The sequence below is a fragment of the Aythya marila genome (genome assembly GCF_965140915.1).
Source record: "Aythya marila genome assembly, chromosome: Z".
NCBI classification, from domain to species: domain Eukaryota; kingdom Metazoa; phylum Chordata; class Aves; order Anseriformes; family Anatidae; genus Aythya; species Aythya marila.
The window spans coordinates 42,547,521-42,691,699 of NC_139080.1; the positions used below are offsets into that span (position 1 = coordinate 42,547,521).

The following is a 144,179-nucleotide window of genomic DNA, read 5'->3' on the forward strand; positions in this document are numbered from 1 at the left end:
TTCAGAAGGAGGTTATACAGCTTGTTCAGAAATACATGCCCCAGATGGTGTGACATACACACCCCCTATATAGGCTTCTTTCTCTTTCATTACTCTAGAAACAGTTTTCTCTGCCCTGTAGGCAGGCAGCAATGCCCAAGTTGTATTTTAAGTTGCAAACTTTTCACAGTATAGGTAAGAGCCTGCCTCAGGGTTTGCAGACCACTTTCTCACTCCTCATCTTTCATTCCTCTCACTGCCCCATGCTTGTTCCGTGGCTGCATATTACCACTCCAAACACTCTCTGCTCTCTGTCATAAAGTGGTCTTATATTTCGAGATAACAACACTAGCTAGTTACTTGCTTGGTCAATGACTTTAAAGTACTTGGTTACCATTTTGTAGTTTCTTGTAATTCAACATCAAGCATTTCAATATTTTCCCATTTTCTACATAGAAAACCCATAGGTAAAAGTCAGTTGTAAATGATGAAGTCTCTCTTTTTAACAAACAAAACAACAACAACAAAAAATAGAAAGAATTTGCAAATCCCAAAGAATGCCACTACTCACAATAGATGCTGATGAAGCCATCTTTCAGTGTTGTCCTGTACAAGGCTCCCCACTCAAGCCAGAAAATGGTATTATTGCATTGTAGCAACACATCCACTGAAGATCTGATTCCTCTTCAGAAGGAGGCTGGCCTCCTTCTCACACAGGCATTTCTCTTGTTCATGACACAAATTTTCAGGGAAATGTCCCAGGATGAGGGAGACTTACAAATAAAGTTGTGTGAAGGCACAACTATTTGTATCCCACTGATTTCTTCACTTGTTCCAAAAACTAAAAACCTGCTTGTTTCACAAATGCATGGATATATATATTTTCCCCCACCTTCTTTTAAAACAACCATTTGTCTTTTAGTCTTGGATCTTTAATGTAACGTTTTCATTTTTTCAGGTAAAAGCAGCCTGAGATGCTGAAATTTTCAGCTGTCCCCAGGAATTTCAAAGTGCTTTAGCTAAGCTGTTCTCAGTTTCAATAACGTGGGTGTTTGGAATTAGCACTTGTCACATTTATCTTATGTTAGAGTGGTTACAAATGCATCACTGAAACCATGACACTTTAACAAGCTGCCAGCATAGATTAGTACTACCTAGCTTTTACATGGCATTTAGCTGTGAATCTCAAAGCATGCTACAAAGGATGGTATGCAACATGCCATTTAGCAGACAGAAAAGACTGAGAGACAGTGTGATGTAACAGCCTACCAGAGGCTGCTCAGCCACTGATACCATGGTTGTTATCAGTAACATTCTGAACAAGGATACTCCCTGGCTCCCTTCACAGACACTTTTTACTGTTGTGTGTCTGATGAGCAGTGTTGCCATACCACTGTACTGCTGTTTACATCCTGTTGATGTGAAAGGGAAAAGGTAAGGCACAAGGCTCCTTGTAGGAATCCATTTCACAAGGTTGGCCTTCTCCTAAAAATGTAATTTCATTTGATTTTTCACCAGGAGTGTTTTCCAGTTCTAGCACACCCCACTGCCATATTTTGAGACTCCTTTTAAACCCAGTTCTACTGCTGAAATCACTGGAAGCTTTTGCAATTTATACCTGCAAACAAAAGACTCTAACTTACAATGTGCTCCATATGAAAATGCCAGTAAGTGTTTTAAACTGCCCTGTGCGTCTTCAGCATATAATAACAACTAGTAAGGCTTTTAACCACTTGCTCTAATCCACTGTTCCTTCTGTGTTCTTCAACAGTCTTGGGAACCTGGAAGGGTTGCAGCTAACTGGAAGCTGACGAATGTTGCTCCAATTTTCAAGAATCGTTACAAAGAAGACCCCTATAATTACGGGCCTGCCAGTCTCACTTCAGTGCCTGGCAATATTATGAAGATTATTCTGGAAGTTATTGAAAAACATTTGAAGGACAACACAGTCATTGATCATCGTGAGCTTGGTTTCACAACGGAAAAGTTGTGCTTAATGATCTTATTTTCCCTTTATGAGAAGGTCATCTTGTTGACCAAGATCTTTTTTGCTTGTTTGTTTTTTCTTTGGCTTTTTGCACAGCTTCAATACTGTCTCTTACAGTATGCTTCTAGACAAAACATCCGTCATACAGCTAGACAAGTACATAATACAATTGTTGGGTGAACAATTGGCTGACAGGTTGGGCTCAAAGGGTTATAATAAATGGCATTATATTGGCTTGGTGACCAATCTCTATTGGGGTTCCCCAGAGCTCAGTTTTAGGGCCAGTTCTCTTTGATGTTTTTATAAATTATAAATACTATTATATATATAATATATATTATAATAATTATAGTATATATAACATATTATAATAACATTATAATAATTATATAATACTAAACACCAAAATCAAATGCATATTAAGAAAGTTTGCAGATACTGAATAAGGGGGACCTCTGGACTCCTTAAGAGTGGAGAGACTTTGCAGAGAGATCTTGAGAGGTAGACAAGATAACCATCAACAGTATGAAATTTAACAAAAGCAACTGGTGTGTTCTGCACCTGGGACAATGTAATCCTGGCTATGTGCACAGACTAGGGGATGAGGCTGGAGAGCACCTCCACAGAAAGAGATATGGAGGTTCTTGTTGATGGCCAGTTGAACACAAGCCAGCAGTGTACCCTGGCAGCCAAAACGGCCAACTGCACCCTGGGGTACAACAGGAAACGACTGTCCCACTCTACTTTTGCTGGTGCAGCCTCACCTTGAGTACTGTGTGTGCAGTTTTGGACACCACAATATGAGAAGGACATAAAAATACTAGAGAGTGTTCAAAGGAGGCCTACAAAGATGATGAAGAGTCTGGAGGGGAGGGCATATGAAGAGCAGCTGAGGCCCCTTGGTTTGCTCAGCCCTGAGCAGAGCAGGCTGAGGGGAGGCCTCGTGGCGGCCTGCAGCTCCCTCACGAGGGGAGCGGAGGGGCAGACACTGAGCTCTGCTCTCTGGGGACAGCAACAGGACCCGAGGGGACGGCATGGACCTGGGACAGGGGAAGGTCAGGCTGGGGGTTAGGGAAAGGTAATTCCACCACTGAGAGGGTGGCTGGGCTCCAGGAAAGACTCCACAGGGAAGTGATCATGTCACCAAACATGATGGATTTCAAGAAGGATTTGGAAAATACTCAGACATATGGTCTGATTTTTGAGTGGTCCTGTGTGGAGCCAGGAGTTCTACTCAAAGACTCCCAATTCAAGATATTCTATGATACCTCCTGTAGTAGAGCATATTGAAGCTTGATCCTTTCTTTATTAATCATTCAATCTCTAGCACTGATAAAAGGTTAAGCAGAGAACAACAACAACAACAACAAAAAACACATTCAAACATCCTTTCAATAGAACACTACAAATGTAATTTATGACCACTCAGAGGTAAGGTGGAAAAGAGTTGAATCATATTTTTCAAAAGTCACCACCTTTTAAAAAAGTTTATTTCAAAATATTCTGGTGAGAAAGTTATGGCTTAATTGAACTCATTTCCAATTACAGCTTTCAATGAGTGTAAAGCAGATCTGGATATCTGGAGAAGAAATTATATACATATAGTAGGAACCAAATGCATAGCATGCATAGAGGACCATCACTAAACAGTTTTGAATGACTATAAATCTGGTATGTTTGAAGGACAGTTGACAGACAGCTCAGAGAGGAACACAGCGCTTTCCAACAACTTTAAATAGTGGTGTATCCCTCAGTACTGCTTCCTCTGCCTCAGCAAAATCTAAATATTTGCTAAGGCTGGAGAAGGGATGTGTGTGACTTGTTACCTATTCTCTTGCCATGGTAATGGCTGTGACTCTTAGTTTTGTTTGTAGAAGCTCACATAATGCTGTGTTTTGTAATTCTGATGACAACAGTGGTGATACCACATAGATGCTTTTAGTTGTTGCAGAGCAGTGCTTGCATGGAGCTGAGGATTTTTTTTTGTTTCTTATGCTTCCCTGCCAGTGAGGAGGCCGAGGTTGCACAATAAGTTCAGAGGGGACACAGCCAGGACAGCTGACCCAAGCTGACCAAAGAGATAGTCAATGCCATATGATGTCATGCTCAGCAATAAAAGCTGTGATGAAGGAGGAGGAAGCAGAGGACATCCACAGTAATGGTATTTGTCTTCCCAACAGGCTGTTCGGTATGCTGAGCACTGCTTTCCTGGAAGTGGCTGAACACCTGCTTCCTCTGGGAAGCAGTGAATGGATTCCTTGTCTGGCTTTGCTTGTGCACGTGACTTTGCTTTCCCTAGTGAACTGTCCTTATCTCAACTCATAAGCTCTCACATTTTTACTTTTCTGATTCTCTCCCTCACTGTACTGGGGAGAGTGAGTGTTAAGGTGTGTGGCACTGAGCTGCCTGCTGGAGCTAAACCACAACATTGTTCTTTTTGCACACTTTGAAGAGCAGATTCAAGCTGCTTTGGCCACGTAACTTGGTTTAAAAGTAGCTAGAGAGGGAATAAAAAGCCTAATTTGTATCATCAGTGGAAAGCACTGAGAGCATATAGTGAAAAACACTGAGAACTACTTTTAAATTGCCAGACTTAAAACTTCAGGGAAATGTCAGAGTTCTAATTAGAACTCATGTTCACTATTCAAAATTACTCAATATTTGGGAAGAAAGGAACACAAAGAGTAATGTTTGAGGTGAAAAAAAAAAAGTTGAAAAATATAGATTTAATTATGATGTTATATAGGGCTCATTGTTTGAAAATGGCATGCTCATATGCTCCATAGGTCAGTCCTAGTCAGCCCAAGCTCTCCTGTGATGCATCACTTGTAGTTTACCCTGCAGTTATGTTCCTCTTTCCCCCACTGAATCATGGTCAGGACTTGTGGAGGAATCTGAACACCCACACAACTGCAGTATTTGAGAATACAGAGAAATACATTTTCAACTGAAAAAACATTTTCTGTGGAAAAGAGAACATACTTTTACCAAAAGTTTCAGATTTTCAGTTAGCCTTAGTTATAATTAGCAAACCCCTTTTTATTCATAGAGAACCAGCAGCTGCTCTAACCAAATTTCTCTAATTAATAAGAAAAAAAATATATAGCATTATATAATTTGATACCAGTATGAAAATAGTATACACTTCTGAAGAAATTACTTTGCAAGTGATCAAGTTCCTACACGGCTTATACTATAATATTTGATTTGCCAGCATGACGTATAATGTACTCAGAGAATTATGAATTTTGGCTTCTACATCATTTTTCCCTTGAGATTTACTGTATAACACACAAGTGCATTGAAGAAGTAGAATAATTCAGCAACCAACAAGTAAATGTTGAATAGCAAGCATTAGTTGTCAAGAAAGCAGTGAATATAGCTATCCATATTTGTATATACGCATTTGGAACCTTATTTATTTGTTGCTGGGTTAAGAGTTTATTATTATTATTATTTGATTGTTGTGATTTAAAATATATATAATTATATATATTTTTTCAAAACTTCAGGACATTGGCAATGATGTTATCATTTTCAAAGAAGAGAACTCAATATTATCTAAACAAAGAGCAGAAAATAAACAAAAATTAGTGTGCGATATTCAAAGGCTTTAATGACACATTAGATGGTATCTTCAAACAATCCCAGTCTTAACTTTGTCAAAAGAAAAGGGAATAGAGTAAAATAAAATAAAAAAATAATGATAAAAAAAAAAAGATCTGTGTGGTGTTATTTATTCCAGCAAACACAGCAGTTCCTATCCCTCTTATTCCCTGAACTAATATTTGGAAATCACTGTATTCTAGAAGCAATTTCTAAGGCCCTCTACGTCTTCTTAAGAATAAGGAGAAGGGAAGGGAAATTTCTTTCAGCATCATAAAAGAAATATAGTAAGTAAAATTACTAAAAAGATACTCAAGGGATTACTATACTGAATAGATGTTCACAATGACAAATGTTTTGTTTTGTTTTTTCTTAGAGGATTAAGGTTAAGAAAATATGCTACCGGACTCACGGTATCACAGACTGAGTTACAATCTCCATTTTCCCTTCCATGACCCGAATCCATGCTCAACTTTTCTTTCCTAGTTTCTTCGTTATATTATCAAGACAGGTTTTCTCCTTTTCTTGTGTCTTTTTTCCTCACTAGTTTCTCCTAATCCTGTTAGAGGTGGTTAGAAAAAAACTACTTTTCTCAGCTCAACCAAAAGTTGGAAGCATTTTTCAAAGAAATCACAGACTTACTCTCCACTAAAAAGAAGAAAAAAATAAAAAAAAAGTGCAGTTTGGAAAAAAAAGAAGATATAACTATTTTTTTGTGTGTGTGTGTGTGTCTGTGTCTGCTTTCTTTATTTAAAAAAAGCAAATTTTTCACAGAAGTATAAGCTTTCCAACAACAACAAAAAATCAATCAGTTTCTATGAACTAAATAGTCTTTATGCATATAGACAAATACCACAAAAAAAACCCACACACATGAATTTAAGAATCTGCCTTCATGAAATCATAACAATCTCAAACAGAGCAGTCAACAGCAATAATCACCCTTCCACTGTTTCTTCCTTCTGACTGCATTAAAAAAAAATTAGTCCTTTCGTGACGGTTCTTCTTCCACAAGTCTCTCTTCATTGCTTTTCTTTATCAGATACATTTAGTACCTGTGCAAACTCATTTAAACAAAGCTTACGGTAGGCTTCAGGTAGTCAAATCTGAGGCTCATGGCCTCTAGATATGTAGCTAGGACAAGGTGAGCCTCTTTTGGTATCAGCTATCTTGTTTAGAATTATTTTCAAAGGTTTAACTAACTTATGAAAATGAGGGTGACTGGTAAATATGAGGGTGGGTCTTTATTTGTCCTTTTTTATTTATTTTATTTATTTATTTTTATTTTGTTGCCTTTCCTCGACTCCAGTGAGAGTACCCATATAAGGAAGGAACTTCTCTGACACAATCCTATGTCTCCTGGGTAGGCAGCAGCTGGAGGCCAAAAAAAATCACCAAGAGTGGCAGAAATTGAATTCATCTTGTGTGTTCTGGTCTCTGGGAAGGTGCATTTGGCTGGAGAGATGGACTCCAGCTGCCTCTGTGTCCCCTGCTCTTTGCCAGCTGCCATGCAAGCTGCAAGAAGAGAACTTCCTACTGTTCCTTCATCTCCCACACAGGGTGATGGCAGCAGCACTATTTCGAGCTATGTTCGAAATAATTTTCAGATTGGAAAGACTCAACGGAAGCATTTACACAGCCTACGCTTTTGTCTTGAGAGATCACCGTAGTCCCCATGGTACTGAGAATGCCACATTCCTGGCCTGCTTTCAGATTTTGTGCCCTTCAGATCATGTTTTCAGCAGGAAGGAAAAAAGGAAAAAAAAAAAAAAAAGACTGAAAAAGCCAATGTATATTTTTATGTTCCAAATATAAAAATGAAATGCAGGAAGCAGAGGATCAAATATGAAAATTAAGGGCTTTTTCATTTTTCCATTTGTAGCTTATAGATATGTTCTCTGAGGTGTTGACAATTCCAGTTATCCAAATCCATTTCTGAAAAATCTCTTTTATTACAAAAACTCAGGTTCTCAGTTTTTGGGTACCTTTTAATACTGCAGTTTATAGTTTTTGCATGTGATAAGATTTTAAAGTGTACTTCCATTATTAGAAAAGTTGTGTATGTTTCTAATGTTAATTTGGCCTCTATTTTGTTAATTTGCAGTTAAAATAACAACCACAATCAGTATCAAATCCTTGATCCCAAATTATTACATGCTTCTTTGACAACAACTGTTCTTGCTTCTTGCTGATGTTATTGACAATGAGAAATACCACTGCAATTAGCAAACTGCTTGTGAAAGAACAGACATATCCATCCAGCTTTTGGAAAACAAAGCTAAAATCAGTACTGATTCAATTCTGCTTCCTTTCTAGAGGCTGACAGCTGTATAAGATGCCTTTCACCACAGTGAGAACAAGTATTTCCCCTCCTCACTCATACTGAGTAACCTGGAGATGTAATTTATGATGGATTCACAAACAAAATGGTCAATGGTTCATCACAAACCAAACATAAGCACACACATTTCTAAACCCGTCCGTCATGCTGCTTACACAATCTGTTGATCCATTGAACAAATATATGTTGAAAGATTAGGCAGGAGTTGACTGCCATTCAGTAAGATAAATGTAGACTAGACTCATTTTCTGCCTGACTTAACACTTAAGGATTTGTATTAAAGGGGAGGGGGAGGGAATCCCAGCCACCTAGATCTTTGGAATGAGATTACCCTGCCAGGGACCTCACACAGAGGTCCCTATCAGCCCTCTCACACATACTGAACCATCTGTTTTCTGAATAAAATTGCTAGGCAAGTGAGCTGGTACTCAAGGAGCACTAATTCTAGCTATTCAGTCTTTTTTCCTGGCAGGAAAGAGAAAAGGCAGAAGGATGAAGTTGTATGGGGGTACAGTTGTAAGTGAAAAGCGCTGGCTGTGCCGTCATAGGCTTTGTTATACTGTCGTTTCACAAAAGAGTTGCAGGCTATCAAACCAGAGTGAAAACTGAAAACCATTAAATGAGAAACGCATTCATTCTGCCTGGGGCCATCCCCTGGTATACATGGAACTGTGTCTTTGCTTGGCTTCTACTTGCTGAGACTCCCTCTGTTTAGAAGAAGGCACAGACTTCCTAAAAGAAGAGCACCCAGATTTTGCCAGAAAACATCCTTCACCAGAAGAGATACTGTTTTTTTGGAACTTGGGTCCAACAACATTTCAGTTAAAACAAGATTTGTTGGACTTAGAAGTAGCACCCAGGGGGAAAAGAGGTTGTTTTAAGACTAAGTCATGAGACCTGGCTAGTATTGGCATTTCCAGCACACAGGTCTGCTAAAAGCTTAGTTGCATGAGCTGATTAGTGCTCCAGCAAGTTTAAACCATCTTGGGAATTTCATCATCATGGTGACAAATTTTTACAAACCAAAAATTTCAAAAGAAGGAAAAAGTTTTTCATGTCTACCTGAAAACTTCTGAGATGCAATTCTGAATATTTCAGGCATGACTATAACATGGCCCTGAGGACATTCTGAAGAGACAATGGGTACTGCTTGTCAGTCAAACCTGGCTTTTGGAATCATGGCATAGAAAATGTGGTAAAATTCGAGGTTCACTGAAGTAAATGGTTACATTTCCTAAAGTTTTAAGGTAGGCATGCTTTCACAAGCTTAAAAAAAAAATAAATCCCTCCTTAAACTGTCCAATATTTGAATCACACTTTCTTCTGGGAATTCACCTTGTTGTAATGACTCTAGCAACTACCCCAGGCTATCTATCTTGCACCCCTAGGACATTCTTATTTAACCCAGTTATGAGACATAACATAACTAATTAAAAATGTCATGTTTTGGTAGAAATAAATTATTCAACATCTCAGATGCTTCTAACCCATGACATCTGAAATTCACTTATAGAAATCTGGGGATAAATGACAATTTTATAAGTATCTTGATTCTATCCTTAGACTTTAACTCCATTTCTCCTTAATGCCAAGCTTTGTCAGAAGCAGGCTGTTTATGGATATATCCAGCTTCTGCTCTCTTTCCTACTACATACCAGAAACATTCCCTTGGACTACATTGGCATGTTCTATTTGGATGTTTTGCTACATCACAAATAAGAGCAACATCTTGAACAACACAGCAGTGCCTATTTGCCTTATATTAAACAGAAACCATTCACAAAAGCTATTTATTTATTATGTAAAGATGTGCTTTTAGTGCTAAAACATGCTTAGCCTAGCCTACCTCTTCATTTTCCTCCCACTTTGTTTAGTTTACTCTTTCTAAAGTGGATCTTGTGGTGTTTAGCATGGGATACATTTTTTTGTTTGTTTCAATATGTGGAGGCACTATATAGTGCTGATCCCTGCTGGACACTACTGCAGTACTGAAAGCAACACTTTCCTAAAGTGAACAAATCCATGGTACTAGCTACAACAAGCACTGCTTTAACATTACTATCTTTAATTGCATCTTATTATCACGTGCACAGATGCTGGGCTGTACACATTTAAGTCATATTCGTTGTAAAAATTGAAGCAATTTAGGAAACAAATTGTTTTGCATAATAATTACCTAGTAAATATAACGAAAACAATCATACTCCCTCTTCTAGTACATTTTATCTTACTACAATTCTACTATCCCACTCATAATCTCTTACTCCTTTGATCTTCGACTTATCATTGTGTTACCATTTACATGACAGATAGTTTATGTGGTCTTGGGTACTACCACGCTTTGTTTACCAGTTGTGTTGCTATCAAAACACAATGAAGCTCTGCAACAGTAATAGATCGGACTTTGGCCAATTAGTCTTGAGATGTTGCTGCACTGCATAATGCATATGAGACAACACAACTTTGCACCTGGTATATTCAAGGACATCTAGCATGGAAAAAAAACCAAACACACACACAAAAAAAAAAAACAAAACAAACAAACAAAAAAAAAAACAGAAGGTAATAACCAAAGAGTCTGAACTGAATTGACAATAATATTCAAAGAGGACATATTGTCCAGCTGTTGTGTATGTCTCAAGAGGGTGAAAACAACTCTGGTCCCAGCACCACACATCTTTCCTTTGTATTAGATTTATGTAAGTGAGCAAATAGAAACTTCATCCTATGACTCCCAATTTATTTATATATTCATTTGATGTTTTCTGAATGAATCAAGATTCAAAGCGAGTAATCCAAAGGACACGATCAATTTAAATGTCATACCACTCTCTAGAATTACTTCCTTGTAACTTAACAAAGATCAGGGGAAAAAAAAGGTGCAACATATTTCCTTCAACTACTTGCTGTTTTTATGCTGTATTTGACAATACCAGTTGACTCCATGTACACTGCTCCTGTGCATCTAAGGGAATAGTCATACTATTTCTAACAAGCAACTTACACAGGAAGTTCCTGAAAGAAATGAAGGAAAGGGTATGTTGAGGGCATACTGAGAAATGCCCACCGAAGGATCTTTTCTCATTGTAAATGGCAGCAGTTCAGTTCCTCCACCTTCCACACAATGAAAGCTAATTTTATTTAAAAACTGATTAAAAACCTATAAATTGGTGACACTCTGAACCATCTTTTCTACCTTCTTTTTTCTCAAATTTAAAAATTAATACCGTACCTTTGCAGATGAGTAAGTAGATATTCTATTATTGTCCCAGTATGTTCCTGTTCCATTTCACTAGAAATTTTATTTTCTGTTTTCTTGGTAAAGTCACTATCAGGAAAGAACAATAAATAAAATCTGGTGCTCTCACATGAAACACTTGGGTATAAACATCTGATGGCTTTGTTTGCTTGTTTTTCACTCAGATGGAATTTTCAACATCACTAGTGGTAGGTGTTAGAGTTTCTTTATGGATCTAATTATATCAGTTGATTTGTATTAAAAAGTATTAAGGTTTCTTCCTCAGTTTTAGCCTATTCTGGTTAAAAACTATGTAAAAACACACATCCCAAGTTTTGTGTAATTTGGCAAATCTTTAAAGCTAACAAGAAAAAAAAAATCCATAACAACAGAAGGGGTACAGCAAGACACAGCATGGAGACACGGGTAGACAAGGACATCTAGCATGCTTAGGACTAATTTCTCTTCTTCAATAAATGAGCCATCCGTGATAAAATAGGCAGATACTTTTGTTGAATCTGCCACTATGGCAGATGCGTGCTTTTCATACATCTTGATTATTCCCAGACAAAAAGAGCATGTTAGCTATCTCTAGATAACCTAAGCCAATATTTCACAGGATTGCACACTGGCTTAAAAATAATAAAAAAGAGGGGGGAAAAAAGGAAGTATTGAACAGTTTAAATCATCCAGAAAGAAAATAATCAAGCATTTGAGATTAGTTTGGTAGTCTCAGGCTTTTCTTTTTAACCTAGTCACTAAAATTATACTACAAAAGAAAGCTACAATATGGTTCTAATGAATTCACTGGAGACAGTTTGCATTTTAAAGAAAACATAAACTTGACCATCTGGATTAAGTTATGGCAGATTGCTGAGTATTTTTATTCCTTCAGTCCCACGTGTACGTCTAGTAACATCATATTTGGCACAGCAGTAACCTGTGATAAGCTCCATGGCTCTTTTGAAAGCCTGCTGGTACCTGTTCCAAACCTGGTAAGTCAAATGGTAATCATAATGATAAATGACAGTCAAAGAACGCCTCATTTTGTGTTTTCTTCAGTTCAAGATAGCCACAGCTAAAGCACTTTCTTGTCTTGATGCTACACAGCATACATCCAGTAGGTAGCCTTTACAGACAGACAAGTCAGTGTATCAGACTAGCTAGTGTCTAAAATGAATGTTTTACACCAAAAGGGAAAAAAAAAAAATAAAGAAGAAAGATAAAACACGTATCTGCCCATAAGACCACTATTATTCATGACCTAGAAGTGCAAAATAGGCATAAATCAGATGAACTTATTTGAATTGATTACACTTTCTTCACTCTTCTCAAGACAGATGCATGTTCCATTTTTTATCCCTTCTTAGCTGAAAGAAGGAACAAACAAACTATATTTTTTATACTAGAATTAATGAACAAGATAGAAATCAACAAATAAAAACACCCAGATAGCACATAAGTGAAGAAGAAGGTTTAGTGGCCACTGAAGTACCACAAACCTTCATTTAACATAAGGTACTTGGTCTTTACCAAACTCAATGAACTTTACATCTTACAGCCAGATCATGGCTATCTCACCATAAAGATTTTAATTTTTCTTCCTGGAGATGGAATTTTATAAGCAGACCCTTATATTGTGCCACATAAAGACTTTGAAGCTCTAAATGTACTTAAATGCAACCGCTCAAAGATAACAAAAAAAAATCCATTTTGAAATAGGGGAAATTGAGTCTCAGACTTTTGTCCAGAAAAGAATCCCACAGTGTGTTAAAATATTTGACTCAGCAGAAGGTAAGCAGCAGCACAAGGAATGTATTTATTATGTCTTGAGAGCACAGCACAGGTCACCCCTGTTTTCTGTTTACACTGCAGTGACCCCTGAAGCTTCTGGAGCAATTTGTTCAGCTGTGTCTACAAGCCATATTAAGTACTGCATTTCATCTGCTAGGCCACATGTTATCTTACTGACAATACCCACACAGTTCTTGGTCCATGGTCATTACTCTCAAGAAGCAGGGCTTCTGCCTAAGAGGAACTTGGACTTAAAATTGATAACTAACAAATTTAATCTGTGAACTTCAATGCCATAGTAGAGTACATGGTGTCTCCTTGGATGAGAACTTAGTAGGGCTTTTATAGTAGCCGCATTTGCAAGCAGGTGAAGAAGGTGTAGGAGAACAGCTCTCTTAGAATCTCCTCTGGTCCAATGCACTGCTTCGGGACACATGCACATATAAGGCAGCACCAAGAGTAGAGGTAGAGTCCTTCCAGTCTTCTCCACTAAGGCTCCAGAGGAAAGCTTTCAGACGGGAATGGCTCTCATCTTATATCCATGTTTCCTATCATTGTCACTAAGCAGGCTTATTCCAGTGCATACAATAGTTCCATAATTGCTCAGGTTATACAAAGTGCATTTAGAACAGCTCAGACACAATGAAAGCACATAAAAAGTATCTAATACTTTTGCAGTTCACCTAACAATAAGTCCTTCTCTGTAAAGTCCATCCTATGTGCAAGTGTTGTGCTTGTAGTTAGTGAGAAGGGACCTCAGCTGCTGCATTGGAGAGAGTGATTTCCACAGCTCTAGGTTCTCAAGGATGGAAACAACAATAGTATTTTTATGGTATGAATTCCTTCTTCACACAAAGTAAAAGGAGAAGGTGGGGAGGGACATGACAGGAGTTTGCAGCCCACTCAAGACTGAGTCATACCAATGGAAAAGTTAGAATTCTTTCTTTTTTTCTCCCTACATAATGTTGTTTTTTCTAGCTCCTCTCATCCCAGCCATTATCACCTTCACTGTTGTTTCCCCTTTCCTGTCTAATCTCCTCTATTTTCAAGTCATCCTGTTTGTCTACTACTACTCTCGATGGCACGTTATGCCTTGCTATCATTAGTTAATGCAGATTACGATTTGTAGATGAGGAGTATAGAACAGAAACTGAACAAGGACTACGAGTGGAACAATGAAGGGAATAGGAAGGCAGTCTATCTTCACAGAATCACAGAATTGTCTAGGTCGGAAAAGACCTCAAGATCACCGAGTCCAACCTCTGACCTAACACTAAAAAGTCCGCCACTAAACCATATCGCTCAGTTCAACATCTAAACATCTTTTAAAGACCTCCAGGGATGGTGACTCAACCACTTCCCTGGGCAGCCCATTACAATGCCTCACAACCCTCTCAGTAAAGAAGTTCTTCCTAATGTTCAACTTAAAACACCCCTGGTGCAACTTTAGCCCATTCCCCCTCGTCCTGTTACCAGGCACGTGAGAGAATACACCAACCCCCACCTCACTACAGCCTCCTTTAATATACTTATAAAGAGCGATAAGATCGCCCCTGAGTCTCCTTTTCTCGAGGCTGAACAAACCCAGCTCCCTCAGCCACTCCTCATAAGACTTGTTCTCCAGACCCCTCACCAGCTTCATCGCCCTTCTCTGGACTCTCTCGAGCACCTCCATGTCCTTCTTGTAGTGAGGGGCCCAAAACTGAACACAGTACTCGAGGTGCGGCCTCACCAGAGCCGAGTACAGGGGGACAATCACTTCCCTAGCCCTGCTGGCCACGCTGCTTCTTATACAAGCCAGGATGCCGTTGGCCTTCTTGGCCACCTGAGCACACTGCTGGCTCATATTCAGCCGACTATCAACCACTACTCCCAGGTCCTTCTCTGCCTGGCAGCTTTCCAACCATTCATCTCCCAGCCTGTAGATCTGCTTGGGGTTGTTGTGTCCCAGGTGCAGGACCTGGCACTTGGCCTTGTTGAACTTCATACAGTCGACCTCAGCCCATCGGTGCAGCCTATACAGATCCTCCTGCAGAGCCTTCCTACCCTCGAGCAGATCGACACATGCACCTAACTTGGTGTCATCTGCAAACTTACTGAGGGTGCACTCGATCCCCTCATCCAGATCATCAATAAAGATATTAAAGAGGACTGGCCCCAGTACCAAGCCCTGGGGGACGCCACTAGTGACTGGCCTCCAATTGGATTTGACTCCATTCACCACGACTCTTTGGGCTCAGCTATCCAGCCAGTTTCTAACCCAACGAAGCGTGCGCCAGTCCAAGCCAAGAGCAGACAGTTTCTTGAGGAGAATGCTGTGGGAAACGGTGTCAAAAGCCTTGCTGAAGTCAAGGTAGACCACATCCACAGCCTTTCCCTCATCCACCAATCGCATCACTTTGTCATAGAAGGAGATCAGGTTCATCAAGCAGGACCTGCCTTTCATAAACCCATGCTGACTGGGCCTGATCACCTGCTTGCCCTGCAAGTGCCATGTGATGACATTCAAGATAATGTGCTCCATGAGCTTCCCTGGCACTGAGGTCAAACTAACAGGCCTGTAGTTCCCTGGGTCTACCCTCTGGTCCTTCTTGTAGATGGGTGTCATGTTTGCTAGCTGTCAGTCGACTGGGACCTCCCCCGATAGCCAGGACTGTTGAAAAATGATGGAAAGCAGCTCGGCCAGCTCCTCTGCCAGTTCTCTCAGTATCCTCGGGTGGATCCCATCAGGCTCCATCGACTTGTGCACATCCAAGTGCCGTAGCAGGTTGCCAAACATTTCCTCATGGATAGTGAGGGCCACATTCTGCTCCCCATCCCCTTCCACCAGCTCTGGGTACTGGGTATCCAGGAAGCAACTGGTTTTGCTGCTAAAGACTGAGGCAAAGAAGGCATTAAGCACCTCCACCTTTTTCTCATCTTTTGTAACTAAGTTCCCCCCCATATCCAGTAAAGGCTGCAGATTCTCCTTAGTCCTCCGTTTTGCATTGATGTATTTGTAAAAACATTTTTTCTTGTCTTTGACGGTGGTAGCCACGTTGAGCCCCAGATGAGTTTTGGCCTTTCTAATTTTGTCCCTGCACTGCCTCACAACATCCTTATAGTCCTCCCGAGTGACCTGCCCTCTTTTCCAAAGATTGTAAGCCCTCTTTTTTCTCTTAAGCTCAAGCTACAATTCTCTGTTCAGCCAGGTCGGTCTTCTTCCCTGCCAGCTCATCTTTGAGCACATGGGGACAGACCGCTCCTGAGCCATTAAGATTTCCTTCTTGAAGAGCACCCAGCCTTCCTGGACTCCCCTGCCCTTCAGAACCGCCCCCCAAGGGACTCTACCAACCAGTGTCCTGAACAGCTCAAATTCAGCCCTCCGGAAGTCCAAAACAGTGGTTTTACTGGTCCCCTTCCTGATCTTCTTGCAAAGGAGATGGTCATCAGGAGAAAGAACCACCCACAAATAATTTTTTCTGTCAAACTATTTCTGCCTGTCAGGACTGTGCACAGCTTTCTGGACTGTGCAGCCAAAGGAGAAGAGGCAACAGTTCTTATTCTGACTGGAAATATGCTTAATTGTTCTCATTATGTGAGAACATAAGATTATTATATATGTTCTCATTATAATATATATATGTGTGTGCGTGTGTGTGTATATATATATGTATATAAATGTACACACACATAGTACACGCATATATATATATGAAGAAGAACAGTTAAGCACTGAAACATGCTATCCAGAAAAGCAGCTGTATCTCCATTCTTGGAGTTACTCAAAACTAAACTGCATAGGTCCTAAGCAATCCGCCTTATCTTTGAACTTGGCCTTATCCTTTTGATCTAAACTTTTTTTGTGGTCCTATGACGGACAGATGAGGCCTCCCAATAATCAGTAATTTTGCTAAGAAATGGTTTTGTGGGAAAGGAGCTAACAGTAGGCCAGAGGCCTTTATGATAAGGTTTGACATGATGATTATGTTTCTTCCTTAGTTTTACTGAAGTGGTCATCAAGAAAGTCTAGAAAAAAAGAACAAGAGGACTTTACTAAATGAGTGGGGTAGTTTTATGGGACCAACATGAGAGAAGTGGTGAAGCATACATAGATGTTAGCAATGGCTAGCATGCATAACTGAGGACACCACTGGTGGATGCTTAAATTATTTATTAATTCCCAAACAGCTTTCCCACTGGATGCCTGAATAGGTAGTTCTGACACAGCATCCATCCCTCTACCCAGAGCAGGAAACCAAACACATATTGATTACACATGACATTCATTGCAAAGCAAACAGAAATAACAAAACAACTTCTTGCAGCACAAGATACCGAACACTGTAACTTCCTAAGCTACAGCCAAAGCTCAGCAGATTGAGATTTCATACTATCTATAGCTAGTTTCATCTAAAGAGATCAGTCCTGACTTACTAATTCTTGTGGAATAGTCCAGCACCCCAGCTCACTCATCACAGTGATTCCTTAGGACTGTACAAAAGAGGGGTGAATGTTATACTTGTGTGAAACCCTATAATGCACAAAAGACAAGGAAAAAAAAATCCTTCCACCTCTGATCAGAGACATTCAAAAAGCAAACTATTCTTTAAAAAGCTCAAAACTGCAACAGAAAATAAATCAGTGAAAGTAAGATCAAATTAAAGTTGCTTTTATAGAAGGGGAAACTTGATTGCTCTGGGATACTCAGTCGATTGCTCAGAGCTGAAGCTGTTCTTATTGTTTAATTTCTGTTTTCTTTCATTTCGCTTTTGTAACATGAGTTTCTTCACACTGGTGTAGTGGCAAGCTATACCTCCCAAAGAGCTAGAGGGAGAGTCAAATAACTGACAATGTTTTACTTTTGATTGAATGTCTTGCTTGAGGCATATTTTCAGGCTTTGGATGAAAGCATGGGAAATTGCCAATGATAAGCCTCAGACTTTAAAGTAGTAGTGTAGTGGGAGAGACACTTGCAATAGCACATATAGTGGTACATTTCAAAGCAACAGGGCAGAACACTATTCTGTTCCTGACAGAAGATTCTGTCACCATAGAAGACATTAACAGAACCTACACAATATGAAATTCACTTTTAAGGTTTTCTATAGAACCAACCCTAGAAAAGCAACGAAGTCTTTGAGTGATACCTGCAATTTTCTGTATTATTTACCAGTTTGCAAAGAATGAGGAACAAAAAATTTTCAGCAGGACTACCAAAGGTTTTTTTTTTGAAGGTGAATGCCATACAGCATTCAGCAGTCTGTGATACCAGCCTGTGTTAGTTTCAAAACAGGAGTTATTGAAGTCACAACCTGATATCCTTACTCAGCTCTGACCACAGCAACAACAGATCCAAAAGTTTACACTGTTCCCCCCTTGGACAAAGCAGACCTTGTGAGAAACAAAGTTGCAGTAGAGAACTAGTTTTCTGTATTCAAAGGTAGTTGTGTAGTCATAACAAGGAGAAATGCTAAGTAGGTAAGTGGACAGTAGAAGGCCTGACTCTTCCAAAATAAGGTAGAAGCTTGAGAAAAACAGGATGAGCAGTGTGAGAAGAGTAAAACATAGATCACAAGTTCTCAAAATATAAGAAAGGAGAAATTAAAGGGTTGAAAAAAAGAAAAATTGTACATATATGGTATAGAGGAGCATCGAGTAGCCTGTGAACCTGTAGTACTCAGCCAATGAAGAAACAGGAGGTGATCAGGTGTCAGGTAATAGGGAATAAAAGGTTATGATTTGCTTACTAGAACGCGCTCCTGATTGACAGGACGCCCACCATTGCAATTGCTAATAAAATAGCTTCACAGAAGATCCTGTCTGAAGAAAATTGTATGAGATGTTTCTCACAACCTGAAGATTCAGACCTCGTATTTTCCATGCTGCAAAAAGCAGAGGCTTTACCTGTGCAAATACCTCATCTATTACCTACATCGAGGTTCCAAAGTCTCCAGCACTACTGATAAATTGTTAATCATCAACACATTTGCGCTCAGAATTTTCAGTCTTTTCTAGATATTATTTTCTTGAAGAGGAAGGCAAAATTCCTTACAAGTAAAGCTGTTTTTCTGGGAAGAGAGTACTGTCATGGTACTCTCTCCCTATTTCCCATTTTCATTAGAACAATCCAAGCAAGCTGGCTCAGAACCAGAATGTCTAGGTCTCTGCCAAAAACACATTACACTTTAACCACAGTGGTTAGCCATCGCCTGGCAGGGCAGGACCATTTCTCAGGAACTTATCAAGCATACAGATAAACATTTGCTTGGATATTTGCTCTTCCATTGCCTTTTTTCCTGAAGGTACTAAGAAAAAATGAGAACATCCAACAGAGCGTCCTGGTTTGATGTATTTAGTTGTACAACAAAAATGTAATATTCCATCCTGTTCTCTTCAATCGAGTATAAAGTCTTGGCTTACCTTTCTGGTGTTACAACTGCATTGGAGCTTGCATCTGCTATTTCTAACATATCTCCGTTTCCTCTGCAAATGGAAAAGTCTTTCCTGATGGCAAAAGAAGGGTGCTCTCCTTTCCAATCCAATCGACAGTCACCTTTCTCTTCAGCAAACAAGACTCAGACTAAACAGTCCTTCACCCTGGCTGGAGAGAGGCAGCAGAACCAGGGTGCATCATTCTTTTCCCTCGCGTGCTTCAGATCTGTTGCAGAGCAGCTTGTTGCAGGAAGGTGAGAGAGACGACAAGTTCATCGTTGACTCAGCTGACACCTCATGAGTAGAAACAGCAACAGCAAGCCAACATCAAGTGCCATCCTTCAAACCGCTCTCCTCCAGGCCTTTTTCTTCACTCACCTCTGGAACATCTTGGGCAACCCCAGCCTCCAAACAACGCTTAAAGATGGAGATGTAAATTATCCATTCACATCCTCATCCTCACCCAAAAGAGATTTATTTATCCTATACTTTGTACTTTATACTTTATACTGACTTTGGTTTCCCACTGTCCACACTCTCCTCTCCTCAACTTCCCTTGGTGACCCTTCTCCTAGCGGGACCCAAAGGCCAGACCCTCCCTCAATTCCCCATCCAGCAGCCCAGTCCTACAGCCATCCTCATGCCCTGGGGATGGCTGAGTGCAGGAGGCCATGCCCTACCCCACCATCTGCTGGGCACATTGTCACTGCCCACACCAACATCACTAGGGGTATGCCAAGCCATGGCATGTGAGGTCCCTCCAAAGCGCTACTCCCAGGGCTATGCACATCACTGGTCTCTCCTGTAGCCAAAGAGGCCCCAGCCGTCTCCCACCTACCTCGTGTCTAAGTACTCATGAGAAAAAACTCTCCAAAATGGAGGCTTTGCTCTTCATCTTCCCCCTCTTATTTCAGTTTGCTCCCTCCAACCTGTCATAGCACTGAAAGCCTTAAGAAGGGCCATGCTCTTACTATAGCCCTGCTTAGAGACTTTTTTTTTTTAAAACCAAAACAATGATTTTTTTTTGTTAGTCTCCAGTGTAGCTTTGGGACATTTCATAGAAATATAAGCTTGTTAGCTAACTGGACCAAGCACTATTAGATTTTGCCTTATAGCAGATGGTTTTTAAGAGCAAACAGTGGGGACGAGGTTTGTTTGTTCTCAGCTGGTGTATCAGAAAGGTACATGCAAGAGAAATGATATTTTGGCAGAGCCCAGGAATGCTCAGATAAGCTGTCTCATGAAATTAAACATCCAGTGGAAATAATTAATGGAGAGCATGAAAAAAGTAAACCTGAATTGTTTCAGTGAATGACAGTGAACATGACTCTGTGTACAATGAGCTACTACTCATTAAAAAAATGACACCCACAAAGTATTGTTATTCAACAGGATACTGTAGTAAATTAGAACCATTTTAAGACATTTGAAATATTGGAAATTTGAACAAAGACTGGCAAAAAAAGCTGTATTTTCTTAGTATGGTGAGAAGTGTTGCAAAGGAAGACAACACTTAAAAATAATAATTAGGAAATAAAGAAAGGAAAGAGTCAGGATGATTAAAGAACTTTTTTTTTTTTTTTTTTTTTCTTTTCTGATTCTGTTATTGGCTGTACTTATGCAATACAAAAAATGTGACCTGACTCAGACTGACCAGAGCTTAGATTTACAATGAACTCTTTGAACTAATTACAGAAAAAGAAAGCAAGCACAGCTGCGTGCCTTGTCTTCTGCTGGAGCTCATAAACTGTTCCACGATGAAGGGTGCTACTTATGGTCTGCACATCTTTTCCGGTCACGTAGTGCTGGCTGAGAACTGGTTTGTGTGAGTTGGTTTTTACCCCACCAACCCTGGTGTGCTCCAAATGCCTCACAGGCCAGTCTTTTTTTTTGTTTGTTTTTGTTTTATTTTTTGTTTGTTTGTTTGTTTGTTTTTTAGTTCTATCCATAACAAAACAAGAGCTTGCAACTCTGAATTTGTGACAAGCTTCTGCTTTTCACACAAGAATGATTTCTTACCTCCTCATGCTGTGTATTATAATGGGTTTGGCCTCATTAAAGCTTGAGGAGGCATGCAGGTAAGAGTGTTCATAATCCCATCAGCCAGAAGTAATTATTTCAGGATATTGTATCACCTAATCTTGTTTATTTGTAAGAAAAGAAGGCAAATTCAGTGATCAGCCAGAGCACATTCTGTCTCTTCTAAATGTTCTTTGTTCATACTTTATAGGTATTACACTGTACAAAAACCCCACATTTGTTCCTGAATGGCAAGGTTTATTTTGAGAATGCAATTAGTATGTAACATCTTGGAAGATGAACAGCTATTGTAAATATAGAATAAAGTCTCAAGCATCACAGCTCTTCAGTTCCTGTGTTTGTGTTTTACAAGGAAAGACACATGGTATTGAACTGTATAACTTCCATGAGAGGCGCTATGACTAATTGAGAAAGACAATGTCTCAACAGATTAGCATTTCAGATTGACATACATGTGCATGCATGACCATAAGCATTCAAAATAGAAGCCCAGTGAGCCCCGTAATACGAAGTGCTCTTGATCCCTTTCAAGTGTGCTTTAAATCACCAGCAGCACTCATTTTGTCATGCTGCCTTATGTTTAGCTCCTCTGCCCTGACTACATAAGGCAGGCCACCAATTTTCTCTAATCAGTTGTGTGAGCATTAGTAAGCCATGTCAGCTCATTTACATTAGCGGGTACTAATACAATAGGAAATGATCATACTGATTTCACTCAGATCCCTGGGCAGCCACCAGTTACCAACAGATCTCAGCTGAGTTTGAAAACAGCAATGTTCTTGATTGCTAAACGACTTTTTCCCTGTTGATACCCTCCCCACACTCACTTCTCCTGATCAATGTATCATTCTGATTCACACACATGCCTTCCTCAGGAGGATTTGGACCCACTAAGTAAAATCACAAGCTCAAAGAAAATGTTGGCCTTTATTTATCGTTATAATTTATGTTGCAAACTACTTCTACATATCCGCTCTCAGAAAAGAGAATTCTTTTATTGAAAGGCCCTACAAAACAGAGGTAAAGTACAAGATCAGAAGGTAGCTCTAGTAGAAATGACAGAGTATGAAACTCATTGCATTATCACACCATAAAGAATACATGAATTTGTTTAAACAAGACAAGGGTGAGTTTCCTAGTGGCAAGAAATTTCATGCAAAAATCCATCAGAATTGATGTGTGTCCCATGACTTTGACTCTCAGCAGTTACAGAACAAATCACCTCCATTTCATTATAACTGCCCCCAAATAAAATATCTGTTATGGATATACACGCAGAATGTATATGGCCACAAAGTTGTTCCTTTTCTGACCAAGGCTGGGCCAAGCACAAGCAATAATTTTAGTTGAAATTAGCTTCTTAAGACATCTTTTAGTTTTGTCACTATACCTTCATATACTGAATATACTACCATAATTTACATGGTGGCTTCTGCCCATCTTACAACGAAATTTCAGGATGGTCCTCTAATGTATCATCTCCCTTCTTCCACGAGGAAAGAGTGGGGAACAGCAAAACCTGTCACTAATACTTAAGCTTCCTGCAGCAGGCTGGCTACAGGCATAGCCAGGATAATAATTTGTACCCTCCTTCAACCACACATAATACAGTCTTTATTCAGCAAATAGCAAAGTCGTTTCACACCATGCCAAAGGTCAGCTTTTGCTGTATTAATAGCTGCTCTGGGAGGGTCAGTGTTGTGCTATCCTACATTTTTTCCAGGGCCTGGAGATGCAATTTCCTACAATCTGCAGGCAATTTCCCACCAATTTTCTTGGGGAGCTAATAGGCTGTGACAGGAGATGGAGCTAGCAAGCAGCAGGCGGCTTCAGAAAAGACAAATTGCATCTCTGCCACCTAACTGGGCAATCTAGAAAGACAGAGTTTATAGCTTTGTAGTGTTATTGGGCCCCATGCTAACAGCAAATCATTCAAGCTGCTATCTGAATTTCATATTCTTTTCCTTCTGAATTTGTTATCACCACATATCACTTTGCAGCCCTTTTTCTACAAACGACAGCTAAAAATGGATCATGTATGATTACTAGTTTAACTGCCTTTTAACTAGACAAGTCTTGCTAAATGCAATTCACATTCAGAAACAGAGAAATATACAGCCTCACTGTTAAGCACAGTGATATTTTTGATTATTTGCATACTTGTCAAGGTACAAAGCAGATGGCTACAAAAAGGGATTGACTTGTAAGCTCAATTCAAATGAATCACACAGTGCAAACTATAGGAATATTTTAAAAAAAAGCCACTACAGTGGGCACACCTATTGTGGTAAAAAAAAAAAAAATAAGTAAAAAAATCCCCACTAATCACATACAGTACAAAATGAAAGCATAAAAAAGCCAAATACCACTGATAAGTTCTATCTCTACTCTAGCGGTGCTTTAAACCTAAAAAGTGAAATAGAACAGTCTACAACCAGTTCAAAACCATCCATACTATCAAATCATTTACCTTACTGATTTACAATGATTTGGAGAATTAGTAAAATTAGAAAGGCTTTAAGAATGTATTACTATACTTACTGTAACATAAATTAAACTGATCCACTAACCCTCACTTAAGGTACAAAAAATAATGAATTAAAGAAAATGATTCAAAGGCACATAACACTAGCAACTATTGCAAGTTATATCTGTTACTGCACTTCCCCCTTTCTATTACTCCAAACCCAGGGGATAAATACTGTAAACATATTTTATTACAGTACCCTGTATATCTGTATGTTTCACTTCAAAATATAGAAGAACAAGTTTTTGAAGGCATGGAGATTATTAAAAACTAACAACAATATTCATGCTACTTAGCAAAATTTGCAAGGTTAATATTTCCCCCTTCTGTCAGTAAGAATAAATTAGGCAGAATTAAAAAAAAAAAAAAAAATCTAAATTATTGCTGTCCACTGGGAGATAAAATTAGTTTGTGTAGAGTACTGACATGTATAAAAATTTACTATAATTCAACTCTAATGATTTTTTTAATTACTTAAGTAATGAAAAAAATGTAAAATTACACTGAACAAAGTGTTGAAATATCCTAACATGCATTTGAAAATTACCACTCATCATTAATATCCCCATTTCATTTTTGTGTTTTTTAATAAGTTACAGCTAGCTAAAAGTATTGCAGAACTAGGGAAAAATTATAAATAGAGTACCAGGTCAATAATTTGCACTCAACAAAGAAGATCATCTACATAAACAATTAAAAAAAGCTATCAAATCCATTCAAAAAACACAAATATTTTCTCTAAAGGATTCATTAATAAAACACAAAATAATACCAGGACTTGAGAACCTTGAATTTAAACTAAAATTAATGATTTCTTTATACAGGTTTATAAACTCTTTGAAGTACACATTCAAAAACTCACTCATATTCTAGATTAGTGAATAGTCACCGAACTGATGTTGGAAATTCACACCCTACATAATTATCAATCAGAAAAAGTTATTATTAATGTAAAAGACATGAAAACATCTGTAGAGGACTAATATGTATTCAAGAGGAGACACACAGGAGCACAGCAGTAAACTAGTCCCTGTAGAAAACGTGTATTTCAGCAAGTAAATTTAATGTGGCCACGAAAATCAGATTGCAGAACCCCAAACTTTTGTGGCATACATGACATTCTAAGCAAATATCAAAGTGACATTAGGGTCATTTACATACCCAACAGCAGAGTTTGGCTGATTCCCCAACCATAGAAAATATTGTAAATTTGTAAAGCCATCAGATTATATATTTACTTGAAGGCCTTATCAAGAAAATACTCAGGTCCAGCTGCAGAAAACCAACCAACCAACCAACCAAACCACTAAGTCAATAGCTGGATTATTTTTTTAAGAATAAAGGAAATCTTGGTTGTTCTCCAAAACATCTTGCTACAGCAAACCACAAAATAAGAGTTATTAGCTTATCATAATTGCAGCCAGTTTTTAAAGTAATGGAGTAATCCACTGTGGATTGTTGTAAGAAGTGGAACAAAGACTGTGAAATGAACAGATGGATTTTATTTTAAACAAATTAGGCTCACTACCAGGGAAGTAACAAGTGATTTCTAAGTTTCCCAATGCTATGGGTTAAATTCCATTTATGATTCCTTCATTCTGCTTGTTAACTTTTTAAAACTGCCATTAAAATCTGCTCTTGAAGAAAAACTGGCCTTTACTATTTTTCAGTTAAAAGCCATCAACTCCACTTTTTATGCTAATGTCAGTATATAAAGGGGTAAGGAAAATATAATAGCATGTTTGATTACTTAATCTCAAAACAGTGTTATCTTTGCCTAACACATTATTGCCAAAAAAAAAAAATAACACAGATAGAAATAAGGTTCAAGAGATACTGTACCTTTGTACTGTAAACATAACAAAGACAGTCCTTGCCAAGCTTGTCTAGTGCTCCTTTCAGTGTCTCTCTATGAATCTGTATAATCTTACTGCGGGAAAAATTGCATGTGATTTTTTAGGAGAGAAACAATCTCAAAATCAACTTTTTACCTTAGGAGCCACCACAGACACCACAGATTTTTTATACAGTGATTCAACTATACTGACCAACAATTCCGCAAACAATAAAAGTATGAACAATGACACTATCTTATCTCTGGTTACTTGCTTTAGTAAAGGAAATTATTACAACATACATTGGCTGATACAGCTGATATGCAGCTATCCACTGAAAGATTCATAGACCACAGATTTTCCTGTGGTCTATGCATCACCAACAGACTTGTTAGACACAAAATTCTTACTGGAGCATAAGCCAGAAAGGGCACAGTTTGATGTTCAGCTTCTAGGAGCGAACTGTGGAACCTGGCAATATGGAATATGGACAGAAAAACGAAAAAAAAAAAAAAAAAAAAAAAAAAAAACCAACTCCTCAGATTTGAAAGTATAACTGATATGACTCTCCACATCACCAGCTTCGTTTTCTGAGAGAAGCACTTTAGCTCCGAAGAAACATAAATTGATATTTCTCAAGAATGATTATATTTCAGAAGTGATAGATTCCTTTGTTTCGAGGTACAGCATCTTTAAGAACATTTTGCCCACTGAAAATAAAGCACTCCTAATTTATTCTTCCTATTTCCCTTTGTGTTTTCTTGTATTGAATTTAGAGATTCTTTTTTAAGTTACAAAAACAAACAAACAAAAAAAAAATATTAAAAGCAAAAAATCCCCACACCCATGTGCTGAAATGTGTTCAGAACACTGTTTTGGCTCTTCTAGAGATATTTCTTTTTTTAATGTGAGTGGATGAGGTCTCCTATATAGTTCCACAGAAATTGAGTAAACTCAGAAATGACAGTAAGCTAGAACTACAAGGTAGATTTTTAAAGCACTGTATGTCTGGTTTCCCTAGCAAAATTTACCATGCTGCACTAAGCACTTAAGCTGCAATGGGACATCTGGGAGCATGTTGCTGAAAATGGGATTATCAAGTGCTGGGAAGCTGAGCTTTAGCTAAAAAAATATTAGGTAATGGAAAATGTTGAGAACTGGTTGTGATTTAACTCCCTTTCCTCTTAGGATTATATGACTGTTTATGAATGTCAAAGAAATGTCCACTTTCAATTCCAGTTCAGGTGTCCTTGAATTACCAGGCAGAAAATTTATGGAGAAATAGTCTTCAGTGAAATTGCATACTGTAACCTTGTTCTAAGTAAATTTTGTGGATCACTTGTTAAATTACCACTAGAACAGGTTGGAGAAATAGGTGATCTCTTTCCCTGTTCATTCTTTGCCCTCAACTCTTTCATTCTTTCTGGTGTTCACCAGGTTCTACACTGAGTTGCTCCAGCTCTCCTATTCTGTTAAAAAAGGACTCAAAATGACATGATGATGAAACTATGACTTAAGTCTTGCATACACCTACTTTCTCACATTATTTCTATGCATTTTTGATGGGGAAAAAAATAAAATAAAATCCTTTCAAGAGACCAAACAGTTGGAGACAGTTCAGCTTCTCCAGCTAAGTTGTAAGTAGACGCACTATCATGAGTCTGAAATGTGGATTCAGCACTCTTCCACTCTTCTTTAGTGTGCAAATATTAAGATCCATTTTTGTTGTTGTCTTTTAAAATCACTGGAATGGTGGAACTTCCCCCAACATATCAAAATTACATCAATTCAACAGACAGTATGAAGGCCTGCAACTAGATAGCATGATCCCATAAGTTAATGTATGGGCAGTCATTTAGGGGGAAAACAAACAAACAGCCAAACCAAAAAAAATAGCAAAATATCAATTTGTCTGCCTGCGTTTATGTCATTGTAGTAAATTAGATGCTTCTGAAAACTCTGCCTGCACTACCATTGCAAAGATGAGACAAACAAATGGTCAGTCATTTATACAGAAAAGTATGCATGTGATAAAATGACAGATTACATTTTGATGCTTATTTAAAAAAAAAAAAAACAAACATATGAACTTCATATTCCTTTTGGTGCTCCCTCTTCCCTTTAAAAAAAATAAAAGCTTTTGAAATGTTAAATGAATTTGAAAGAATTAATGAGGATGAAAATTATTTCTCAAGAACTAGAGACTTGTGGGTTGATGTGGGGAAATATCTTTGTTTTGAATTACAGCAAAAAAGATGTACCCTGCCACACTGACAATGGTATTGTGTGGAATATTGTCATGATGTTGTGCACAACTGACTTATAAAAGTTGATGCCTAGTACACATACAAAATATAGTATTTAGAATTTGCAAAGAATGTCATTCAGTTTAATTGATATTACCACAAATCTCCTGTTCACTAGTTATTGTTTGCACTGACATCCAATATGTCATTTGTAAGGACTCCCTGCTTCTGTCTGGCGTTACTGTTTGCCAGAGTGGCATTCAGACATCTCTGAATACTGAGGGCCACCCAGCGAACAAAGAATGTCCCAGAAAGGGGCTAATCAAAGGAATCTTTTAAGATTGTAATTAAATTGACAGAAAATAATAATTACCTACCCCATAGTTACTGCTGCTCCCTTTTTTCCATTTTCTTTCCCAGTGCCCTGTTACTGCTGGTCTGGTTTGGTCTGTTTCTTCATTCAAGATGCAGTTATCTCCAACCACTACTTTATACAGTGCTAAAGGAATTTACACAAGTTTCAAGCTCTACAAGTTTTAAATTTTGTAGGTAATAGTTAAGAGATGTGCCAAGATTTCATCAAATCTATTTGTAAAAAATGTATCTGCTGGTGCAATATATTTGACTGTGACAAATGAAAAAAAAACTTTTGTAAAATATAAGGAGAAACATGAAACGAGAAATTGAGAGGACTACTGTAAATTGAGTCCTCATGCTTTCAGACTCAAGGTTTACAAGTAGAACTGACTGGGAAAAAAAATTCATTACAATTGAAAAAAACATCATGTATAAATGCGACTAAATTAATGCACATGCATAAATAATGTCCCGTTCCATAGCAGCTCTGACTATGACTGACAAAGACAAGGTATGTCATGATTTTCTTGATGGTATCATTTTGAACTTCTAGATTACCAATAATGTGGTCAGTCTTACTAACAAGTACTATGGTGCAACTTATAGCAGAACCATGACATACATATGTTTATTTTCAATAGTTATATAAATATTTGCATTTTTGGATTCTCTACTATCAGCTTTTAAGAAAGGCAAAAGAATACTTGTGAATTAAAAGCCAAGGTGACTGTGTATTTCTTTGGAAGAAATCCAAATGTTCTCAACTGAAGCAAACTGTTGTCTTGGCCTTTGCCAGTGCTACTACTAAGCAGACAGAGTCAGATGTCTGGAATAACTTCTACATGAAAACAGGGTCAGCCTAAAAATTAAGTAATCTAGTACAAACTTTTTTTTTTTTTTTTTTTTAACTTCCTCATTTTAAAATGGCGTAACACTTCACAGTATTTGAGTGTAGCAAATATAATTCTTTTTTTCTGAAAAGCCTGAAGATTCTGCTTTTGCATCACTATGTATGAAAGGAACATGACCACCACCTAAAGCTGGTCTGTTATTTTCATACAGATACATATTCACAACACAGCTATAGACAAATATATAGATACATACGGATAGAACACTAATTTTAAACGTCTAGGAAACTACATTATCCTGAATGATTAACATTTCACATTCCAAACGCAAAGTCTATGTTTTAGTGCTACTACAATTCTAGATGCTATGAAACGGTTCAGTAGAGTGGTCATGTAAATTCAAAAGAAAACTGTCTCTTCAGACTGAAAATTGAAGAGAAGGTTTGACCCTCCCATGGGAAATCCCATATCCAGTCAATGCCTCTGTAAGTCAAACTTAATTTTTCCTGGTTATGAGTCTTTGATAAAGCACAGATATAAGTTACTATCAAATGTTAGCAAAATGAAAAAGTAGCTTTTCAAAGATGAGTGTTAACTTCTGGGCCAGTTTGTGTAAACTGAATATTTTGTTCAAAGACATCCTTCTGTTCATCTGTGATCTCCCTTAGCAACACAAGTTCTAATAAAACTACAGAACATAGGAAATGTATGGCCTTCACTGGCATAATAGCTAGGTTTGTCCAGCACATAGTGGTAGAACTCACTAATTTAAAAAGAAAAAATAAAAAATCCCCATATCTGGAATAAAATGTACACATTCTCTCCTCACCCATTTCCCTTGAGTACATCAAGAAAACTTGATTTAAAGATGCATAACTTTGGTAACTGGCTGCTCAGCATAGATCTTCAGAGATGTCACACTGATGCAACAGTTGAGGGACTCAAAGACTGCTCAGTATGGATACGTAGAGCCTATAGGCCTGTCTAATATGAGACACTAGAAAATTAATTCTGATTAATTTATACAGTGTATTAGTTAATAAGCAAAAAAATCCTTTACCAATATGCCCACAAGAAATTAAGAAGCAAGTTTAACTTAATTTAGGTTAATTCACTTCACTTGCAGTCCCTGCAAGTATTTAACATCATTTAAGTGATCCCCTGTAAAACTCTTTGTTGTAAAACACTTTGGTAATTTAATTAGATTTACCTGAGTATCTATGTATAGACAAGCCATTAAAAAGGAAACTGTTATTAGCTACCACTTTTCCTCTGTAAAATATGAAGGACACAACTTATCTAGCTTTGTTTAATCATACACATCCTCAGTTAAAAGAATAAAGCCTCTGATGTACTTAGTTGAAATGCAGTCCTTCATGAACTCTGTTCAGCTGTGGGAGAAAGGAGAGGGACATCACCTCTTCTAGAGAGACAACCAAAATAATTATGATCAGGCACATATTAATGTATCTGCCAAATAACATATACATGGGACATCACAATAAACTTAAAATAAACTGCACAACTTTATGAAATGTTCAATTTTTATATTTACACTATAATTAGTACAAAATTGCCTTTTAGTTTTTCTGCAGCACAAGACAGTATCTACTGGATTGATACCCTAATATGTCAAAACAATTACTAAGAAGTATGATAAAGAAATCTACGAAGAGTTATAAAGAATAAGACAGTTTTCAAACTATACATAGTGTTTGCTTTTGTTCTAAAAAGGTACTTATATCCCCAAAAGTTTTTTTAAATAAGCAGGGGGCGAAGGTGAGGGGGGAGAAGAGTGGTTGTTTGTACTAAAGCTTTTACTGTAATAAACTAAACATATTTACAATTTATACAAATGTTTGACCTTAAACAAAAATACAAAAACATATCACAAGATGCAGAACCAGGAAACAAGTTCATCTGAGACACTGCTGCTCTACACAGGACAGAATGCAAGTTGAATTGCAAGGAACAAAAAAGGTTATCCCCATATTCAGGCAATGAGAACAATTTGCATGAGGTCAAAAAAAAAAAAAAAAAAAAAAGGCTTCAACATTCTTCAGCAGACTTTGCTTTAAAAACTACGTCAAAAAACTAGGCTACATCTGTCCATCTTGCCTCTGTGTTCTGTTTGGTCCACGTAGCCAACATTTAGTTGCTGGACATTGCCTTCTACTTTGAAAAATCGGAGTAGTTTCATGACAAGGCCTGGAACCTCAATCCTCTTTTTCCTTTTTAAAAGGCAAAACCTTTCTACTTCTATAATTAAGAACAATTTTGGCCCAGTTCAACTTTTAAAAGTTATATCCCCAGCATATTTTTCAGTAGATAACTTCATAGACTGTAGCTTTTTTGTCTCCAGAGCCAGTGACTATGTACTTATCATCCACAGAGATGTCACAGCTAAGCACTGATGAAGATTCTTTGGACTAGAAGAAAAATAGAAATATATTACTTTATTAAAAAAAAAAAAAAAAAGTCTATTACCCTTATCTCAGCATCCCATTTTGGTTAGATCACATAGGTAAAGAGATCCACTCTTGGGACTTAAAATCCACTCTTGGGACTTAAAAAAAACTAGAAAATCCTTTTTTTTTTTTTTTTTTTTTTTCTTCTGTTTAAAAACATCATCGTGCTTACCTGGAAGATACTGGCTCCATACGGAGTTCTCCATGCATTAAGAAGGTTATCTTTCCCAGTACTCACAAACCATTTACCTAGAATATGAAACAGAAAAACTATGAAAACAGACTGAAACAGACATCTGACAGATTTGGGGTAAAATTGAAATCCGTTGGCTAATTACCATTACACAAAGCCCACACTAAGCAGAAACAATGTTTTACAAACAACTCAACTCTTACACCATCCTTTAAATAAATAAATAAATGGCTGTTCATAGCTAAATACATTTGCATTCATAAAACAGAGATATTTACTCATAAATTAACAGATATTAAATACATCTTGATTATCAAAAAAGTTATGATTGTGCAATTAAGTATGAAATAAGTGTGAAATAAATTCCTGACATCTTCAGGGCAACTTACCACAGTAAGCAAATTTGAGTGACAATACACAACTTTCATGAAGGTGCAGTTGATATTTGTCTGGTTTATTTACATGTAGCACTTCCACGTTGCTGCTCTCCATTCCCACAGCTAGCCATTCACCAGTAGGACAATAACCAAGGGAAAATATCTGAAAATTCAGCAACATTTACACTTTTTATTTTTTTCATATAGTGATTAAATGAATTGAGAGAGGTGGGAAGACAAGGGCCAAACAGAATTGACATAGTTCAATAGTGAAACAGCTTGTCAAAATTCAAGTGACTAAATTACCCATTCTTACCTCTTACCTTAGGGAAAAAAAAAAATGGAAAGAGAGTAGTGTCAGTTGTTTCAGAGCAGATTAATATATGAAAGCTCCAAAATATTGTGTTATGAACAGCCAAAGCAAACAAAACAATCTGACAAAAAAATTGCCAGTTGCATTTGGTTCATTTCTCAGCTTTCACCCTAACCATTCCGCTGTTCCCCACCCAAGATGTAGGACAATCTAGTTACCTGTGATGTGAAGTCATGCTGTTGTAGCTGTCTCCCCTCTCTCAAGTCCCAGGATCTGACAGTGTTATCCAAACCTCCTGTCCAGAGCTTGGTACCATCATTAGAAATGTCAATACAGCTGGCTCCATCTGTGTGGCCCTGGAATTGCCTGATAAAACAAACCAGATTGGATAATGATTTCCTGCCAGAGCTCAAGGTAAACACTGTTGTGGTGTTAGTTTTGGACTCTGTATGTGTGTGTCATCTCTTCTGTGTCTGCTGATGGGCAAAAATCAGCCCCTCCCTATGAATTGGCACAAAACACAATGGCATTACAAAAATATTTTGCAGGTGCTAGAGAAATAGATTGCATCATAGTTAGTTAAATAAACTCATTATTTTCTATCAGGTTTTGAAAAGTTTTGTGTGTGTGTTTGTGTTTTTTTTTTTTTTCCTTTCTTTTTGGTTATTAAAAAAAAGCTTGTGAGTACATTAAAGCACAGCAACTACAGTTAGAAGTACTAAATGACAACTCAAATTAAAGCAAATCAAGTGCTGAAGGAACAAAATTCCAGTTTCAGAAAACAGCTACTGTGTTTTTATTTGGCTGTAAGTCAACATGATAAATAATGAGCAGAGATATTAATAGGAAACGATCCAGGTAAAGATCCAGTAAGGCAAGCAAGAGCATCATCGAGTCAGCACAGTTACATTCTCTGGCAAGGGATCAAGAGATCACAAAACAAGCAGAGAGTGTATTTTCTTTTAAAATATTCTCATTAGGAATTCCCAGCTTTCAACAACCAAAAGGTCATCTCAAGTTTTCCTTAATCCTTTGGCAGAAGCCTTTTGCATTTTTCATCAGCAATTAGCTTTAGGAAAGTCTTTTGCATCGATGTCAAAGGTGGAGGGAGAGGGGGAGAAGACAACTAGCTTGGGAATGAAGAGTATGATTCACTAAACGCTACCACAGAAAGGTCACGAGGCACATTTTGTTTTGTAGCTCTGGTCTGAAAATTGCACGTGTTATCAATTAGGAAGATCAGCAAGCAAGTACTGGGAACACTTACACACAGCAAACACTCATAAGAATAAAAGTAATTTGTACCATTCATTCAAAACAGTCATAGATGGAGAAAGAATTCACCCTTACAGAGACTAAACGTGTAGGGCAAACTAAAGGCTTTATATAACTAAAGTGTTTTCTGATCCAGAAATTTAACAGAAAGCCAGGTTTGCACATACATTAATAGGAATATCTGCACATAAATTTAGGTTAATTACTGAGATACAGAAAATCTAATTAAATCACAGAGAAGAGTATCTTCTCCAGTGTATGTATTCAAATCCTCTAAGATACCATGGTCTTTCCCAATTTAGGCTCTTCATTCTTATAACATTGTAAACCATCACAACTTTGAAAAGCCTAGACCAATCTTCTAGTAAAAGCGCACAGCTTGTTACTAAGAGCCATTACACACATGGTCCTATCATTTTTTCTCTGCCACAGCACCCATGTTGAATATTAACCCGCCAGACACTGTAATCTAAAGTTAAAGAATATATATATTTCTGAAGTAACTTTTATAGCAACACATGTATTGTGCTCTCTGCAAGTTTTAGAGATCAAAGTCATCCTCCAAAACTCAATTTTTTTTTTTCTCTTGTGAATGACCAAACATCAGTTCTCTACATTTTCATAAAGAACTGGTGTGATTTAGCTTTTCAACTACTTTTGAAAGGTTAATTTTATTACATAGCATCACTAAACATGAATTGAAAATTCTCTTAGTAAATGCTCAGTACAATGGAAAAGAAAAAAACTCAGAGCTCACTGTAAGGCAAGTTCAGTCCAAATCAAACACAAACTAGTAGAAATGCTGCTTGTAGAAACCTGAAGACAAATCTCGACTAAATAAAACCAACAAGAACTTTTACACTGACTTCAATAGGTTATGTAACAGACCTTTAGGTCCTCAAAAACCATCTTCCAGGACTAGGCTGAAGCTACCAGAAATAGTTTCTGTCCAACTTGAGCACAAACTTCATTCTTTACAAGAGAAATACTATTTGTTTTGCTGTCATGAACCATTATTCAGGGAGATAGATGTTTATCTAGCTATTCAAAGACTAACTTTAATAAAAGTTGTCTGTAAACAAGTAATGACTCACCTGACCAATGTCTGATTGTGCAGATCCCACACTGCAATGTTCCCATCACTGCAGCACGAAAAACACACCTTGGAATCAGGGCTGATAGCCAGAGCATAGCAGGCAGGGGCTGAGGATGTCAGCTCTGCTTTTATACGAGGAGTTGGTGCTGCCAGGTCCCATATGGATAACGTGCTGGCTTCCCCGCCAACTATAAGGGTGCATCCATCAGGCAGCAATTTACAAGAGCGGATGTAGTTATCTCTGTTCTGTACAATACAAATCATCTTGGTTATGTTAATACATGCATGCCAATAATGGCCACTAATATGATTCTGACTGCATCCAAGTTTTAAACAGTAGGTGATTTTTTCCAATACCAAAGTACAAAAAAGGAACCAGAAGACCCTGAAAGGTCTCAAATGTCTACTTCTCATTACTAACCAGAGACTGCAGCTGCAGAAATTTAACTGCAGATTCCTATTGCTAGAGTCTAATATATTTTGAACCCAATGAAGTTCTTCATCTCATTACACAGAGACAAAACCAAAGTAAGCTTGCATTTGAGAAAGTGCACTACATGAGTTAAGACTACCAGCACCACAAGAATATTTACCAAAAATCAAATGACGTCTCATTTGTAATCACTGAGGAAAATACAGCTCGAGTCTCATGCCTTTCAAATTTTGGAGTTTTCTTTTAATCAATATTTTGCATTCACCATTTTAAAGTTAAGATGCTGAGTTAGAATATTCCCATTCTGGTCCTGAGTTTATACTGTTTCTCTGTTATTTCTCTGACTCCTTAAGCTTACATGTATTTGATGTAATTTTTTCTAACATGGTAACAGTTCTTTAGGAAATTGAGGGGTAAGATCAGTAACTCAAAATAAATAAAAAGTAGCGCAGGAAGAAATCAAAGACACTTCTATAATTACGGGTTTGCTGTTGTTTTTGTTGTTTCTTTTAAGTCACAGAGAAGGAGAAGTTAAGTATTACAGTGGAAATGCTGGCTTAGCCAGCCATACAGTTCCATAACTAAGATGAAGGCAGCTAAGACTGAGTAGAGACAAACCTGCCATGAAACAGAATGCATATACAACCACATGTATACCGCTGAACACGTGACACCATGGAAGTAGAAGCAAATAAAAGGCAAGGACTTAAAATAAAACAACAGCAAAACAAACAAACAAACAATATTTACTTGGATCAACACTTAAATTAGAATTGTTTCAATTTGGAATACACATATTATTGTGCTTTATGACATTGTCTGCTTCTAGTTTATATACTGCTTCTAGTTTAAGAAGCATCTTACTGAGCAATTAGGTTTCCTATTTAGCTTTTTGGCTGTACTACCTCACTCAATCCATTCTGTATCTCGGAAATGTGAAAACAAACCAGAAGGATGTGTAAGGTGCTGAACACTAACAAAAGTGTAACAACAGAGAGTGACATTGGTACCTTGTGACATTGTTTTATTTTATGGTTGCTACCCTCTTACAAAAAGTGGTCATGACTCCTGGCACAAGTAAAACACCCTACAGACAGGCTACCTTTGTTTTAAACCCATGCAGTGCAAAAATCACCAGCATGACTTGGGTGGGGGGAATAATCAGGTACACTCTACTCAGAAGTCTTACCTAAAATATTATTTCACCCTTAGTGATGATATTTATCCATAAACAAACCATTCCTTTTTTCTGTAACACCACCTGTTCAGTGTTTAAAAAAAAAAAAAAGGCAGCTAAATGTATAAAGCAGGAAACAGAACTGCCTGCTATTTCCTTGTAATATGAACAAAATCCAGACAAGGACAGCTATTTCCTTATTGAGTCTCCGAGGAGAAGTTAGCCTTCTGCCTAAGTTCCTGTTCACTTACCAGGCAGTCCAGCTGAGAAACAGGGCTCTTGTTCCCAGGCTGGCTGATGTCCCAGACTTTAACACAGCCCTTGCCACCTGTGTACACGTGTCTTGTGGGGTTGCTGATGGTAACTGCACACACAACTTCCCCATGATTCAGAGTGTTGATCTGGCGGGCATGGCGAGGGATTCCTGGACCGATGAGGGCATCAGGAGGGAAAGGAACAGGCTGCATCTGACCATCTGCAGTAACGTGAAAGGAGTAGGCTCTTTTTTGGGGAAACGAAAGAAAGGAGAAGAAAAAACACATCAGCCAACTACAGCGCTGAAATGCAAGAAAAAGACAGTACTTTGTGATTTATTTCTTTGCTACTTTTTACTTGTTAAAATCAAAGCTACAGTGACAAATAATACAAGGCACATAAGCATCAGAGGGAGAAAAGGAGTCACAGCAGACATTTTCAGCTCGTTTCACCTCACGTATTTGGGAAGTGGGAAACCACATTAAATCGTACTATTAACTCTACTGATAATGGCCATGGATATCACTCTGTCACCTCAACTGTCAAAAGATCTTTCAGCTGCTGGTTTCTATCCAGTGGTTCTGAGCTACAGCACCAGAAGTCCTGCAGCAGCAATCCCTGACTAGTCACTGCTCTTCCAGACATCTTCCACAAGAGGTTTCTACCCGTTGCTCGTGTAATATCATGACAAAAATTAAACTTGTCCTATGCTTGTTCCTGCACTTCATCTTCAATATCAGCACTAGCTGTGTGCATATGTCTCTCTTTCTAGCTGGGAACTAGTGTTTTAAATAGAAAATAGAACCTGCATGTACACAGCTTTCATCAGAAAGCTGATACCATTTCCTCATAATTATCATAGAATTGTTTGGGTTGGAAGGGACCTTAAAGATCATCCATTTCCAACCCCCAGCCATGGGTGGGGACACCTCCCACCAGACCACTTTGCTCAAAGCCCCATCCAGCCTGGCCTTGAACATTTGTAGAGATGGGGCACCCACAGCTTCTCTGGGCAACCTGTGCCAGTGCCTCACTGACGTTGTAGTAAAGAATTTCTTCCATATATCTAATTTAAATCTCCCCTCTTTTAGTTTAAATTTACATTTTCTTGAGTCAGTATTTTGGAAAAGCTGAAAGGCTCAGTTTCCCTGGTAGTTTTGGCACTTCTGTGATGTCTATTTTTGTTCCTTGCATGATTTCAAGTACATGAAAACTGAAGGTTGAGATAGCAAATACAAGCAATGGGACTACTCCTTAGGGAAAGTACACAAAATTATTTCTTTGTTTTCACCATGATGTTTAAAGTCATCTCTACTCAAGGACCAGGGCAGAGGTAGCTGCTAATAAAGGCTTCAGGTTCAGGGTGGTATTTTTCATTTGTTTTTAAAAATAATGAAAATACTACTGCAAAAGAACACTTTTTATTATACTGGTGAGCTCCTTTTTTTGCTCTTCTCTTTTAAATGCATCAATAACTCACATTTTAGATGCTGCTGTTACATTCACAGCATTCTTCAAGAGGCCAAAGTGGATAAAAACGGTGAGACAGGAGTATCCTTTCTAATAATAAGCTACTTCTTCCCCAGTGATATCTTTATTTTTCTAATATATTGTTGTGTTCAGAACTGCTCTTTCTTTTCCAAATGTACCTTCTTCCCAGAAATTTTCAGTTACTGTAGTTCAAGTTAAAGCATTGCATCAATCTCCAATGGAACCAACAGTAGGCAATTCAATTTAATTTTCTGTTCTGAGCTAGTACTTTCAAAAGTATTTTATTGTGTGTTTCCCAGTAATGCGCAGTTTGAAAGAGGAACAAGCTAGATGCCTGGATCCATAATAGACATCTATATATGTGGGCTTGTTTCCTAAAGCAACTGAATATGCCCAAGAGCTGAGAAGATATTTCTTTAAAAAGGAGCCAGAGGATAACAAAAAAGTTTTACTCTTCTGTTATCTTCTGTAGGAAATAACATTAGAAACCATCACAATGCAATGCCACAATATTCACAGAAGGGAAGGGTAAAAGGCAGTTGACTGTTATAAACCAAACAAATCGATAGTGTCTTTGCATGCAATTCCTGTATCTCATTTATGTTTCATGGTTGGATGGTTGGACAAGTGAATTGAAGACATGCTCAGAACACACCTACATGTATGAGCAAGAAAGATGACAAAAGCATCCTTTTTTTTTTTTTTTTTTTCCTAAGGAATTGCAGTAATAAGAAGGCTTAAGTAGAAATCCATATCATTTCTCAACTGCTGTCCCAAAGCAGTTATTCACCAAACAGATGAGACAAAGAATTGTGGCAACAAGACTGCTCAAGGCTGAGATTCAGGTGCAGAATCCAAATAGGAGTCATAGTACTTATGAGGTTAAAAGGTTGGAACTCATCCTGAGCTACAGATCAAAGTCAGTTGCAGAGTATTTGTTAGCAAGAAGAGTACACAGAACTGCACAACTTTGAAGGGGCCTGCCCTTGTTTTTTATCCTGGACAGAAGAAAAGCAATTAAGCACGTATTAAGCAAGTTTTCCCATTACATTTAAGATGGATAATACACTTTTACACTTGCTTTTCCACAGTTACTGCATAAATATTCTGTTCAATTCATAGTACTTAAATAACGGGTGTTTTCCAATGCTTCTGTACATATACACAACTTTTGCAGTTCTTGCTGAGATGGGGTGGGAGGAAGATAATAGGAACATTTTTCAAGTGCTTCATGTACTATAGCATTAAGATGATTCTTCTACTCTGAAATGGCAGTGATTTATCCCAATGTATTTTTAATCAAGTATAATCTTACTAGCATGCCCACTTCTAAATTCTGGTTATATATCATATTAGTAGTTTAATTTTTATTATCATGATTGGGCTTTTGCTTACAAGACTGTTCAGCACTCAGGATGACTATGTCTGAGAGCCTATCAAACAGACCAGTTATAGTTCCTCATAAGCCAAGGCAGCTTTTGCTACAGTGCAAGTTATCAGCAATCCACTGTATAAAGAAATGACTGTACATTGCCAAATGCCTCTGCCCTTGCCAAGATAAGCACGCAAAAAAAGTAAATGTTCCTGTTTGCTTCAAGGTATGTGGTATGTCAGGCAAACATAAACACTGTCAGCACATTTATGTAGTCTGGTAACCTCTATCTACTAGGTACTACGGTGTAACTTTTCATTACACATACCTTCCCTCTTTTTTTTTTTTTTTTCCCCAAAACAAACCTGCATCATTTGCAAGATTGACACTCCCTAGATGAAGAAAGCTTCTTTCAGAAGAAAATGGTACCAGTGATAGTAATGAAAATGACTACTTGCTGCTCAAGCACTGTTGTCTTAAGCTACCTTAACATTGGGTTACAGAAACATAGAACAGTTGAGGTTGGAAGGGGACCTCTGGAGATCATCTGGTCCAACCACCCTCCCCAAGCAGCAATATTTAGAGCTGGTTGCCCAGGACCATGTCCAGATAGCTTTTGAAGATCTCCAAGGAGGGAGACTCCACCACCTCTCAGGGCATCCTGTACCAGTGTTCCATCACCTGCACAAGAAGTGCTTCCTAATGTACAGACACAACCTCTGGTGTTCCAGTTTGTGCCTAATGACTGTTGTCCTGGCACCAGACACAAATGAAAACAGCTTGGCTCCATCCTCTTTGCACTCTTCCTTCATGGGAAGTTTTTTTATATATATAAGACCTGCCCTGAGCCTCCTCTTCTCCAGGCTGAACAATCCCAGCTCTTTCAGATTCTCCTCACAGGAGAGGTACTCCAGACCGCAGTATCATCTTGGTGGCACTCTGTTGGATTCTTTCCAGTATGTCCAGGTCTCTCTTGTACTGAGGACCCCAGAACTGTATACAGTACTCCAGGTGCAGCCTCACTAATACTGAGTAGAGGGGAAGGATCACATCTTTTGACATACTGGCAATACTTTGGCTAATGAAGCCAAGAACAATGTTAGCACAAGGGCACGTTGCTGGCTCATGTTCAACTTGGTGACTCCCAGGACTCTCTGGTCCTCTTTTGCAAAGCTGCTTTCCAGATGGGTCCTGTATTTCCAGCAGGTCACCATGTTGGAGTGCCTACCCCACTAATTGTGAGCAGGATTGTACTTCCAGTGCTACACCTACAACATAGCTGTAATTACATGCTTAAGAAATGACAATTTTAATGCACTAGATATATTCACAGGCCTGAATCCTTGAAAGTGAGGAGCATTTTGGTGTTCCAACCTTCAAAGAATCAATATGGTTTTGGCAGGGGAGCAAACTCCCTTGCACTGTAGGCAACGAGCACGTTCTAGACCATCTGATGAAAATGAACAGGTACAAGTCTGGAGAAGGCCTGATGACCCCCATCCGAGGGTTCTGAGAGAACTGTATGATGTAGTTGCCAGGCCTCTCTCCATCATATTTGAAAGGTCACTGCAGTCAGGTGAAGCCCCCAGTGACTGGGAAAAGGGAAACATCACTCCCATTTTTAAAAAGGGTAGAAAGGAAGACCCAGGGAACTACAGAATGGCAAACCTCACCTCTGTGCCTGGGAAATCATGGAACAGAATCTCCTGGAAGCACATGCAGGACAAGGAGGAGAACCGAGGCAGCCATCATGGATTCATCAAAGGCAAATTGTGCCTGACCAAGTTAGTGGCCTTCTATGATGGAGTGACCCTATCAGCTGACAAGGGAAAACTGACTGATGTCATCTACCTGGACTTCTGTAAGGCCTTTGACAAACTCCAGCATGACATCCTGACCTCTAAATTAGAGAGATTTGAAAGCTGTACTATTTGGTGGATAGGGAATTGGCTGGAAGGCCACAGACAGAGTTGCAGTCAAAAGCACTATGTCCACCTAGAGGCTGATGATGAGTGGTGTCCCTCAGGGGCCCGCCTTGGAAAAAGTGCTGTTGAATGTATTTATCAATGATAAACTGAGTCCCTCCTCAGCATGCTTGTAGACAACACCAAGCTGAGTGGTACAGTCAATGCAAAAGAAGGAAGGGACACCACCCAAAAGGACATGGACAAGCTTGAGAAGTGGTCCCACGTGAACTTCCTAAGTTTCAACAAGTCCAAGAGCAAGGTGATGCACCTGGGCCTGGGCAATCTCAGGCATGAGTACAGAATGGGAATGCAACTCATTGAGAGCAGCCCTGCAGAAGACTGGGGGGCTGTGGTGGATGAAAAGCTTGACATCAGCCAGCAATGTGTGGTTGCAATCTAGAAGACCAATTGCATCCTGGGCTGCATCAAGTGATTGTCCCCCATCTGCTCTGCCCTTGGAGAAATGCATCCAGTTCTGGAGTCCCCAGCACAAGAATGATGTGAATCTGTTAAACAGATCCAAAGGAGAGACACAAAGTTCATCAGAGGACTGGAGCACCTCTCCTACGAAGAAAGGCTGAGAGAGCTGGGGACGGTCAATTTGGAGAAGAGAAGGCACCAGGAGACCTTTCAGTACATAAAAGGGGATTACATGGAGATGAAGAGTGAGTTTTTGCATGGTCAGATAGTGATAGGATAAGCAGGAATGGTTTTAAACTAAAAGAGGGCAGATTTAGATTAGATGTTAGGAAGAAATTCTTTACTTGGAGTGTGAAGCACTGCAACAGGTTGCCCAGAATAGTTGCAGATGTCCCATCTCTGAAGTCGCTCAAAGCCAGGCTGGATGGGGCTCTGGCCTCATCTAGTGCGTGGCTATAGCAGGGGAATTGGAACTAGATGATCTTTAAGATCCCTACTGACCCAAGCCATTCTACAATTCATGACATTAAATTCTTCAGTTCTTTAAAGCTCACCTTGAAGATACTTCTTGGCAGGTACCCCTTGCCCCTCAGTGTTTCTCCTCACCAAATTGTTATTCACATCTGAACCCTCATGTTGGGCTAACAATCACAGAGAAAAAGGGAAAGTTCTTATTCAATGCAAATGCAATTAAACAGCAAGTCCTGGCCTGTATCAGAAGAAGTGTGGCCACAGCTCAAATGAGGTGACTCTATCTAGTCCACTCTTGCAAGACCTCACTTGGAGTACTATGTTCAGCTCTGGGGCACCCAGCATGAGAAAGACACAAACCCCTAAGAGTGGCTCCAGAGGAAGACCATGAAGATGACCAGATGACTAGAGCACCCCTCCTATGAAGAAAGGCTTTATAGGAGAAAATTGGAGTTGTTCAGCCTGGAGAACTCTCTTTGGGGGGAGACCTGATAGTGGCCTTCCAACATTTAAAGGAGGCCACTAGGGAAAAATGGGGAGGGCCTCTTTATCAGGGAGTGTAGTGACAGAACAGGGGATAAGCTAAAAATGGGTTGGGTTAGATCAGGTATCTGGAAAAAAAAAAATGTTACTATGCAGATGGTGAGGTACTGGAACAGGTTGCCCAGAGAAGCTGTGGATGCCCCATCCCTGGAGGTGCTCAAGGCCAGGCTGGATGGGGCTTTGAGCAACCTGGTCTGGTGGGAGGTGTCCCTGGCCCATGGCAGGAGGGTTGGAACTCAATGGCCCCTTCCAATCCAAATTATTCAATGACTATATGATTCTAAACTAAGAACATATCAATTGATATCTGTATTTACACTCATATTTAACTAAGTATTATATTGAAATAGCACAGTAGAAGAACTGTACTGGAATGAAGAACAAAAAGTAAAGTTTAGCACAGAAAATAACAGTTACAAGACTACCTTCTCACATGTTGATGGGAGTAAATAAAAGGTTTTCTCCTCTTCAAGAAGAACAGGCTTCCACATTAATTCACTGCTCAAGAACATGGCAAATCAACTACCAACCTAGCTACTCAGTATTCAGATCAATATAATGAGTGCACTTTCTGCCTTAAAGTAACATGCTAAAAAAGGGAAAAAAACAGCTTCCAGTTCATCTCTCCAGTTCAAACGGAATTCCTTAACTAGCACAGAAATATCTCAGTTGAAGAATATAAAAGCAGACTTGTTTCTTCTGTTGATAAGTGCATTTTACTTTCAGCTCTACTTTGTGCCCCAGTTTATTTTCAGTTGTCATTATCACAAAAATTGAATATCTATGTGTGGTGTTTCAATATATGGAGCGAAAGGTCAAGAATTAGGAATAAAGGTATTTTATAGAAATAACAAATCCTTTCAACTTCATACATCCTTTTAACTTCTATCCATAAATACAATTGGGAAAACAACAATCCATTATTCTGGAATACAGTAAAATTATCATTCCTTTAAAATATTTCCTTTTGTACATTCACAGAATATAAAGACTGTTTGAACAGAAAACTTTTTTTTGTTTGTTTTGAGCAGTTCCAGAACAGTATACTATTCCCCTCTGAAAACACAGAAATTTGCTCATAACTAGAACTTACAAGAGTTTATATTTACCAAATGAAATTCCCCTGTCCTACTAAAAGAGAAAACATTTTCATCTCTTTCTGGTGTCTAACACCTCACGGTCCAAATGAAGCTACAAAAAAAAAAAAAAAGGAAATACACTTGACCTCAGTATCACCATTACTTCACAGTTTTAGACATCAGATGAGCAACACTATGGACATAAGTCTCAAAGAACTTGAAAATCTGTGTTCATTACACCATCCAACTATTAGAAGGTGTGGTTCACATTATGGAGAAACCCACAAGAATGCTAAAAGCTAAATAATTACTTTGGTAGAAAGGCTATGTGAAACAGAAAATGTTTACAGCCACACACCAAGAACTTACAGCACAGGGCATAATTCAGTGAATCAAAAAAAAAAAAAAAAAAAAAAAAGAATGTCCATGCCCAAAACAGGATTGATATTCCCCATCACCACCCAAGACAATTACTGATTAGGTAATGGCTCAAGGCAACTTGGAAGGGATGTTGGCGCTAGGGGCAAGAGCAGCTGCTAAGAAAAGAATAATTTACTGGCAGGAAGCCACTTTGAAAACAAGGATATTAAACCACATTTTTTTGCACATTTGTCCACATATACAGACATCAAGTCTTTGTCCTTCAAATTACTGACCAGCTGAAGAGAGAAAACAAGTAATGTGAGACAACATGTATGTGCAGAGAAATATCGCATTAATATGAAGAACGTGAAAAGCCCCAAAGGAAATGCTCAAAGAGAAATAATAATAAACAAAAAAAATAACTTGCTATCAAATGCAATGCCTAGCTCTTTTATATAGATAAGAAATTAGTGAGGACAATTCAACTTTCTGTATTGCTACCTCCACTGTCAAAATACATCTATAACCACTGATAACAGGGTTAGAGAGCAAAATTGTCGGATTCATATTCAGGAAGATACAAAGATGATAGTAAACACTTAACATTTAGTCTAGTTACAAAATAAGCAACGGACAAGCTTTCCCGACAGCATTCCCTTGACAACAGTAGATAAATGAGTACAAGTAGGTTCTTAAGAGGCTATTAATGTTTCTAACAAGCTAGACCATTAACAGATCTCAGAATACACAAGGGTTAAAGACAATTGGATGCTATCAGACATGTCATTCCTTTGGGAAGAAGGTGATGTTTCTCCTGGAAGCAGGGCTGCGTGAAAAAACAGTCCTGTTGATAAAAACCTGCCCTGGTGAACATACACATATAGCTGGAGATTTTATAGAGTTCAATCTGAAAGTGTTCTTTACCACTTACTGGAACTCCACACCTCATAAAGCAATATAAATGTGGCACCTTAGCTGGACTATTGGATAAAGCAGATTTTGAAAATATACCAAGAGTATTCCATTAGTTTACATAACTATTTAACACATACTCTGTATAGATAACATAGGAGACTTGACTAATGCAGACAAAAGCTACACAAAGATGTTGCACATAGTGCACTGCATCTAGGTATACATAGCCAAATAAGACTAAGACAAGGTGATTCTAAAGTTATCAATGGAAAGACAACAGTTCAGTTTCTGGAATTTTAGGTTTGACACATGTAATAAAGACAAGCAAAGAAGATCCTGCAGTGGAAATGACCGACAGTCCAAATAATATGAAAAACATCGAAAAACATAAAAAAACAGTACAGAACACATCAAGTCAAGAGGAGATTAGGGACCACATATCAAAGTAGTGATCTATGAAGCGGTATGAATAAAGAGCTGAAAAGACTAAATAAAATTTGAATTAAAAAAAAAAGAGACACCATGATTTAGCTATGAAATACTATGATAGAAATTATAAAATTACACAAGTACTGTTTTTGTGCCTTGAGCAATGCAACAGGTAGGATTCAGCCACAGACCAGTTCTGACCGAACAAAAATAGGTTTTCATCATGTATTTTGCTAAACATTACTAATGGAATAAATCACTGAAAGCTTGCGAATACACTTGATTAAAAGTAAAAACTTACAATCACTACACTGTGTGATCTCCAAAAATATTTTATTTAAGGTTACCAAATGCTAATGAAGTCAGCAAGGATGAGTTTGACCCTTAACAAGAGAATATTTTAAGAACAAAGCATGTTCTTTAAATGTGCTAAGTTTAAATATACCACCATCTGATACATAACACCAACTCAGACTCCTCGATTCAGTAGTCTTGTCAACATACCACCAACTTTTCTACAAGTAAATCCAAGATTTGAGAAGTTTCTCACACTGCCAACAAATAGTTAGGTCTGTTCTCAGAAACATGGTGGATAAGAACGAAAACACATCTAACATGATGTTTATAATATAAGAAGCCTATTGCTTTCCTACTGGTATGGAAAAAGAGTAGAAAACTTTTTTCCCCCAAAAATTGGTGAATACTTAAGGATGATTGCATGACTGACATTACAACTTATCAATAGATATTAACCTTTAACAGTGTCAAAAAAGTGTTTTAATTCCCTCTGCATTCACGGGTTGTGAAGCACTAGAACAAGCAGTCTAGGGAAGTGGTAGAGTCATCATCCTTGGAGGTATTCAAAAGATGCGTAGATGTGGTGCCTGGGGATGTGGTTTAGCAGTAGACTTGACAGTGCTAAGTTAATGGTTTGACTTTGTGGTATCTATGGTATCTATGATTCTCTCCAAGAAAACACATTAATCCAACTTGCATGTTTCGATCTGTGTAGACTGCTTTTGCACAAATATTTATAAAATACACTTCTTTTTTTTAAGGAAATCATACATGCTCATGACAACTGCACATGGTTAAGTTCAGTCTCAACATTTTACCAGAGCCAAATTACTGGGAAAAAAAATAAAAATAAAAGAGCATCAATATGATGCTTTGCTGAATAAATTCACCAGAGCACCACAGCAGCAGTATTTCATTCAAGACACCTCTACCAGTAATTAAAAGTCTTTAACAATAATAAGTTGTGAAAGTTATACTACATCTATACACCACCAGCTGTACAACTGGTTCCTCATCCATTTTCTCTCCAGCTGCATACTTACAAAAACATTTTTTAAAGCTTGCTCCAGTACACAAGGTATGTATCAGTTGCTAAAATAACTGCTTCAGATACCCACTGCAATCAAAGTTTCAGACTCTCATGCTTATTAAAACAGGTGCTAGACAAGGACACTGAGTTTGCACTCAAGTTTTATGCTCAGTATAGTATGAAGTTGAGTATCAGTCTTTTTCTTGCACATTTTACGACTATCTACCAGTTTGTGGTTCCCTTCTCTTAGAAAAGAAGAAATAAATAATATAAAATAAAATACACAAGATGCACCTTCAACAGATTTTGCTTGGAAACCAGTATGTGCACATCTGTTTTGGGACATGACAACTACCATCCTAGAACTTTTATGTTGTACATACTTGCCAGGAAAAGTTTGAAACAATCTCTTGGGAACAACCAGATACTACCCTCTTTGGAATTCCTGTTCACAGACAATATAGCTGCATTCTCTCTAGATGTTGCAGATGTTACTGAAGTCTTAAAAGGTTACTTACGGTTTTCCTCCAGGAATGCCTGCTAGATTTGGAGGGATTCCAGGTACTCTCATGTGAGGAGGAGGATCAAACCCAACCTGACAATGAAAAATGAATTAATCTCACACTTGCAATTTCTCATTCAGCAAGCATTTCTTCCCTTCCTAGATATTATGCATTTAACCAAAGTATAGCTTTTACCCACAAAATTAGGTAGGCAGGAGTAATAGACAAAACAAGTTTTGCCCCCAACATGCTTCTGCTAGAAGCACTCATATTCAAAGAGAAAACCCGTAATGTGTATCACACATTCACAGTACTGAGCATAACACACAGACCTGCATGCTAGTGTGGCACTCGCCCTGGAGCTGGGCTCCGGAGTGCTCTGGCATGTCGCCATACCAGTGCTCTGTATCTCGGTGGCAGTGAGTGCTGGCCTGTGCAGGTGCAGTGTGGTGTGCTCAGAAGCAGCTTTGGGCCCCCACTAGGATCTTGGCACAGCTCTGCACTGTGCAGGCATGTCAGCTAGGAGATGTCTCGCAGAACTACACTGCAGGGTGTGCACAAATTTGTCTATGGCTTAAATATACCACACAGGCTGTCTTTACAAAGCACGATTCCACTACACTTCTAAATCCAGAATAAACACGTACACCAAGTAAGTCAAACATTCTGGACCAAACACATTTTTCCTTCTGAACACTACCTGAAACACAATTCTTATTGCTTCAAGGAGTACAAATGCTATTTAGGATTTCCACATTTTTGAATAAACCCTGATTTTTCCAGTTCAAAAAAGTAGCCACATCTACAATAACAAGAAATTACAAGCTTAAATCGAATCTTGCAAACTCACAAGTAGGTAAGCCTGTGTATATATAGAATTACCATCAAGCTCATTTCTGCAGAATCAGGCTCCCAAGTTACTCTGATCAATAGCAGCAATGACTGCCATACTCCGTTTACTTAAGCAGGGTTAGGGTCCATTAGGGTTACGCCCACAACAGCAGCTACTCTTAACACATCTTATCACAGAGTTTTAAGACATGAACTGACTAAGTCTTCATGCTTATTTACACAAAAAATAAAAGGACAGAAGTAGATAAACAACTTCTACATGACTTGAAATTAATTTGGTGTGTCTGTACAGATCACAAATCTTATTCAGCAAAAGAAAAGGAGGTGCTCACAGGACGATTGAGATGATTTATATCTACATTTTTTTTTTTTTTTTTTTTAAGTATAAACAATTTGGCATTTATTAATCAACCAAGGTACTGATGAGGATGAAATAAAGGTAACACATCAATACTGTGATATTATTTGTTTTCAAGGCGCAAATTTGTTTCTCCAACCATGCAGCAAAGCGAAACACACACTGAAGCAGTCAAGCCTCTGGCACTGTTATAACTTGGGAATTCAACAGCACACTAAATGAAGCATGCAGCTCTCCTCAGTGAACTGCAACTCATACGACTAAGACTGCATGCAACTTATGGCCTACCATAGGAGATCTTCCATAAGCAACCACAGCAGCTGCAGCAGCAGCAGCAGTCATCTGGGGTGACATGTTGTGCAGGCTGGCATAGGCTGCCCCTGGACTGGTTAGCTCTCCATTCATGCCAGCATGAGGCACCATTCCAAACGGAGCAGGGTATGGCCCTGGTACTGCCAAAGGTGTCCGCAAACCTGCAGCTACAGAATAATGAAAGCAAATAGTTTTATTTGTATTTCTTTGCACTTAGGGAAGAAGACAGCTTTTTTTTTCCCCGTTACAACACTTAACCTTCCCCTCACACACACAGCCAAGAAACATTCCCATAATTTATCTACACTACTACCTCCTCTTTTCACTCAGTGTAAATAAGATCTACTGAGGTATGAACCTGCTGATTACTTCTAACAACCTCTTCCAGCATTGCCCATTTTCATTTCTGTAATATTTCCCTGTTTACATTAATCTCTCCTTTGCCAAATTAAGCACTAAAGCTGACAGACATGGTTTACACAGCTCACGTCTGAAGCAACTGTGCTGTACCAGCCCGAATAGTGAAAGTAAACTTCCCCCTGCATTTGTCAAGATTTACACTGCAGCAAATATTAGTAGATTCAAAGAGCTGGAGAAGAGATTGCATTCAGAGTAAAGTGCCAGAAACTTCTCAGAAGTCTTTCACTGCATAGTCTCTGGATTATTTCCAAAAAGATAAAGAAAAAAGTAAACGAATAAAAGATGGAAAGATATTCAAACTCTTGATAATCCACACATCTGCATCTCATCAAGCCCTCTCTTAGTACCATGAAAAAAGAACTTGGTTAACATTAATATGGAAATACATGTAAAAAAATTAAAAAAGATTAATTTTGGAACTATAAAAACAGAGAAGCAATGTTTTACCAGCTTGGTTAACCAGAGGGTCCATTGTTGGAGGCTTGCCAACGCCTGGACGAAGTCCTGGAGTTGCACTAGTGCCTGGGGTTGGCACGTCAGTTCGAGGAGTTGGTGTGCTGGATTTCAGAACAGGCGTGCTGGCCTTTTCATGCTGGTATCATTAAACAAATTAAATGAGTATTATTTTTAATCCAGGCCATATTACACAATTTATCACGACAGCAGCTGGGATGCTGGGCATCTACTACCTAGTCCCCTAGCCAATTTTCATAAATCCATGAAATGCTGACAACATTAACTTGTGAGAAAGAAGTGCTGACCTTTTTGATTACTGCCAAAATTAAAAAAGCAAAATAAATGTTATTTTTCTTTCTTCAATTGGCATGAGAAAAAATGCATGAGCTAATTTTTTTTTTTTTTTTGGGGGGGGGGGAGGGGGGGACAATACAGTAAGCATCACCAAATTATTTTAGCGTGAACTAACTATTGTGTCTATTATTGGACACAGTAGATCTAAATGAAAACAAACGCACCACCACAGTTGATAACATCAAAGAAATTGTGACATAGAATCTGACCAAATTATTAATTATACTGCAGAATGAGATTCCAAAGAGTGACAGTTCACTTAGAAGAATTAAAGAAAAGCCTGGAGAACTTCTTAGTGACCATATGCAAATCTATGGAAGAGTTAGATCATAACCATGCTTTTCTTGAGCAATAGCTTAAGTGAATCTTGTGTTTTGTAATAAATGTGCAATTCGTTTGACAGAAATGCATATACAGGAAATCAAAATAAAGGAGAAATTATTGCTGAGAAGAAAAGCTGAAATGCTACAAATATCTGGAAGTCTACTTCAGCTTCAAATTCTTAAATTTGAAATTCTTAAATGTGCCATCTGCAAAAAAATAGTTGCAGAAGAATGCAAAGTTAGACCTCACAAGAAAATGAACATTTCCCTGGACAACAGACTGCTTATAACACTCACCAAACTCATTTCTTTGGATTTGAGGGAAGTGGAACTTCCTGAAGAGGCTGTAGATGCTGGACTGCTAGAGGCATCTTTCTTTAGCAGACGGCTTTTATCTATACCATTTTCACGTGGTGAATGAGTAGGACTTGCCCGTGGGGAGGAGGGATCCTAAAACAATGGGAAGGAAAAAGCAGCACATACTTCTGTTAGAATCAGGTATACAAACACCACTAAAGAGTCCAGGGGTGTGGGAGGAAGAAGAATTCAAGCAGTAAGTTCAAAAGAAATAGTATTTTGCTCTCTATCTATGTAGAAAAAAAGCTTAAATCCCTTCATCGCTTCTAGAAACATAAATAAGTCCATATAGTAATAAATCCAGATTTATTTACCTTACATTACCATAAACTGTTTTCAAGCACAGAGCTTGCAACCTACGTAAATATAAGTATAAACGAAGGCAAGCATGCCTGACAAGTGATAATAAGCAAGAAAGACATACAGAAACTGCAATCAGTGTACACTTCCATGTATGTTCTTCACATGCTGCTAGTCAAAACAATTGTTTCAGTAACACTTTTTTTTTTAAAGGGAAAACACACCTTGATCATGTCCATCTTCAGAAAAGAGAAAGAGATGCAGACTTTATATATTACAATATGTTACTTCTTCCTAAAATCTATTATTTTGCTACTTAAGTCTACAGAAAAACTGCAATAATCTCAAGTGATTATCTTTCTCTCTTCCAGAGGCATTTTTTGCACTTACTTTACCCCAAAGTAGGCTGCCCAACAAGGTACAACACCATCAGTTCTGCAGGTTCTCCAAGCTCCTTTGGCTCGTAAGAAAATCAGCAAGAAGCCATCCTCACATAGAGTTAGTCTATTGATGGATTACTGAACAACTAGGATTATAGACTATCGATTTACTAGGACTTCTGAAAAGATTACTAAAATCCCTAGCTAGATACACATCGTTCTTACTTGGCTGACATCATTTGGGCACTTGAAGCTGCTGAGACGCTTCTCTGTCAGCTTTTCTCCCTGTACTTTTCATGGAGCATTAGAATGTTTCTGCCGTAGTCAGGCTACCTAAATCTTTTTGTAGTATGAAATGTAAGATGAAGAAAAGGTAAGACTATTCCCTTCATCATGATGTCACTGTCAAAAAAAAAAAACAAAAACAAAAACAAAAAAAAACACTATTTTGGAGAAAAATAAATAAAGTGGCTACCACCTCTAGACAATTTTCTGAACTGACTTCATTCTGACTTGTGCGGACTTCATCCTAACAAGCACGTCTGGAAAATGCCTTCTTTAATGTAGGAAGTTAAAATACTAGTAATTTTTAATCCACAAGAACTGTTTTAATAATACCCCTACAGTGTTCAGTACTGTTTTCCCTTTTCATTTGAAGATAGCAGTTGGGAAACCTCAGACCTCCACCTGCACCTCACCACAGCTGTCTCCACTACAGAATAGCTGTGAAATGTTATATTCTAACTGTGGAGAGACCAGACCTAAGCAAGGCAACAGAAGGAAAAGCTGAGAGCAATCACAAAGCTAGGAGGAACACATTAGGATTAATAAACACAGTAGGATTAATAAAAAGATCAGGTGGTGCATATTTTTAATATATATACACATAGTATAAATCTAAATGTACTTTTTCTTTAACATTTGGGCAAATATTAAGACCACATAAATGAAAAGTTACCTCATTGGATACATCTACGACCAAGTTATCATCACTCTTGTCCCCATCACTGTCCTATCAAAAATAAATAAATAGTTCAATTAGTACATTAAGAGCTGAAAGAGACTGTATCTACTCACACATTTGTTGTTTTTCCTAGACAAAAAACAAAACAGCTTTTAATTATTTATTGGCAATCAGGAAAACAGTGAAAATAAGAATACAAGACCTTACTTCTGCTTCAATATTAACACCCATATAAGGTAGAACTATTTGAATGGTGGTGGCTTTACTAACATTGCAAGATGGTCCAATTCCTTTCCTTACTACCATCATAAACAGTGTTATAATTTTTACTATAAAAAGAAGCTTATACCATTTGTGTGTTAATCTCCTATGTGTTAATATTAATGCTTGTGGATAAGTTAAAAAAACACACTAACATCTTAAAACTCCATTATTTTGGCAATTGTTTCATTAATCAGCTTCTTCAAAGTGCCAGCACAACATTTTCTCCATTTCAAGAAAGGAAAGTTTTGAAAATGGAAACTTATGTGGAAGAAAATGCTTCATAAATGCCAAGACATTTCAACATTTCATCCTAATGAAACAAAATACTTTGACATTCTTAAACTGAAATGTGTTATTGTAGCTTGTCGAGATGCATTCTTACGTAAATCTGTGTTCACCTGAGCTGCTCTGGTGCCCCATTGCAGCTATTACTCAAGTGTGCCTTGGTCCCTGTCTCCAGAACATGCTGGGATCACCCAGCAGACACATTCTATGATAACACAGTGATACAATGAGTTCCACTTGGTGGTTCAACCTCAACAGTCTGGATAAAAAACAAATCAAATGAATGGTGAGCAATAAATCTTTCCTGTGGCAAGTCTGACATTTCCAATAACTATACTTTTACTTTAAAAGTTTCTAGGCAAACAAATCAGATCTACAAGACTGTTCAATGTGTCCCACATGTCTTGAATTAAATCAGCAGTGCTTTCAACATGTTTGGGCTACCACACTTAACACTGGCAGATAAAGTACAAAACCATTTCCTTTCTTTAGCTCCAAAACAAAAACAAAAAACCCACTACCACCACCATCATCATGAACAACAACAACAACAACAACAAAAAAAAAAACAGAACAAAATGCACACACACAAACAAAAAATCAAAAAAAAAAAAAAAAAACACAAAAACTCTACAGGTGGTCACAATCCTTCCTTCCTTTATGCTTTGACTGCTTCAAGAAATACACTAAACATAGTAGGGGTGCAAGAGTGTCACAGAAGAGAGAATAGTGTCTCTATTTGTCACTTCAGAAGCTGTCCAATCAAAGGGTGCAACAGGAAAAGAAACAGAAAAGCTCTGGACCTGGTTATCTGCCACCATTTGAGAAGTACAAAGGATACAGCAAGCAAGAATAGCCTACAACATGTGGAATCACAATAGATAGGACATTTCTTCACCAGAAATACCACCTCAAATGCAGGCAAAAACATTTACAAAGCTATGATTAACGGTACTCTGGTCATCTTGAGGCACAGAAATTTACTATGGCTATCACAGGCAATTCCTATTGGTACTATTCATATCAGAAGATTCTCTTCTTTAACAAACCTACAAGTTGAAGTTATCCAGATCCTAACATGAAAACTAGTCACAAGTCAAAAAAAAAAAAAGGGGGGGGGGGGGAGTGCTTTGAGCATCTTATTTCCAAGGTTAAAATTTGTACAGCTCATTTGTCTCCCTTCTGACAAATGCAGTGGTACCTGTTGACCCTCCAAGGACGTCTTCTAAAGTAAGCTAGAACTCAGCAATTCTGCACGTGCTGAATTAAGAAAACTTTTAAAGAAACATCTTTTACACCAGAATAAATTTTATTTTCACTTAATTTTTATTTTGTTACTGCCTTTACTTGCAAAATCCACCTCAAGAGAAAAGCAAAGAGAGCTGCACATTTAAAATGCAGATTAAAACAAACTATACTTCTACAGTGCAATATACTTTTCATTTTTTTCTAACAGAACTTCAAGAAAAGCAAGGCAGTTTTTTTTTTGCTTGCACAGTTTACAAATTAGAAAGGAAAAACACACCTAGAATACCAAACCCTTAAATTAAGGGAGTAAGTGTGAGGAAGTTTGCCAGAAGTTTTCAATAATCTATGTTATTATAAAGTGGTGGGAAGATGACTTGCAAAATCTCAACAGTATGAGAACACCACGATAAGCAGGAAAGTGGAAAGAAAGCCAATGTACTATCAGTAGCTCCACTGCAAGATTCACTGAGAGCCAGCCTTCCTGCCCCAGAGCATTGGGGTCTAAGGGGAGAGAAATTATGCTGCAAAACACTGAGGAAATAAAGGGGCACTTGATTGTCTCTTGGATTTCAGCAGCTAGGAATTAATTAGTGATTGAACTTATATAAACCAGGTATTTTACCATACTACTGCTATGTCAAATAATATCTGCTGTTAGATTGATGTTCTTCTTTCCAGTGGTCTTTCACACCAGCCCTATTTGCAGGCAGTTCAAGTATCATCCTGCGATCTGGCTGAGCATTTAGCCTTGAAATTGAAAGCACATGCAAACCTTCTGAGGTTCACATGGGCCGCACTGTACTGAAGTGCCTCTCTCAAACGAAGCAGTAAGCAATGCTGGTCAAAAATGCAGAGCACAAATTGCGAGCTGTTTATATCAGTTTCTTTTCTGCTGAAACTGACATACCAACCAAACACAAACTTTAGGATTTTTAAATACGTTATTATATGTTACCTCATAACATACGCTATTTCCAATGCTTATTATTTTTCAACATGGTAATAGCTCATATAAGAAAAATCTGCTAAAATCTTCCAAATCAACAAACCCTTCCACTTCAAATAAACTTGCAGTATGGTAAGCTTTTGAGCCATCCGGAAAGGATATCCTCTGGAAGTCAGAGTAATGTCTTAGAGCACTTGTGAATCCCAAATGGCTACTCCTGGCTCCTTATCCCCTGTTGAGAAGTATTACTTGACAATTGCCCTAACTATTGAGTCACTACTATTTCCACAGCAAGAATAATGGTCTCTCTGGCACATGCATTCCTGTACTACAGCAGCCATAGAAAACACATTGCCTTGTGCTTTGCAGCTCTTTTACTCCTCTTACAAATACATCTGCAAATAAATTAATCATTTCTTTAACACAGATTTGCTTACATAGTGGCTGGAATCCTTATCATCCACCTTTCTCTTTTTGATGTCATTGGCATATTCAGGGCCATTCCTGCGTTTATCTGTGCTTCGCAGACTGTCTGGGACCAACAGAGAATTACTCTGTAAAGACAAAAAACAAGGCCAGTCAAAAATTCCTTTCAAGATTCATTCATATATACCTTAAAATTCAAACTACATGTTAAAGATGCTTTAGAAATGTAACACCTACATAATCTTTCATTCCATTTAATTCATCCCAAAGTCCTCCCTGCAAACATGTACAGCTTAGTGCATTCTAAGAACCTTGGTTTTTCATTGCTCAACTTACCAAAAGTCTAACTCACTTGTCATTCACCACCTATTTAACTACTTAAGTCAACCAAATTTATTGTTTTAGAAAATAAAGCTTGTTAATTCATCAGTAATGTGCATCTTTTTGTTATATATATTATATATATATATATTTTTTTTTTGTTATATATATACATATATATATTTACAAACAAAAGACTCAAACATAACCTGACTGATTGCTCACCTCTAGGAAATCATATGTAGATGAGGCTTTGGTATGTTTATTCTTGTAAACATGGAGAGATACATGACAACTTGTCTTTAACTCTTTAAAGAATAACAAATGAGGTTATGCAGTGCGCATTTGTTAGCTTTGTCAAACTCCAGTTGGGTATCATCAACAAATGTATGGAGATGACTTTATTTTTTTAATCAGACCCAGTGTGGAAAACTGACGCCAACACACACACAGACACACAGGCACACAGACACACACAGGCACGATGAAAAGAAAGACTAATCTTTTCCTCAAACTACACAGACTACTTTCATTCAGATACGGTACATACAAACTGTTGACCCAAAGAGAAGGGCATTTCTAACATTTTTTCAGTCATGTGACAATTTGACATGTCTGTGATTCCCATCTCCATCTCCGTTCCAGCTAAAGCATTAAAATGTGCTACAATGAGTTCTTTTAAGTGCACGATTAGCATATGCAAAAGCGCAATTTGTTCAGTGATATGTTAATGCTGTGAACAATACTGAATGACTTGAGAAAAATAAGTCTCCTTTCATGAAGACCTGGTAAACCTAGTTCCTAAAAGCCAAGCACATGCTTACGTAAATAAATATATACTCACATAAATATACAAATAAATATATATTTACAAGTATGCATGTATATCTCACAAAAGACTACTAGAAACATATATGCTATAAATGCAAACCCTCAAATGAATACTTACTTTTACCTAAGAGAGACAAAAATATTCTTAATATATCATAAACATATACTAGTAGCCAGTAAACTGCACACTGAACAGCTTCCCCTTCGAAACCTGAAAACGCCAGGGTAGTTTGCTCATTTATTAGTGTTCAGTCCCAAGGAAAAGGAAAACAATACAGGGTACATAAGGCAATCCGAATCCTCTTTTTCCTACTTCAGACACTGTGCTTTAAAGCCAACTCTAAGCTCTTTTATCCCTGACTATTCAAGCTAAACAAATGCCAAGGGGCTTACATAAAGCATATAGGAGGGTCTAATGAAATTCAGTATAAAGAAGCTCAAAATAATGTCTTTAGCACAATGTTTTGCAGCTAAAAGGTGGGCTTGTTGGATCACTGAACTAATTGCCTTGACAAATAGTCTAAATTTAACCCTTCATCTCCTTCCCACATGCATACCAATTCAGGGATTTACTAGTTTGAAAACATTGAAATGCATCTTCAACATTTTAATACAGAATCCATCATGACTTTAGCAGTAGAAACATCTTAAGCAGTAAGCTTTAAATTCAAACTTTGTTTGAAAATTCAAACTTGATCACAGATTTCAGAAAAGGCAAATGCCTGTTCTTAAAAACTTTTTTTTTCCTTGAAAAGATAAGATACTTCCCTTAACAACAACAACAAAAAAAAAAAACATAGAAAATCTGTATCTGTTTTATTGATTAAAAGCTTAGAACAAAACAGTAAATTAGGTTTAGAAAGGTGAATAAATTCAGTTTATCATTTTAAATTGCCAAAATTAAGCATGACTAACAGAAAGGTGGCAAGGGGGCAGCAGCTGGGAAAAAATTAGAAACTCTGCTATTTGAAATTACTCCGCAGAACCGTAAGGAGGAGCTTGTAAATTCTGGCATAAAATGTGTAGTTACAAGAGTTGTTTTTATCTATTTTAATTTTTATCTGGTTTAAAGTAAAGTCTACCTAGACAATGCTAACAATATTTAGTAGCTTGTCTTCTGGAGTTTCAATACAGAGAAACTTAACGAGAAACCCAGATTTACATAAAATAAAATCTGAGTATGTGAGTGTATCACAGGTACTGTGATATTCACTTATTTATGACATGTGAAATTAATCACTGCACAAAAGCAAAAATATGCAACAGTTATTGGGATGAAACATCTCTATTCCAAGAACCAACTGATTGGCACCACCCAAGACTTGCAGCAACTGGAGCATTGTGGGAAATGTCTATGGCTCCCACCCTCTCCCAAATGGTAAATTAAAATCATGTTTGCTTTTTTTTTTTTGGTTGTTTACTTATCACGTAAATGTATCATTATTATATTCATCTAGTAAGTCCATAGTAAGTCCAATCATCTGGTAAATCCGTTGTGCAAAGTTTTCCCCCCTACAGATGTTTATACTGTTTCTCCAGCTTATCACATTAATTTAAGTCACTCTTCTCTGGCATCAGAGAATCCATGCTAGGCACTGCTGCAGAACAGTTTATTGCACAATAGCTGTACTATATATAGGAAATAAGACCTCTCAGTATTCTAGAAAAAATTATCATTAAGTAACTAAAAAGTTACTGTTTTTTTTGTTTTTTTTTTTTTCCTTTAGGAGTACAAGAAACCGTTAACAACTGTGACCAAAATCAGGTAAAGTGTAACTTTAGATTAAAAAACAGCTTGCTGCTGTAAGCTACTACCATTATTAAAACTATTGGTTGTGTAAAATTTCATTCAAAAATGTGGAACCATGCATCTTTTAAAGCTGTGCTTATGATATATCTATAACACTATGGAAAGAAATGAAAATACAAGTAAGTATTGGGAACCAGATGCTTTTATAAACCCTGGGCTATTCAGACCTCTTATGGATAGATGTAACATTAGACATCATGTTAACTTCAAGGAAATTATCCTTAAGACAGCTCACACAACACACACAAAAGCCAACAACAACAAACACCTTTCTACACAAGCTCTGGTATAGTTTCTATTTGCCAATAGCAATAGCTTCACAAATGATAAAGTTCTGCTCATCTTTTCTTAAAATAAATAAGTAATAACATAAAAGTACTTAGTTTTTCTACTAGGCCTACTGACATTTGACTTATTATCAGAAGTAGGATTATAAGAGTTCCATTTTAGCTGTAATATTTATTTTTTAAGATAATGCTACAAAAACTTTCAGTTGGGATTACTCATCTGTGACATTAAAGTTTTTTCAAAAAGAACAAAAGAAGTATGCACGTGTATACATATACACACACAAAGATTTCCTAAAGAGAAACTGCATGATAGTGGTTTTATGTTTTGTCTTAATTTCAATAAACTAGACATGTAATTGGGGATAAATCTTGTTTTCTTACTAGCAGTCCAATTTATTAGGATTATCAAACGCAATGTCTGTAGATCATGAATCTCAGATCAGAAAAAATGATAAAAAAAATCAATTTAATACAAATATTATAGTTCTCCTGAACTAAAGGTTATTCACATGGACACCATTCTTCAAGAAAGTTTCAAAAAAAAAAACAAAAACAAAAAAAACAAAAAAAAAAAAAAAAAAAAAAGAAAAGCCATGTAAAGCTCTTCCTATCAGTGCTACTGGGTTTCCTAATGGCTTTACAACAAGCTACTTGGTATCTCAAAGCAACTTTTCTGCCAGCAACATTTTAAAACACTGAAAGCATCAGAAGCAAATATGAAAGGAAAACACAGTTGTGATACACAGTGAGAAGGTTGTTCCAGGTTCCTTAACAGAAATATAATGCACATTATTTAAATGCATTTCTCTGACTGACATGTCATTTCATTGCCTGTAGGAACTACTTCCAAACCAGAAGTATGTGTGTCACAAGTACAGGCTGAGAGCCCACAGCATCTCCTTTTAGCACTTTGTTGTAATATAGCACAGACAACTCACTAGTCCATTCAGACCTAACTAATGCTACAATGATCATTACAGCAGTTAAACAACAGCATGTCCATCACAGCTGTACTTGTGGTTCAACCACACCTGGTTGCAGTCAAGACTTTCCATTGCAGTGGTCTCCTTACCCAACACACATACACCTGCTGTGCTTGGTCATTCACCAGCTTGCTGTACATCTGCATCAACTGCACCCAGTTGCCAGTACAACCACCACTGGCTGCTCTGCTTATGTAACCATTATACCATAACAGAGCTGCTGTACAACACGAAAGTGCTATTTGCTGATACCCACATGTATTCAGAAATAAACACAGTCCTCTGTTAGAGCAGGCAAAACAGGACCAGGTCTAACATACACAGCCGACTCACTGGTCACTCAGCAGTCCCACTGCTCCCTACTCAGCAACAGGAGTAAATCTCAAGTTGGAGGGGGAGCTGACACTTAACCACTCCCAAAAATACAGAGAGACTGTACTTACTCTGCTCCAGAATTATTAAATTCCTTTTGTTGAATATGTTTCTTGCAAACACACAAGACAACAACACAAAAATACAAGTTAGTGGGTTTGGGTTGATATTACTGGTGACAGAAAGCTACTGACTTCACACTCTCTTCTCCCACCATTTTAACGTAGACTATTATGTTTGTATTACAAACATAGGAAGCTAGAAGTCTAGATGGATTAGCATCACTCTCCACATTGATTCAGTAATAATGAGAGACAGAGAGAATAAAGGTTCTGTTGATTTTGCCATATTCTACCAAATGCTTGTCAAAACGGAAGTATCCACAACAACTTACATCAAAACACTCCAATCCTCTTGCCCTGTGTCGTCACCAGCCCCATGCTAGTTTATATCAGTTACAAACTGAACTGCAGCACAGCATCCCATGCTCTTCTGCACAACCGACTCCGGCTGAAGCTAATTCGTGGTTTGCATCCATAAGGATTGTAAAACTTATTTTTAAGTTGACAAAGCCAATAAAAATAAAAGGCACGACTGATTAAAGAAATTCAAGTTCCTAAATTGAAGCTGTTATAATGGAAAAATACTATTTTCTTGACAAAGGCAAAGATGTATACATATGTAATAGTGAAAACTACTCTAGGCTTTCATGTAACTCCTTTTGTGATTTTTTTCCCTTTTCTTTTTCATTTAAAGGAATTAAAACACAGAACAAAACCAACTCGCATTCAATATCAAACAAAGCGTAGCATTCAGTTGTGCATGTCCCCTTCCTTCAAGACTACAATGGGAAGAACGGGACAGAGACTGAAGGACAGAATATTTTCTGCTCTAAGAACAGATCATTTGTTTATGAAAGAACAACAGCATTTATGCTTGCCAACAGTGGCAGAAAAAGAAAATCTTGCAAACATTAAGAATAAGTTTTTAAAAATAAGCACATTTTTAATGAGAACAAAAGGTAAACACCAGCCTTAATGAAAATCCAAAGCACATAGTAAAGTCAGATTTCACTGTCTACAGATTACTGATCCAACATTGCACTTGACAAGCATTTGCATTTCTATGATGTTCAGGTAGGACATTAAAAATAGTGGGAAGACAAGTGACAAACAAACACCTAAGATGAGTTTGACAGACATTGCCAGTATGTTCCCCAGAGAAAAATGTAGACAAAGTTCTTTTGCACTGGTGTCTCCAAAAACTTTATTGAACTTCAGTTGCAAAATGTGCTTACTTTCCCTGATTTCATTAACTGCAGATGGACTGTGTCACAATCATAGGAATGCCTGAATTCCCACAATAACATAACCCAGCTTTGGACTGTTAGAGCTACATCAGCCAAAACCCACCAGCTGTTACTTATGTAGATTTATACTTTCATTCTGACCAAGTAATTCTAGTATTTTATGTATGAAATGTTTTTTTTGTTTGTTTGTTTTTTGTTTTTTACTAATTTCTAAAATATTAGTGTTTCATTAGTAATAGAAAAAAAAGTAGCACTTTTAAATGTAGCGAAGGTGTAAAATGGACACAGATCACAATCAAGAACAATGAAATCACTCTCTTCACATTTTACCTTACATCCATTTATGAATCCCATTGTATTTCTAAACATATAATATGCAAAAAATATTAACTGCATATTTGCCTAAGGAGACTTTAAAAAAATAAAGCCAAATCTCATTTAAAAAGAATATACTCAAACAATATGCCACAATATGCTGTAACTCAGTTTGGTTTTAAAGCAAAGGGTGTTTCAGACTTGCACATATAAACTACGAGCTTCTGAAAGGTCACACTAGACATATCTGATGAAAATCATACTGTAGTATTTCATGGTAATACCAAACATCATGGTTGCTTCAGGTAACTAACAGCATGGGTCTTGGTTTCTTTGATGATGAAAGCAAGCCTTCGTCAGGATTTCTGGCAGCAGCATTACACTTAAAATGTAAGTCTGAAAAAATCACCTTAATCTCATCTTGATGACCTAGATGTTATACGGTAATTTGCAAAATGAGAGCCTACTGCTCAGCTGAAACGATACATAATTAAACAGACCTGCTGGTATGCCTTGTATACTTGTGACCAATTTTATATTACCCTTAAGATGTATTAAAAAAATAATCCATTAAAGATATAAGACAATTAGAGAAGCTCAAAGATCAATTCAATTCCAACTGACTATTTTGGCTACAAATCTGAATGTCGCTATCACTTCATCTCTCACTGAAGGTATCATTTGTTAAACCAAGACTCTAAAACAACACAGTTTAAACAATTTTAAGTTCAAACTTCAGTTTATCTGTATTAAGCTATTAAAGCATAACTTAAGTATGAAGTATGTATTCACCACTGAGACCAAAAAGAAATTATAGGCACAGTAGTATAGTAACCCAAACTCAATTTATCTGTATTACAAGACTCTGAAATTAAGTCTCAGACTGTTTACCACACTTAGTGGTAACTCAAAATAAATAAAAAAGACAGGTATCTCACCTGGTACAAATGAAAAACAAGAAAGCTTGAGTTATATACATGGGTACAGAAGTAACTAGAATAATGATTATATGTACTGTGAAAAAAATGGCATATAGAGTAAACAAAGCAAGAGATGTTGCAAATCTCCTACAACAAAATAGGTGGTTTAATTTTGGATGAAAAGGTTGGGGAGAGCAAGAACAGGAAACGTAACATAACAACCAAGCTTAAATTTAAAGTCATTGCTCCTCCTAGGTATATGTGCATGTGTGAACACAATGACTCTTACAAAAGTCCTAGAGAATCCTGCTCTTGGTCAGTATCACTTAAGGAAATATATCCTTATAGGTTTGAGACTTAGGAAAACCCAGCCTGAAATTAGTTCCTCAGTCACACTGGCATTAAGCAAGGTGAAATGAATGTTCTTACTTAGTAATCTGAAAATAAAAAATAATTGCCTTAAGAGATATGCAGAAAGTTTCTAGTAAAGTAATTGTCAAGCCCTAATATTAAGAACAAGCAAACTGCATAGCAAAAAAAAAAAAAAAAAACCACAAAAAACAACAACAACAACAAACAAAACAACCAACCAACAAAAAAAAATCAAGCAATAAAGTCAGGAGTTTAGTATCATAAACTTAACAGTTAATAACTATTTCACATTTCTTGCCTTTTCTGATGAAGACAAATACACAAAGCTCTAATTCACCTTTGGCATCAATAAGCAGAGCTAGTTTTGTTACTTGAAAAGACGTGAAAGCTGTACCTGTCCACTTCCACTGCATTAACAGATTAACAACAATAATCGCAAGACATAACAGTATAAAAAGCTGTTATAAAAAGCAGTTCTTTGGCTGCATTATTTTTGGCGTGTGTTTTTTGTTTGGTTTTTGCTTTACAAAGATTGTCTTAGGCAAAATGTATTACATATTATATCTAAAGGAAAAAACAGTACTGCTAGAGAAGCACAAATTAAGTAGTAAAGGAGTTCTTGCAGACTCATATAAAGAAACTAAGGTCAAACATAGTGAAACACATGAGTTCTAAATTTCTTACCCGTCCTGCAATTCTGTTCCTGAAAATCCTCAAGGAAACATCTTAACTCTGACATAATGTTATAGACTAAATTGCAATCAAAGTTGTTTGATTTACTTTTTTTTTTTTAATATAAGAATTAAAAATCAAGTAGCTCATGATTCTGCTCAGAAATCTGATTCCTAAACTCCTCCAAGCAAAATACTTTAGTATCCTGCATAAACCAAGAGATATTAGACCATTATGAAACTGATCAAAAGGACAAAACAGACAAACAGTGCAACTTCTGATAGCTATTTAAGGTAGAAGAGGAAAGGTTAGCAGGAGTGTTGGTACTTACTGTGCCCGGCTCTCTGTCTGCTCCCGTAGTAACCAAGAAATGCACAGACATGCCCGTTCAGACACAGAGGCAAGAACAGAAATAAAAAAGGGGGGAAAAAAATTAGAACACAAGCCACAAACAGTTTTCAAATGGCTTTTATTTATATAAGTCATTGCACATTCCTAATACAGTGATTTCCTGAAAATTACAGTATTTTGTAAACATGATTTACAGTTTAACCATACACAAAGCCTAGTTTTATTTCATGACAGAATAAATTATTTTCTTTTCAAAAATTAGTCAAGTGCAATTTTGCCCAATATTTAATTGCGTACTAGAATTTAAGCCTATGAAACTAAAGTAACAGATGCAATTATCTAAATCCTTTGTTTGAACACATTCACTTCAAAATTTAACTTCTCATTCCCCCTACCTTCCCACCCACCTACCCATTTAACATCATTACTTTCTTTGAAAAAAAAAATTACCCATTTAAGCAGTTTAACAGTTTTTCACAATATGGTGCAGGCCACTGGTGTTGCACTAAACATTTACCAGGATGTCAAAATGCCCTGCAAACTATAGGGCATATGACACCTAGTGATCCCCATTTAAAATACTGAAGGTTTCCAAGCTGAATTTTGCTTCAGTGGTATATATGCAGACATTTTTTAAGTTTGCCAACAGTTTATTGTCATTCTATGTAACTTGATTTCTTTAGAGATGCACATAACTTGCAGCAATGCGCAAATCTGACAGTGTCCTAATCAGGCCTGCCATGCCTCTCACCTCTGTGGTGTTCTGCATCGTGATGCTTCTTGTCATCTTTTATTGCCAAGTGAGACTGCCCACCCAAAGCACTAGAAAGGGCAAGGAGGCCAGCACTGCTTCCGAGTGGAGGGATTCCTGAAGGCTGAAGTCCTGATGGATGCGGTGTTAGAGGCACTGGAGGTCCATGGCCATGGGAGAGATGTTGAGCCTGCAACTGCTGCTGCTGTTCCCAGCGTTATCGTCATCCCCAGAAGAACAATGCATAGCACATGGTTTGGGAAGGAATAAGGAGAAGAGGTTTGGTTAGTTATTGAAAACCGACAGTGCATTTTTATTTTTATTTTTTTAATCTAGGCTTTCCTTTTGTCCCAATACACTATAGATACTGCACTGTATCATGCTGTCTGTGGACAACTCTTATCATAACCTATAAAACAAGAAGACTAACTGAACACTTGTTCTACAGCCCGAGAAAAATATTCCATGATTGGAAGCTGTTTTGTTTTAGGCAGCCACTTTCTGTCATAACATTATGAGTGACAAACACACAGCAGTAGCAGAACTCCAGAGAAGGCCTCAAAATCTTCCTTTTCTGTAAAAAGGAATACTACTGCTCTAGGAAAAATACAAAAAATAATAAAAAAAATTCTCTGGCAAGACTGATTTAAACCCACCTTCATCACCCCTGCTACCCAAATCTAGAAAGAATAATTAGGTTTATATTTTGAGTATTAACAAGTAAATAAAAGACACCACACAATTTTATACTTAGCATAGTTAAATCTTTTTTTTTTTTTTCCTACTGAAGCTTTTGAAAAAAGCTGTTCACAAGATAACATTGTGTTTAGGAAACAATTTTGAGTTTAAAATCCAGGTACTCCAGACAGCACCAACAACATCAGAAAACTCCTCAAAGGAAATATGGTAGTAATGAATTAAAGTATCTCTTTTTATTTTAAAATCAGCTGGCAGGGTCAGTACCCTGATGAGTAAACATAAACATCCCAGTGATGAAACTGACAAAATAACCTTTAAGCTATTTTAGAAACAGATTCCTTATAATGGATTTTTTTTATTTTTTATTTTTTAATAGTTACTCAATAGGGAAGTTATTTTCTAATTAAAGCTGTTATGGTTCTACTAACATTTTCCAAATTCAGCTAACCACTTATTTTGACCAAAATGCTGAGCACAGATTTATTGGGAAAATTAGGTTTCAAAACCATCTTTAGCTCAATCATAGCTCCTCTTTAGTTTGCTACAGCAAAACAGATGTTCTGCCTCTTTCCTGCTTTCTTGTGCCTGGGCACATGAACAGAAAACAACAAACTTGGACACACTCCACCCGCCCACTGCTGAATGTAGACATCATCAAAAAAGCAAGGGAATATCACTGAAGTCATGCAATCAAGCAGATGTCAATGCCAGTCATTCTGTGAAGAGCAGGCAAAGTTATTACAGTACTGCTGAGAGCTACTGGAAGCTCACCTAAGCAGAAGGTAGAATTAAGATCACAATATTTCACAAATTACTCCAAAATATCTTCTTCCATACCTCCCAAGACTCTAAGAAAAACAAACCAACAACACCCACATAATATCTACAGGCAGATAAATTACGTTACTATTGAGATAACTAGCGTACCTCTGTAACTTTTATTTCATACATCTCCACCCAAGACATTCCTTGAGCTGTTTAAGAATGCCTGCAGACATAAGCGACTCACATTGAAGAACTCTGGACTGGACGGGCTATGCTTGCACTTCTCTGTTGCCCGCAGCTGCAAAGCATCTATCATTTACTTGTTTCTCATATACAGGACAAACCTCAAAAATCTACTAAAACCCCTTCACGCAATTATACAAAGCCACAACTTTACCAAAATTTTGGCTTCTTAGACCAAATTTCACAAATTCATTTTCATATGGTGTACAAAAAATTTAGTCTTCATTGCAATGCACGTACATTCTCATCTCTATTCTTACCAACTCTTAAATACACTTAAAAGACAAGGTAAGAGAAAGGTAGCTCTTGTTCTTTTACTTTAATGTTTATAAGAATCTAGAAAGTAATATTTTGAAGGAAGCATTAGGAGTTATTTTCATTTGAAAAAGTTAAAGCAGTAGACCACCTTCTACAAAATCAAGTTGCTATTGCTACTGCTAGTGAAACCTCATTTCACTACACTGCTACTTCTTCAGAAGCATCAGTAAAGAGCACTGCACAAGTCTGACAATACTGTTGTGTGTTTTTTTTCCCATTCAAACTCTGAAGAACAAGAGGACATCTCTCCCTCTCACAGACATTATCAGTAGTTTCCAACATATTTCTTCAAATCAAGAGAAAACTTGGTATTTTGGAAGGCTCTTTAAGAGAGATGGTATCTTAAGTCATTCTGTTCCTCTTTGATCAACGAGGTCGGTCATCTGCACTTCTACCCATGCAACAACATGCATCAGCAGCACTATAATGCATTCATAACCTTGGTCTTGTCCCCAGGTGCACTATCACACTGGATTACCTAGCTGTGGTGTGAAATTGGCTAAGAACAAAAATTGATTTCTCTCCTCCAAATCAGTTTTGTGGAGAGAAACCTGTTCCTTTTTCCAACAGCGAGCTCAAATTAGCTTATTTTGCAGTGTGGGCACAGGAAGTCAAAACAGGGAAATGAAGTTAAATTGTTTCTATTCTTGTCCCTGTAGCTTCAGGACGCCTGTGAAGATTCTGCTTTTTCATGCCCAGTTCAATTAGCAAATAAGTTAATCTACACGATTTCAGGAAGCGAAGCTTAATTCTTTAGAAACCAACCTGCTAAGGACACGCTACCTGCAATTACACTTGCTCTGCTTTGTAGCCTACACAAAGTGTATTTTGTAAGTCCCAGAAATTATGAACAGATTAATCTCTTCCAATGAAGTCCTTAACACTGAAGGGATGTGACAAAGAAGGGCTACACCCTGTTTCTCTGACAGAATGGCATGTGAAAGCTGGGGAGCAATGCTCTGTTTAAGGTATAGAACAGAGTACGAGAGCTGTAAGTGGAAACTCATCGCAATACCCTGCAGCTTTGCAAAATGGTTACTTAGGGCAGCAGAAGAAAATAGTCCACAAAGATGCTTAAATATGCAACAATATTAAATAGACATAAGACCAAAAAACTGATCATGGTCTGTAATGCCAAAGATGTTAAGTTCTTTCTAACACACCAATAAACATAATCCTTTCCAAAAGTTCATACCCTGTTACCTTTTTATTTATACAACTTGAATTGCCAAAAGTATATTGCATTTTTTCTAGAAAAAGGATTATGATACTGCGCACAAAGAGAAAAACTAAAGACAGGGTAGATGAATAACAGCAGTGCTCACCAGATGTATTTAGAAACTAGACATTTGCCATTGTACATCCTAGAAACAATTGTTATGCATATAATCACTTTCCTGTCACTTCAAAGACACTAATGCCTGCTCTACCACCTTTTAAGAGCTTAGCAGCAGTGAGATATAAAACTGAAGAAGTTGGCAGCAGTATCATGGTCCACTAGCCATGTTCATTAGCACTTAATTAAAAACTAGACACCTGCCATGAGAAATGTGCTCAGAAAAGGATGAGTAACAGGTCTGTCTTACTACCAATTATTACCATTACTTGAAGAGCAAGGGCTGTGTCCAGTTTCAGAGGGATGCGGGAATGCAGAAAAGAGGGCAATGATGCATACATAAGTGACTGCACTGAGATAATTAACCATAGCATTGATTTTTAAAAGCATCAATAGTTCACCCACCATTTTGTTGCAAAACCAGAAGCTCTTCATATTTGCAAAGGGAGGAAAGAAATGGTGCATTCAGCTTACTGTCTAGTATCAGACTTTATTATTATTGACTATTTTTTCAAGTAACCCCCTAACTAGACTGCAGAGACCCCAAAATAAACATGAAAAACACAGTGCTTCCTTCTCCAATCTAGTACCTCCTAGCCATCTTAAAGGTGGTACAATTCTTCTCCTCCAACACCTTAGTTCCAGCTATACAGAGATCTTTAACTAGGACTCAAAATTCAGAATGAATTTTCAATCTCTGCCACAGGCTTCCAGAGGCAAAGTTGGTAAGTTCTTGTTTATATACAGGAAATCCATGTCACAAACACATACCTCCTGGTTCTTTATCTATCAACACTGACCAAGAAGCACTGTAATTCCCATTCCTACCATAAAGCAGTTCTACTGATGTCACAAATACCTATGGCTTAGTCTAGTTTTGAATTCCTAGTTTTGAATGGTTGCAAGTATTCCTCTATTCTTAAACAGAGGTGATATACTATTCATTATCTATTCAATTGCACAGAATTCAGAATTCACAGGTAACTGCAAACCAACAATGGAAAAAGGTTACATATCTGGTCCCAAACTACAATAGCTGTCTTCTCCAGTGGTATTCTGAACAAACATCCAGGAAGAGAAAAAGAATTCTAGAAAACATGATCAGCACTAGCTCTGGTAACACTATGAACAGTGGCTACATAGATTCATTCTGAAAAAAATATATGGCAAGCACAAAAGTAATTTAGAGACCTAAGATGCAAAGGGCACTATTTCATGTCAACTGCTGTAGAACAGAAGAAACATGACTTTATTAAACTCAAGAATATTAAACTCAAGAAGGCAGAAAGATATGAAGAAAAAAACACAATCAAAACAAAAATAATAAAAAACCACCACCCAACCACTACCAAAACAACAAAAAGCATTATTGTTTATGCATTGTCATATTCTGTCCCTTCCCAAACAAGTGCTTAAGTGGAAGGAGGTGAGAAGTAGTACAAAATCTTTATGGCCAAATGAACACGAGGGCCACTGTTTGAGTAGATACAGCCAGCCAACCAATAAACCCTTTCTCTCTCTGTTTAAAAAGATTCTTACAACCACCAATGCAAAAAAAAAGTTGGAAAAAAAAAAAAAAAGACCTTTCAGAAAAGGAAACAACCCAAGATAATGCTCCTGCCAGATCCGGCCTTCTACATTACCTTGGAAGACAAAAACCTGCACCCATCACCTATACTAGCAAAAGCCAAACCTAGCAGTAACTCTCATTTGACAACCTAATGCATAAACTTACATTTGCATTTAAATGTCTGTAATTACTTTCAAAAGACTACTTCACCTACAGGTAAGCACATTCTCAATGATGCCAGATAACCCTCCCTTAAAAATATATCTACATTCTTCTTTACAAATGTGAATGTACTTGTATACAGATATATATTGGCAATACTTTCTAACATGGATTGCTTACTACTCAACTTTCTAACTTTACTTCATCAGCAGCAGCAGTGCTTCCTTTTCTCTGTCTTTGCATGCTTCTTTTTCTTTGATATTATGACTATTAGACTAATTGCAAAGTGTGTTAGAGGTCCCTGCAAGATATTTCCTTCTTATTTGAATCTTATTCTTCAATACCATAGCAGTAACATGCAAAATCAAGCTCTGAGTTTGTTTTCTTCTGCAGGTGACACAAAAACCAGGAGAAGTGGCTGAAATGACTGACAGCCATGCTGCCATCCAGAAGAAACTCAACAGGATGGAGAAATGGTCAGGAACCTCACAAAGGTCAACAAAGGGAATTGTGAAGTCCTGCACCTGGGGAGGAACATAGCTAAGAACAAGTACATGCTGGGTGCCATCTGACCAGAAAGCAGAGGCAGAGAAGGACCTGGGGGTCCTGGTGGACAGCAAGTAGCACGTGAGCCAGCAATGTGCCCTTGACACAGAGAAGGTTAATGGTGTCCTGGGCTACATGAAGCGAAGTAATGTCAACAGGCCAAAAGAGGTGATACTACTTCTCTATTCAGCAATGGTAAGGCTGTAGCTGGAATACTGTGTCCAATTCTGGAATCCCCAGTACAAGAGAGACCTGGATATGCTGGAGAGAAGCCATTGAAGAACCACAAAAACAAAGAAGGGACTGGAGCATCTCTCCCATGAGGAGACGCTGAGAGAGACTGGACTGTTCAGCCTGGAAAAGAGAAAGCTCAGGGGTAATATCATCAAGGTGTCCAAGTATCTGAAGAGAAGGTACAAAGACAAAGCCAGTGGTGCCAGGACAAAAAGCAGTAAGCAAGAAGTAGAACACAGGAAACACTTTACATTTTTGTAAAGTCAAAAAGCCACCTTGGTCAAAAGCCACCATGACATAGTCCTGGGCAACCTATTCTAGGTGGCCCTACTTGAGCAGTGGGGATAGAGCAGATGACCTCCAAAAGCCTCTTTCAGCCTCAACCATTCTGTGTTTCTTATAGTTTACTGTTTTCTCTGTTTAAGTGCTTTTTAGAAAAATGAGAGTCAGCTACTGCTGTCACTGCTTCATTTTCTATCTTTCCCTTGAAACATCTGTGTTTATTTCGGTTCATTTGATTTCTTTACTACCTCTTCTTTTAAAGGCATAGATTTAATTCTGACAGATAGGAAACTATACTATATCAGAGTAAACAAACTTGAAAGTGCCCACTACTGCACCTCTAGCTTGTGAGCCGAGAATGGAGTCTTTGTAGCTTTGTACAAGTTATTTGAAAACTAGCCATTATGCGAACAAGCCACAGTGACTCCAGTGAGGGAAGAGAATGTCCCCTCAGAACAAAGAAACAGTGTCTTCAGCAAGCCTCTTCGATGTATATAACGCATGAAATGTCATCTTGCTACAGAGATTTAAGTCCACAGACGGACTGATTGGCAAAAGCTATCCAAAACCATGTATTTCAGACACACAACATTTGTGTGAGACAATGACATGACTATTTAAAGACCCAACTGTCTCATGGGAAAAAACCTTTTCCTTTTTCATGCAGAAAAGGCACAGATAATATCTTTGGGTCTTAACACATATTTTCCACTCCCACAAAAAATAATAAAAAAACTTTTACTATGTACAAAATATCAGTAAGCAAATATCAAAGTTGGAAAGAAGATGAAAAGACAAAGTTTTTTTCTTTATTTTCTACTACAGGAATTTGCCTTAAATTAAAATGTAGAATTCTGAAAAGAAAACTTGTTGGAAAATATTTGCAGCTCTTGCTTCCACTTTTTCAAACAACTCAAACCACACTAATAAATCTCAGTTGCACATCTTACCAATTTTTCTAGAACAGAGGTTATACAAATTGCCTCACACAAACCAGAAAACACAATATACTGGCAAAAAGACAGCTTCCTCAAACGCATTCCCAAGCAGCCCTTTTCTCACAAATTAGCTTCATCTCTAAGATAACTAAAATAAGGCTGAAAAGTTGTACAAACTAGGGGATGGCAGGCTGGAGTCCTGTAGGAAAGGATCTGGGGTTCTGGTCAACAGCAAGTTGAACGTGATCCAGCAGTGTGCCCTGGCAGCCACAGGGGCCAGCCATGCCCTGGGGTGCACCAAGCATGGCATCACTAGCCAGTCAAGAGAAGGGATTGTCCCTCTCTGCTCCGAGCTGGTATGGCGTCTTCTTGAGCTGTCTGCAGTTTTGGGTGACAATATAACAAAGAGATATAAGTATTAGACAATGTCCAAAGGAGGGCTGCAAAGATGGTGAAGGGTGTAGAGCGGAAGACATATGAGGAGCAGCTGAGGCCCCTTGGTTTGCTCAGCCCTGAGCAGAGCAGGCTGAGGGGAGGCCTCATGACGGCCTGCAGCTCCCTCACGAGGGGAGCAGAGGGGCAGGCATTGAGCTCTGCTCTTTGGGGACAGCAACAGGACCCGAGGGGATGGCATGGAACTGGGACAGGGGAGGGTCAGGCTTGGGGTTAGGGAAAGGGTCTGCACCCAGAGGGTGGTCGGGCACTGGGACAGGCTGCCCAGGGCAGTGGTCACAGCACTGATGCTGCTGTAGTTCAAGAAGCCTTTGGACAACGCTCTCAGATGTAGGGTCTGTTTTTTGGGTGGTCCTGGTGCAGAGCTATCAGCTGGACTCTATGATCCTTGGGGTACCTTCCAACCCTGGATATTGTAAGTTATATTTTACTGCTTTGCTGATACAGTGACTCCAAGCACATTAATAAACTCAGCTCTTCTAACATCTTTACCTATATAAATAAAAAGAAAAATCAGATATGAAACACTCAGCATATTCAAATTACTCAGTGAAAAGAATGCAAAGGAACACAAAGTATACATTTGTGAACTAACTTCTGTCTTCCTTTCTTAACTCCTTTTCTACTTGATCACTTGATTCCTTCTTCCCTCTGTTATTTCCCTCCTTTTCAGGATTCATTTCCATCTGTCTGCTGTGAGATCCTCCCTCAGAAATGAAGTCTTGCCTCCTATTTGTTCTTCAGAAAATTCAAAATAGGTAAAGCAAGCTTGACTTCAACGGGTTCACAAAGATTAAAAAAGAGCACTTTGTGCATGGGTGCTCCCAACCACACAGTTAGTGTTGCATACCTGCTTCACTATAAAATGTGTTTCTTCTATGAATTTGTACAACACAGATTTACAGTAACATACCTAAAAATACCTAACCTGGCCAACTCTAAAGAATGAAGGGGAAAAAGCAACAGACTCTCATCTTTCAAAATTAAGAAAAGTTAATGAACTCTTACAAGCACAACTCCCCATACATTTGCTATGTAAGGCTAAAGGTTATTGCTTATCAAAGAAAAAAAAAAAAACTAGTTGCAGTCATGATAAAAAAAATAGTGTGCAGTGAAGCTGCCACACAACTTATCTGAAGCAAAAACCATGGTGTTGACTAGCACTGTAGTTCAGAAGAAAAAATATTCCATGGAAAATAAATACAACACATCCTAACCTGGGGCAAACAAACCACTGGTGCACATGGGTCATCTCCAAAGAACCTACAGCAGGGAACTGAGATAGCAATTCTCAGTAGGGGCCAAAGTAGCTATACTGAAGCCTGCACCTAGCTAGCTAAACTCTAAATTCATTTTTCTATTAAAATAACTGGAAGAGTTTGAGAGCTCTTTGAAATACTTATGTAACAGAGATACCAAGTATATCCTTTGGCATGTATTTTATAATATGTTCAGTATTTCATGAAAAATTAAGATTATTTTTTTTAATAAGGAAACTGACATCTCTCATCACAAGGAAATCTTGGCTTGTTATCAAATCAAATTACATAGTCAGTACCAGTCTACTTAAAAGTACACAGACTTCTGTGGAATCACAAGACCTCATTTTTAGTTTTAATACTGTCATTGGCTTCACACCTATAGAATGGAGAAAAAGAATTATATTGCTCCCCAATATAATGCAAATAGAAAACATAAAAGTAATTTCAAAGGGTAGCTTGTTAACCATTAATTAGTTTCCACATCACCATTACAGATCACAGACACACAGATTGCAGTGGAGAAAGAAGTACTTTACCTTTTCCTCAGCTCTATGTTGAGCAGCAACTCTAATCTTTGCTGTGCATTTCTGTCTTACTTAACAGCTAGGCTTCTCTGCGCTTCCTTCTGGCATTCTGGAGGACAAGTCCAGGCACCATAACTAGAAAGCTGAAGAGATATTACACTTCGGGCTCTTCAAAAAGATCATTGTAAACAGCAATGACAGATGTGGGTAACCACACCCAAATGGATTTGTCACCGCACCCAGTGAATGAGCATGTCAGCTGTTTTTCTGCTAAAATGATCAGCAATTAACTATTTAATAGAAGTTTAGTAATAATTGTTAAATGGAATGATTTTTAATATCCCATTGACATGGAGGGAATAATTATACAGCCCTGCCAGCATGACTGGCACTTTCACAAGAGCAAACCTGCACTAGCAGCCTAGATATGCCGTGGAGCCTTTGAGGCTTGTTCCACATCCGCAAAGTCCCACAGCGAGGATACAGGATCCTGTAAGCAGATGGGATTCTTCCAGTTCAGCAGCATCTTCTCCCTAAAGTGAACTAGCTACATCTTGGCTGCACTGGTGTAGCTGCATCCACACAAGGGCTTTTTGGCATCATTTTGGCACGTGTTGTAAACCAATCTAAAGCTTCGTATTTTGTACCAAGTGTAGACCATTAAAGCATGGTTAGTGCTTGTATCAGCAGCTATGCCAGCAACATAGAAAGAGCCCACTAAACAAAGAAACTAGCATAACCTTGTATGTACAGACATACATACATTTTAAGTATTATGTATTCATGTATGCCATGATGTATTTTATGTATTAGATGCATTTTTAAAGTAAGTTCCCTTCTCTGCACATATAAACAATATGTAGCTTTTCCATTGATCTCTATGCTTCGAAAAAAAATTATCACAGGCCTGGCTTTACAACATCCTGTCAAACAGTTTATAGGAAAAAAAAATAGAAGTAAGTCACAGAAGAGCCAGTTCTAAAGATTCTTGTTTTAATAATGACTTTTTTCTCCTTAGGTTAAATTCTGAAGAATTAAGTGACAAACAGCAAAGCTGAAGTCAGCACTGGAAGAAAAAGACATGGGAACAGTGGAAGAATCAGAGAAGCTTTTATAAAGGACAGATGCCACAGGGTAGAATGGGGAGGAGGGGTAGAGGCAGGAAAAATAAATAAATAAATAAATAAATCCTTGGGCAGGAAAACATGTCTTCAAAGAACATCTCAGACTCTAAAGGAAAGTAACAAATTGAAAACCACAATCTAAAAACCACAGAAGACAACCTTAAATTCTCCATTGCTTGATCCAGGAAAGACAAAGGCTGTTTTTCTGAAACCAATTATATTCTTCTCATCACTGTCAGCATAAGTTTCTTAGAGAAGTAAGCTTTTTTCTTCTCTTTTTGCCTTTTTTTTTTTTTGGAAAAAAAAAAAAAAAAAAAAAGCTTTAGACAGGTACATATTGCTTGTTCTAAAGACTCGGAGGCAAGCCTTAAGTCTGTAGAATGAAGCTGCCAGCACACATTGCTTCTGGTTTGCAAAAACTGCCAACACATTTTTTTCTGGGGCAACCGTAAGTTCCCACTATTACTTGCCTTCTAACCCCAATCTACATATTTGCTTTTTTTTTTTTTTTTTTTTTTGCTACTGTTAGCATGTCACTACCATTTAAACACACTTCAAAAGCATGTTCCTGCTGCCACAGCAGCCAAAAACAACCAGTTTGAGCATGCACCAATTTGAAAGTGACTTAAGAAACACTGCTTCAGGTTGTTGTTTTTTTTTTTCTTTTTTTATTTTATTACAGATGTATGATTACCTTAAAAAGTATTTCTTTTCCTTCCTGCCTCTTTTATTCTCCAGAAATTTAAATCTTGGTGAAAACAAAGATAGTAATGATAGAGTACAAAAAAAACAATCTTTTGGTAAATTAAAATCCAGACATTAAGTTCAATATACGACTTCAAATGATGCTTATCAACCACTTTCCCCCAGTTGTTACTAACTACAAATACATTTCTGAGATATCAAAGAATGAAAAATTTGTCAGTCACAAGACAAGCACCACATTCCTTTTTACTCGCTTTGCCAATCCATGGAAAAAATACCATAGAAAATCCATTTCCTTATTGGAAATTCCCTATATAACCTCAATAACTTCTCTTCCCAATTACCAGTCACTTCAGAACATGCATTTGAGCAATCTACTTCTGCTAATCCTTGCTTTTGCTGTCTTAATGTTACTGCTTGTAAGTATTTGATTTAAAGAGCTACAGTTAACTAGCACCTTTAAATACAGAATTGGACATAGTCAGGAGATTAAGTGTTATACAAGACAGCAGCCCTGATAGCTCAACAATATTCTGAAAAATTAGTAATACATGAAATTACCAGATACTGGGGATCCTTTAGTAGTTGATACAAACTCTTCAGCATTGTGATGAGGTACCGTAAAATGCTGTACAAGCTGTGTCTTTGCCCTGTCTTTAGTATTTCCTAAAGTTATCCTAAACACCCACGCTAGGCTCTTTGTGCAAGAACAAAAGCAAGCTTCTTTCCCTTCTCCTCCAGTCCTCCCACACGGGCCCCTGCCTCTACTCTCTGTATCATTCTTCCAAGAAAAACATAGCGGGCTGCTGTTTTCTTGTATATTTCCACTGTTTAATACTTAGAGTATTTGTGTCTACCTCTGTCTTCCTCCAGACCCTCAGCACCTGCACTTTCCTGCTCATGTTGTCTCCGTCTCCAGTCACAGAGTTTCACTTTGCATTTACATTCCACATCAAGAGATTACCCTCCTTTCTCCCACCAGCATGGTGGCATTTAATTCACCTCAGTATACCAGCACTTGCTTCTGAAAGCAAGACTTTCAGATCCCTTCAGATCTGTATGCTTCACTCGCTCTTTGCTTTTCTCTTCTACACTAAATCAGTCCATCTTACAGCCCTACATCATCCAACGTAGTTCCCCCACCCCAACATCATTCCCCGTTCTACTTATGTTGCACGGCCATGCTTTGCTTCTTCCTTACTCAATTTCCCTGTATTTGATTTCACCTCATGTGCAAACTCACCCAGAGGAGTTTCTCAACTGTTTGGGCCAACCAATTCTGTTCCTTCCATCCAACTCCTTCCTCCAACACATCAGAATTCTTTCCAGAGAAGCTGAAGTTCACATCACATTTTTTTCCTCAGCCTGTTGGCTGTTCACCTACTCTTAACTCCCCTATCTTACTTCAAGTGGAAATTCAAAGACAGTAGAAGGTATGCTCATCCCTTCAGTTTGTCTTCTTAAGCTTTCTTATGAACTCATAGAAAAAAATAGCATCTGTGAATACTATCTATGAACATGAAAGCAATTCTGCCTACATATGTTTTAATTGTGAAATGTTTTTAATTACTGACTAAAGGAAGCAATCCTTTCCTCTGGGATCAGGTAACCTACCCTTCTGTGCCAATGACTTTTATACATATTAACACTCCCCTGCTTCAACCAGCTTCAAAAGCACACTCATCCATAACCCCCATTTCATCTTTTTGGCAGCCCTTCCATATTCTCTTTATTAAAGCTCACTGAGCACATTTTCTGCACATTTTCCTTGCTTTGAACTGTACTCCTCCAACATTTTGACCTGATTTTAGTCTTTTCCATTCCACTAAAACTACTCCTTCTGAAACACTGTTTAACAGAACTGTTTGGATACCAATTCTATCTCCTCTGCTTCTATCTACCTGAATCTTCCTGCACATTCATCCTCCACTGACTTTCCTGACCTTCTATTAATCGTTCCCACCTAAAAAAGTCCTTCTAAATCTTACCAGTCCCTGCTGTACCTCTCTGCTGCAACGTAGGCCAACATACAACTCTCCATTAACACATACAAACCATATTCCCAACATTTATTCGTTATACGAGTGGCGTCAACTCATCATTGAATTTATAACCATACACGTGGTCTCATCTTTGGCTGGAAGCTTAGACATTGAATCTAGATAGGAGAGCCACCTAAACATCTTGCAGATTCTTTTGGGATTAAGATCTAAGGTGCTGCTTTTTCTACGCACCCACACAGGAAACTTCACAAGATAACAGATCTTGCCTACAAGTGAATTACACTTAAGTAATATATACAATTTTCCGCTCTTCAGAATGAAGTATTTTCATCTTCAGAAAATTGTCTGGTTAAGATACCATCCTCCTCCATATTGACAAATCAGTGTTCTCCATCCCACCACCAGTTTGGAGGGGGAGTCTAATATTAAATAAATGTGGTTTTGACTGTGATATTAACTCACATTTCACGAACCTTCTCCCAGGTTTTCTGTTTCCAGTAGTACACATTCAGAACACTTTCTTATTTTTCCTCAAAACTTAGTGATGTTTGAAAAAACAATCTGACCGTTGCTTGAGGACTGGCATTTTCAGAATAGCAGTTGTCATGCTGACAAACAATATCTCCACTTGCCACCTATTTTAAACTTATTTTACAAATCTTAAGCTTTTATATTCTAACAGCACCTAAACATGACAGAATAACATGTAATTAAGGTTTCTATGTATTATAAAGAAAGAAGAATATGAAGAATAACCCAGGCAGTTTCCAGACAATTGAACTATTACTGCTGGAGTTTAGTAATTCAGACTTGGGGCTACCTGGTTTATGTTAAAAGTGAGGACACCATGTCTTGTGCTCACAAGATCTCATTTTATTTAATTTCTAAGAACTAGGCAGTTTCCCCTCCCCTTGGCATGTAATTCATATCACGGCCAAGGAGGATCTGAAGTAATGCTACAGCTGCTTAGCTCTTCCATTGCACTAAGTTCTGCATTCATTTCTGCTCTAGTCTGTATTTCTATTTTTTAATGAAACATACAGCCTAGTTATTTATAGGCTTTATAAGGATTAACTACACACTCATAAGAATAAACCCTCAAGAGGTTAACCTCATCCTCTTAAGCTTCACACACTACAATCCCAGAGATAGCTGGCAACCACAGCCAGGAGAGAAAAAATAATCCCACATCTTGCTAATCCTTTAGCCAATCACCTCATGCAACAGTGGAGAGGCCTCACGGAAGCCTACAACTCAATCTATCTCAAGAGTACTGTCAATCCAAAAGATATGTTTTACAGGAGCATTAGCAACTTATCTGAAATGTCAAAATAAGGCATACATGATGGTACACTGAAACAATGTATCTAAAACTCAATGCTAAAAAATATTCCAGCTTTCTGCTTATAGTTCTTATTTCAGATATTTGCATATTCTACTTTTAAATCTGCCTACTTTGTTAATTCTGAAGTAAACAAACTAATATCCATTGTTTACATCTAAATAGATTGGTCAATTGTAACTGTGCCTTATCATTCTCAGCAGGAAGTTTTCCAGGCTGACCATGTCTGGAAAATAAAAATCCCTTCAAGTTAAACCATGATTATCTAATTAATTATTTCATACTATGATTTGGATTCTCCCTTAACCCCAAACATGGACACTGCCTACAGCTACAACAGTGTGATAGAGTTAACAGGTACCGTTTTAAGTCAAAGTTTTTTGTTTGATTATTCAACTACCTAGTAAATCTTCTAGTTCTTTCAACTAGAATACAACAAATTATTAAATAATGCAATTTCAAGAAAAAAAAAAAATGAAGTCATGCAGTTTGTTTAGCTATGTTTCTACCCAATGGCTGGAAAGTAAAGCCTTCAAGAACATGCAGGAAAAGTATATGGCCAGAGGTACAACCATTAAGAGCCTAATATCATCCACAGAAGTTTTAATCGGTGTAGAAGACTAGCACTCATGAGCTCACTGAGACCACGTACACTTCTCACCTTTTTTTTTAAAGTGTCAATTTTTTTTATTTTTTTTTTCTTTGGGCATGCTTAACCAACTCCAAAATATGTCTTGAGTTTCTAGGTAAATTCTCCAGAAAATTTTATAGTTCCATGAAGATGTAAGATGTACTCAAGTCTCTCCTCTAACCAACAGGTTTCTACTTTTTCAAAAGGAAAAAGACTGAAGTATAAAATTATGATGGCTCAAGAAGAAAAAATTAAAAAAAAAATAAAAATTCAAAATAAAATGTTCCCATTAATTAAAAGTTTTGTTTCCTTCCAGAATTTACATGTGGCCCAGCAGCAAGAAGAATTGTGTTTTGCTCTAACTCAGGAAGACAGTTGGGAAACTTTTGAATCATCTAGTGCCAGGAAACAACAGCTATTAAAGACAGAAAGGAAAGATGGAAAAAAAAGTCAAAGACCAACAAAAATGAAGATTTAGTAAAGAGAAACTATTTAAGTGGATATCAGCTAGAAAAATTAAACATTCCTTCTATGCTCAAAATTTACTGTACACTAACATCCTCAGTAGTATGATGCCAGTGAGTACTCGATTTTCTACTGTTATAGACTGCTCCATCCTATTTGCATTCTGAAAGAAGTTTCATGATCTTTCATGCTCATAATAGATGTCTAAACCGTTAAATTACTATTTCTTTTCTTATCTTGAAAGACACTGCACTTAAACAGCATGGCCCTTCCATTGTTCTTTACACTAAGTCGAATCCCTGAACAATACTGACAGCTGCTATCAAACTGGGCCATGCTTACTTCCAGTGCAGCTGCCGCTCTTTGGAACAGACAGCCTTCTGATGTCTCCTCCCCTCTGGGGAAAGGGCTTGACACACTGCATGCTCAGTGAGGGGGAGCAAAGGTCCACTGAATTGTCAACCCAATTTTATGCTATTCAGATTTTCCAGGATGCGCAGAGTCCCTTTCAAACAAAATCAAGCATATGTCAAGTGCATGAAACTTATTGTGCAGCACAAGATAATTATTGACCATGTAAGATTGTAAAAGATCACTGTGACATATATCTAACTTTAGTAAAATGCATATACATGCATTGACATGGTCAAAGAACTTTTGTGCCTAGTATGTTTGTTTCCTCACTCGTAGTTTTGGATTCATACAGCATTGCTCAGAAGTCTTTCAGATGATGCAGGAAAGTATTTACTCTGGGTCAATCTTTGGCTATTTGAAAGTGAAAAAGCTGAAGGTTCTACTCCTACTTCCAAAAAAGTGCTCCCCACAGAAAGTGTTAATTGCATGCGGTATTTGTTGATCCCAGTTGCTTTTAAAAGACTATTTTGTGAAGGCTTAAAAAGAAGTAAAAGATGTGCTTGAGATAGTGCTATGTAGCCAAACCAAATCTCACTATTTTAAATTCAGCAAGATTGTTTTTAAATATATTTTTAACACATATTTCCATATACCGCATAAAATATTCTTTAAAACTAGTTCATTATAAAGAGATTTCCATTTTCATCCTAAGAACTCATTTCCAAATAAATGTAAGAAAGTACAATTCTCTAATCTTTGCTAATCAAATATCACAAATGTACATGTGCTGTTTGAATACCTGATTTGATCTTTGAAATAAAGTAATTCATTGCACAAGTAAAGCATAGAGGAGATTGTGACAAATACAGATGTAATTGTGTGGGTTTTTTAAATGTGATTTTAAGCAAATCAACTAAGCAACAGTCAAAATTTGATATGAAGGGGAAAAAAACAGCTCATATTTGAAGTGGGGGGGGTTTGTTTATGCAAAGCTAATCTGTCAAGTGTAATAAAGCAGCTTGAATAAAATTTAAGCTGAAAATCCACTGAAGCTCCCCATTTCAGGGAGGAAAAGCTATTAAGAGGAAATGAAGGTCACCCTCCCAGTTTATTTCACCTAATTGACTGCCAATAGCTTACCACAGGCAAAATGACTGCAGATCTGCAATTGAGAAACTGATGAAAGGAGAGTTTTCAAGCTGAGGCTCATTCTTTTAATCCTCCCTCACTCTTATTTTTTTTTTCCATCTCCAGTTGGGATGTAATTTTAAGCACAGATGGATTAACTGGTTCCATTGTCTGCAGACGTCATTGGACTATGGCACTGTTAATCCGTACAGCAGCATGTCTAATTATCATTACAAAGTGTCTGAGGGAACTATAAAGACCAGCAGGGCATCTTCTCACAAGCAATTAACATAAATTGATAAATGAGTAATTTGAATCTGCTCAAGGCGCTCACATATGAATAAAATCAGAACGGACGGCTTCTTGTTTCGGCTACTTCTTTCACTTAGTCTGGAAGGGCAGAAAACATGAGAAATATTCTAGACTTAGTGGCGGGGGAAATGAACTCATGCAGTGGAAGGAATGCATGGTTCAGAAAGTTCATTAATACAAAACAAATGACTTGTGATTGACAACCAGTCACAAGCAAGTAGTATTAACTTATTTCAGCATATTTAGAAGCACAAACTTGGTGAAAGGCTATTAGAGCACTGTGTCAGACAATTAATACTACTTCAAAAGCAAGTGAAGTTTCTTTTCAGTAGCTTGCTAATTTAAAATTCATGAAAGATTCACAAGAGAAAGAAAGAAGAATGAATACTTGAACAGGCTCTAAGGATTCAAGTGTCACAGAAAGCGTGAGGTAAAGGTAACTACTACATACAATACCTACAAATAAACAAGCAACTGTCCTAATCACTGTATTTCTTGGAGGAAAAGTTTTGTTACGCACAGCATTGCTGCACAAAGTGATATTCTGACAAAGCAAACTATTAACTTTACCCTTGCTAAAATCTGTGCAAAGCAAATCAAACACACTTGAACAACATTGGGCATCGAAACAGTGTTAGCTATCAAAACATTAAGCTTATTTTAAAACAGCAAAGCAATAAGATATGAAAGCAAGTTATACACACTGTAGGAGGTAGACCTGGAAGGCCACGTACCCCGATGATGGCATTCAGTTCAGCCATGGTCACTTGTTTGGCACGTTCTACAGCTTGGGCCACTTGCTGCTGATGCTATTAAAAGAAGAAGGGGTTTAGAGAAGAATTTGTGTTAGGGTATTGACTGCAACAAATCAGATCAGGATCATTAACACCTGAGTAACTGGTTTCTCTGCAGAAGCCCAGGTTGCCTATTGCAAGACACACCTTATGAAGGCAAAAATGTAACAGTGTCCCATTTCGCACCCTTTCAAAGGTAACTGAGAGCCCTAAAGGCTGTCAAGCCCACCTCTTCTCCTCCCCCCCCCGATGTCACTTCAAAATTAATTTTCTGACATATGGATAATCAGTTTATAATTGAGCTGGCAGGACGATAATGTCAACCTCACACTAGTGTGAATTTCAGCATTTATACACTCTGTCCACACAGCAAAACCTACAGAAGTTTTATACAGGAAGAATAAATGCTACACTGAACCCAGCAAGAATTACAAACACTCTTTGTAAACTGTAGTTTGAAGAGGCATATTTTAAATAACAGGCTTCAAAATTTAACAGTAGCTGCCTACAGCATACTACAATCAGTCATTCAGGCTAGATGCAGGTCTGTAACCTTAAACAACATCTTGCATCTGAGCTAACTACTCACTTTTTAGACTGAAATTTGTATCAAATCATGTAGACGAGATGAGCATACTTATTTCACTTATGTCATTTATTTAATATCAAATAAATAATCACCGTGATTAGAAATGAAGGCATTTTGTCGCATTGACAATATTTTTACAGACTGCCCCTCTCCTTTGGGAATGAATAAAGCTAAGCCATTGTCACTAGTTTGAACTCAGATTTGTTAGATCAAATTAGCAGGGGGTTTGCAAACTTCAACTATAACAGATGTTCCTTACACTTGTGCATTATGATAAAATTAACATCTTAAAACTAGCTAATTTGCAAACAGAAAGAAACATAATTGCACTTTAACAGCTGAACAGTTTTACTTACTTCCTGAGACAAAAATGGGATGACTTGTGCACAAATTGTGTTCAATCTCTTGGCGATTTCTGTCTGTAGAGGAAACGTATTATTATTAAAAATGTATTTTCTGCTTGTTCCCATATATCAACTATTTTGTAGGATCATATTAAGTTCACACTGGAGAAAATAAAGAAATCCATGTCCTCATACTACTGCAAATATAAATAGTTAATATTTAAGCCCAAATGAGGACAGAGATTTAGTCAGCTACTCTAGGACATCTGCCATGTCTAAAGCACCTAATCTGTATACACATTTAGGAACAAATCTGGTCCTCATACCTAGCTCATTAACAAGTAAAGTATTTTTGAAATCCACTAAGTCCAAGATAAAGCCTTTTAAAAGGTAGATTTATTATTACACAAATTATCAAGCAGAATAACATGAGGGTGACAGGCACAGAGGAAAATGTTTCTTTCATGATCAATTTTATCTGCCAATTACAAGGCAGTTTTGCTTACAGAAAGAAACCAACAGGAGTATAAATGAAATACCAAAACAGAAGCGAAGCAGAACAGAGAGGAAAAAATAAAGACTTCTAAAGCATCCATAACAAGAGTGAACTGAAATAACACAGATAGGAAGAAAAAGAAGCCAATCAGAAAATGTAATAGTAGTCAGTAACAACAAATTAGTACAACTATGAGTAGCAAGAAAACAAACCAGCAGAGGGACAATCCTTCAATAACAGCAACACAGAAAACAGCAGCACAAATTGTTTAAGGCCCACTTTCCATCAGCTTTGTATATACTTGTTTTTGCTTGGTTTGTGGTTTATTTTATTTTATTTTTTTGAATCTCTCACATTTGCTTCATGAACCCAGACCTGGACGCAAGATGGTGGAACACAGGACCCTTCCTCTGCCATTACTCAGCCTTACTTGTGATGCTTTTCAGACCACATGCCAACCATTCAGATCTCCTACTATAACTATCCCTCAAGTCTTAAAGGAGCTTTGTGCTTTTGAAGTCTCAACTCCCACAAACAGGTAAAAAGGTACTTGCACAATTTCTACAGTTTTCCTTGAAAACATCTCCCACAGTCACTAGAGCACAGTTGCGCAAAACGAAAACTAATGTCCAAATGTGTATGCAGCCTATATGCAAGATGCTCTGAATAACTCTTACTAGTCACTATCACTAAGCCATATGCATATTTCTTCTTGTTTGGTTTTAGGACACGGCAGGGGTGTCCACTTTTAAGAACTGTTGGGCCTTCCATGAAACGATTTCCCAAAAGCTGAACAAAGAAACTCTCTCAGAGAAGACAGATAAATACTGCTAACTCATCTGCTGAGCCTTTCCCCAAGCCTTCCATCATCCCAGATTTCTTAGGAAGACACTGAGATATGCTGATGTTTACACATCAGTCAAACAGTAATTTGGAAACAAAAGCCCCACACTGTTTTTGTGTCTCAGGAGACACATGACTTGGGGTCTGAATATGGCCAACAAGCTTTAACACCTCTTTCTCCACCTCTGGGAGAAATAGAAAATACTTGACAGCACTGAGTTTTGTAAAACACTGATGTAAACTGCGGTCCTAACTGACCAAAGTCAGTGGGGCATGTCCACACTTCAGTTTCATGGACACAAGGGTCTTCCAAACACTTTGGGAGTGGTTTCTTCTTAGGGCTAAGAGGTTAATTCCTACAGGCAGGGGCAATGATGCAACTTCTGCTTTGCAGCAAACCTTCCCCCCTCTGCAACAACATGAATATTCTTCTTTTCTCAACAGAAACATCTACCTTCTCACACAGTATCAAACACTAAGCAGTTTTTGACTGTTTCTGTTTTGTTTGGAACATGACCACAAACTATCCATCATTCTGTAGATGACCTGGTACATAAGCTACCAGCAAAAACAATACAAGGAAGTCTGCATGACTAAACTTTTGACAGATATGTTGGTATTTCAACTATCTGTTAACTTAATGAAAAAAGCACACATATGTTTGGGAGAATTTGAGTACTAAAGGGCATTTTTCCACATGCCTTACTTTCTGGAAGCAAATACTATATATATCAGCTATGAGAAGGCTGTTATGTAGCAACCTGACTGGGATGAGATGTTTAGCTCCCAACAAATTAACTGCCCTTGACCAACAGGATTACTTTTGTTTTCACGGTAAAAACCAGGATGAATCACAGCCAAGTGATAAGCAGGTGGGGAGTGGGAGAATAAAGTAGATCAGGATGCACTGATTTGCTTTCTCCTGAAAAGCTGTTTTAGTGTGCATTACCTACACATGATTCCCCCTATTGTGCAATCCTGCGAGAATTATCCTTATTATAGCTGTGAAAAAAGTCTGTTTTGAGTAGAGTCTACAAAGCATGCAAGCATCCACATTGTGGAGTTTTCCCACAGAGGTCCCAGGTATCTGACTTTCACGGTGGCAGCGTAAATAGAGAATAGCACACTGTAACACAAGAGAATATAATGTGCTAGTTACCAGTCCCAAGACAAGTCAATTAGATCTTTTCTAATTATACATGTAAACAGCATCCTAATATTCATACACAGTTGCGGATAAGCTTAAATGTACAAATCATAAACAAGCATTTATTCTGAGATTTCTTGCTACTGTTACGAGTGCTAAGTAACAGGCATTTATATTGGAAGGAAATTAAAAACACTATTCCACAACTCATAACCGAAGTCTTCACTTTTAAAAGGCAGTTTAGCTACTGGTACTCTTTCCCACACACAACTTAAAAAGGTACTTAAAATTATTTATCCAGTAGCAGATCTCAAACATCTGTTTGTTGTCTTCCAACAATTAGTAAAAAGTATTCTCCATCATAAATATGTCCAAAAAAAATATCTTTGTTCTCCAGTGAGTTCCCGAACCTAAGCATTAACACACAATTCACTTAGTCTTCTATATCAGGAATTGCAAGAGATTGTTTTCAGCATTGAGAAAAAGGAAATCTCATAAATTTAAATACAAATCTAACTGTTCAAAATGCAATGAGCTTTCACCTTTCCAGACAGAATATCTTTGAATAGGTGCACATAAATATTGTATATATGTATAGATATATATACTGATCTCCAGAAGCAAAAACTTTTTTGAAGGAGTCTAGGACAGTTTGGTTAATCAAGACTAAACATCTGTAATTGGTGAGCATTGGAGCAAGCTGTATTTTCCAGATTTTGGGCTCCTATTTGATAGCCTTAAGAATACTTATTGGCCTTGCAACATAAAAATATTTTCAGTGTCCTTGCAACATAACACAGCTATTACCTAAGTGGTGATCTTGAGACATGTAGGGCAGTCAGAAGAATGAGTAAACAGAAAAAATTTTGCAGAAAACTGCTTCAAGCAGAGACACGCAATTAGTCATGATTATATTCTCTGGCTCCTTGGTAAAGCAGACTGTAGAAGCCTGCATCTCTCATGAAAGCCCTCCTAGCTCTATGGCAGCTCTTAGCAGAGCATCTGAAGAGCCCTTAATTGTTTGTGTTCTTAATGCAGAGCCTCTTGAATACATTCATTTTTAATAGAGGGCTTGAGTGTAGGGCCTATCAAAGAATGACAAATCTAAAGCTTTCACTGGTTCTTGTTGTTGCAATGATTGTCTTTTGATTTATTTGCAAATGACAAGCTTGTCAGACCCCTGACTGAAGTGCCACCCTCCTTTCTGAAGTATCATTAAAAATTAACATGAAGGAATTCATCTCCATTTGGTAAAATTAAGTTGAGCCAACATTTTTTTTTGTCTTCACTCATCTAATTTTTTTGTCTTAATTCCATATAATTAAGGACTTAAATGTTTTGACCCAACCACTGCCAAACTCAAGTGATTGTACTTAAATTTGTCTCTTGATAAATTGAATTCTTAACATAATGACATATAACTAAGCAGCAAGACTAGTTACTAAGTATAATATTCACTTAAGTCACTTTACTAAGCAGTTAAGAAAGCACTTATGTGTACAATTTTAACTTTTTTTCTGCTTCATTGTTAAAAATACATTGTTTTCCTGTACAGTAGTCTATTCCAGATCATTTTACATTTTGACAGGCTGTACTTTACAAAGCACCATGTAAGACCTCATACTTAAATAAACAAGATTTCTTAAGCAACTGTAGGCATTTGCACTGTAGAAGAAGCAGGTATAATGTAAGTATCAAACTCTACCTGGATTTCTCAACACAGTTAACACGTGTTATCAGTAATAATGAAAGCCCTTGCCTAAGGGAGCCAGCATTCTCACTTTTAAGTGAAAAAATGCAGCTTTCCCTTGAGGAGAATTAATCACCCTTCAGTCTCAGAGTTTTCACCAACAGTTTTGGTTTTGCTCCAATCAGCAAATTACCTTACTTGAATCTTACAAAACATTATTGTGATGATCAGCTGTATTATGACAACTGCTGAATTAGTAGCACTGACACTCCACAAAGCTGTCAAGGCCTATCTTTACCAAACAACGCAAAGTCAGAAGCATCTCTTGTATGCTAAAAAACTTGTATTTTCCTGGGAAGAGCACTTCCTATATTACAAAGTTAGACCAATATTTGAAAGTGCTCTATCACTATTTCTTAAGGACAAGTTTCTGTACTTTCATTAATTTTCTTTCTTTATATTTTTAAAAAACTTACTTCAGTTGCTTCAACATAATTTTGAAAGTCATATTTGTCATTAGACTTGGAAGATGACAGCTTACGTCATCTTCACGCATGGAGCAATGTGATTAAGAGGAACATAAGAAAAGACAAAGTTTTGATGATACAAAAAAAAAGTATTTTCTAATCCACTCCTCTCAATACTTAAATAAATAAATAAACAAACCAGCTTTTAATGCACAGAAAAGAATATACTGTCAAAACACATTCACGAAAGCTTTACAAGATAATTCTGAAGTATTATGCCTCCACTTACACTTTCAACATGTAGAAAGCCAAGTACAACATAGAATTCGTTCTGGAAAAAGGAAATGGACTTCCTGCAATTTATACCATGTAACACAGTAATCCACTAGGGAGTAAAGGTCAATGTTGCACTTTTGGTCATTACCGAATCATTTGAGATGATCTGTGGTGGGGATGAGGAGAAAATCGAAGGCTGTGAGAATGCTGCAAATGGCTTGACCTCAGACCAATTTTCATCTCCATCTGTCTAACAGACATGTGGATAAAAGCACTCTTTATAGGACATGCTTGACCATTTTTAATCCCTGTTGCAAGCCAGAAATCAGTTGAAAACTACATTTACAAAGTCCTTGGGTAAGAAACTGCATGTGTATAATTTAGTCTTGAGCTAAAGCTTAGCATCCATTCTGTATTTTCATTTTTCTAGCAATGGACTTAAATGGTGTAGCCTTTACTCTTTTTGTGAGTGAGATTTTCAAAGTCAACAGAAATCACACCTATTCACAGAGCATATACAAGAAAAAAAAAAAAGAAACATAAAAGCAAAGTGCTTAGCTCTCTAAATGCTGTTATAGATCTTTACTACAGGAAGATTCAAGCACTTCCAAAAATATGTTGCAAACAATTTGGGGGTGGGGAGGATGTTGGAGGTATAATTAAATCTCAAAACTTAAATATTCAAAAGCCTCAAATGATTAAGGCTAGCATTCTATGAACTTTGCTGTTCATGAGTTATTGAATCCACATTGAGCACTGAGATATTAATGCCCTTTTATTTAAAACTAATACACTACAATCTGTTTTGGCAATGGCTGCAAGAGGAAAAAAAAAATAAAGGCAACATGCCATTTAAAAGTTTAGGCCCCCATAGTATATCAATGTCAAACAACAGCGTGTCAAGCTAAGATTCAATTCAGGTAAGTGCCACTGCCAAATTTTCTTGTTCCCAGACGTGCTTTAAGATTATTTTATTGCTTAAAATTTAATTTGTTCCAACTCGCGTCTCCATGACAACATTGGCTAACCCTGCAAATCATTTGGGTAATTGGATATCTTATCTTTCTATTGCTCTCAAATCGAATGATTCTGCTAGAACTGCAGCAGCCAATCAAATTTACTGGCCTCCTGAGTAATAGACCAGGAGAAGTAGCCACATTCATCTCCCCTTTACAGCCGTATTAACCACCATGCGACAAACTGTGGAAGTTGGCCTTCAAACTGTATTTTAAATTATAAACACTGTCATTACTAACATTCACACCAATAGGAGGGGGTGGGAAGGTTTATTCTCAACAGATATTTGAAATTCAATCTGACAAGCAGCAATGGGTAGTGCTCATTTCAGCGACAGGAACAATCTCTGTATTTTGGGGATAGGCTGTCAGTTTAAAATGACATATTAACGAATACAGTTTTCCCTCTGCCCCACGTTTGTACTACTCATTTTAATCGCAAGGTCAGCCACCCACGAGATGATGATGTTAAAATCCCAGAAGACTGGCATGAAAAATCTTTAGCAATGAAAAAAAAAACAAAAAAAAACACCACCATATTGCAAGTGGGAGTAGGGAGAGGAAGAACCAACAGAAATATTAACAGAATAAAAGCTCAAATTGACAAAGCAACAGAATGCTAGAAAAATTCTAAATGAAATTACTGGTTTATAATTCAGTACCTAAACTACATTTATCTGAAGCCTCTTAGATGTCAGTATAAATTACAGAAAGGTCACATTAATTTAAACTTAAGCTACATTTGATGCACAAGTCAGCAGCTACACTTACCAAACATCTACTACAGGTTTGGACTCTGTTCAACTGTAAAGTGCAGTGACTGGATATATTTCAGATGTCTAATTTCAATCCATTCTATAATAGAGAGAGCCACTACGCAGCTCTCAATGAACCACTGTAAACAACTGCCCATCCCATTTGCAGCTGTAAATCCTGTTGAACCCAAGCCAACTGGCAACAACGAAGCTGTTGTCAGGATGTTAAAGTGCTCCTCTCACACATCTTCACTATGTCAAGACTCTTCTCAAACTTGGCTAAAAGGGACCATTATCACATTTCTCCTTTAATCTAACTTTAGCCCATCTTGCTCAAGTACTCAAATTACAAGAGGTACGTTCATCCAAATTTTAGTTCCACAGTTTTGTTTCCATGACTAAGCCAACCTTCAATACACATAATGTTTAAATCTCCGAAGCCAGCACAGAGCTTTATTTTTACTTCCCAGTTGTTTTCCAGCTAACACCATTCCCATTTATTTAGATTTCATGAGATGTTGAGCAAGTCAGAGGCTGACTCCTATCCAAGAGAAGGTCTCGCCACCTTCATTTCCACAAGCACACATCCCTCACTTTCTTTCAAAGCAGTGCTAGAGTCATTTGGATTTGTCCAACATCTTAAATCACTCGTCAAGCAGAAAACGTTACTAAAGGAGGTGGGAGAAGTACCAGCTTAGCAGACCAGTAGATCAGTGAGTTAAGTGAGCAGGTAGCAGAGTAGCCCAAGGAAGTACCAGAAGAACCCATCTGAAAGAAGTGGGGGTTTGGGCAGCAGTGAACTATTGGATGAGCTCCTCTCATTCCACAGTACTGCACTCTAATGCACCATGCTTGTAGTGTTCTTCTAGAGGAAACACGCTCTCTGTAATTATCCAACATGCACTGCAGAGAAGGACTTAGGAGTTCTGATGGATGAAAAGCTCATCAAAAGTGTCCTGGTTTCAGTTAGAACAGAATTAATTTTCTTCCTAGTAGCTGGTGGAATGCTGTGTTTTGGCTTAGGATGAGAAGAGTGCTGATAACACCCCAATGTTTTAATTGTTGCAGAGCAGTGCTTATACCAAGCCAAGGACGTTTCAGCTTCTCACTCCGTCCTGCCAGCGGGCAGGCAGGGGGTGCAGCAAGAGCTGGGAGGGGACAGACCCAGGACAGGTGACCCAAACTAGCCAAAGGGGTATTCCATACCATCTGACGTCATGCTAAACAATATATAGGGGTGGCTAGCCGGGGGGGAGGGGGCTGGACTGCTCGGGGTTAGGCTGGGCATTGGTCAGCAGGTGGTGAGCAATTGCATTGTGCATCACTTGTTTGTACACATTGTTATTAGTAGTACTATTATCACCATTGTATTATTATTATTTTATTATTATTATTTTATTATTATTTTCCTGTCTTATTAAACTGTCTTTATCTCAACTCACGGGCTTCACTTTCCATTTCTCTCCCCCGTCCCAGAGACGGAGGGGGAGGGAGGGGGAGGGGGAGTGAACGGCTGCGTGGTGTTTAGCTGCCGGCCGGGTTAAACCACAACAACAAGCCAGCAGTGCGTGTCTGCAGCCCAGAAGGCCAACTGCATCGCATCCTGGGCTGCATCAACAGAGAGGTGGGTAGCAGGTGAAGGCAGGTGATTGTGTCCCTCTGTTCTGCCCTCATGAGGCCCCACCTGGAGTCCTGCATCCAGGGCTGGGCACCCAGCAAAAGAAGGATGTGGGGCTGTTAGAGTGGGTCCAGAGGACGGCCACAAAGATGATCACAGGGCTGGAGCACTTCTCCTGTGAAGAAAGGCTGAAAGCTGGGGATGTTCAGCCTGGAGAAGGCTCCAGGGAGACCTCATTGCAGCTTTTCAGTACTTAAAGGGGGCTTATGAGAAAGATGAATAGGAACTTCTTCCTCAGGCAGATAACGATGGACAAGGTTTTAAACAATTTTAAAATGAAAGAGGAGAGATTTAGATTAGAGGTTATAAAGAAATTTTTCACTCAGAGGTGCCAAGGCACTGAAACAGGTTTGCCCAGAGAGGCAGTGGATGCCCCACCCTTGGAGGTGTTCAAGACCAGGTTAGATGAGGTCCTGAACAACCTGATCTAGTGGGTGGCATCCCTGCCTATGGCAGGGGGGTTGGAATTATATGAGGTCCCTTCCAACCCAGGCCATTCTATGATTCCATGCTTTGCATTAAGAACTATCAAGGGCATTAAGAACTTAACTTACACTAGAACAGCTGAGCAACACTACTCTATACAATAAAGAGTAGACAAAAGAAAAAGGAAAAAGAACGAAGCCGTAAAAATAGTATATTCGTAACTACTACACCCTTATCAGAAGGCTTTTCACCCTTGATTTTTCATGTGGTTTAGAACATACTCCAAAGACACTTCCTATTTTGTTCCTGCTCCTACAAGCCACAACCAAATTTCTGCATACGTCCTTGCACCACTTGGCACACAGAACCACTTTGTTGGGATGGCGGTAAAAAGTTAGAGCTCTAACATCACTTCAAAAGTGCCTGTAACAACATAGCTTCAAAAGCTTAGCACAAAGTTCCTCCAGCCAGGCACATACAGTACTCACGACATTAACAGCAGTAGAATCTGGACTTGAAAGAAAAATGAGTATGCAATCTGACAAAAAACAAGACACCATGTATCTAGAGAAGGGACAGACATATGGGGAAAAAATGAATAAGCTACGTTCACTGGGCCTTTATAAGTACCAAATCAAGATGGATGTATCAAATGTCACATGCACTTGTGTAACTAAGATGTAATTCCAGACTTTTACAATACTTACTATATTCACAGCTCATTTCAAAACTCTGTCAAGTCACTGAATGAATTTAAGGCCTTAAAAAGCGCTCGTATCAGGTGCTCTCAGGTGACTCACTAATGAATACCAAGTTAAGAGGATCAACAACTCTTCTGTTAGCAAAGAACAGAATTAGGCACCACACACAACTTGAAAGGAACGTGAAAATAATGGCAATTTTCACTATACAGGAAAAAAGTTAGGAAGTCTTTCAGCAAAACCTGGGAACATGTCAAGAAATTTCCTCCCTGTTTTATTATGCATTTTTCACATTCTCTTGCTTACAAAATAAAGAAAACTAGGAACGATGCCATCTAGATTACCTTCTAATAGGGAAGAACTGATTGAAACCATCCAAATAGAAAGTAATTTGATTGAGACTGACAATTGTTAAGAGTTTACAACCATCAGTACAAGAAGTAAGTATAATAAAGCTCTTAAGTCTTCAGGAAAGCAAGTATCAGCTGGTAAGGTCAGCTTTCTAAGACCTGCTACTGAGAAGGGAGATAAAAAATGCACTATGGAAAGCTAACAGTTTCTTTATAAAACAATATGAAGGATATGGGTGAGACATAATACATCTGAGAATGGAAAAGGAATGGACAGAGGAAAAAGGGTAAGGATGCAATGGTGCCAAGAGTAAACCTCCAGCTGAGGTTGTACAAACAGGAAAGCATACAGGAAGTCAAAACTATGCCAGGTACAAATATACACAGCACAGAAACATCTCTACAAAATTACATGTCACTAGTAAGTGACAGCAAAAGTAAATCTGGTACTCAATGTGATGAAATATAGGAGAACAAAGCATGTTTGATCTGTTCACTTAGAGAAGGAAAGGTATGGTCAAGTCACACCAACGAGGCCACAAAGCCTGTATTTTTTTGGCACCTAACTGCAAAAAACAACAAGCAGTATTCAGCTACACATTAATATAAATTGCTAGCTAGCTAAGGTCAATACTGCAGCTCAAACAGGAAAGGAACAGATCAGAGCATTCAGGTAAAATTGTGTTCAAGTTAACCAGGGCTAGTGAAGTTCACACATAAAAAGAAGAGCACGCTTGTGAAGTCTGAAATAGCGGACACCTTGCAGAACCTAAAAGTGTCATGCAGAAATGAAATTGTAAAAGGACAATGCCTGACAGAGAACAGCAACTAAAAAAAAGCAAAAGACACTCCAGCTTAATAACTATTAAATATGAGGCATTAAAATACCTCTCATCTGTAAACAGCTAGGTGAAATAGGAATACAAATTACAACTGTTAAGGATTTTTCAACAGCAGAAAGTATCTGAAACAACTGAAGACCAACAAGGTAAAGCCTTTATGGACAAGTGAAGCACATGATGTTACCTTCTTCATTAAGATTTTTACACTTGTAGAATAGCACTCTTAGGAGCAGCAAACAGCACAATTCAGGTGGAACTTCATGAGAACATGTGCAAAACTGCTTGACGATTAAACCAAATACTAATACATCCCTCTCTTTTGAGAATTAAGAAGTTCTGCATGGATGGTAGGTCCTGTATTTTTTAACATCTCTGATAACAAGCATAAAAATCTATTCACTTGCCCTAATTCTTAATTTTCAGAGAGCTGCAAACAGAGACAGAATATGCTAGAGGAGAGCTTCAGAACTTACTTTGCAGTGAATGAAAAAAAATGGACTGAAAAGCAAAAAGAAGGATAGGGAAAGCATGCATGAAGAACCACAGCATGCCTAGACAGGGACATAAAGGATAGGGAAACAATAACCCAGGAAGGAATCTCTCCATCACAGCAGTTCAGAAGTTAAAGCCAGACAACAGTGTTGTACCATTAAAAAGGGTGCCATCAGTGTAAGCCATAAACTAAGAAAACCTTCTGTGCCACTCAGCATGGTGACTCCCCCACGGAGGACTGTGCTTATTTTAGGATTGTTCTTCAGCTTAGCAAAAGCATTCAGAGAATTAACATTAGGCTGCAGAGGTCCACAAATGCTTCTGGAAGGAAAGGGAATGATATGCTCTCCATATCCATGGTGAAGAAAATGACCAGAGAAGAGCTAAGGCTTCAACATAAAAAAAAAAAAAAAAAAAAAAAGTGTTTGGAATTGAAGAAGTGCTTCAGTACAAAGCACAGAAAGATGCTCCATTACCTAGAGGGCCTGCAAGTCACTGCTGTTAAACTTCATCAACAGATCAGACGAGACTCCTGTCAGGGATAACACTGGTAGTAGGGCTGATCCTGCTAGGACAGAGGGAGGTACCCATCTCCTAGCACTGCCATTGTACAGTTTGTATTTAAGTTTAAAGGAACAACCTAAAAGCTTCCCACAGGTCTTGTTAATTGAAGATTTTTTGTTTGCTTAACTGGCAATTTATGTCCGTTATATGAGACCATAGTCAGCTAGCTGTCTGCTAAGTGATGGCTAGCAACCTTAAAAATCAATTAAAAAGTGGAAATTCAGAGCGACTTTAGACTCAAATTCACACATGAAGAAGAACAACAACAAACACACCTGTTGTAAACAGAAACTGTTGTGGCAAAACTACAAAAGAATGATCTTTCCATTATTTATTTTTACCAAGAAATGCTTGTGTTTCCTCTTTAATTTCAAATTTCTGCATTTAAGAAGGTTGGTATCAGTATATAACGAAGTGAAGACCACAACAATTTGGGATTTTTATCATACTTAAAAACAAATTCATACATAGACAAACTGCCACTCATCACAAAAAATAGCTGTTTTCAGATGTCCTTTCCTTTTCCTGACCTAACAAAAGCAGGTTTCCTCACAGACTTAATACCTAATCAAGATGCAGCCAAACAAGCATACCCATTCTTGCTCCCTTCTCCAGAACTGAAAGCTCCCTTTTTGTTTTTGCTTACTAATCCATAGAAGCCTTTAAAATGGCACAAATACAGGCAGCAGCATTTTGCTCTCTAAATCAATTTTATCCTCAGCCATCAAGTAGATGTTCCAGCACAGAGAAAGAACAGTCCTTCCCTTCTAATTCAAAAATCCATACTACCATTGCCCTTGCAAACTGCTAAACAAGCAGTATCGGCAATTCACTTGTGTTCTGTAATATATTTACTGCAAATCCCAACGGCTTGCCTCCTAATGCAGTTTTCTATTGTGTCTGTTCTTGTCAATACACTGACTGGTCACCTTACAAGTAAGTTGCTTTGACCGACTGTTTATACAAACACCAGAAAGCTTCAAGATAAGTAAAAAAAAATACTAAATAGAAAAAAAAATCCATGATGCTTGGGGGAAGATGGAGGCACCAACAAAAACAGACAAACAAAACACAACAAAACACAAATTAACCTGTCCTCTGTTTTGCTAAAAAGGCTAGTTAGCTCTTCTGATCACTTAAGTAGCATGAGATATTTCCAGATAAGCAGCCCTGACGGCTAAACCCTCCAGCACCTCAAAGAACTTTAATTTGTAATTTAATCATCTGTGCAGATTTGTTCTTGCTCCGGAAGAACAAAGAATAAGAGAAACTCAGTCAATGCCCAATTAGAGATTAGAGGCCTCTTAAATGTTGTGCAATTCATTATTAGCCACAAAATACTGTTATCATTATAAGAACTTCAATGAAACCTACCAAACTGATTAATTTCTTCAACTATCCCCCCCAAAAAAGTATATTTGCTAATAACCAGTTTTGCTAGCAACTAAATCCTCACCAGTACTCTAAGAAATAAAGCTATAAACCTTTTCTCCATTCCATTTGCATTTAGGCATACCGTGATTATGCTCCTAAGCAAGAGGATCCAATGTTATATGGATTTGTTCACATGAATCTTAAAAAAAACAACCTTCCCTGTTGCTGTTCCAAATATAGGGGGAAAAAATAATTTAATCACTAGGCCTTATTTTAAAATAAATGACTTTAGGAAATAACTGCTTTTTAAATCTAGTCAGATTTAAACTAGAGCTCAGTTAAGAATAGACTCTGTTTTTTAAGTTCTAACCTACCCTTCAATCACCTCTAGCACTGTGTCATAAACAGACAAATAATTGCCAAAAAATAGGAAACAGGGCAAAGGAAGATTGTCAGCTCTCATAAAAGTACGAGGTCAAGCAGTGAGTGGAGCTTCATATGGATCTTTACTGGTTTACAGGTTTGTTCAGCAGTGCAGTCTAGAAAAAGACAGCGTACAAAAAAAGACTGCATACAACGAGTAAAAGATATATTTATTTTTTTTTCCCAAGAAGAGGATTCATTCAAAAGAGGGACAAGGACTTACTGAAGAAATGCAAACAGACCTTACAAGTTGAAGTGGGCAGTAAAAATAACACATTTAAACAGAATACACTGGGACACACTGGGAGCAGCCACCCCTAGCCTCAGTGTAAAGTGGTAAGTGATGGAACCATCACCATTCACGAGCATGAACTCAAATATGAAAGGTGGCTTCAACAGCTCAGCATTTCTTGGTAGCCAAGAAATCAGATATCAAAAACTTTATTAGAGAAGAAAAAAAATCCTGAAAACAATTATGCTGTCATATAAATCTCTGGTTCACCTAGACCCAGAGAACTGCATTTAGTTCTTGTGCCCTCATCCCAACAGGGTAGACTAAAAATGGAAAAGGTTCACGGAAAGGCAAGGAAGAAGATCAAAGCTATGGAACAACTCGTACTTTAAAGAGCTGTGTAGGCTGAGACTGCCCAATCTCAAAATGAGTCACCACAGGCAGCATATGACTGAGGTCTAAAATTTTGAGTGAACGGAAAAGGCAGCTAGAGATGAACAACCAAACTTCCTTGAGAACTAGAGGTTATCAAATAAATATAATATTAACTAGGTCAAAGAAAATCAAGTTTCCCTTCACAAACAAACGAACAAACAATTGCCTTGCTTGTCCTGCATTTGGGACAACCTTCTCCCCACAACAGCACAACTGAGGGTGAAAAACACATTAGAAAGCAATTTTACAGAAGAGGACAACTTGAACACGCACCAGCCTCACAACCTTTTGATGATGATGGCTATACCTCCTAGGAGAACACAATGGTAAGAGTATAAACTGCTGGTTGAGAAGGAAAAAAAAAAAACAACACACAACAACAAAACAAAGAAACAAACAAAAAAAAGTTGCCCTTCTTGCTCCCCTTTTTTGTCGAGAAGGAAGCAAACTGGAGCAAGTCACTGTGTGACGCCAGTAAGATGATCGGGGAGTCAGAGTACACAACATACCAGCAAGAAGTCATACATTCAGGCTGAACATGGGTCAACCTTTATTCAAGCACTTGACAAGCCACAGCCTAAGAATAACAACAAGGACCAATTTGTTAAACTACCTGTTACAGCACATACACTCTGAAAAATCAGCAATTCTTCCCATCAGCTTTTGTTTTCCCCTTTCTGAAAGTACGTGAGTAACTGCAATTGTTCAAGTAACTACATCCAGGGTCCAACTAAGAAGCATGATGTAAAAGATGAAAATAGTGTTTGACAAAACTGCCCTTAGGTACTCCCAAATCTTACATTCAGTGGAAAGGTGACGTCATTAACTCTACTCAAGCCTGCTATCGCTTTTAAAATAGTGTCTTCTGATAAACGTAAGTTAACCTAAAATTGGTTTTAGATTCATTCACTGTGTACTAATGGTGACCCACTATCAAACCCAGCAGATACTATCTTCCATTTTGCATAGGAGATGCAATGCAATTTTACCCTTTGTTACAAAACTGGAGTGCTGGAGTAGAGCAGGGGTGAAAGGCAATTCAAATACTTGTCAGCTTAGTTTGGTATTACAACCAGCAAAAGAGTAAAAGCGTTTAGCTTTCTCCCCAGAATCTGTTGTCAGAGAAGAGTTACTGCTTCACAAAGAATCTTCCTTCCTTTTCTTCTCCCTGCCCCAAAAAGTACCAGCTGTTTTTGTTTGGTTGGTTGGTTTGTTTTGTTTTCCCTGTTTGAAACAATGCACAAATAAAGCACACCAACATAAATTTAGTAACCTAAGTTCTGGCAATGCAAGGGAAGTTTGACAGCACAGCTGGTAGGAAAGAGCTCCTTCTTTCCCTCCGTGGCTCTGTGATGAACCTGAAATCTGGCAGACCAAGTCTAAAACGAGAGATGATCTGGCAGTATTTAACATATGTACAGTGTTAATACTATGACATACTATTTGATTAAGTTGTATATGAAGTTGACATAATAGATGGTATCTGACAATATGGTTATCTAAAAGCCACATGGAGACATATTTCACTGAGTGCCCTGAATCTGTCAGAAAACTTCTTAACAATGTCAGTCTTGAGCTTGAATGTGGTTCAAAAGTTGAGAAAGTCGAGCTCATTACTCCAGGCTTTCCTCTCTGTTCAAACTGGCACCTCCAGTCGCATCTGAAATGGCTACATTGGTGATACAACTGCGCTCATTTAGAAGTCCAATAGTTGTAGAGTATGTACAATTTGAAAGAAAAATATGCCCCAATTAAATTTACCATTTTCTCTTTTAAAACAAAAGCAGGTTCTGCACGTATACATATGACAGAGCCAACTACAAAATCCCCTTGAAACACTCACTGCACACCATCAAAACCTTTAGGATTCATGAAGTTTTTTCCTTTCAGTAATTAAAATGCAAGTAGGAAAAAAGAAAAAAAAAATTAATTTATCTTCAAATCCCTTTCAACAGCACAGCTGTCCTACTCAGGAGCTGTAGAGAGCTAACTAAGCTTCTTAATTCCCTTCTATTTAACCCACTCCTGAAGACTAATATTCTAATGAGATATCAGTAGAAGACTCGGTCCTTGAACGCATAGCATTAGAAATGATTTCATAAAGCAGTCCAGGATAAAACAGACATTTAATTCCTGTACAACTGGTTAACATAACACAGTTTAGGAGTTTGTATACTTTTCCATGAGAGGCAAGGTACTAAATGACAGGTCTGCCTCAAGGCGGGTCACAAAGATCACAATAACCCACCCAAAGAGAAGGAAACCCAGCTGTCACCATTGGGATAGCAGACACGCAAATACCGTAGTAGTTTATATAGTCTGTCAGTTGGTTCAGCAGTGATGAATTTTTCTTTCTTTGGCTGCCTGCCACTGAACAAAAGCTAATCTTGCACCTGAACAATCTAGGCATTAAACGCACAGGAAGTCTTATCTCCTGACTTATGACAGAAGATGACAGACAGAGCTGGTGAAAATAAAGAGGTGCTGCCCTAATAGCCAAGGGCAGCAACCCTTTAAGTACAGTGGGATTTTTAACGCCCAACAGACTCTACATCTTGGCACTAGTAGTTAATGCATCTGCTTTGCCAGCCACAGATGTCACAGTGGGAAAATCTGACTTGGATGAAATACCAGATGAGAAACTTAAGACCATACAAAACATCCTTATTCACTCTGTCTTCTTGACAAACATGAAAAGGGTATCTGCATGAAATGCACCTATCCTAAACAAATCCTCTGATACTTGTTTCTGTTTCAGAGATGCTAACATTAGTAACCATATACCACCTTAAGATAATTATCTCTGAAAACAGTATAAAAATCCAGACACAACATCCTCTTAAGAACCGATTTGAAACTCTTATTAAAACAGAAGCAAGAACAAAAGCAAACAAACAAACAACAAAAAAAAAAAAAACACCATACAAGCCAGCCAAAAATGCACCCAAAAGATTATTTCTTGACCAGTGTTTAGACAACTGGCTGAAATGCAACAGTAGTACCTGGATTTAAACATACTGTCACATATTCAAGTGAAAAACTCTGCAGTACAGCTGCTCGTGTACGGAAAGTTCACCTCAAGGAACTGTGTTTATAGCAACATTCAAGTCCTAACTATTTTTATTTTAGCGAGATTATAACAGATTACAGAATTGAATTGAGAGTTAAATAACTCTTCATTTAATAAACTGCTGATGAAACTTTATCAGTACAAGAAGTCAACCCTTTCATCAGTAGGCAAACTACAACTACATCATTTTATTGAAGTGACCCTACCTTCAACAATGATGTAAGCAGCGCACTGCATAAAGGAACACCAGCTCGGTATAATTTTTTATTTTTACATCAGCAGCCCAAGCACACTGAAGAGCTTCACACAGAGCGAGTACAGCATCCACATAGTAGGCAGGCCTTAAGAACATTAAAGCTTGTTCAGTGGAAAGTTTCCCCATCACTGCATTTTTCAGTAACAAAGATGTTGTCAGAAATGACAATTTTTCGTGTCCCCTGATGATGCCTTGCTAGCATTTGGTTATAAGCCATAAAGCAGGAATAATTTCAGCCTGTCAGGAGTCTAGCTAATGCCCAGTTTCCCCCTAGAGAGAATTCCTGTCAAACGTAATGAGAGCTCCAAAGGCCCTCTCTACAACATAATGAGCACTTAGGCCATGCTGGTGATCAGCCAGCAAAAAGCATCAGTTTGAGCCTGGCTACACCCTTGGGGCTAGACGTCACCAGTTTTAATAAGAATTATGATTACTATCTGCCAAAAGCCTCCTCAGAACTTATCGTTAGCAGTGGAAATTCAAAAGAATGTCATTGGTGGCTTTTTTTTTTTTGTCTCCTGTAAGCTGAGACCACCTACGTACTGAATTCTAACAGTGTTAGGCATCCTCACTGCAGGCATCTAAATCAAGAGTCTTTAATATGAAGGTGCTACTTTTAATCAGAATACTTAACATGTAAAAGCATGGTATCTAAGACTCATAACCAGGGAAAATTATTTATCCCTTCAAATGCTTTTTCTTCTGCTAAGAGCACACAGAGTAAATGTGCTCTATTTTCCCCAGCTAGAACCAACGCAGGTATAATGCTCTGCCATAAATCTTAAAAGCTTCCAAAGTATCACCGAATACTCGGTATGTAATTATAGTTGCCATACATACAGAGCATTAAACCCTTGCAATACACAGATGTTAAGGTCAAAGTGGAAACCTCAGTTCTGACACTCTTTAATCTTGTGGGCTTAATTGATTTTACCTGAAGTTAATTCCTAGTACATTTACTGTCAAAATCTTATGAAAATAACACACATTTTGAACCAAATGAAGCTTCTTTATGGATGTTGGCTTCCTCACAAGTTAGCCTGCCATGAAGTTAAGAATAAATTAATAGAGAGAATTCCAAAAATCACAGAGCATGAAAGAACTGCCTTACAGAAAGAATGATATTCTTCTAACACACACACACAGAAGACAATACTACAGCAGCTACAGTATAGGAACAAGTCAGCCACCACTCCAGTTGTTCCACTTGCCTCAGCAGTGTATCACTTTAAAAACAAGGAGGTTGTCTTAATATTCCTGCTTTTACCAGAATTTTGGATTCAAACTAGCACACCTCTAAAAAAGGCAACATGTAATACCTACTCAGCTTTGCAAACAGAAAGTTATTGTGGAACTACCATCCCATCTTAAGAAATGCAATATTTTTACTGGAAAACAAAACAAAAATCAAAGAGTTTGAGTTACAAAAGCAAAATTCAACTCTGCAATTCACTCACTTAATGAAAGTCTTTGAATATACTGAAGATCCGAAGCCTGAACTAATCAATTTCTTCGCTGTGCCCTAACCGGTCAGCCATGCTCTTTAATTTAATGAAACAAGAGTTTTAGATGAAATAGCACATACACTTCAAGAAAGAATTGTATTGTTGCACTTTGAAATGTGTCCAACTGTGCAACTTCATCTAATGATAATTTTTTTAAGAGGCCATCGATTTCTGAAAGACTTATTGTACCGGCATCTTGATGAAAAAGTGAATGTCAGCGTATCTACAGAATACTTACACTCTGCCATTAATGCTTTATTTGGCAGACAATGACTAGTCAATTGAGGGTCCTCCGGGCTGAGCAATCATTTAGCTTTTCTTCTCTTATGAGGTCCTTAGTGTCTTGTTCCACTTCAATACTCTTTTTATTCACCATTATAGGGGCCATAAGTGTGAATTTTATGGGAACTTGCAAACTTATAGTCATAACTTGAGCTTTCCAAGCCACTAATCTTTTCATACCTCTAAATGGCAAGGATTTGAGCAACTATCGCTACATATGCTACACACGCGTAAGACCAGTTCTACATAATCAAAGGCTCTTACCAGTGACAAAACAGAACCACACAAGGCACTGAATTACGTTTTTAAAAACCACAGAGACAAGACCTTTCCCACGTCTCACACCATCTTTCAGGACCAATACCAAGGAAGTCCTGTGGATTAACCTAACCTATACCTCACCTGACAGCAGGTAGGCAAAGGTCTGCTAATCACTGCTACAAATCAGCCTATTCAGACCCATGCTGAGGTCATCTGAATACAAACAGCACAGCTACATTTAAACACACTAGACAGACTGTAGATTATGTGGGTTAGAAAACAAAATGTCTTACCTGTTTGTGCATTTCAATGTTTAATCCATATGACATTTCATAATACTGCAAATAAAGGAGCATACATTATTTCGTTATGCGGGCTTACAGTGCATTAGAAGATATTTACTGAAATAAAGAAAAACAAACATACATACCATCACATAGTGCCTCTGCATTTCTGTCTTTTCGCTTGCCAGTTTCTCACATTCCAATTTAAGGCTACAAAATAGATCACACTTTAATGTAACTGTTATGTCATTGTTTTGACATTCACCACTTTATTTGTATTTTGACAGAAACAGATAATTAAAGAAACTCATAAACTAACATGCAAACACAGAGAGAAAAGTCTTAATTCATACTTTAAATACAAGGGCTGAACGGGAAATTTAGGAGGTATTTCATGAGTACTGCTTGAGAGCCCCGAAACCGCCTCCAGAACTGCTACACAGATGAAGCACTACAACTCTCAGGCTACGACAGGAACAGACTTTCTCCAAAGTTCTTCTGAGTAGCCAAAGTACTTCTTTGCATATGACGTTCAGTAAGTTGCAGCCAAGTAACACCATTCACGGTTGGAATTACAACTTGGGCACGTCTGCAATTCCTAACCTCAAAGAACCTCTAGCTTCTGTTATCTCACCCGCAGCTTGATGTAAGTAGCTTTGACTATCAATTACTACCAAGTTTGTTTTCTATTTTTGTTTTCAGAGGAGAAAAACAAGTTGCCTATCTTATCACTAACAGCAGTATAATTTTGACTACTTTCACTGAGGGCAAAAGCCAAAACATTCCCTTTGTTCTCTGGCAAACTGATTTTTCTCTTTTGTTCTCTTTTTTTTTTTTTTTTTTTAAATGAAACAAGCATCCTATGAAGCAATTAGTGTGTAAGCCACCATTTTCCATTTACAGTTGCAATGTTTATAGCTTACATTGTGATTCTAAAGTAATAAATGGCTTAGACAATGAAACAATCTTAGATAAGATTCAGACTACAGCATCATCAGGGGGAAAAGGGAAGCCTAATCAAAACCAAGCGATTTCTAGCATGGAAGGTCACAGAGGTCTTTTTCCTATTCAGGTGCACGTGAGTACAAAATACAGGAAGATTACGGACAAACACCTTTTGCACGCAAGAAACCATTCCCTAAATCCCTGCAGGCTCTCCCGCAGCAAGAGCAAACGCTTTCAACGGGAACGTCAGGAGAGCAGCACTGCAACTGGAAACGCAGCCACGGCTTCGGCAGGCTCACATTAACTTTGTGTCAACTCCGGTACTCGTGTGCTCCTTCCTACAATCCTCACCATGGCCTTCACACGAAGGAGCAAGCCCGAGATGTCACCTCCTTATCGCTCTGTGCCGCAGGATCCGTGCCGGTCTCCCTCCGAAACCCCCAAAACCCACGGTGCACAGCACAGCCACCTCGCACCCGCACTAGCAGGATGCAGCGGGTGCGGGGCACCCGGCACGGGTCTCGGTCGCCCCCTGCCCCGCCGCTCGCCCCCGGGGGATGCTCCGAGGGCAGAGGGGCCCGCAAAGCCCCGCGGCCCCCAGCCGGGGCTCCGCCGCGACTCCGCACGCCACCGCCTGGACGCCGCCGCTCGCTGCAGCCCCACCGAGCCCCGGGGGGGCGGGCGGAGGGGGGAGGGAGGGAGGGGGGGGGAACGACCCCAGCCCAGCCCAGCCCGGCCCAGCCCGGCCCCGGCCCCTGACCCCCCCCCCTCCCCATCCCGCTCACCTGTGGTACTGCGCCTGGAGGAACTGGAACTCCTCCTTGATGCGGTCGAGCGACTCCGGGATGGTGAATTTGAAAGGCTGGCCCGCAGCCTGGTGCGGGGTCTGGCGCGGCGGCGGCCGGACCGGGAGAGAGAGGCACGTTGAGAGCCGGGGGCCGGAGGGAGGATACGGGGAGGAGGGATGCGGGGAGCCCGGCCCACCCCCAGGCACTTGTTACCCACCTTCCCGTCCCTCATCGCCGGGGACGAGGCTCCCCGCGGGGCCGCCCCGTCCCCGTCCCGCCCGCCGTGGGGCTCGGCACAGCCCCGGTGCCAGCCCCGCCGCCGAACAAAGCGGGTACGCGGCCCCGTCCCGCACCCCCCCCCGCCCCGTCCCGTCCCGTCCCGCACTTACGGGGTGCCGGCTCTGCGGGAACATGGCTCCGGCCGCCGCGGGGGCTCCCTCGCAGCGCGGCTCACGCCCCGAGGGGCGGCGGGGGGGCGGCGGCGACGCTCAGTGCCCCCGCCGCGGGGACATCCCCGGGCTTGTGTCGCTGTCGCTCCGGGGACGGGACCAGACGGGACGGGCCCGGCTCCGACGGCCGGGCGGCTCCTCGGCTGCTGGGGAAATCCAGGCGGCGGGGAGCGGCGAGCACGGGACCGTCACAGGCCGGGGGGCAGAGGGAAAGTCTCCGGGGAGGGCCGCGCTGCTCCCGGGCGCCGGCGGGGGGGACGGGGCATGGGCAGCCCGCGGGGCGCCGAGCACGGGAGGGCGGCGGGACAACGAGGAGGAGGAGGAGGAGGAGGGAGGGGGCGAAGGGGGGTTGCGCGCAGCCGGCCCCGGCCGGAGCAGCGCCGGCAGCACATGCACGGCGCGCAGAGCCGGGAGGGGCTGCGGAGGGGGTGCCCGGGACAAAAGGGACACAAAAGCCGCCCGCCCCGTCGGATGGGGAAAAAAAAAATAATAATAATTAAAAAATGATTAAAAAAAAAAAAAAAAAAAGAAAATCAAAAGGCTGGAAGCGTCCTTGTCGGGGCTATCTCAGACGGGGCGCTCCTCCTCGCCACGGCTCGGCTGCAGCCTGCTGCGGGCGGGCGCGCACCGGGGCGCACATCTCAGCAGAGCCCCCCGAGGGCGGCGCATCGCAGCGGCGGCGGCGGCGGCATCCTCCTCTTCATCCTCCTCCTCCTCCTCCTCCTCGTCCTCCTCCTCCTCGTCCTCCTCCTCCTCCCCCCGCCCCACCGCACGGCTCCGCTCCGCTCCGCGATGGAGTTCGGGACGTCCGGGCTGGGCTGGGCCGGGCCGGGCCGGGCGGTGCTGAGCGGTGCGGGTGCGGGCGCGGGCGCGGGGCCGGGCGCGCGGCCGTGTCCGTGCGGGACGCGCCGCGCCGAGCCGAGCCGAGCTGAGCGGAGCCGCGCGCGCCGCTTGCATTAACACGCGGTTTCACACTCCGCCAGCTAACCAGCCGCACGGCCCCGCCCACGCCGCCGCGCGGGGCTGGGGGGGGGCGCGCCGCCGCCGCCGCCCGCCCAATCGCCGGCGCCGGCGCCAACGTGGGGCCGTGACGCGTTGTGGGGCCGCGGGCCAATGGGGAGAGCGGCCGGCGGAGCGCCGCTCTGCCTTTCGCTGGGAAGCGTTTCTGGCGGAGCGGCGGGAGCGCTCGGCGCCGGCCAATAGGAGGGCGCGGAGCGCGCCGAGCGGCGGGGAGAGGGGAAGGTCGGTGGGAAGGAGAGCGGGGAGGCTGAGCTGTCAATCAAAGTAACGTGGGGCCGCCGGGCGGGCGGGCGGGAAGGGGAGGGGAGAAGGGAGAGGAGGGGCGGGGCGGGGCGGGGCGGCGGGGCTGCCTGCGCGCACCCTGCGCGGCGCCTGCGCGTCCCTGCGGCCGGGGCTGCCGGCTCCGCGAGGCGGGGCGGGGCGGGGCGGGGCGGGGCGAGCAGAGCCCGGCGGCCCGGCGGCCCGGCGGCCCGGCCGCGTTCCCACGCTTAGGGGTGTGGGGGCTGGTTTTTTATTATTCTTTTTTTTTTTCTTTTTCCTGGATGTTTTTCTTGTGTTTTTTTTTTTTTTTTCCCTCTCTTTTTTTTGTCTTTTTTTTTTTTTTTTTTTTTTTTTTCCCTGCCGTTTTGCTTTTTAATTATTTTTTTTTCCTTCTTTTCGTCATTTTCCTCTCCTGGTATTTTTTTTTCCTTTTTTCTTTTTTTTTTTTTTTTTTTCCTGTCGTTTTGCTTTTTTTTCGCTCTTTATATTTTTCCCTATTTTTCGTCGTTTTGCTTTTTTGTCGTTTACATTTTTGCCCTTTTTTGTCATTTCGCTTTTTTGTTGTTGTTGTTTTCATTTTTTCTTTTGTCATTTTACCTTTTCTCCTTCTTTTTTTTCTTTTTTCTCTTTTCTTTTTTCTTTTTCTTTTTAGTTTTTCTTTTTCCTTTTCCCTTTTTCTTTTCCTTTTTCTTTCTTTCCTTTTCTTTCCCTTTCTTTTCCTTTTCTTAGTTTCTTCCCCCCTCCCCTTTTTCACTTCTTTTCTATCTTTTTCCCTTTTTTTTTTTTTCCATCTCTTTTCCTTTTTTTTTGATCCTTTTACCTTCTCCGCTCCCCCTCTCCCTCTCCTCACCCACCCTGTCTCTCTCTGCTACCACAGCCACACTACACATCCCCAGGGTGCAGGTGCCCTGCCAGAGTGCGGAGGTCTCCCAGCATGCCTCCCCGAGACACCCCTGGGCACCCCCTCAGGACCAATATATGTGCGTTTATACAGTTGTGAATATAAAAATAAATGCAAGCAAACAAGGACTTTTTTTTTTTTTTTTTTTTTTTTTTTAAGATGAGAGTCGAATCTCGGTGTTATTGCATTGTGTTTCCCAGGATGGGAATGCAAACTTGCCTGGCATTACACATGCATGAGTAGAGCTAAACATCTTGAGTTCTGTTCCCAGCTCTTCCCTTGGACAAGCTAACTCACAGCTCTCTTCATGGTATTAGAAAGCTTAATTAATTAATGCTTATAAAGTACTTAGATCCTCAGATGAAAGATGCCATAAAACACAAGTGTATTATTATATACTTTGTGTGTGTACCTGGTAGCTATGGAGTCTGTAATAACGTAACGCTTACCTAACTTTGGTTGTGCTGTGCTTAACCTGCTGGCACAGGTTGTTAATGAGATATTAACAGATATATCATTAAAACCGCACTGTGTTTTGGAACCTAAACAAAAGTTTATATATATATATATATATATATATATATATATATATAAAATTGCTCACCTACATGAAAGTCGAAATGTCTTGTAATCTTTATTTGTCATCATTAAAATGTTCAAGGCATGTTTTAACAGAAGCAGAAAAGTTCTACTTTTCTGATTTCTTTTAACAAGTGCCTTTAACCCACTTAGATTCTGAAATCAGACACTTAAGGGCATTTTGAATCTTCTTCATCATAATCAAGATAGAAGAGCTGTAAAAGCAGCAAAAGTAGCAATAGAATCTTTTCTTGTCTGATATTTAGCTAATTTATAATTCATCATCTCTGGCCAATTAGAGCACAACATTTGCCTGTTAGAAAAAATCAGGATTAATTTGGCTATAAATCTGGATTAATCCCGCAAAAAACCTTAACATCCTCACTTCACAGCAACGCAAAATAACACCACTGAGAGGTAGGCCAAAATTTGGCTAAGCATATTGTAAAGAACTGTGTTTGACTCAAGGTAGTGTTTTATACGAGGTTGTTACACCACAGTACTGTAATTACCCTACACAATTTTAATTTTGAATTGCAATAGCTGTGCTTATACCACAGTTCTGTTTTAAAAAGTACACTAAGAAGATGGTCTTTAACCCCCACCCCCAGCCCTTCTGTTATATCATCAGTTCTGATCTGCTTTTCAAAGCAATTATTTTTCACTGTAAGGATTTTAATGTAGTGTTCTTACCTCATATAGCAGAAGGCTTAATCCTTCATTGACTATGTACTCAAAATTCACGCTGAAAGCAGTTTGAGCTTTCAACAACAACAAAAGTCAACAACAACAAAAAAGTGGTATCAGGGCCCAAAATTTAGTTTGACTGTACTGAAAGAGCTTCAGATGTAGCATCTGCTCTTTAGGGAAATGATGTATTGTATGATGTTCAAATTACCATAGTGTTTGTATTTTTTCCTTCACTGTTAGCAGTACTATTTACAAGCAATATTTTTTAACTTCCCACAAACCAACACATATAATAAAAATGTTGATGATGTTGATCACCAAGAGTTTGCAGCAGGGGGCTGGGACACAATTTAGTGAATTTGTGATTTATCTCACCACTCAACTACCTATGTAGTTAGAGCACATCCGCGTAGGAAGCTATTATAAAATTCAATAGATTTTGCACTTGTAAATTTGAGACTGAGAGATCATTGGATTTTCAACCAAAAGAGAAACAGAGTACTTCACAAAATTATGTATATCTGCGTGGGGGGAGGGTGTTGTTATGTTTTTGTCTTTTTTAATGACAGGATAGGTGGAATAGAGAAAAAAATAGTATCTGATTCACACAGTGCATGTGGTATAGAAGTGAACTTCTATAAATTCAGCTGCAAGAAAAATAATTATTATGAGGGTATTCAAAACAATATAACTTTTAAAATATTTCTTTATTTATGAAGTGCAAATTATATGAGCAGGGTAAAGCAATTACATTTCTAATTATTCGCTATCTTTTGGCTAAGAGCCATTGCGTACCCTCTTTGTAATTTGATTTCTTTTTAATTAGTAGCTTTCCTTGTAGGCAAGAATGTTAAAAATAAAAATAAAATTAAAAAAAAAATAAAATCAGAAGGTCATTTTACCACCTAGTCTGTATTCCCTTATTCCCTTCCCCCATTCTCTCACCCTTAAAAATTCCCCAAGCTGAACTTAAAAAAAAAAAAAAAAAAAGTCAGTAGCAGATCGTGCAGCAGTAAAACCTCAAATAAAATCAAATCCAAAGAATCCCTTGTGGTTTCACACAATATGGTAAAATTAGAGATTGCAGGAAACCAACAAAATTAAACTGGGAACATTTGAAGAGAAATGACCAGGCTTTATGAAAATGACACATTGACTGGGCAGTGTGTTTTTTTGTGTGTGTTTTTTTTTTTTTTTATCGACAATTTCTTTGTTGAGGCATAGATCAAAGAAACCTGCATATGTTTTCATTTTGTTCTAAGTGTAACTAGAAAATTACATCCAGATGTTTAATAGGCATTCTGTTGGTTTTTCTGCATTGATTAGATATGTTGGTACTGTTTGCTTACAAGTGTAGCCGGATCATTAGCTAATGCAAAGAAATGTTTGCAGCGAGTTGCTAATTAGGTCTTTTGGAAACTCTCCATACTCGGGAACAATTTGTACACTGGCCAGAAAAACTTGCGGTACTTGAGAAGTCGCTTTCCCTTCTGTGTCTGGGAAAAAACAGTCAGTCGCTTTCCCTAATCTTCCTTTGCCTACAGGGATTGCAGCTTGATCCCAATGGGTTGAAGTGCAAATAAATTAGGAAGAGACCACACACATGCGCGCGCGCACACACACGCACGCTCACACACACACCAATCTGTTCTTTCAGTCAAAATGTAGTTGTACGGTCTTAACAAAAAGCTAACCAAAATGGAGTGTTTAAAACTAAAATGTGATAAATTCTCAACCTTCTTGTTATCAAATACACAACATTTTTGAGCATACTTTAGAGACAGATGGGGAAGCCCTCTATGATAAATGAGTGTACTTGAATTCATTACTGTAGCACTTATAATTAAAGTAGCTCTTTCAGAACTTCACTACGTCTGCAAGGTGCTTCTAGACAAAGTGTAGGGGAGGTGTGTGCTCTGACGGCAAGGGGGGGACATAGGTGAAGATGAACTTTAATCTTCTGTGCTTTAAGTCTGAAAATGTGCCAGATATACTACCTATTTACAACATTGTCAGAGAAATTGTTTTAGACTTCGTGTCTCCAGCCTGATAACCTTCTAGGTGTAATGTTGCCTTTCAAAAGCTGCTTGGCAGTGTCAGTGACCTCCCTAACAAGGACCACCTGTCGGTCTATCACGCTCCAGCCTGGTGCAGAATGAGGTTTCCACCATGGGAAATCATAACAAAAGGGGCAATGTGTGTCCGTTCTGTACAGAAAGCAAGATCATGTGCTCATGCCCACTCCCTGGTCCTGTCATCACACACATGACTAAGTTTACTCGTGGAAATCGTCCCTCTGAAGTCAATGACAATGCTTACATGAAAAAGGATATCTCAGTCAATGAAAGATGTGTTGGACTTCATCAGATCAGGCCAGTGTTCTGTGTGTGCAGGTTGTGTGTGGCATACACATGTAAAACCTGTATGTTTGCACCAACAAGGCTTTCAAGGCATAGAAGACTGGGGCTTACACTCTTTGGGGGGATTTACCTAAAAGGAAATGGTGTTAGAGGAACTTAGTTAACTGTTCCACTTCAGTGGAGTAGTTATGGTAGATAATTTATTTTTCTTCAACTTGCAAAATTGAAAAAAACTTTTCCAAGACAATTTAGTTCCCTATATATTTTCTATTTATACTGATAGTAGGATTTTTTTTTTTTTTTTCCTTAAGCTGTCTGTAACATCTTTAAAATAGTCTACAGAGCACCAAACATCTATAGACATGAATAAACTGGGGAAATATCATTGAGACAAATTGTCTAGTGGAAATGTTTCTTCCACAACAGATATTGAAATTGATGTAGGAAGTTTCATCTCAGAAATAAAAAGGCTGTTTGAGAGAGGGAGAGATGGTGCCAGGTGTGCTGGCATTTCATGGTGAGAAATGCCAAATACTTACTCCTTCAGGGATACATGAAGTCCTGCCATTTACCCTGATAATCTGTTCTCCCTCTGTACAAAAGCAGCAGTGTTGAGGAATTATTTAAGTACAGATGTGATGCAGAAACACTGTGTGAAAAATCGTGGCTCTCTGAGAGCCAATAGGAATTTGATTCAACTGGAAGTTGGCTGGGACTTGGGAGCTGTTTCTCTAATACTTCTGCCTCAATCCTTCAGAATTTGCATTCTTGTCTGCACTGAGGTTATAAACCTGCTCTCATACCAGCCTTCTACTCCAGACCTCAGCTTTCAGTCTGGTGGAGTCTAGATGAGAGCAGATTGTGCTATCCTGCTGTCTCTTCATAATGCTGATGCTGTAATGCACTGGCATGCTACTGCCGCAACATCTGCAGAGATGCTCTTCCAGCACTGGTGACATGGAGACACGAGGTCTGTTTCCAACTTTCCCCATGCTGTAAAAGTTTTGAGCTCCCATATTTTCATGGGAATTTATTTACCAATATGTCTTTTAGTATCCAATGTGAAGTGGAGATATTATGAGAAAGAAGTTACTGGACAGGGATAGTGATGAGGAGGAGATCTGGGAAGAGGGAGGGGAATTCTATAAGGACGGAATATTTCAATACGAATTTGATGCAATTGAGGGGGGGTGGAGTAGGGGGGAGGGGAGAGAGAACTTCAGGCAAGATTGCTAACAGAATTACTGTTACTCAAAGTACTCAAAGCATAAACAGAAAATCATTACATGTCTCAGCCACCCAGCACTGTCTACTTCTGCTTCTCCTCATGCTCTGAACTTGCTCCTTTTCCACTTGTTTCAATGCAAGTGTCTTGGTTTGCATCCTAGGCAGTTAATGTGTAACCACAACTGTAATCATTAATAGGGTATATTCATTCCCCAGAATAAGAAGTCTTAAATTTGGTAGTTTGACACAGCTTGGATCTATCACTAACGTGGAACAAGTGAATGCTCAAATGAAGCACCCCACCAAATAGAATTGCAGCTGCAGTTGCAAAATAAGACAAAAGTCTTGCAACTATAACGTGTAATCAATGGCGTTACCAGGTATAAAAATGGTGTTAAAGGAGATGAAAAATAGATCTATCCCTTGCAGTTAGTCTTTAATATTACTGCATTTGAACTATCAGTAAAACCTCTACTCAAGAAAACCACATGATATGATGACACAGACAGCAGAGTAACCATGCAGTAGTAATCCTAATCCAAATATCTCCATATTTACCAGGTAGAAAATAAGATGAAGATATTAATACTAGTGGTTGAGGAAGGAGCTGCCGAAGTCAATGAAAGAACATTTTATGTATAAAAACACGCCTAATGAGTACAGTGTAGGTGTGCTGGTGTGTGCTAAATTGCTCGGGTGGGAAGGGGAGGACAGTGTGATTTGTATTGTGCTCTGGTTTTGCTGTCTGCTAATGTGCTTATGCATACTCAGATGCTCAGCTACCATCTGGGTTCAGAAGCATTTTTACAGAAGAAAATCTTGATATCACATGACCCCCCAAGTGAAGTCCAGAAGAATGTCGATGTCCTGAAACTGGCACGGAATTGTACTGTGGGAACAGACTGTATCACATAAAAGAAATCATTACTTCATCATTCAACTTGAGATAAAATAGTTTGCAAATCCCACCAGTACAAACCATGAAAGGCAGGGAGTAAGCAGTGCAAGGAATATAGATGTGCATATTCAGCTTTTTGCATAATTATATATTAAGTGTCCTTATATATAATTATATATTAAGTGTCCACACGATCAGATAACATTTAAATGTCAGTATTTTGCTTTTGAATTACGGTATTTCACTCAAATGAGGGAATATATGATTGGTCCTCTGAAGCCAGTTCAATCTGAGAATGCATTTACCAGTACCCTTCACATCTGCAAGTGAGATGTCCTTGAAAAACTAAAACAGTATTTGGGGATTTATAGAAGCTGCTGGCTGCTTAGACCATTATTAATGAGGTCCAATGAAGCTGGGCACCTTTTCTGAAAAAAAAAAATATTGCTTCATAACATACCAACAATATGCTTTTTTTTCCCTGTATTGTGCTTTAGGTGAGCAAAGCTAGGGAATATTCGTCTACTAAAAGGAAGACACAGGTAAGCATTTAGGGATATTTTCTAGATGCACTTTGCAAGGCATATTCTTCAGTTTTGCAGAGCATTTCAGGATATGCCATTTAATTTTCAAGTGGAAGGTACTATGTACAGTGATGGTAGACATTTTCTTACAAATCCTTTAAAAGTGCTAAGATATCTGATTCATTTCATTAACCTTGTAAAGCTTCATCCTTTTTATTATTATTATTACTTACAATGTTTTCTTGCAAGCTTAATTTTTCCTGTTTCTTATAAATTGTGATACCTCTGAATGCAGAGAGCTGTAGATGAAAGGCTATCACAATTTGCCTTTTAAGTAGATATTTTTATTTATTTACTTATTTATTTAATAAATTAATTTTTGAAATCACATACTCTAGCTTGAATTAGAGGGTTGCACAGTTTCTTTTCATATGTTATCAATTCCACTGAAAAAGCAAATAAATGTTGGGAGAGAAAAAGCTAATCATAGGTCATTGATCAACTTTAGCTCTGTCATAGGTTGAGGTAGAATCTATGGAAAGAGAAAAGGCCATCTTCTAAAAACAGGGCTCTTGCTGAACTGTCCAGATGGTGCAGACAAGGTCACACATGTTTTTAAATAATTTTTGAATATTGGTTGTTTCTATCCCTGCTAGTCAGCCAAACCACAAGACAAATTCTGAATCATCAATTGAGCAAAACTCCCACAAGCAAATTGCTCAACAAAGCCTGGCACATTTTGCCCCTGTGTTTGAAAACAATAGGAATGGGAACTGTATTTCCCAACTTACTTCTATCCCAAACTGTGAGACACCTCACAGAAGCTCACAGTAGGAGAGAAGGTCATACAAGGAAGGAGGGGTATAGCATCAAGATGGTTATCTTCTGATGGTTTGCTTCGAATGTGGGCTGCCAACTGCACAGCCATAAGCCCCATCTCCATGTGTTTGTCTCTTGAGAACTTGTTTAAATTCACAAACCGGGCTGTCCACTAGGTCATAAATCACAAGAGATATTATCAAACCATGATCTGCAAGTCTAAGTACAAGCATACCAACTCTGTAGGTATCATGTTCCACTCATTTGACAATTTGACTATTGGAAGTTAAAAATTATGTAGAGGGAAGGGAAGGGAAGGGAAGGGAAGGGAAGGGAAGGGAAGGGAAGGGAAGGGAAGGGAAGGGAAGGGAAGGGAAGGGAAGGGAAGGGAAGGGAAGGGAAGGGAAGGGAAGGGAAGGGAAGGGAAGGGAAGGGAAGGGAAGGGAAGGGAAGGGAAGGGAAGGGAAGGGAAGGGAAGGGAAGGGAAGGGAAGGGAAGGGAAGGGAAGGGAAGGGAAGGGAAGGGAAGGGAAGGGAAGGGAAGGGAGGCATCACATCGAATTTGACTTTAGGGTTATATTTTCACAAGAATCACAGAATTGCAAGGGTTGGAATGGACCTCCAGAGATCATTGGGTCCAATTCCCCTGACAAAGCAAGTTCCCTAGAGCAGGTAGGCATCCAGACAGGCCTAGAATATGTCCAGAGAAGGAGACACCACAACATCCCTGGATGTTGCAGCCTGTTACAGTGCTCCATCACTGTCACTGTGAAGTTCTTTCTCATGTTTGTGCAGAACTTCCTGTGCTCCATCTTGTGGCCATTACCCCTTGACCTGTCCCCACAAACCACTGAAAAGAGGTTGGCGAAATCCCTCTGTCTCCCACACCTCATTTATTTATACACATTGATGACATCCCCTCTCAGTCTTCTTTTCTCCAGGCTGAGCAGACCCAGGTGTCTCAGCCTTTCTTCATAGGGAAGATGCTCCAGGCGGCGTACCATCTTTGTGGCCCTCCACTGGACTCTTTCCAGGAGATCCCTGTCTTTTTTGTACTGGGGAGCCCAGAACTGGACACAGTACTCCAGGTGAGGACCAGGGAAGAGTAGAGGGGGAGGATCACCTCCCTTGACCTGCTGGGCATGATCCTTTCTATGCACACCAGGATCAGCCTAGAAGAGAGGGATCTGGGGGTTGTGATAGACAGCAAGTTGAATATGAGCCAGCAGTGTGCCCTGGCAGCCAGGAGGGCCAATCGTATCCTGGGGTGCATCAAGAACGGCATCGCTAGTAGGTCAAGGGAGGTGATTGTCCCGCTCTACTCTGCGCTGGTGCGGCCTCACCTCGAGTACTGTGTGCAGTTCTGGGCACCACAGTATAAAAAGGACATGAAACTGTTGGAAAGTGTCCAGAGGAGGGCTACGAAGATGGTGAAAGGCCTTGAGGGGAAGACGTACGAGGAACGGCTGAGGTCACTGGGCCTGTTCAGCCTGGAGAAGAGGAGGCTGAGGGGAGACCTCATCGCAGTCTACAACTTCCTCGTAAGGGGTTGTCAAGAGGCAGGAGACCTTTTCTCCATTAACACTAGTGACAGGACCCGCGGGAACGGGGTTAAGCTGAGGCAGGGGAAATTTAGGCTGGACGTCAGGAGGGGGTTCTTCACAGAGAGGGTGGTTGCACACTGGAACAGGCTCCCCAGGGAAGTGGTCACTGCACCGAGCCTGTCTGAATTTAAGAAGAGATTGGACTGTGAACTTAGGCACATGGTCTGAACTTTTGGGTAGACCCGTGCGGTGTCGAGAGTTGGACTTGATGATCCTTAAGGGTCCCTTCCAACTCAGGATATTCTATGATTCTATGATTCTATGATCCCATTGGCCCTTTTGGCCACCAGGGCACAGTGCTGGCTCATGGTCAACCTGTCGTCCACCAGAACCCCCAGGACCTTCTCCTCAGAGCTCCTCTCCAGCAGGTTGTCCCCCAGCCTGTACTGATACATGTGGTTGTTCCTTCCCAGGTGCAGGACTCTACATTTGCTCTTGTTAAACCTCATTTGGTTTCTTCCTGCCCATCTCTCCAGCCGGGCCAGGTCTCACTGAATGGCAGCACAGCCTTCTGGCGTGTCAGCCACTCCTCCCAACTTTGTGTCATTGGCATACTTGCTGAGAGCAGACACTATTCCTTCATCAAGGTCATCAATTAAGATGTTGAACAAGACCAGACCCAGCACCAACCCCTGGGGAACACTGCTAGTCACAGGTCCCCAGCCAGACTCTGTGCCTCCAATTACCACTCTCTGAGCTCGGCCAGTCAGCCAGTTCTCAGCCTACCTTACTGTCCACTCCTCTATCCCACACTTTCTCAGCTTTGCTATCAGGATGTCATGAGAGTGACAAAAGCCTTGCTGAAGTCAAGGTCATCCACTGCTGGTGGTGTCATTATAGAAGGCAACAAGGTTGGTTGAGCATGATTTCCCCTTGTTGAATCCATGTTGACTACTCCTCATAAACTTCTTATTTTCCAGTTGCTTGGAGATGGCATTCAGAACAAGATGTTCCAACTCCAGAGACAGAGAAATACATTGGAAAAGTTTGTTAGTAAGTGTTTCTTTATAAGAACTGAGGATGTATTTAGAATATTAAAAATAGGTATTTTTTTCTTCCATACACTCAGAGGTGGATTTTCAAGGGGTAAAAACAAAAACTCATGTAACCAGATTGTTCTTCACAAGCACTATTTAAGATTCTGTTTCAAAATATATAGAATCATAGAATCATTAAGATTGGAAAAGACCACCAAGATCATCGGGTCCAACCATCCCCTTATTACCAATGTCACCCACTAAACCATGGCCCAAAGCACTGTGTCCAACCTTTCCTTAAACACCCCCACAAATGGTGACTCCATCACTTCCCTGGGCAATCTTTTCCACTGCTTGCCTACTCTTTCTAAGAAGAAATTTCTCCTAATTTCCAGCCTCCCCTGGTGTAACTTGAGGCCATTCCCTCTAGTCCTATCGCTAGTTATCTGCGAGAAGAGGTTGACCCCTCACTCCCCACAACTTCCTTTCAGTTAGCTGTAGAGAGCAATAAGGTCTCCTCTGAGCCTTCTCTTCTACAGACTGAAAACAGCTTCAAGTCCCTCAGCTATTCCTCACAGGACTTGTGTTACAGGCCCTTCACCAGCTTTGTAGCCCTTCTCTGGACATGCTCCAGGGCCTTGATGTCCTTCTTGTAAGGTCTTCTTGCCCTTGGTGTCCTTCTTGTTCAGCCCAAAGCTGAACACAGTACTCAAGGTGTGGCCTAACCAGAGCTGAGTACAAGGAGACGATCACCACCCTGGTTCTGCTGGCTACACTATTCCTGATACAAGCCTTTGGCCTTCTTGCTCACTGCCAGCTCACGTTCAGGCAAACATTGACCAATACCCCCAGACCCCTTTCCTCTGCACAGCTTTCCAGCCACTCTGCCACAGCCCTGTAGTGCTTCATGGGGTTGTTGTGGCCAAAGTTCAGGAACAGATGCTTAGCCATGTTGAACCTCATTCCACTGGCCTCTGCCTATTGGCCCATTCTGTCCAGGTCCATTTTCAGGGTCTTCCTACCCTCTAGCACATCAACACTTCCCCCCAACTTAGTGTCTTCTTCAAACTTACTGAGGGTGCACTCAATTCCCTCACACAAATTATCAATAAAGATGGGACCCAACACTGACTCCTGGGGAACACCACTGGTGACCAGTCACTGGCTGGATTTCACTCTGTTTACTGCCACTCTCTGGGCCTGGCCATCCAGCCAGTTTTTAATCCAGCAAAAAATCCCTGTCCAAGTCATGGGCTTCTCCAGGAAGGATACTATAGGACACTATGTCAAAGGCCTTGTTGAAGTCTAGTTAGATTACATCAACAGGCTTTCCCTCATCCACTAGGCGGGTCACCTGGTCATAGAAGGAGGTGAGGTTGGTCAGGCAGGACTTGCCTTTCATGAACCCATGCTGACTGGGCCTGATCCAATTGTCCCACATATGTTGTGTGATTATATTCAAGATGACCTGTTCCATCACCTATCCTGGCACCAAGGTCAGGCTGACAGACCTATAGTTCCCTGGGTCCTCCTTACAACCATTCTTCTAGATGGGCATCACATTAGCAAGTCTTCAGTCACCTGAAACCTCTCCGGATGACCATGACCACTGATAGATGACACAGTTCTATGCTCACAGCAGATATGGAAAAGGAAATTTTAAATGTAATAGGAGGCATGCTGCAATAAAACAAATACTTAAACAAAAACAACAACAAAAAGAGACCTAAACATGAGGAAGGGGAAGGGGAAGGGGAAGGGGAAGGGGAAGGGGAAGGGGAAGGGGAAGGGGAAGGGGAAGGGGAAGGGGAAGGGGAAGGGGAAGGGGAAGGGGAAGGGGAAGGGGAAGGGGAAGGGGAAGGGGAAGGGGAAGGGGAAGGGAATTCCTACCTTTCCACAGAATATAAGGGTAGCCAATAAGTACAGCATCAGGAGGAAAAGCTTGATTGTCTAAAATAGAGTATCATTTAAGTTGCATTTTAAATAATACAGTATGTGGTTCCCTACTCCTTGTGACATGGAGGGTATCATTCTGATACTTGGTAGCTACACAAAGGTGTAGCTGTTGGTCAAATGTCCTATGCAGGTTCTTCTGTACTACCACAATTTGCTTCTAACTCTTGAAAAGTTGTGAGTGAATAGTCAAATATGGTCGTGAAGGTGCTTCACTTCTTTTCCTTTTTCTTTTCTTTTTTTTTTGTTGTTTGTTTATTTGTCTGTTTTCATCAAATATTAGGTTTGATATTTTAAACACAAATTCAAGATAGAAGAACAGATGGAATTGAAAACAAATATAGAAAATGATAGCTGATGTACCCAGAGGTAGAGCAACAAACCCACTAAGAGAAGAAAGGACCCCAGGTATCAGGGATAACAGCTTTGTGCACTTATACAGCTAGATCTAATGGAGCTACAATAACTGCAAAGAGAAGGAACCACATCAGCACACATACAGATTTCATAATAGCAACCCCATTATACATAGCCAATGTATGATTTTAAGCCATGTTTTCTTTCTGATGGAGTTGCTCCCTGTCTCTGACCTAACAGAACTTGAAAACAATTTTTTTGGTAGGAATTCATAGCAATTTTGGGAATATAAACAGGTATTTCTATAGAGAGTGCATTTTTTTTCTTAAAAGCTGTCTTTTAAGAAAACATTAAAAACAAACAAACAAACAAACAAAATAGATTTAGATCTAACTTTAAGCATGATATATGTTGAACTTTTTCATAAAAAACTACGCACAGTCATTCCTATATGTTTATAGGTTTGACATATTAAAGGTAATTTATTATATGATTCTCTTAATCCTGTTGTTCAGGTTCAGAATTTTTCAAAAAAGGCATCTTCCAGAATATTATTTTCATGATAACATAAAATATAAGTATTTACTCAAGTATCCCAGGTTTGTGAATGAAACTTAGTTGGAATTAGTAAGTGTTGCTTAGGTAAGAAAGAATGTTAATGCCTGTGAGTTGGTGTTCTGTGGTAGAAGTCAAATTCAGTTATCTTTCAATTTTTCAGTTCTCTATCTATCATGACACTGTTTCAAACCTCTACCAGGTGTCCTTCATTTAGAGTCTCACTTCTGAAATCCAGCATAGAGAGGGAAAGAAAAGAGCCAGTCTGTCCCCTAGGAAGCCTGACTCTTTCTAATCAGAAAAAAATATATATCTCTGTCAGTCATAAATGACATTTCTTTGGGACTGAGACACACATTTTGTATACTACTTTTAGCTGGAATTAGGAGATTGATCAACAAATGGTCACAGATTTAAATTCTCAATGACCTTGGTGGAATTTTCTGGTATTTTACTTCAATTACCTTAAATTTGCATTCCTGTCCTTCAGAAAGCAACTATTTAGGCTCTTTTATTGAAAGAAGAGACATGCATCTTGTAATATAATGGCATGGCTTCATGATAACATTTTCATGCTATACCTCTCAATACACAATACTGGTGTTAAAAACACTTAAAATTTTAAACTCAAATATATCACTTTTCCTAAAAAGTGATACATTTCTTTTTGCTTAAAATTATCTGGTAAACTTTTCAAAAAACTTCAAAGCCCCCCTGAGTCACCTCCTGTTTGTTACATACAAGCATCATTGCTGCACATCAACACATGGAGAAATACCCACAAAGGACTTATTAGCAATGAAAAGTCACAAATTTTGTTGTGCAGTAGTCCAAAGGGAACATTACTGTTGAAAGACTTATTTCCTTTCAAGAGTTAAGTCTCTGGAAATAAATATAAATATTTATGTGTAAACATATGTTGTTCTGTATCTCTCTACAGAGTTTTTTTGAAAAAAAAAGAAGACTCACTTCTTTAAACTTGAAAAATGGCTTTGTTGTTGTTGTTATTGTTGTTATGAGAGAATTACAAAGAAGGAACATATAGAAAGAAAAAGTAAGGTATTTATGAGGTAGCACAACATGTTTCCTTTGTAAAATACTGTATTATCTGATTTAAAAAAATGACAGATGCTCTTGAAACATTATAAATTTAAAGGTGTTTTATAACTTTGACAAATAGGAAATACCAACTTGTTACCATACATCACTAGATATATCTTCTATTGTGCTAATAGTCTCTCTAGACTCTAATCACCAGAGGAGGGACATTTCCATAATGTTAAGCCTCTAACAGTTAATTTTGCCTGTAAAGAACTAATATATATGGGGTCCAAGAAGACCATTAAAAATATTATAAAACCATTTACCTCAGAAGAGACTAGAAATGCATCTGGATGACACTACAAAGAATCTTTCTTCTATTAATCCATATTTGTAGGAGGCTAAGTAAGCATGCTTCCCTGTCATGGATCCCTGTGAAAACCCTGGAAGAATGTCATGGCAGCAACTGTCAACAAATGTAGCTATACAGAATAAAACATATTCTGAAAAGAGGACAAATAGGTTGCTGACCAGGCAATGTGAAGCACATGGCTTGCATTTCTATAGGTCTTGCCTGTTGCATGGAAACACTCTCTTAAGAGGACTCAGAAGGATTCACACAAGAGAGGTAGATAAATCCCAAAGACAGACTGTGGGCAGGCCTCAAAAAATAGAATGCAACATGAAAAATTCTGGTCCAACATCAAAATAAAAAGCAATGTAGAAAGTGCTCATACTGCTGAGAAATATTTGGGAGCAGCATAAAGCCACAGAGCCTGTACTTAGGCATATGACCTGGAGACAAGTAGCCTTGGTTTCTTGTGGTAGATCTGTGAGATTAGAACTGATGCCATTAGAGATCACTAAAAAAAAATCCAGTGGAACGGTATTTCATCTCAAAATGCTGATTCTGCAAAATCAAAAAAATTCCGTGAGAACATGTTGACTCTGTTGTAACGCTGAATGTACACCAGGCAGACAGGTAGCCCAGGGTTGCTGCTGGGTGGGGTAAAATGTTAACACAGCAGTTGAAGCTAGGTGAAAAACAGAATTTCCATTTTGTGGCTAAGATTCCTTGATCTATGGAGCTAAAAGTGAATCTTTCCTTTGGAAACAAAAAAAAAAAAAAAAAAAAAAAAAGTGTGTGTTATATTTTTCCTTGGTCTGAGTATCCAACAAAATACTTCCTAAAACATTTTTTTTTTTAAAAAAAAAAAAGAAAAGAGAGAAAGAGAGAACAAAATTTATGTTCAGCTCAATCCTGATTGCTCTAAGTAAATGTTTAATAAAAACTCTGCAAAAGTCTACCAAGTAGAATTTCTTCTTTCTGAGTCTCTTATTGTACATGTACGTATCCCAGTGCAAAGAATATCAATCCATTTTCATTTGTGGATTAATCCCATGCCTGTCATAGTTAATGACAAAATATTCTATTAACTAAATTATGAGAAATCAGGGCTTTAATGAGTTAAAGCAGTGACGGTAAGTACATGTAAGATAGTTTTCAAGCCCTGAAAGATAAATTATTTAGACAAAAGTATACAAACAAACAAAAAGCACTTAAATTGAATGTATTATGGATTGAGGTTAATACATTACACATCATATATCAGTTTTAGTTTGACAAAAAAGTAAACAAAAATTTTCTGATAACCTGGTTCAGATTATTTGAACAATTAATAAATTATATTACAACATGTCTAAATGTTAAAAAAATGTTAGAAATTATATTTCACTTAAAAGAGAAATGTCACCATGCTAAACAAGCAGACACATACATACCACTGCAAAAACAGTAACATTGACTCTATTCTTGTTTAATCAGTACCTTAGATGTAAGAATCTGTTTTATTAGCTAGACTATCACATTTTATCGTTGTTTCTGAAGCATTTAACATGCTGTTTAAATATAATATTTTATTCCAGACTTTCAGATGGAGATAACTAAGGTATAATTTATCCTATTAATCCTTTTAGTTTCCCTTGCTTACATGACTAATGATCCTGCACTGTACCTGATGTACCATATATGGCCTAATGCCAACATATGGGTCTATTGCACCTTTGTCTTCTCCAGTAAGCTTCAAGCCAACAACCAACCAACTTCTCTATATTTCCAGTCTTGGCCTTCACCTTACATGTTGTTCTGCTTTTAAAGGATGTGTGAAACTGCTTTGGAAACAAAGTGGTAATTCATGTTTACCACTGAAAGAAACAGTTACCTATCTCTGGTTTCCAGTAATCCTCTTCTATGAGTAAATACAGTTTATAAAATAACCCAGTTTTATAGAAAGTGAGCTAACTGCTGAAACCCTTTTATTAATAATACCTCTTTATCTATCTTTATATAATTTGTGTTTCCTTTTACTTCTGAGATATATATGTGTACTGGTGTGTGCCTGTGTGTATATAGATGTATATTCTGGATTGCATAAAACCAAGTGTCTAATGAGAAATGAGAGGGAGAGGAGAGGAAAGGGGAGGAGAGGAAATGAGAAAGGAGAGGGGAGAAGAGGGAAAGAGAGAAGGAGAGGAGAGGAGAGGAGAGGAGAGGAGAGGAGAGGAGAGGAGAGGAGAGGAGAGGAGAGGAGAGGAGAGGAGAGGAGAGGAGAGGAGAGGAGAGGAGAGGAGAGGAGAGGAGAGGAGAGGAGAGGAGAGGAGAGGAGAGGAGAGGAGAGGAGAGAACAGGTTTTTAGATGAATAGGATAGAGACGTGTTACATCATAAAAATATAATTTTGTGAATCATAAAATTTAAATGTCTGCCTTGAGAATTCTGTATATAATATTTAAACAAATAAGAATGCCCACATGCAAGTTTCAGCTCTGGGTATCACTTTTATAGTGTGGAACTTCATTATCCTATATTACAAATTAATTTTGATTGAACCTCAAAGTAAATTCAATTTACTTAAAGAAAACAAAACTCTTTGAAATTGAAAGATGATTCAATTTTAAACATAAATTTAGTAATTTTAAAAATCTTTATGAACTTTGTGTATATCTTAAATCTTTGTTATTATTATTATTTTCTTCCTAATTTAAATATTTTTATTTTAAATATCACAAGTCATTTTTGGTTTCTGTTTCAAGATAATTGCTAGAGCTCCACATTTCCCATTTCTACAGTATGGACCCCTTGTTTTTTTTTTTTTTTCTTTCATGGGTTTTCTGTTGCACATATTAACTTATATTGGTATAATTCTCATTTTAATTCCTAGAAGTTGTAAAATCTTTTTAGGCAGTACTGCACATTAGGCACCCTGAACTATGTGTTTCTCCTGTTGTTTTCTAAAAATAGGAACTGTTTCATGCTGAAAAAGATGAATTCTTATGTGTATGATAGCCATTTTATGCTGCAACAGCCATGCTCATATGATTGCATTTCTATGTGTCTTTTACAGATCATTAATGTCTCCTTACTGTAGAGACCCCAGGAACAGTTCGGTATCCGTCTGTAATACACACAACAGAAACAAAAGACAAGAAACTTCCTGCCTCAGAGACTCAAAATTTGAAATTAGGCTTTACATTTCCTCTCTCCTTGAATGCGTTTTCCTCTCTAGGAGGTAAACAAGATCTCATTTACTTTCTTTGTAGACTGAATCATAATAAAAGATGTAATACAGGAAGAGAAAAGTGAAAGGTAGTCTCTTTCTAAATGTCTTTACATGAACTGAACATAACAAATACATGCCAAGATGCTGAACACTGCTATAATGGAAAATCAAGAAATGTACATGAGGAATAAATGCTGGGTAAGCTCTTTAATTGGATAGAGAGATGAGCCATTTTAAGACCTCCAGTCATAATATGAGTTAAGAGAGTAATCATCATCTAGATTTTCCATCATTTTTAAATAGAAAAAAAAAAAAAAGAAAAAGAGAGGGAGGGAGGGAGGGAGGGAGGGAGGAAGGAAGGAAGGAAGGAAGGAAGGAAGGAAGGAAGGAAGGAAGGAAGGAAGGAAGGAAGGAAGGAAGGAAGGAAGGAAGGAAGGAAGGAAGGAAGGAAAGAAGGAAGGAAGGAAGGAAGGAAGGAAGGAAGGAAGGAAGGAAGGAAGGAAGGAAGGAAGGAAGGAAGGAAGGAAGGAAGGAAGGAAGGAAGGAAGGAAGGAAGGAAGGAAGGAAGGAAGGAAGCTTCTGAATTACTCTTATCTGACTCTGTTTTTTGTTGATTTTATAAAATTGGTCAGAAACTGCAGAAAGTACAGAAACTGGAGAAACTACTGTTGATCAGAGTCTAAAGCTCTGCTCATCTGAAAGTCATTGCTTTTTAACACCAGCTTTTACTATATGTAGCTGTTCTGTGGCAGAAGTTCAAGGCATGTATATTCAAGCACCTGATACTGAATTACTCTCTATCCTTCTATTTTATGTGCACAAGTTTTCCCTTGTATAATTTAACCTACAAGAACAAGATAAGACTATTAAGAATAGTTCACTGTCATCTACTTTTTATTTGAATAAGCATATAGAAGGGAAGTAGTCTCCTAATTTTAATCCTTCTTCTCCAGCATTTAAAACATGTTCTGAATGTCACTTTAAAATGGTGGTATTCTTACACAAAATAAACAGAGCAAACATGCTTTTTCAACAGTAGACGCTCATTCTGAATAGTATCTTTAAAAGGGCATGCAGGCAATGAGTGGGAGACTGAACATCATAATTTTCATTTCTGTTCATATGTCAGTGTATCAGGGTCGTGTCAGCACCAGTGCTTGCCTGGCTGCCTGACATGTTCAGAAGAGGAGTGGCAAATGGAAATACTGCTCTGAGGCAGAAAGCTGACACCTGGAATTGAATTTCTGACAGATACTAGATTTTATTTTATTTTATTTTTTATAATTTTCTGCAGGTAAGCGGAATTTTAAATGGAGGAATAAAATTTTAAATTTAACTGCACATACACCCCTCCATTTTGTCACCACCCACTTTCTTATGGAAAAAAGTCATTGATCCTCTTATTGAAAGTAAAAATAATTAAAGTTATTTTCAAATATAGTCAGAGTACTACATATGAGACTAATTATTGATAATTAAAATGAGCTGTTTGTTTTCAAAGTAGTACAATGCTATACTGTGACAAGAATGCCAGATGGTTATTTTTCACTATGACAACATTAATCTTGGTTTTGTGCAATATTGTGCCTGGTTTTAAGATGAAGGCCTCAATCATAGGGATTTTGAAGAATGTAGGAAAGAAAATGATTTTATAAGACTTGTGGGGAAAAAAAAAAAAAAAAGTATTTCCAATACCATGTAGCATACCATGTATGCTTTCCCCCATTTGAAGAAAAATCAAATGTTAAATCGGGGGAGCCGCCGGGACCCGGCTGTCCTTGCGAGGGAGGCTGACGAGGCGAGGGCAGAGCCAGCAGCGCCCCCTCCCAGGCTGTTTAAAAGCTGCCCCTAGGGAGCGCGAGCGACCAGGAGCGCGGCGAACAGGACGGGCAAACAGGGCGTGGCACATCGAAGGGCGTGGCAGTTTGTGCGGCAGTTCGCGCGGGCAGGGCGAGCGGGGGGCTCATCGTCGCTCTTTTGCAGCTGCCTCTCCCTTCGGTGCTTGTAACCTGCTTGCGTAGAACCTGACCATGGTATCGACCAGGCAGAAAACTGTGGCCTCTGCATCTCGTGCGGCACCTCCAGCCACGGTCACCAGTGTGGCTACTCAGACGGAGGGCTCGGGGAAACACGCAGCCGTCCAGGTCCTGGGCTGCAGAGTGTGCCCCAGCCTTCTGTCGGTCTCTGACAGCAGTGGTGGGTATGCCTGTGGGAGGTGTGCCCAGGTTGAAGAACTGCTCAGCCAGGTAGCGGAGCTCCGGGAGGAGGTGAACAGGCTCAGGAGCATCAGGGAATCAGAGAGGGAAATTGACTGGTGGAGGTGTGCTCTACTCTCTCTGAGGCAGGCTCACGAGACTGCCACGGCACAGGCGTCTCCTGTTACGCAGAAGACAGAGGTTCCCTCCTCCTGCCAGGCAGCGGGAGGAGACCTAGATCAAGGGGGGGAATGGAGGCAGGTGCCTATTCGGGGTGGCAGGCGAGCCCTCTCTCTGCCCACTTCACCTTCTCATCTACCCTTAAATAATCGATATGAAGGACTAGAGCAAGACAATCTGAATGACAAAGTAGACAAAAACCCATCCCAGTTGGAGGGGGCGCCTAAGACAATGCGACCTACACGTTGCATTGCCACATCATCCTTCAAAAAAGAAAGAAGGGCTATTGTTATGGGGGGCTCCCTCCTGAAAGGGACAGAGGGACCGATATGCCGACCGGCCCCAACCCGCAGAGAAGTCTGTTGCCTCCCTGGGGCTCGGGTGAGAGACTTTGCCAAGAAAGTCAAGCGCCTGGTACGGCCCACTGACTACTACCCGCTACTGGTCTTTCAGGCTGGTAGCGATGAAGTAGCAACGAGAAGTCCGAAGGCGATCAAAAGAGACTTTAGGGATTTGGGGCAACTACTTAGAGGATCAGGGGCGCAGGTGGTGTTTGCCTCTGTCCTTCCGATAGGGGGGATCGAAGCTGAAAGACGTGCTGTTCACATAAACTCGTGGCTTCGAGACTGGTGTGACCGGCAGAATTTCGGTTTCTTTGATCACGGGAAGGTCTATGCTACACCGGGCCTGATGGCACCGGATGGGATGCGCCTCTCTCGGAGAGGGGTAAGGATCTTTGGTCAGGAGTTGGCAGGGCTGATAGATAGGGCTTTAAACTAGAGTCGAAGGGGGAAGGGGCTAAAACCAGGCACGCCGGTGAAGACCTAAGGGATGATACGCTAGAATCAGAGGGGCTGTGTGCCAGTGAGGTCCTTCGGTCAGATCCACAAGGTGCTGAGTGTAAGGAGACGCACTTGAAATGCTTTTACACAAACGCACGCAGTATGAGGAATAAAATAGATGAGCTTCATAAACTCCATAAACTTCATAAATGGAGAGGCACACCATTACGATGAGAAAAAAAAATACACTTGGCCTGAAGCTTCTTTATTTTTCGGCCAACAAGAATTTCCATATTAATGTTCAAGTATCATTTTTATATGTATATTACTTTTATCTTGTCTTCCTTTAAGTGATTAAAAAAACAGCCCTAGTTACACTTCAACCTCCCAAAGTACTTCTTTATTTACTGAAGAAATACTCATACCACACCAGCATTTCTCAGATGTTTCTCAACATTCTACAAATAAGAATGTGTTTCAGAAGACTGCTTTTCTCATATACATAGCATCCTATCAAACAACTGAACAATGTAACAAAGCTGCTGAGCTGTTCCTCTCTACCATAGTATTAGTAAACTGTTATTTTGAGAACATATTTTGCTAAAAGAGTTTTGATAAGACTTTGATGAAGAAACCTAGATAATATCCATATTTTCTACATTCTAAATGGTGCCACACATCTGCAAGTATTTCAGTAATAATGATGACTTGGATTCCAAACTACAGTAGTTATGACAACAGTGTCCTTCAAATAAATATCTTTTAACTTTTTTAGTTTCTATTCATTTATTTATTTATTTTCTGTGACTGTAATATCAATCAAGCATTAGGTCTACTTATCGAAACAAGCAAGTGTATACTAAAATCAAATATGGTGTAAGAGGTATAATTTCACCGACATAGCTTTTTGTTTGTTTGTTTGTTTGGGGGGGGGGTGGGGGGCTGTACTGGTCCTGCATGTTTAAATTTCACATGAATTATTCGCATGATTCACATGAATCAAGGCACTGAAGGACTGTGATAGTTTTAAAAACAACTCTGTCCTACATATTGTATATGAGTAATAGCATTTTGATTAGTAGAAAACAGAACCTCCCTTTTCTTCTTGAAAGCATATTGCCAGGATTAAACTTAGTTTACTCCCTCAGAGTATTTTATATTATTTTCACAGAACAAAAAACTCAAATGCCATCTGTTTTCAGCTAGTTTTTCACAAATTTCCTTGATTTAGGAGTTTTGTGACATCTCTTTGTAAGTGATACAATGATAAAAGAAATAATAATTTTTACAGAAATAATCACATAGAACTTATCCTATGACTCTCTTTGTCCACACTTCAACCAGCAGTCTTTAAACAGGTGGTGTATGTGTCCTATGGGCACACCTTTGAACCACACTTTCCCTTAACACTGATATATCTTATCTGTCACTTGTAAATACCATTTCACTATTTGATAATACTTAGCCCTTGGCAATGACTTTACAGTATGCTAGACTATAATTAGACAAGCTGAATAAGTTTCCTTACCCTTTTTCATGTTAAATGAAACTACTCTTTTCAAATATAAGTTCCAGTTTCAGTGGAATTATCTGTAAAGTAGAAAAACAATATAAATAGGACAGAAAAAGATCACTTTGAATTAGAGCCTCTTACTAGGTTTGTCTAGACTAAGATTGTCACATATTAAGACCTGTAAGAAGAAAATAAAGTTTACTATTTAAGAATATGGTATTTCATCCCCCTCCCTCTTCCCCATCCCCCACTTTCAAGTTGTATTTATTGATTGCCTCCTATGGATATTTGTTAGTTACCAGAAGTGTTTTATCATTTTATCACATGTTACTACTTCATGCTAAAGGTAATGTTTTTTGTACATAGGAGCTGCTCATATTGCCTAAGTAGAAACCATACAAGAACAGCAACATTTGTCTGAGGAAAATAATAAGCCACTCTATGAGTATACAAAAGAAGAGAATCTGATTGCTTAACTATCAAAATAGCAACAATGATCCTACTTCCTCCTACAATAAAAAACTACTTTTGTAACTATCTACTTTTATAAAGTACAAGTGTTTATAACACCTGCACCTCTCTAGGTGTAAAATAACAGTGACTCAGTAAAGGGCAAAGATTTTGCTATTAAATAAATTAAGATTTTTTTTTTCTTAATTATAGGAAAGATGATCCATAAAATTATGTATTTGTGAAGCCAAGTCAAAAAGCAGCTCCAAAAGAAAGCTCAAGGGGACAAACAGGAAATAACTGTAAGTACAGGAGAGTAAGTCAGTAATAAAACATAACCTGAAGATACAGTCTCACTTACCATCATCATATTAAATCACATTCAGTCACTCTAAGAATACTTCTCCTTTCTTCAATCACTAGCCACATGAAATAAACAATGAGCTTTTTTGTTGTAAATAATAATAATAATAATAATAATAATAACTTCAGTATTTCAAACCTGAGTGTGCACTTGATTCTTTTTATTTTGAAGGACATTGTCAGATTCATCCTAAAATTCTTACAACTAAGCTCATAGTTACAGTACCTTCTGCTTAGGTACAGAAACCATCACTGCCTTGGAGAAACAGGACCCATGGAGCTTTTAAAGTTTAAAGGCAAAAGATGCTAGCCCTTACCTAATCTGTGGCTGAGCTAATACGTGCAGAATTTTGTGAAAGTGGGGACATGACAATTTAGCTGTGTAATGCATGGGTGGCCAAAAGTCTTGACCTTATGGACTGCATGTAAAAATCTGCCCATGCTTGTGAGCCTCAGAGACTAACCACATACTTTGACAATTCAGAGAAAGGAGATATGGGAACTGCCCATAGACAGGAGACATCTTTTTCTTTTTGTGAGATATGGGGAGGAGTCAAGATATGGATAGTCTGAGTAGTATCAGAGATGTGGCTGATGGTAAGAATATTAAGGCAGAATGAAGATGAATTACTCCTGGAAATTTCCATTTATAAGGCAACCTCCACATAAGCTTGTAAATTCAGTTTACATCCCACTTTATTCCACAGAGTGCCAGAACTGGTGTGACTTTTTTCCACTGTGGGCTTGCAAATACAGGCCAAAGAGCAAGAGTTTGAAGTTGAAGAGAGAACTTTGATGAAGACTAATACCCCCTTTGTTTCCAGCAAAATTCAAGATAAATCCATAAAATAAACAAGATTCTTATTCTGAGGCAGTTAAGCTGACAACAAGCTCTTTGTTAAAATTCAGACGGAAATGCAGTCACCATTGACTCTGGATCAGAAGATTAATTTTAATAAAAAACTATTGTTCGGAATTTGGTTTTTACTGGCCAATCCATTAAAAAGCTTTATGTTATAAAATATGTATTTGCTTAGACCAGTGTCCATTATTATATAGTATGCACATAGATTTATTTATTTATTTATTTTCTTAAATACATTCTAGATTTATTTATTTTATTTATTTATTTATTTAACTAATGTTAGTATCTGTGGCTGTAGAGAGTCCATAAACAGTATAAGTTTCGGACTGTGACCTGCTTTGGAAGTTGCTTAAAGTTAATGCTACATTTCAGTGTCACTTGACATGGAGTTTCTACCTGTTTTGACGCCACTGAAAGTAAAAGGTACATAACCATTCTAAAATATAGAAAAGGAGTTTTAACCTTTTAAAATATATAGAGAGAATAATATTAGGTATACTTTGTGGCACATCTCTTGTTTCATATGAAAATTTATGTTTATTTTACATTATTACAATACTTTTTTTTTTTTTCCTGCCTCCCTTCCCTGTAGATCACAAGGTGCTGAAAGGAGTGAGATGCTCATTTTCAAATAAATGAGCTAATAGGCACCTTCCAATCTACACCAACATCTAAAAAACATTTTTAATATTACAAAAGTCAGTTGCAGAACTGAACAAGTTCTTCTAAATGCTTCATTTCATTATTCTGGCAATCATTCACCAGAAAGCCATATGGTGCCAATAAATAAGCCTTCACTAGATAGGCATTGTCCCATATAACAGATATAAACACTTGTTAATTAAATCTAATTAAGCCAATAGCATACATATTGGAAACACATGCTGACCAATTAGCTAACCCAAAGTTGCCCTGGCCAAGTCTTCAGCTTTTGGCAGATTGCTAGCATCTCAAAGCCATCTGCATTAAGAAAAAATGTCACACTATTTGGGAAGACAGAGGCGAAACAAGTTTGTGTACACAGGCGTAACCTTCACAGAATCACAGAATCGATCAGAGAATCATCTCGGTTGGAAGAGACCTCCAAGATCACCTAGTTCAACCTCTGACCTAACTATAGCAAGTCCTCCACTAAACCGTATCACTAAGCTCTACATCTAAACATTGTTTAAAGACCTCCAGGGATGGTGACTAGACCACTTCCCTGGGCAGCCCATTACAATGCCTCACAACCCTCTCAGTAAAGAAGTTCTTCCCAATGTCCAAACTAAAACACCCCTGGTGCGACTTTAGCCCATTCCCCCTCATCCTGTCACCAGGCATGTGTGAGAATAGACCAATCCCCACCTCTCTACAGCCTCCTTTAATGTACCTATAGAGAGCAATAAGGTCACCCCGAGCATCCTCTTCTCCAGACGAAACAGCTCCAGGTCCTCAGTTGCTCCTCATAAGTCTTGTTCTCCAGACTCCTCACCAGTTTTGTTGCCCTTCTCTGGACTTGCTTGAGCACCTCCATGTCCTTCTTGTAGTGAGGGGCCCAAAACTGAACACAGTACTTGAGGTGCAACCTCACCAGAGCTGAGTACAGGGTGACAATCACTTCCCTAGACCTGCTGGCCACACTGCTTCTTATACAAGCCAGGATGCTGTTGGCCTTCTTGGCCACCTGAGCACACTGCTGCCTCATATTCAGCCGACTATCAGCCAATACTCCCAGGTCCTTCTCGGCCAGGCAGCTTTCCAACCTCTCCTCTCCCAGCTTGTAGCTCTGCTTGGGGTTGTTGTGCCTCAGGTGCAGGACCCAGCACTTGGCCTTGTTGAACTTCATAGAGTTGGCCTCAGCCCATCGGTGCAGCCTATACAGATCCTCCTGCAGAGCCTTCCTGCCCTCAAGCAGACTGACAAACGCACCTAACTTGGTGTCCTCTGCAAACTTACTGAGGGTGCACTCGATCCCCTCATCCAGATCATTGATCAAGATATTAAAGAGAACTGGCCCTAGTACTGAGCCCTGGGGGACTCCACTAGTGACCAGCCTCCAGCTGGATTTGAATCCATTCACTACGACTCTTTGGGCCCAGCTATCTAGCCAGTTTTAATCCAACGAAGTGTACGCCTGTCCAAGCTGTGAGCAGCCAGTTTCTTGAGGAGAATATTGTGGGGAACAGTGTCAAAGGTCTTACTGAAGTCAAGGTAGACCACATCCACAGCCTTTCCCTCATTCACCCAGCATGTCACTTTGTCATAGAAGGAGATCAGGTTTGTTAAGCAGGACCTGCCTTTCATAAACCCTTGCTGACTGGGCCTGATCACCTGCTTGCCCTGCAAGTGCCATGTGATGACATTCAAGATAATCTGCTCCATGAGCTTCCCTGACACTGAGGTCAAACTGACAGGCCTATAGTTCCCCAGGTGTACCCTCTGGCCCTTCTTGTAGATGGGCGTCACGTTTGCTAGCCACCAGTTGACTGGGACCTCCCCTGATAGCCAGGACTGCTGATAAATGATGGTAAGTGGCTTGGCCAGCTCCTCCACCAGTTCTCTCAGCATCCTCGGGTGGATCCCATCAGGCCCCATTGACTTGCATACATCCACGTGCTGTAGCAGGTCTCCAGCCATTTCCTCATGCATTAAGAGGGCCTCATTCTGCTCCCCATCCCCTTCCACCAGCTCAGGGTTCTGGGTATCCAGAGAACAACTGTTTTTGCCGCTAAAGACTGAGGCAAAGATGGGATAAAGCACCTCAGCCTTTTCCTCATCTCTTGTAACAAAGTTTCCTCCTGCATCCAGTAAAGGATGGAGTTTCTGCTTAGTCCTCCTTTTTGTGTTGATGTATAATTTTCTCTGTGACATGAAAGCCATTCACATTTCTAATTCAGATAATTTGATGATGGAAAGTGTCTCAGACACTTGATCAGGGACCATACGCAACTTCTTCTTTGTCACTTCCTTGATGTCTGTAGACAGAGAACTGAAAAGTGGGTGTACAGCCAAAAAATGTGTTGTGCCATTGCAAACAGGCAGCTACCTTGCAGCCCCCAGTGCAGCCCCTAAAGGGTGGGACCTCAAGGGTCTCCACCTACCAAATCCCACAGATTATGCACTTGGCAGCCAGGTTTTTCACAACCCTGTTCATAAGCCATGATCAGATGATGAGGTAAAAATACCTCTTAATAAAGAGTACCAGAACTTTTCAGAAAAATGTTCAAGCAATTTTTCCTATTGGAAATCATATGAATTTCTCCTCTCCAAATGCACAGGAGGGAGATAATATGATATTTGTGTGTTTATTCTACTTTTCTCGTTGCCTAAGACTCCATGAGAGCCTCCAAATACATGTATGTGCTTCAGGGAATGCTAATACATTACCAAAACTGCTTTATCTCTCCTCTCTTTTGAGAAGCAGCAAATAAAAGGATCTTTTTTTTTTTTTTTTTTTTTTTCCATTAATACAATGTGAGTAGAGACAAGGAGAAGCTCAGGATGCTAGAATACACATAAGGCAGTCATAGGAAAAAAATAATTTGGGTTGCTTTCTGAATAATTTTTTTTTCTTTATCTCAAAATGGTAACTGCAAAATAAATCTTTAGTCTCAGTTACGCTATCTTCTGTTTTTTAAAAAAAACTGGCATCTGACATGAACAATGTAAAGCACACTCTGGTTCATAGATTTTGTAGCTACTTACAGAGGAATCAATTAAATTTATATTTCACATGGTTCTGAAAACTAGGGTATTCATGCCAGTTATGTCAGTCAGCTTTCTAACAAATATCCCTCAAAGAGATATCTAATACACTTAATTTCTTAACAGTGTGTTGTATACTTACAGAGATTATTTTAAAGTGAAATATATTAGTTTTAAATGATTTTTAAAATATGCTGCATTAGTTTACATGAATGTTCACACATCTTCTTCAAATTATGTATATGACTAAGTTCATGAATCTCAGAAATCATGTTTGCAAGAGAAAAGTTTTGTTTATGAAGTTGGCAGATATAAAGAGATGTATTCAGAACTGTAAAAAACTACCAAGCTTTGAAGAACTTTTATAAACTTTGCTCACAGAAAATTATCATGTGTTGCAGAGAGGTCCGGGTGAAGAACTGGATTTACATTAAAATAGAGGATACCTCCACAGTATCATTTTCATTTTGGATATTCAGATTTTTCATGGAAACTTGGCCATAGTTTTCCCTATAAAATTAATATTCTGATTTTCAGGCCAAAACATCTATTTCATGTGAAATCATCATAGGCATGATACACGTAAACACATAGGTGTGTAAGTGGAGAAACCAATTTATTTATCAAATGGGGTAGTATTCTTTATTTAATAGATGTCTGTGTAAGTTAGTGTGTTTTGGCCATTATCTTTTTCAAGATTTTGAAGCATCACTAACAGATCTTTTTACTACACAGGCAGACATTATACGCCTAGTCAACATTAATGAGTTCAACATATCAGAAAAAAATTAAAAGACCTGATTTAAATGATTTAAAATATAGAGTCTGTCTTTAATTATTTTTTTCCAAAATGGAAAAAAAAAAATCATCCACAATTACATGACACTACATGACACTACCTGACTTTTCTCAAGATTAAGGCTATATGACTCTCCCCTAGACTGTAACCATATGTATGTACATATGTATATACACATATATATTTATATATATATATAAATATTCATACAAACTATTCAGTTGCACTGCTTCATTTATCCTCAAATTGTTCTAAAGTTTAATCAGAAGTGAAAGAGATTCTCACTTCACTTCTGGAAACCTTTAGCCCATGTGAACCTTTGACTGGTGCAAAAAAAAAAAAAGTGTACTAAAAAGTACACTAAAATCTGTACACTCTTAAACTTAATAAAGAAATACTGGGAATTTATTTCTTTTTCATATTATGAATTTAGACTTTTTTAGAAAATTTTTGACAAATAACATGACATCAAAAGACTTTCCATATTTAAACAAAGTAACATGTATTTTCCTTGACATTAGGAAATATTCTAAGTGTGAGGAAGTGTTCTATGTATACGGAACTTCCATTTGATTTAGAGATTTTATTGAGCATAACTAGTCCTGATATATTTTTTTTGGCACGACACTCCTGCTGTAGTGGCTTCGTGGTTGAATTCTACAGACTTTGTGCAACAGGATCTGCATTTAATGGTTCAGTCTGGCCATATTTCAAAACCAGACAGAGTGTAATGTATTTTTTATAGGCTTCTTTTGCAATTTGTGGCTTTCATCTGTGGAAGAGTGCATTTTTTTTTTGCCTTTTTTTTTTTTTTCTGTTGTTGTTGTTTTGTTTTGTTTTGAAAGGTTTTTATTTTTTTTTGTATTTATTTATTTATATTTTTTAGTAACATTTTTATTTTACATATGAATATGAACAGCCTGCTACAAAACAATATATACATATATATTTTGCAATATTTGATATCAAGTGTGTATTCTTGTGTTGTAACAATCCTAAAGCCATGAATATTGTACTGATTCACATCAACAAGTAACCTTGAATTGGTAATTGATAAACAGTAAAGAATCTGACTATGGAACCTGGATGGTAATGACAATTTTAACTAAGGACATAAAGTTTGAATGGATCTGTAAACACATTGGTATGATTTGTAGAGTTTCTTTAGTGTAAAGAGATGCCAGTGGGAATTGAGGGCAAGATGCAGTTTATCTAGATAGCTTACAGTGTGGACATCTAAGTCTTAGATAGGAACCTGTTACAGTCAACTGAGTGAGAAGGAAACTTTTAGAACATGGTTCATTTAAGCTGTAATGTTTTTATTTATTTATTTTTTTATAGGTTGAGGGGAATGAGTTGCTTCTCTTTACTGACTATAAGGAAGCTTAGAAAAATAGTTTATATGTAGACATCTTGATTTGGACAGAGCAATCCATCCTATCAAGAGTCTCATTTTTAAACATTGCAGAATCTTCAGAATAAGTCCCTACATTTATGCTTTATTTCTATCATATTCTTAGGTAACTTTATACCCACTCCCTCCAAAACAAACAAACAAACAAAAACAAACAACAACAACAACAAAAAAAACCACACACTTTTATCTCCCTAGAAACTTGCTTAGATAATATGCCTTGCTTAAGCATTAGACCGTCACCCAAACACTGTGGTTCCTGTTCCTTCAAACACTAAAGAACTTTGGATTTGCTTATCAAGTAATTGCCTTAACTCAGATCATATCTCATTAATAACAATAACAATAATAACAATAATATCATTGGCCTCAGCTACATGGTTAATAAAGAAGAAAATATAACCTAACCTAACATAGTACTCAGGGTGTTCAAGGTTGACCTGAAGAAAAATACCTGATAAGCAGTGGGTCAGTTCACAGTTTTCTCAGCTACTCAGCTTTAACAGTCCTGAGTATAATTCACTACCATTTCTGATATAAACAGAGGTGCTTGCTTTGAATTTAGACTTTAATTACTGATTGCATAATTACTTTTTTTGTTCTATTTGGTGACCTTGGAAAGAGGAAGTTTCTTACAATGCTGGTGCTGTATTTTTTAAAACTAAAACTAAAATAATTGACAAAGCTTGGTGTTCTATTCTGAACAGAGAGTCTGTTTTCCAAATCTTTCTGGATACTCCAAATTAAAAAAATATAAAATCAGTGTTGGATTTTTATAATAATGATAAAGGCTATAAAGGCTTATAGAAAAGAGAAAGAATCAGATGTTCTACCATGAAACTTGTATATTAAGGTTTTGATAAATACAGAGTTCAGGTATAATAGTCAGTATAGTTAGTAGGATATCTGCAAATTTCAGTCATTTTAATGTGGACAAATAGCAGAGAAAAGCAGAAAAAGTATTGTTTTTTATAATTCTCCAGCAAAAAGTCATACTTATCTGGTATTTTGCAATCCTTGACTAGTAAGGTATGCAAGGAGAGTCTATATCACATTCAGAGACATGTTGCGTTAACACAGCACAATGTAGTGTCTTGCAAAACAGTTGTGTAGCCACAGGCTGGGCTGCAAGGACACAGCTGCACTGCTTCAGTTCAATTCCAGTTATAATATCTCCCTATCATATCTCTGGAAGTCACTGCTTCATACTTTGCAGGCTTATCTAATCAGTACTTCACTAAAAAGCACATTCTTTACCAACTTAGTTATTAGACTTGTGTATGATCGTAAGTTAACTACAGAAATGTAACTTCAGGAAAAATAGTATAGTTGAACAAATGATCTAACATTTTTGCACTTAGTTCTTACACCTTTCTCATCATTACATATCTGATTTGCCTTCAGCTGTGCTTTAAAAAACCTTGACTAATATTTGCCATGTTTGGTTTTCTCTTCACCTTCCTCCTATAAACACAACACAGTCTTTCACTTTAGTAGGGTTTATTTATTTTTATTATACTTACATAAGCATGTGTTGTATTCATGTAATCAAAGCACTTGCTCTTGGAAATATGAGTAGAAAATGTTAAAATTTGTGAAGACCTTTAGTTTTATTTCTTATTCTTACAGTATTTCCAAAGAAATAAATGAATACTATTACTACTAATAATAAATCTATAGTGATTAATAGGCTTTGAAGTAGGAAATTCTGTTATTCCAGGGGTACTGGCAGTCAGTCTTGGTCTTTTTTCAGGTATATATCTCTTACATACGATGAGACTTTGAACACTGAGCATGATAAATATAGATGCCTAAAACTTTAGCTTGTCTCCTGGTTCTCTGATAAACCAGCTTATGAGTACAGCACACTAGATACCTTTATTGCAGCCCATGCGACTAAGGACAACACTGCAGTTTTTTTTATAGGACAGATTTCTTCAGAAGCTGATGTATTTAGCCTTATAGTTTCAGTAGATGTGTTTTCTTTGTATGAGGGTGAAGTTTAAAGTATTCTTCACTGAGAAGGTGGTCAGGCATTGAAATGGGCTTTCCAGGGAAGTGTCATGGTACCAGCATGTTGATGTTCAAGAAGCATCTGGACTACATTCTTGATACACAGTTTAACTCTTAGGCTGTCCTATGTGAAGTCAGGATTTGGAGCTGATGAGCCCCAGTGTTTATGGGTCAGAGAGAAAGGTTCGCTGTCACATTTGGCCCTGAAATTAAGGAAAAATTCTAGCTCTTCCTGCATCTTCTTTGTCATAAACCATGAAGGAAAACAGATACAAGCAATCATGCACTGTCATCACTGCATTTCCTGGGAATATCAAATGAGGTGATGTGATTTTGAAAGATGTTAAAATGACATAATCCCACAATCATATTGGATCACAATGGTTGCAAACTTAATATCAAAGTTCAGGGCCTCTATTTTGGTTGAAAAATTGGAAAAGCAGAAACTAAACCCCAGAGTTAAGGTTTTGGAACACAAAGAAGCTGTTAAAAAAAAATAATAAAAATAACATGGAATGGAAAATAATCTACAAAAAGTATTCTAAATTAATCAAAATATTTGGTGTAGGAAACATAAAGACATAAGTCTGGTTTTCAACTATGTGAGGAGGCATAGAAATCAAGTATACTTCAGTTCAAACTATCTTTTTTGAGGCCTCTAAGCTTCCTGTTGAGCTGCTGGGATTTCTCAGGCTTTCAGACTCTAGTTTTGAAATGCTATGAACCCCACAAATCAAGCTGTCTAGTGACACAGTCCAGCACCTTCAGGGCAAATTGTACAACAGGTATGCTACTGAAACTTTGAGTTTTAGGCTTAAAGAACGACAATAGGTGAGATGTCAGGACAAGAAATATCTTTCCGAAGGAATGCTGCCCGTATTTCATCAAAAGCTCATAAAAATGAAGTTTTGTTCTTCCTCTGACACTACAGAAGCTTTAATGAAATCTGTGCTTTGAAAAAAATGTTTTGTTGGAAAATTCTCAGCCAGCATCATAAAATTGATCCCAAACTATCAGTCTTAAAACAATATTTTCCAAAATTATTTTCCAAAGTCAGTGGCTTTTTATTTTATTTTATTTTATTTTATTTTATTTTATTTTATTTTATTTTATTTTATTTTATTTTATTTTATTTTATTTTATTTTATTTTATTTTATTTTATTTTATTTTATTTTATTTTATATTTTATTTTATTTTTTCTCTTTGTGGTTATTTCTCTGAGGAAGAATAGTGAAAAAAAATGTCCATACATTCACTTACAAAGGGCAATATGGTTAATTTGGTGATATTTGAAATATGCAGTCTCCAAATAGAACAATACTTTTTGGAAAATATTTAGATGTAAATGTTTTAAATCAACACTAAGTCCCAGGGGACTCCAAGCACAACAGCAACAGAACAAATCCACCTACTGAAACATCTGCCTAATATCTCAATTTTATAAATACTGCATTATTGCTAGGAAAATATCTCTAAATCAATTTAAGAATATATGTTATTTTGTTTTTTCCTTGGACTGGTTTCCAGTAATCATCTAGGATGAGTGTACATTATTTTTGATTTTCTGTGGATGGTTTTGAAATTATAACTCTTAACTATAACATCATAACTCTATAACATCATAACTCTTAGCAAAGTTTTCCATGGCAGAGCCATCATCAATGGTTAATGCCAAATTCAATTAAATACAGAATGATTCTCTAGTCTCTAGTCACTGTTGATTGCTACAGAGCAAGAAATAACAACTAAACATTCCTTACATGGTGGTTCCATTATATTAAACAGACAAAAATCATTGTTCATAATTAGAAAACAAACTTAAGTATAGAAAAAGACTCAATAAATAGGTGATTTGGCCACTTCTTGTCATCATTTTATATTCAAATTACTTCAACAGTACAGACATAAACTAGTCTTCAAGACTTACATACTTCTTGACTGAACTGTAAATCAGAAGAATTTGCTATTGACCTTAAATCCTTTCTGGAGACGTTTTCAGTAGTAGCTGTTTTCTCTTTACAGGAGAGTAGTAGAAGAAGAATTGAATTGTACTTGAATTTCATATCCGTATCTGAATCTAAAACTTGAATTTCAAAAATGCTTTTGGATATAAATTGCTGCCTCAATACATTGAGTAGTTCCAATTAATCTAAGATCTGAGCAAGATGATATACCTTTACAATACCTGTTCTAGAAAACCATCCTCAATTACAAGCCACAACATAAATAGTAACCTCTGAGTATAAATAATCCAGAAAGGAATTTTCTGACAGTAAATAACTGTTTTCCACAGCAAGCACTAAATTAATAGCAAGATTTAGAAATGGTATTTAGAATGCTTGTTACAAATCCATACTTTATCTTCATAATTTGATAAATATGTTGGCCCCAAAACCAATAATCAAGCATCTTTCACATCTCCTTAGAACTGTAAGATCTCTTGGTAAAAACTGTGTTCAGAAATCTTTAAGATGTACATAGAATGATATGTTACATTTGCATGGATATTGCTATTTATTTTTTTCTCTGGAAGTCTTCCCAACTCTGTGAAAGGACTTAGAGAATTTCATTTTGAGATGTTGGATACATTTTAAACTAGTTCAGTTGAATACCAAAGGCACTGACCAGATGAGCTAGATCTACAACAATACTGCCAGGTTTTCCTTCCTTGTGGCTATAAAAAGTCTAGCTCCCAATTCTAACATTCAGTGAACCATTTCGCAAGTGTGGTGTTTTCTGTTAAATCACCTCTTCCTGTCCCTTACCTCCTATACAGATTCAGATGTCTGGCTGTTTGAAAATGATAGTCACAGCCTAAATATCACTGGCTTTGACTCTTCTTTTGATGTTTGGAAAGTGGAAATAAAACTCATTTTCTCTGGAGGGAAGTGACATGGAAAGGTCTAAGTACTAAACAAATCTCACACTGGATCCATTGTGAAGGTGCTACTGCTCTTGACTTTCAAAAAAGGAAAAAACAACTCTGCTTCTCCTGTCAACATCAAGACATCCCTTCTGCTCATCTATTCAAACTTTGATACATGTAATAAGAAGTTAAAACACCTCACTACTCCATATCACATGTTACCTTCTTAATTGCATGTTGCCAGAAATCTCAAGGGCTGTTGCAGGAACAAAAATAACACAACTGCTGTAGAAATCACGTTTTCTACAATAATGGAAAAAAAAATAAGGTCAATGTGGGCTTGAATGGTTGTAAAGCTTTAGCCTGCCTGAATTATGTTATGCTTGTGAAAGTTAAGCAGATGAGAAACACATTAAATAAGATGACAGAATTTAAATTATACCTCCGCCCCTGCTTGTGCCCTTTCCTGGTTTTTAGTTCAGTAGATGAATTCCTCCCTCCACTCCCCTCCCCTCCCATTCCTTTTTTTTTTTTTTTTTTTTTTTTTTTTTTTTTCAATTTGTTAAGATGCTAAAATCTGCTTTGTGTGATTTATGAAGGAACTTGAAGCGATTAGTTTCACAGTGCATGAAAATTCCTCAGGTTCAGAGGGATGTCCAATCTGTTACACCGTGAGCTGTTGACTGGATGAGAACATGAGCAGCTCGGAGCCATAAGGAGATTGTGTTGAGTTATTAAACACTTGTGGTAAAGCTGCTTATTGTTAATTCCCCAATGTCCTGCTGAAGCGATCGGATAAGATCAGATCGGATTAGATCAAAGAGCCTGGGAACCAGTCTTTCGAACAGATTCATTTAATCAATAAAGAGGGCTTCCAAAGAGAGAGAGAAGCAGTACCAGGATCACAAGAGATTAGGATAGGGAAAATAAGAAATAACAGATTATTTTCCTCTTATTTTTAAAAAGTAATTCTGTAAGCCAAAATATGATTATGTGTGTGTGCATGTGTGTGTGAAAATTCTTGTAACGACATCAGCCAAAAAGGATACAAATGCTCTCTTAAAACTTCATTACCAAGCAGACAGTTTAAAACCAAGTATTTTGTAATACAGTAATACTTTATAAGTCAAGTGACTATAAAAGTATTATTAAAGCAATGAGTACCATGAAATACCTACTGTAAAAAAAAAGAACTTCTGTTAAGAATGTTTCAGCAGAAGGTTTTGTTTGTTTGTTTTGTTTTGTTTTTCTTTAACAATTTCTTAAGAATAGGGGATTCTGAGTGAGTTAATCTGTACAATTTCTGATGTTTTTTTCAACTAAAAGAAATAAT

The 144,179-nt window shown here is 38.5% G+C and overlaps 1 protein-coding gene across 4 annotated transcripts; it reads right to left on the reverse strand.

The window, feature by feature from the left end:
* Positions 1 to 30,665: 30,665 nt before the first annotated feature.
* TLE1 (TLE family member 1, transcriptional corepressor) lies at positions 30,666 to 107,354 on the reverse strand. Of its 4 annotated transcripts, none has more exons than XM_082784367.1 (20): positions 106,335 to 107,354; positions 105,943 to 106,043; positions 104,359 to 104,422; positions 104,222 to 104,266; positions 84,360 to 84,422; positions 83,325 to 83,429; positions 65,225 to 65,426; positions 64,454 to 64,470; positions 55,939 to 56,055; positions 52,753 to 52,806; positions 51,055 to 51,207; positions 50,072 to 50,216; positions 49,181 to 49,371; positions 47,698 to 47,774; positions 36,799 to 37,048; positions 34,936 to 35,183; positions 32,785 to 32,932; positions 32,266 to 32,416; positions 31,856 to 31,932; positions 30,666 to 31,644 (listed from the first exon to the last, which is right to left on the reverse strand). In XM_082784367.1, exons 1-20 carry the CDS (start codon positions 106,356 to 106,358, stop codon positions 31,537 to 31,539), a joined length of 2,340 nt encoding a protein of 779 aa, XP_082640493.1. In that variant the 5' UTR covers positions 106,359 to 107,354; the 3' UTR covers positions 30,666 to 31,536. The 4 variants fall into 4 exon arrangements, with proteins under 4 accessions (XP_082640493.1, XP_082640495.1, XP_082640492.1 ...); XM_082784369.1 differs by having other exon boundaries at positions 30,667 to 31,644; positions 83,355 to 83,429; XM_082784366.1 differs by having other exon boundaries at positions 30,667 to 31,644; positions 65,225 to 65,429.
* Between the last annotated feature and the right edge of the window lie 36,825 nt (positions 107,355 to 144,179).

Excerpts from the sequence above, each read along its gene's own strand:
- TLE1 (XM_082784366.1), bottom strand. The coding sequence starts at position 106,358 with ATGTTCCCGCAGAGCCGGCACCCC. Across the intron at positions 32,933-34,935 it reads CACAATCAGACATTGGTCAG|GCAATTCCAGGGCCACACAG; the intron begins GTGAGTCATTAC and ends TTGTTTTATCAG. Across the intron at positions 32,417-32,784 it reads AGCATGACTTCACATCACAG|ATATTTTCCCTTGGTTATTG; the intron begins GTAACTAGATTG and ends CTGAATTTTCAG.